Below are 144,179 nucleotides of genomic sequence, written 5' to 3' on the forward strand. Positions count from 1 at the left end.
CGTGTCCGTGTCCGCGTCGCGCGCTGTGTCCTTGTCCTTGTGCAGCGCCCAAACGGTCGCAGCAGCAGCAGGAGCAGCAGCAATCCAGCCCGAACAGCTGTTGGCTGTTGCCAGTTCAAGTCCTCGTGCTCGTCCTCGTCCTCGTCGTCGTCCTCGCCCACGTCCTCGTCCACGTCCTCGTCCACGTCCTCGTAGCGGTTGCCACTTCTCACCTTGCTCTTGAACGCGTTGCTTGGACCCTCAATGTCAGTGTCAGTGCCACAGGCAGAGCCCAGTGTCATCCTATTGAATTTTCACAAATATTCACTTTTCACATATTGAACCCACATACAGCCACGCCCCCTGCACAAAGCTTCAGCTGCGCCCAGCTGTTGCTGCTAACTAAAAAAAAATAATAAACATAGATATATAAATCATAATAATATGCTGGGCTGGGAAACAGCTGCAGTAAAATTTCTGCAAAAAATAATCTAATATATCTGGCCAATAGCAATGTGTTTTAATAAGCTTTACCTGTTAAATAAATGCGTGAATTATTCGCCAGGTGCGCAGTGCAAATGTTCAATATAAGTGCTAAATTAAACAAGGATACGCCAAGCGCTCAACAAAAGGAGAAATACAATACAAAAATAAATTCCAACATACAACAAAATAATAATTTTTAATAAAAAGTGACATAATCATCTCACTCTAAGTTCGCCGCTCTCGCTCGCTCTCACTAAAGTGTTTGACCTTCGGCTAGAAAGCAAAGAAAGCTCAGATAAAACTCTTTCAGAGTTCATAAAACATATAAGCATATAAATATATTTTTATAAAGGTGTTTATAAGCCCATAACGATACTACAATAAAATATAAACATAAAGAAGTTCGACAACAGAAATATGAATAAATTTAATGCTCAGGTGAAAAATTACTAAAAAAAAAATATATATATATATATATATAAATTTATTAAAATAAATAATACTAATTAACAACTAACGCGTTGTGTTTCATGTGCAAAACATCTACATATATATAAATTATAAATATATTATTAATATACACCTGTACAACATATATACATAAATATAAATATTATATTTTTGGAGAAAGATCAAGCAAAAAGTGAATGAATTTAATTAAGAAATGTTATTAAGCGCTGACTAATTGTCATAATTATATAACACAATAATCGCATAAACATACATATTATATAAATAACTAATTTTAACAGTTTATATATATATATATATGAATATATATAGAAAACTCAACTCAAGTATTCATCAACAACAAATATCAGGACATAAATCTTTATGTTTCAATAAATGCATTAAAATATATACTTATAAATAAATATATTTAATTTTGCATTATTATTCAACAATCAACTCATCAATCAATCAAACAAACAATCAATCAGGTTTATAAATTATTTATAAAAAAGTAAGTGTCTATGCTTAATTGGAAATCTAATGATCAAATTATTTTAAATTAATTACTTAAGAATTTGTTGAGGAAGTTAACAGCATAAAATATGAAGGAAATTAAATTGAGAATGAGCATGAATGAGGAAATATATATACCATAAATACATATAGGTATCTAGTTATGTGTATGCTCATTCACGGAATGAGTAGAGTATATTGGTTTTCCACACTATTTCGCCAATATTGCAGATAGAGTCTAGATATTTGGATTTTTATAGATATATACTTGCTATGAAGTGCTTAGATTTTCCAGATTATTCTTGGTATATGACAAATACTATTATAAAATTATTCGTACTATTAATTTCTAGAAAAAAATTCTTGAGTTCTAGAGTAGACACTCTTGTCTAAAAATGTATATACATAGTTTATATATCCGAAACTTTAACTATAGACAAGTTTGGGAGCTTAAGTTTACATTTGCTAAATAATAATTTTTTAAGTATTATTTGAATGAATTTTAAGCAGTGAGCGAGTATTATGCAGTCGGTAATAACCGACGTTATTTTAAAATGTAATTTAAATTATATTTGATTATGCTTTAAAATTAAAAAGTTAAAAAAAATTATATAGGTAAAATATGAAAGTTAAATGAAATTTATGTATAAACAAATAAATATACAAAATATGAAAACCAAATAAATATAAAAATATAAATACAATAATGAAATTAATAAAAAAAAATAATAATAATAATTTAAAAAAATTAATTAATCAATAAATTAAAGAAATTTAAATATTTTTTTATTTTTTTATTTATTTAAATTTTAAATATATTTTATATAAGTTTTAATTGTTTTGATTATTTAAATTTAATATTAGTATTAACAAATATATTAAAATCCTTATATGCAGAGATTTTATATCAATTATATTTATTTCTCATATTTATTTTCTTCTTCTTCTTCTTCTGCCTTTTCATTCCAGCTACTTAGAATACCTACAACATACTCACATATATAGAAAGTAAATACAGCTGCTGTGGAGACTTCGCGTAAACCAGAACAAGTATTATTAGTTATAAACATTGAGCATCCATAACATACTCAATCACAACAAGGCCTCATGATATTTCAATAAAACAACCATATACATTATAAATATATATAAATAAATATATATATTTATATATATATATCTCGATCTGGGCAGGTTTAAGGACAACGCTAGAGAAGTAAGCAACAATATTCTAGGAACTACGAAAACAACTTTGCAACTTGAAGGCTGAAAAAAACATTTTGATAATCCCCAAAAAATAAAAACAAAAAACACACAAAAAATATATATATATGCAACAAGTGTAAAGAAGAAGAGACTGATTTTTACAAGAAGAACAAGTTAAGGAAGCTGAAGAGCAGCGAGTTTACTAACTAGAGGCAGATTTAGAGGCAACAACGCAAAGTGATTCAGGATCAAATCCAATAAGCAGACAGAAATATATATACAAATATATATTCACATATATATATATATATAGAACTTAGATTGGCCAACATGCTGAAGAAACTGAAGTGCATGGAGGCCGCAGCAGCAGCAGCTGCTGCCGCTGCCGCCGCTGCCAGCAGCAATGCCAAGCACATCAAGACGGAGCCCATCGATTTCGAGCTGCTGCAGCTGGAGGAGCAGGAGCGACGCCAAACGGAGCCGAGCAGCAGCAGTAGCAGTAGTCAAAGCAGTAACAGCAATAGCAATAGCAACAACAACAGCAACAACAGCAGCAGCAGCAATAACAATAACAACAACAGCAGCAACAATGTTGCGCCGCAACGCTATACGCACGTGCAGGTGCAGACAGTGCCGCCGCGCCAGCCCACCGGCCTGACCACGCCCGGCGGCACACAGAAGGTGATACTGACGCCGCGCGTCGAGTACGTGCAGCAGCAGCGCGCCACCAGCAGCAACGGCAACAGCAGCAGCAACAAGCAAATCTATGCAGAGACAGCAACGGCAACAGCTGCCCCGCAGATCATAATAACGCGCACGCTGCCTGCCACGCAGTCGCACGGGCATTTGCCGAGGCGCCACTCCGCCAGCCCCTCCGCCGCGCACTATCAACAGCCGCAGCAGCAGCAGCAGCAGCAGCAACGTTTACCTGCCTCACCTCCTCCGCTGCATCATCAGCTAGAGGAGCAACAGCAGCAGCAACAGTTGCAGCACCCACAGCAACATCAACAGCAGCAACAACAGCAGCAACAGTTGCAGTTGCATCAGCGCTCCTCTGCCGTGCGCGTCATACGCGACGGTCGCCTCTATGATGAATCTCTGTCGCCCGGCAGCGCTTGCAACGTTGTGGCACGCCGCCTTTCCGTGTCGCCGCCGCCGTTGCATCACCATTCGCGTTCCGCGCCCGTCTCGCCCGTCATCAATCGGCGCGCGGCCTATGCAGAGCAGCCGACGCATGTGCAATACCAACAGCAGCAGCGCCAGCAGACGCCGCCAGTCACGCCTCCGCCACCGCCGCCGCTGCCGCCCCCTGCGCCGCAACAGCTCTTCGTTAACGCTGCGCCGCCCACAGCGGCTGCTCGCAAATTTGTGGTCAGCACAAGCACACGGCATGTCAATGTTATTGCTGCCAACCACTATCAGCAACAGCAGCAACAACAGCAGCAACAACAGCAGCAGCAACAGCAGCACCAGCAGCAGCAGCAGCACCAACATCATGTCATTGCCAATGTCAGCTCCAGCAGCGCCTCGCCCGCTTCCGCCTCCTCCTCCTCCTCCTCCACCTGCCCAGCAACGTCCTCGTCCGCGCACATATTTCGCACGCCTATCGTCTCCAGCAGCAGCAACAGCAACAGCAACAATCACTGTCAACAACAGTTGCCAACGCACCAGCTTCACAGCAACAACAATAACAACAACAACAGCAACAACAACAACAGCTCGGCTATGCGACCACCTCCGCCACCGCCGCCGCCCAAGCTAAAGCATGCCTCGAGCCTGGGCAGCAGCGGCAACAGCCACAACAACAACCACAATCACAACAACAACCACAACAATAACAGCAACAACAACAACAGCAATGGCGAAGAGCCGTCCAGCTCGATTCCTGATCTAGGTAAGTGAAGCAATTTGCCAATACAAAATATATACCCTTACGAAACTATCATATATATAGCTATATATAATGTATATTATATATTATGTATCTAATGTAACTGTAACCCGTTGACCCTGGACACAGCTTGTCACACAATCTAGACATTTACATGCACGCAATTTAGTCAATAGTGCGACAATGAAAACTTTGCTACAAAGTTTGCCAAACATTTTGCAGCTATTGAAATTGTATAAATATTTTATAAAAATTCAAAAAATTTTTTTAAATGTTTATACAAATATTTATAAACTTTTTACAAATTTTTAAAAATATTTAAAGACCAAATTTTCCAAATGAAGGCTAGGCGACTTTTTCTGTGAGCATAAATTATAAATAATAGGAAATATATATATATATATCATTAATGAAATTATTATTATTTTATCATAATATTAATAATATATTAAAATATGATTATTTAATTTTTTATAGAAATGTTTATAAACCATTTTTTTTTTTCATTATTTAAAAATTTTGACAAATATTTCTCAAGAAAATTCTCAAAATGAAATCTAGAAAACTTCTTTGACCATAAATTGAAAATAATTGGAAATATATAAATATAGTATAAATATTCTGTAATATAATATAAAATACATAAATATTTTATCATGTATATTTATATAATAAACTATAATAGAATATGATCTTTTCAAATATTTATATATCTTTTAATTTATATCCTTTCAATTATTTATAAAAAATTTTATTTATTCTACTCTATTTATTTTATTTTTTAGTATATTTAGATCTTATTTAATACCAATTCATATACCATATATGAATTACTTATTACTTAAGTCTTTTCTAAAACTATTTTCTATTGACTATTTACTTTTTCTTGTCAACAAGTTCATCTGAAAATATTTATCAGCTAAGCGCCCAAAATGTCTAAGAAAATAAAAAAAAAAAAAAAAAAAAAAAAAAAAAAAATTTATACAGTTAATTGTCTGTTTCTGTCTGGGTGCTTAAAAATTCATATCAGAATGATGCAGACAATTGTATAGATCTATCTATTCACACATCTAAAAATAGTTCCAGCTTTATACTAGTTACTTATATTTCAAGTATAAACTCAAATCTCAAATCAAATTGAAATAATAATCTTTACTTGACGTTAAGCAAACATACCTAATAAAGTCACAGTCACGTTTCAGAATATCATGTAGCACGGTGTAAAGTCATGTGTAAACCTATAATTGTGTATTATGTTCGATGGCCGAGTGAATCGACAGTTTATGAAGCTGTTTAACAGTTAACTTAGTCAAGTCAAGTAGCTTTCACAGACATATGAACATATATAGATATACGTATATGTGTATGGATATTGATAGATATATGAGCTAACAGGCTTACATTTACAGTTATAAAAGGTCAGCACACATATAACAAAATCCAATATTCATATGCCATATAGTAGTTAGTATACATATATAGATCTATAGAGAACTTGGCGGAAATGTGTTTATATAATCATTGATTGATGCCTTAGCAATTGAAACAGATTCTCTTGAGTTCCGGAACAAACAATAATATTTATTTACTTATGCATTGCACAGTTCGTTCAGAGTGTTAAAAAACAGGCGTTAAATTAATGCTTTGTATGTATTACATCACGCTTTATATTATTTATATATATATGTATATTCATATACATTATGTACTCGGATATAAGTATATATATTTATTTCACATTTTTTATTAGATATTTCTTTTTAATTTTATTTATTTTAATTAAATTTTTTTTTTTCTGAACTACGCCTCGCATTTGATTTGCAATTTAATTATCAATTTAAAATTGAAATTGTTTGCGGGCCACGCCTAACTCACCCATACGCCCGCCCTCTGTTCCAACTCGCTTTTCGTTCCAGTTTTGACATGTGTTTCTGTGTGTGTGTGTGTGAGTGTGTATTTGTATGCGTGTGTGCTTTTTTTGTCAAGGCTGCGAAATTTGTCTCTGCTGTGTTTGTTAATTTTGTATATATACGATAATTCTTTTGCGTGTCTGTTTTTTTTTTCTTCTTATTTTTGTTTTGTTCTTTTTTTCGTTTTTATATATACTTTGTATTTTTATTTGTTGTTGTTTTGACGGCGGCTTTTACCTTGAACTTCAACTGGAATAAACTTGGCGCGCTCAGCTCTCTGAATTCAGAATTCCTACAGCACCTATGAATAGCTCAAGAGTGGTTGACTGGGTAATACCCTAAATATTGAAATGAATGGAATGGGAATAGGAATATCCCACATGCACTCTATTCCCCTCTTTCTCTCTCTCTTTCTTGTTACAAGATATATATGAAAGCAAAAATATATACGTGAATAAATAAAATTTTAATTCTTTTTTTTTATATCGTTGTTTTATAAAATTCTTCTTTATTCTCTCTATTTCTCTCTTTATTTATCCAAGCTAAACAGAATTAAGTCATTCAAATTCAAAAATAAATTTAATGCCAGTGTTCAAAAAATAAAATTGATTTAAAAACTATATTTTTAGTTAATTATAATAATGACTTTTCTAAAACTTTATAATATATACTTCAAGAAAATATAATCAATTTGCTATAAGTATAAAATATATTAATACATTTATATAATAAAAAAGTTTAACTTAGCACACTATGCAAAATATTACGTATACGTACATACATATATAGAGATATGCTTATACTCTCTATAATTAAAAATATATATAGGTAAAACAACAAAAAATGTATATGGATTCTGTTTTCTTTTTTATTTAAATTATTTCTTAAAATATGATTAAAATAGTTATTAAATTATTAAAAAATTATGAATAATATTTATTTTGAATTATTATGAAGAGAAATTTATAATTTCATATATTCAACATATTCCGATTAATATTCCAAGTTTATCCAATATGATTTTAAATAAAAATATGCAATTTATTTAATTTTATTTAAAATATATTTAAAAATATTATTACAAATAAAATTTTACTTTTTTTAGATATATTAAAAATATAAAATTTATTTAATATACATATAGAAAAAATATGTATAATTATATAAAAAATGAATATAAATATATTGAAACTAAAATCAAATTTCCAATTAAATTATAACATTTTATTAGCATTAATTTTACATAAATAAATACAATTTGAATTAAGTTGTCCAAAGAATTTAATTGGAATTTAAGCAAATAAATTGCATTTCCCATTCATTTCGCTGTGATTAATTTGTATGGTGAGGGTTTTTTGTTTGTTGTATTCCCTTTCTTTTCTTCTTTTTGTGCTTTTGACGATCCGGCAGTTACCCTGGAAACCTGTTTCACGGCAAAGGTGCCGGAGACCCAGTTAAAAGTGACAGTTGTGGAGGACGGCTCGAACGGGTGCCAAGTCAGCGGCAATCTAATGCTATACATGCATAAATTTATATATGTACATATACACATATATATACACATATATATATGGGCACATATGGTTGGCCAGTCGAGCAACTGATTTTGTATTTATTTATTTAATTTTATTTCATTTCTCACTTTCTTATTTATTTATTTATTTTTTTATATTCTGTCGCCTGGCTAATAAATAAACAAGTCTGGCATTTGTTGCCGCTTATTAAAAGTTAAGTAAATAAAAGTCAAGGCCAACTGGGGTGCTGTTGGCTGCTGTTTGAGTCAAGATAGAGATTTATGTGGCCTTTAAATGGGTCGATGGCTGTGAAAGTGTTGGTCAAGAAGACCAGGTTGTCTTTATGTATGTATGTATGTGTGTGTGTGTGTGTGCGTGTGTGTTACCTGCTGCCTGCCATAGCTGAAATCCCTCAATTCCATGGAAGCGCAACACAATTTCAATGTCAATGTCACGCACACGCTGCGTCTCGCTCGGAGATAGATCTCAAGCGTTGTTCGCCTATCAGCTGTCCCACTCTCGCTCTCACACTAGCCCGCGCGTGTGTATGTGTGTGAGTGTGTTAATTCGATTGAAAGTCTCTCTCTGCCTCCCTCCCGCTCTCACTCACTCGCTTTCTTTCGCTCTGTGTGTGTGTGTGTGTGTGTGTGTGTGCGTGCCAATCAGAAGCATTTTGTTTTCACTATTGTTATGCGAACGAACGCCTCTGTCCACGCAGACGCATTCGAGGAAAAGCTTTAATGCACTCAATCAAAACAATGAAATATGAATGAATTAATAATATTGATATGTCAACACCTTATACTGCACAGTTGTTTATGCTGAAAACGTATGCGTAATAGCTGATGTTCTAATAAATATTAGTCAATTTCATATGATATATGAAATTATTACATACATATGATATTATTAGATAATATATTTACGTTTGATTAAGATAAAGAACATGAAAGGTTTAATGTATAATTCTATATAGCGTATATATTTAAATGTAATATTGCTTGGGCTCTATTATGTGAAGCTCTAAAAATTTGAGAAAAAAATAATTTCGATGGGGGATTTAATCGATATCTTTAAGCCGATAGTAGTTAACGATTATTCGAAATTAACTCGATCGACAGGGACCTACTCAAAATTAAGTTTCTAGCTTTTATAGGCTCTGAGATTGACGACATCAACTAAGCTCTACGCCCTATTCAATATTAAATATAGGCTCTGGCTAGGCTCTCTGATTTTCCTTATTTCTCATTTTCAATCTATTGAAGCTATAACAAAAATGTTTAAATTTAAATATTAGCAGGCATATACATACATATAATTTTCCGCTTATATTCGTATCACCTTATCTACTCCACTCAATGTAAATCACAATAAATCCTATGCAACTAATTAATCAAAAATATTATTTAAATTTGATAATTAGGAAATATCTTATATAATAATCTATAATTATATTCTTATATTATATGCATAATCTTTTTAAATAACAATTATTCAAGAATATTATATGTCATGCAGCATATATAATATAGTTAATATAAATATATACCTGATAAGCACACCTACATATACCTTGTACCTTGTTGAACCGCAAATGATTGGAATTTGATTAGGCATTTGCAAATAATTAAATGAGACCGCATCTTTATACAGGTGTTCGTTAATTGTTTGCTCATGCTCTGCACAGTGGCAAAATATTAAAAAATAGAATTTAATTGCAAATCTGTTGCTTAGAGAAAGAGGAGAGAGACAGAGTGGAAGACAGAGAGAGAGAGAAAGAGAGTGGGAGAGAGATTCAGCTTATTGCGTTCTAATCAACTTTCATTCGAGCCGTTGGCAACAATTTAACTTAATTTTCCGGCTTAGACGACCTTGTTAACATACAAAGCAATATATAAGCGATTGTATAACAGTATAGTATAACACTTATAAATCGAGGCGTAATTTGCATTTACCAAATAGTAATTGATTATGACCTATAATATTATGAAACTTAACTGGTAATCACAAGACCTTGGCGTTATGCAATTACTTACATATGTATATATATATATATATATATATATAATCATACAAATATACATACATAAATATATACAATTTGTCATTCGAATAAAACATTTAACGTTTAAACGTTGCTTGGAATCGTATGACAATTGAAATTTAATTTGCACAAAAAACAATCTAATTTCACTTTTGTCTTAAGTAAGATACTTAACTTACAAATAATAAAAATAAAAAAAATAAACAATTATAACACATACCTCAAGTTATTGTTAAGAAACAGTTAGCTAAACGCTAAAAAGGTGTGCAAGGTGTATCTAGCGGATAAACAGACCAGATTAAAAATCAACAATAACAACAACAACAAAAATATAAAGAAAACCTGTTTAGAATTATATAATGTGCACTGTATAAATATGCGAATTACAAGTGGGAGCGCAATACAAAACAACAACAACAATAACAATAATAATAACAAATACAACAGTAATAAAAGAACAGCAACAGCAACAGCAATAGCAACAAAAAGCACAAGGTCACTTCGACGTCGTCTGACGCGTCAAAGCGGCATTAGAAGCGGAAGAGAAATAGCAACAAATAATAATACGAGTAATAATAAAAGCAAAAGGCGGGCAACAACACAAAAATGTGACACACTGAAAGCAAATGGAAAGAGGATAGCGGAGAGCGGAGAGCGGCGAACAGAGCTCAGCGACAGACAACAGACAGAGCAGGCAGCAAGCAGCAGTAGCAGCGGCAGAGAGCTGAGCGCTGAGAGCGAGTGGGACATAAGATAGATTTATCTGTGCTGTTTGCTACCGTTTGGCAGCGGTGCGAGCGAGAGCGGGCGATGCCCACACACACATTAGACAACAAGTGCAAGGCGTAACGTAACGTAACGTAACGTAAAAATCTAGCACACTTCCTGCAAGGTTGTGTGTGTGGTGCGGGGCGCGGCGGGACGGGGTGGTCGCAGCTGAGAAACTGTGACAATTAGCGAAAATCGAATTTGATGACAATTACAGTTACATGATACAGTTACAATGTGACGTGTTGAACTTGAGAGTCAGTTTAACTGGCCTCCCTCTCTCGTTCTCTCTCTCTCTCTCTGTGCGTTAGCTGCGACACATTTTGTAAGTTTGCAATTACCGAGGCTGAGTAACGGGACCTAGCGACTAGGCCACTCGAGCGTTGATTACGTGGCGAGGTCTTTTGTAATCCCAGGCGCTGTCTACACAATATGTATTTATAAATTTTATGATTTGAATAACGGCAATTATATTACAACTAGAAACTAGAAGTAAACCCACATGAAGTTTTTATTTTATTATTTTTTTTTAAATACATATAAACAAATTTATGTATGTATATTCTTTATACTTTTGGTTTGGTTTGGTTCGACAGCTACGTTTGAAGGTCGACTCTGAGTCATTGGGTAAAAGTCTAAAATTTCTCAACCTCATCTGAGTCATCTGAGTTTTGAGCGATAGCCCCCAAATGGTCACGCAGTGCTCTATGTAAGACACATTTGTTATAAATCTGAGCAGAGAGAGTGAGACAGACGCAAAGATTTTTGCCGATAGCCAAGAAGGCCAAAGTATGACAGTATGACAGTATTGAGGAAATATCATTTAAGTACTTGAGTATACGTATTTAATTACGTACAGCAGATGATCTTGAGTGTGCACTTCATCTATTATTTATAATATAATAGTGCATATAATAGTATATTTAGATAACCACAATATTGGCTCTGCCTTGAGGTGTCTAATTCTAACTGTTATATATTAAATATATCTAAGCATTGTCTACGACACGCCACCCAAGTCGTTTTTGTATAACACATTTAGGTCATGAACCGGAAATGTCTTAATTACGCAGAGAATAAGTGAGGCTCGAAAGTCAAATTGCATGCTGAGTGAGAGTGAGAGCGTAAGCAAAGGGCAGAGGCAGGACAGCGGCAGAGGCAGAGACAAAGGCAGCGGTAGAGGCTCGACAGAGGCAGAGGCAGCAGTAGAGCAAAGGCAAGGCAAAATCAGAGGCAGAGGCAAAGCCAGTGGCAAAAGCAGAGGCAGGAGCAGCGACAGCGACTGCGGCAGAGAGCGTATAAATAAGGCTGGAATCAAGTCAAATAATTAAACCGGCCAGCAGAGCAGAACAAGCGAGCAGAAAGGGCGAATAATTTTTTCTTTTTTGTGTAAATTGTATATGAAGTGTAAGACCAGCAAAAAAAAAAAAAAAAGAAGAGTAAAAGAAAACGAAATCAACGCGCTGAGAATGGCCAGACAAAGGTCTGAAATCGAAAGAAATAAAAAAAAAATTGATAAAAACAAAAACAAATGAAGTAAAATCTGTGCAGACGATGACGAAGACGTCGACGGCGACGTTGAACTGCGCAGCGAAGACCTTGAACTTTGGAAAAACAGCATGCAGAGCAGCCAAAGCAAGTTGACGAAGCAGAAGAAGAAGTGAAAGAGAGGGAGCACAGACGAAGCTGTAGATAACATGCACAAGCAGTGAGCATAAAATCAAATTGAAGAAGCGCTGAATCAAGCCGCGACGGCACATGCACAATGTAGGGCAAGCAGGCAGGCAAAAGGGCAGAGCACCGAAGAAGAGGCAAAAGAGGAAGAAGAGTATGAAGTGCAAAAGAGCGGGCATGTCTATGTCTGCTTATTAGCTGGATCAGCGCAAAACAGAACTGGTTAAACGAGCGTGCGTGCGTGAGTGAGCAAGACAGACAGAGTGGGAGAGAGAGGGCGAGAGTCTGTGAAAAGGGCAAGCGAGTGCAGTGGCCAGAGCGAGAGGCAACGACAGCGCGCTGGGCTGCAAGTGCCATTGACCCACAAGCAAAAGTCGTTGGCTTCTGCTGCTGCTGCTGCTGCAGAGGGATCCGACTGGAACGGCAGCACGAAATGGAAGGACTAGGGCGTTGGGCTGGGCCATTTTACAAATGCAAACAATAAAGCAACGCAGAGACCTTGATATTGTCAACGACTTGGCGGCTGAAGTTTATAAATACAAATCAGCGCGCAGTCAGGCTCAGGCCCGCCGACAAGAACAGGTAGAGAGAGAGAGAGAGAGAGAGAGAGAGAGGGAGAGAGACTAGGGCGCTATTTATATCACGCTATTTTTGTGCAGCTCCACGAGGATTTTTCGCGCCTAAAAAACCGACTCGACGCAGCTTACGTTTGCGTCCTTGACTTAGGTCAATAACTTGGGCGTAGCTAACATTTGAGATCTGTTTGAAACCAACTGGAATATATAAATGTATATACATGCCCATATATACATATATATCGGGGCAGCACATTAACCTACTGTATCCCTACGCTTAAGCCCCAACTAGCGGTGCCCGTATTTATGTGCAGCCATTGGAAAAATGTCAAGTGCCATGGCCCTGACCTGACCTCCAATTCACACTAGCCAAATGCAACAATAACAACGATTGGGTGTTCGTTGTCCAACCGTCGCCCCTCCTCGGATTTTCATTGCCAACACATTCACGTTCAATGTCAGGTTCATGCACGTCAACTGAAATGCAAATGTTGTTCGAATGCGATGGGTGGGACGGGGGCCGTGAGCAGGAAACGCCACTGAGCGGCGGGGGCCAAATATGTACTTTAGTTTAAGGTCAGAGGTACTATAAACCCATAAACTAGGAAGTAATGGCAATGAGGGTAATCCCCAGAGAGAGAGAGAGAGAGAGTGAGAGAGAGAGAGAGAGAGAGAGAGAGAGAGAGCGGAGAGAGAGAGAGAGAGAGGGAGAGAGAGAGTGAGCGAGAGTCCAGTTCAGCTCTAGCTAACTCTTTATAGACTATGTTTCCTGTTTTCATTTTAAATTTATATATATATGTTTTCATTTACTTGTGATGCAGACAAATAGTGGAAAGGAACAGTTGCTTTTACTTAGTTTAGTAAACTTCGATGTAATACACTCTAACTTCCGTTAACCTGCTTAGCTCTCACTTTGATATAACTGAGATGCTCCATTTATCAATTAAAAAGTATTCAACATGTATATTATGAGTTGAAAACTTTTCCGAGGGATCCTACTGGGCAACAGGAGCAGGAAATTTTACAGTTTGCGTTAGACTTAATCAAATTACGTAGCAATTGAGCAACTTTATCGTAAGCAAGAGCCGCAAAGGGAGCTGGAGAGAGAGAGAGAGAGGGAGATAGAGTGGGAGATAGAGAGTGCAATGGAGCATTGAGGGAACATAACTGTGATGATGCGATATGAGCCAGAGACCTTCTGCACTTGACAAGTTCCTGTTCAGGGCCAATGGTTGGGAATGCGGATGCGGCAACAGTCGTTGAGGTGACATTGGATAACAAGGACAAGAACAATGTGAATTCCGAGTAAATTGTGCAATCAGGAATATTCAAGTCCAAGTGCGAGGACAATGACTGAAAGGAGTTGAGAGCGTCGCTTGCGTCAACAATGTGCAGCTAAAATGGCAAAGCGGGCGTATACGTAATATTGAAAGAGATACATATAGAAATACATACATATATATATATATATATATATATATATATATATATATATATGCATATACTTATATAATGCACAGACGTTGGGCGTCAATAGCGCAGCAGGAAAATCGATTTTGGTTTTGGCTTTTCTCTAGTTTTGTTTGTTATTAGTTCGACTAACCCAATTCAAAGCGCTGCTCGCTACATTTCACTTTCTCTGCCACAAATTGAGAGCTATTTTTAACAAAATAGAAACAAAACAAAAAGAACATATATGTAAGTGTGTATGTATGTATATATTGCCCCGGCAGCAGGGTCATCAGCGCTGCTGTGCCTGAATGATGAAATTTCTTTGACAATTATAATTGGTTTGGCTTGGGTTGGCTTGGGTTGGCTTTGCTTAGCCGGCCAGTTTGGCTCACTTCCGCGCAATGGGCACACTTGGCTGGCTGCCCACTGTGCTGCCGGCTGACGTCGTTGCAGCAGCGCCCCCTCCTCAGCGCCCCACAATGTCTGCCCCCAGAAATTTACGTTCGCATTGGCCGCATTGACCTCACCCACATTACTTTTGCACAGTTGGGCGACATTGAAAATGTATTTTTATACACATACACACATACGTATGTAGAGGTATGTATGTATGTATGTATGCTGGTGCCCACGGACAGGAGGCACGATGATCGCTCGACTCGATTCGCATATTTATTGCTTGACCACGAGACCGCCTCGACTGCTTCCGTATTATAAGTTTGTATACAGAGAGATTGATGAGCAGGTGCCCCGAGGTGTAGGTGAGTGCAAAGGGTGGCTTTTAATAGAGCAACAGATGATTATCTCTGAATATAAATAGAAATATGACAAGTCAAGGTTATTTTATATATGCTGTATAGATTAGGTTAATCTTTATATAGGGCATCTTTGGGTCGTTCATTTTCTACTACAAATATTTTCAATTATTTCCGTTTGACTTTTATTATTGTTACTGAAAATCGAAATGCAATAATATTCGGTTGTTCTTTGTGGAAAGCTTTTTGGCTTATGCCAAAATTTTTGTTTAATCTATTTTTAAATGATTGGAAAAGAGATTTAATACAGTCAAAATTGGAGATCACATATTGAGGTATACCAATACAAATAGAGTATTTAAAAGAGCATCAATTAAATAAAATTATTGAAAAATAATTTATACAAAATTTTAAAAAATATTAAATTTATTCTATTTATTTAAAAATAAAAATATATATAAATATACTGAAAAATAAAAATAAAAATTAATATATAAAAATGTTCTTATAATGAAATAATACATACATTGATATAAAACTAGAATATAAATATAAAAAATAAAATTTACAAAATTATGTATATAAATATTATTTTATATTTATATTTATATTAGAATTTTATAGCAATAAATGTCATGAATATCATTTTAAATAGATATGACAAAGAACTTAAATAAACTATTTTATTTATTTTTTTTTTTTTTATTTTGTATATTTATATTTATTATTTATTTTTTATTTTTATACAGAATAAAATATATAGGAAAATTAAATTTATTTGATATTAATATAAATTATATAATAATTATCAAAAAATAAAATACTTATACTTATGTATATATAAAATACTACATTAAAAAAAAAAAAAAATTAATATTAAAAAAAAAAGAAGTTAAATATATTAAATATAGAAAGAAAAGAAAAAAAAAAGAAATCTAATAAAATTTCATAAATTGTTTAAAATATGTTATGTATATGAAAATCGTTATGAAATTGTTTATTGGACTTTATTCAATTGCAAAGATTACAAATTTATTGCTTTAATTTAACAATTTATTCATATTTAATACAATTAAGCTATAGGCTTATAAGCTATTTCCGCTCAGACCGTAATTCCCCAAGTAATATTAATCGATCTTATTTATAGATTCTATTTTAAGTTTTTAGCCACAAGATAAACATATAAATTTAAAATAGTTTTAATTATATTGTGTTTATCAACATTTAGTGGTCTTTAGTCGCACTAGCTGATTTTCATGGGCACAGCTGTATATACTATATATATATTTCTACTATATTTCTCTATATACTATAAGATTAAAATTGCCAATGTCAAGGCTTTCTAAACAATCTTGCAATGAAATTATAATACTTTTCGACCAGGGTATAATAAAAGCAGTTTATGGAAGGCTTTAGGCATGGGTCTTGTGCAAGCCAAATGGAAATAGCACCTACACACACAAACACACCTATGTATATATACATATATATATATATATGTACATATATATTAGTCTGTTCTCAGCACAAAAATGTGTGTCACTCACTGCTTGGCAAACAACTACATGTAGAGCAAACGACCGATAGAAAGAGATGCAAGTAGAGAGGCTTTCTCTCACACTCTCATTACCTCTCTCGCCCTCTCTCTATGTCTCTCTCGCTCGCTCTCACTCTTTCATTCACTCACTTGCGCGTTCGAGCAAGCGAAAAGTAAAATGAAAATAAATTGTGATGGTCAAGGTCGTTGGCGTGCGCTTTGCGTAATAAAAAAAAAAAAAAATACAACACTACGACAAAAGCAACCACAACAACAACTGTAAAATGTACAAACAAAATAGATAAATAGTCTTAAGGAGAAGACGAAGGCAAAGGCAGAGGCACAGGGCATAGTCATAGAAAGGGAATAGAATAGACTAAACTACTTGAAGATACTTTTTCGTCTCAGCTGGATGTTCAGACTCCTACTTAGTATTTAGCTCCCCCTCTCTCTCTCTCTAATTCTCTCTCTCTATATATATACAGATGTAAATAAGAAATTAAACGGCAGTTAAGAAAATTTACTGCAAGATTCAAAGCTTTGCATGGAGGCAACTTCTTTTATATGCCAGGCTATTGCCTTTGGGATAGATTTTTGTATTAACTGGAATATTAAAATCTTGTTTCTTGTTTCTTTTGAGTTCATGATAGTTCATAAATAGATTATTTGATTTTTATTCGTAAATATTTATATTTCTTTATTTACTTTTTTATTCGTAAATAAAATGTAAAAAAAAGTATAAATATTCAGCTCAATAAAATTAAAAAAAATTAAAATAAATTAGCTATGTTAAAAAGCTGACTTCAGTAGAAACACTTAACTTTGAGATATTATTTATTTGCGGAGTATATTGCATATTGAAAAGTTTTCTTAATGGATTCAAATGAAAACTGGAAATACGTTAGTAAAGTTAGGTAAAATTAAGGTTAAGAAAAATATATTATTTATTTTCATTATTATTACTATTATTATTATTTATTTTCATTATTATTATTTATTTTCATTATTATTACTATTATTATTATTTATTTTCATTATTATTATTATTATTATTATTTATTAATTTTTTAATTTTTTTTTATTATTATTATTTATACATTTATATTTATACTTACTTACATTTATTTCACTTTTGTTTAATATTACAATTGATTAACTTTTCCACATAAACAAAAATAGGTAAACAAATACTGATAAATTTATAAAGCTTAAGTCAATTTTAGGCTTGGAATCTTTTGTATCCTTCAACTTTGAGATACTTTTAATTTTATCAAATTATGATTACTTTTTCATTATTTCAGTTAGATCATGTAGGCGCCAAGCCTAAAATTTAATGGAATACATAAGAAAATATATTTTGCCTCAATTTATAATCTTCTCATATCTAACAGCTCTCATATCTAACTGTTACTACTTTGAGATACTTTTTGATTTACCGTGAGATACTTTTAATTACCTTACAATGCAACAAGATTCAATATTAATTTCTTTCCACTGCATTTACGCCGTGCTCCAGCTGCAGTTAACTAACCACATTTTCAATCAAATTAAAGTAGAAACCTATCCAGCTCTAATTAAGTTGCAATTAGTTGGCCTAAGAGGCAGCACATGTGCTTGCAACATGCAGCCAGAGACAGATGCAATTGCTCGTTTTTCGCAGCAGCCCCAAAGCTCTGTATTAACGGCATCTTTCGTCCAAGCCAACGCCAAGTAAACTGAAAACTTGTGCTAAATGTCACTCAAACCTAATTACGTTGCAATTAGGTTCAATTGGTGGCAACTGTTTCTGCGTGGCAGCAATTAGTTAGCAGCTTGCAGCGTGCCACACGAGAGCGCGAAGGGCGACCTTACTGCACAGGAAACGCGTGCAACGGATTCACGAAGGTTACCAACGATCAAGGGCAGCTCAATGCCACAGTCGAGAGTCGGATCCTTGTGCGGCGCCACCATTCAGTATGTTGCATATTATTGTGGCTGGGTGGGTTGGGTGGTTGCTCCGACTGTCAAGGCCTTTCAGCAAAGCTTTTGTTTTTTGCGTTTTCGCAACAGCTGTTTGGCTGCTCTCAGCTGACGTTTGGCTGCAACTGTTGCGCTGTTGCAACAACTTGTGGCGTGTCTAATACTAGTTCACTCACTCTCTCTGTCTCTCTCTCTCTGATTCTCTCTTTAAGCTGCATAGAGTTGCCTACAGCTCAGAATGCAGCAAAGCTCATCAGTTGCAGTTGCATTGCAAAGCTTTGGCCTGTTCTCTGACAACTTAAGCTTTGCCTTAATAGTTTGTAATGCAACCCATTTAGGTGCGCTGGCCAAAGCTTTGGCACCTCCACAAAGCTTTTCGGCTGCAGCTTTATTCTAGCGAATTTCAAATGCATTTTTTACTTAAAAGGTTGCAATTATCGCAGTTGGCTGCAGTTGAGGCTGAGCTTTTTAAAAGCTTTAAAATGTGACGTGAGCTGGGAAATTTTGTATGGATTTCAATAACAGTATTTTAAAATGTAAGATAGATTGAAAGGTAAAATGCCTTTCATTATTTAATCATTTATTTTTATTTTAGTGAACTATTTTTAGAATTATAATTGAAAACTATTTATTGTTATTATTTTCCCTTCTCTTATTTTTTTCTATTTATTAATTATTTTTATATTAATTAATTAATTTTTTTTATTATTATTTTTTATATATATTTTTAAAATTAATTTATTATTATTAATAATTTTTTTTTTTTTTTTTTTACCAATTTTTTCACTTAATTTAAACTATTTATTATTTTTTCCCCTTTATTTTTGGCATTGCTTTTATTGTTCACGCTTTTACATAAACGTTATTCGTGTTTTATGAGTTCAACCCAACATTAATTTAATTCTGCGGCTAGCTGGAATACGAAATATGAGCAAAGTTTCTCACTAATGTTGCTTTAGTATTATTATAATTTTTATTTATTTTTTTTTTTTTTTGTATTTTATGTTGTCATTTTTCACTTGTATTACCGTTAGTAAATGTTGACCAAGAGATAGAAAGTCTAAGCAGCTTAGACAAAGCCGAAATTAAATTGCCCAGGGGTTGGGAACTTAGGGGTTGTCAATGGAGTGGGCATCCATAATACCCATACGCCCACGCAGTCAGCACACAGAAATATGTATATAACTGTATGTATGTATGTATGTATGTATGTATATATATATATACATTTCGCTCTCACACGTATTAGCACTTTGTCAAGTCTTTTTCTGTCGACTTTAACTCTCTTCTTTCAGTTTGCTTGCCCCAGCATACCCTGTAATTGTACAGCTACAAGAAGGGGTAGTCTAAGTGTCAAATTAAGCCGCTTTTGTTTTTCCATTTGTTTTGTTTTGCTCTCTGCATCTAAGGTAGCTTAGCCTTATAGGGTATCTCTGACGCCATCATCAGCGTTTTCTAACCTTGTGGCGTGTGTCGAATTTCGCTCGTTGGCATTTCGTTATTGGCTTATATATATTTTGATTGCTTGGCCTTGACTTTCAGTAACCTCTCGGTTAATTCTAGTGTTATTAATGAAAAGCGCTCAGAATTCGCGGAATTCGTGCTCTCAGCGCTCTCAGCACTCGCCCGGCGAGCTACGACGCGTCTCTTTGCCTTTTATCAAGTAATTGAATTTGTCAGTTATATTGATAAAAACAGAGAGAAAAGAATAGAAAATAAATGGAAAGGAAAAAGAAAAGGAAAAGTAGAAGGCAAAGGCAAAAGCAAAAGCATTCTTAGCATACTTCAGCTATTTATGGCCTCCTTCAGCAATCAGCGCCAACTTTTAAGATACTTAATTATGATAAATGAATGTAACTGAACCGTGCGGAAGCCCACCTCAAAAGTACATAAACAAACACACACACACACACACACACACACACGAAAGCGTTTGTCACTTTGCATATTTCGCTGGAAATTTGCCACGCGTAAAAGTTTGGCAAAAATCTGCCACCAAGCTGTTACAATTCTCTGCGACGCAGAACTCAAATTCATGGTCAATGTGTCAAACACCCCCCAAGCACAGCCCCAGCACAGCCCCAATCACACAGCCCCAACCACCCAAGCAGCCTCCTGCCCAGGCTCAAGCTCAATGCACGCACTGTTGTGCTAGGCCTAAACGACAGCCTGCCTTACTCTCTCTCACTCTCTCACACTCTCCCTCACTCCTGCTCTTTGCATTTTCCTGCCTGTTTTTCCGAGCTAAAAATAACGTTACATACAGACATACATACCAGGTCTCCCGTTTCTGCCTACCCAAATTTGTCTTGCGTTGACTCTGTCGCCCTTAATATTCTCACTTGTTTGCCCTCTCTCTGTCGCTCTCGCTCTTGCTCACACTTCCCCTTCCTTTGTTGCGCGTCCCCTTTCGGTCCATCGATTTGTTGCTTGGCATTTTGTTTTCGCCTATTGCTATTGTTGTCGTTGTTTATTCTTTTTCTCTTTTTGTATATTTTTATTACAGCCAAAGCCCATTTTTATACCCTGAACCCATTTTCAATGGGAAATCAGGGTATAATGGTTTTGTTGAAATGTATGTAACAGGCAGAAGGAGGCGTGGCAGACCCCACAAAGTATATATATTCTTGATCAGGGTGACGAGCTGAGTTGATTTGGCCCTGTCCGTCTGTCTGTCCGTCTGTCCGTCTGTCCGTCTGTCCGTCTGTCCGTATGTATGAACGCGTCGATTTCAGAAGATATAAGAGCTAGAGACTTCAAATTTTTTTTAAAATGTCCGTAATTACAGCGCGCATATCAAGTTTATCATTAAAAATCGATAACTCATCTCGATCTTTTTTTATCGATAAAAAACCTTATCGAAACCCAGTTATAAAATTATATCTTCTACACCTTTATTGCTAGAGTCTCCAAATTTTTAATGTATGCTTATATGCAATTTATACAATTTCGGTTTTTGTTAAAATTTACCCCCCACCTCTAAATTCACCCCCTCACCATCACATTTGTAAAAAGCGTATTTCAAATACTAGAGACTTGTGCTTTGGCAATTACATGCATATTCATGTTATAATCATAATCTCAAAGTTTCATGAAGATCGTACGTCCATAAAAAAAGTTATTAAACAATTAAGTTCTCATAGTAAGCGCACACTGCAGCCCATGCGTGTTTATGCGTGGTTGCTTGTGTGTGTATGTGTTTGTGTATGTGTGTGTGTATGTGTGTGTGTGTATGAGTTTGTGTATGTATGAGTGTGTGTGTGTATGTGTGTCTGTATGCGTGTGTGTGTATGTATGCCTGTGTGTGCGTACGTGCGTGTGTGTGTGTGTGTGTGTTTCTTGTGTAAGCTGAAAGTCGCGAAAAAGTATTGAAATATCTATTGCTCCAAGGGTTCAGGGGATCTCGTAGTCGAGCAGTCTCGACTAGAGCTTTCTTACTTGTTTATTATGGTTTTGAACTTGGCCTAGAGAAGCAATTAATAAAGAGACATTAAGCTGCAACGCAACACCTTTTTTTGTAGCCAACTATTCACACTTGTTGGCTTTTGAGTTGAGAAATTAACTTGAGTATATATTCATATATATAAATATGTAATAGAAACGGATATATACAATATATATAAATAAGTATAGAAGTGTTCGTAACAAAAAAAAAAAAAAAAAAAAAAAAAAAAAAAACACCTCTGAAGCAGAATATTTTGAAAACAATTTTAAACCACAATTTTTGAAAACAATTTTAAACGTATATTAATTAATATTAAGATTAACATATTTTTTTTTTTATTAAATTTGATATTTTTTTTTGCACATTTTTAAAAATCTTTCTTCCCATCTCTATCTCTGTTTTTTTTTTGTTTAGCTTATTATTTTATTTATAATTATTATTAATATATATTATTATTATTATTTTATAAATAAGTTTAGCATATATAACATATATTTAACATATAAAAAAATCATAATTAATTTTATTTAAATTAAGCTTAAGTAAATCTTTTAGAAATAGGTATTATGGTAAATGTTATCTGCAGTTTATGTATAGCTAACAGATTATTCCTTTTATGCCTAAATATATACATAAATGTATATATGTATACGTACATACATATACGCATACACGTGCAGACATTATTGGTATTTATAAATATTTTGTTTATGCCTCTCGCATCGTCAATAAAGCGTATTAGCAAACAAAACACATACAACCAAAAACACATTCAATTCATAGCGAAATTCATAATAAATACAGCAATAAATAAGTGGGAGCATGAGACAGAGTGAGAGTGTGAAAGAGAATGAGTGAGAGAGAGAAGGAGCGAGAGAGGTCAGGCAGGCATACGGTACGTATGGGTTATGGAAGACTTGCTTCAAAGCTTTTCCGCATTATTTTGTTATTTCCTCTACCCAACACACACACACATATATACTCTATCCAACACACACATACACACGCACATAATAAAGAGCCAACTGTCGCACAATGTGCACGCGCCTCAATAGCAGCAGCAACAATAAAGAAAAACTGCTGATTAAATATACACCTAATGCCACGGCTGTTTCTCTATATACAACACTTACATACATATGTATATATATATGTACACGCATATATATGAATGGGCCTAACAGCAGCCGAAAACTCTGCCGAGCCGAACGGAAACGAAGGCGCGCACTCGGGCGGCGGCAAATAAATAGGTGAACGACCGTCGATAATGTGCGACCTTCAAAATAATCTGGGCCAAGTGGAATATCATCATCATTGTTGTTGCTGTTGTTGTTGTCGCTCTCTCCCTCTCTCATTGTGCGTGTGCGTGAGTGTGTGTGTGCGTAGCACTTTTTTGTTATGTTTGCCTGCCTGCCTGCCTGCTGCTCTCTGTTCATCCTATGAGGCGCTCGCTCTGGCACCAAACTCTCCTCATACTGTGCCTCTCGCTCGCTCGCTCGCAAGCGCCTAGAGCGAAGCTTTGCGTTTCCTTTTGGCTGTGCGACTGGCATGCATTTGATATAGCTTAATTTTGTTTTTATTAGGCGAAGATTGTTATAGCAGATAGTGTATATCCGATATAAATTATTGATTTACAAGAGTTGAGCTGAGTTTTATTACTATTTGTTTATTTAGCGCATTTAATTAAAATTAAAAAAAAAAATATATATATATAATTTTCGACTCTCACATTTTATAATTTGTTACAATCAATTTAATAATTAAAATAATATAATAACATATATTTTCTATAAAATACCGTTTAAGAATATACTAAAATAAGCTAGGTTTAATTATTTAATTATTTGTTTATTTATCAAATATATTTTTGAATAACAAAAATTATATTAATTATACATAAACATTGATATATTTCAATTTTGTTGTTTATATCAACTCGAAAATTGTATTGTAGATATAAATTTATATATAGTATTGATTTACATTAATTTAATATATTCTTCTTTTTAAAATTAAAATTATATATGTATAGCTGTTACAAAAATGTATGCTATATTAATTATACAAATTATATAAACTTTATAAATTCTAAGTATTAAAAAAAAAACATAAAAGTATTAAAAGCCTAATCAAATTAAAAAAACTGGAATTACGCATTATTTGTATATCTAGATCTATCATTTCTATAGTTCGCAATCACAGCTAAAGCTTAAAGCTTTCTCTTTCTATTTCTCACTCTCTCTCCCTGCACAGCTTTTGGGCTGCCTTTAGGTAGCTTTTTCGAATGTCATTTAGATTGGCCTTAGACAGAGTCATTGCACTTCATTCAGGACAATGACAGTGGCAGCTCTCGATTGCACAGGCAGTTAGGCACGCCCACACACACACCCTCATCCACATCCACACCCACACAATCTCAACAATATAACTATATTATGGAGAGCAAACGCCAAAGTACTTGACTGGAATTTGAATTTTATTGCCGTATTTAATTAAAGATCCGCACTTTATTTATTTTTTTTATGTGCTCCCAATGCTGTCAGCCATTAATAGACGCCTTCTGTGTCATTTGCATGGCTGACAGCGCAGCTGTGGCCATTGTAGCAGCTAGTATAGGCCGCAAGCCTGACAAACTCTTGTGGCTGGTGTCCTTGCCCGATTTTCCGAGTTCAACAGACAGCAGAAGGTCACAAACGTGGCGCTTGGCTTGACGACGTCAAAGGCAAAGCATATTGTGACCTGTACAAATAAATAGATACGAGATGTGAAATTAGGTAGCTATGAGAGCAGATTGATGGAGATATGAAATAAATAATATAAAAAAAGATTACAATTTTAATAAATGCCAATCAGTTAAATTTAATATTCCACTTATTTTTAATTTGGGTTTATTTATAAATGTTCTACTACTTTTTTTTACTACTATTTCTGTGAACTGCCCAGTTCTAATGCATCTATGTGAATTCGTTAAATATAAATAACCAAAATAATAGGATTTTGTTCTCTCTTTTCTTTACGTTCATCTCTAAAGAAAAAGTAAATATGTAAGGATCCTATTCAAGAGTTTCAAAAACTTAAATCTCTACTACTATTTTTATGAGCACAGCTTTATGCATCTATATAAAAAGTATATAAATATTACACTAAAAAGTTCTTTTAAAATATTATTTTCATAGATTTTTATTTTAATTTTAGATTCAAAGTCTATATATATGAGAAAGATAAAATATCTTTTTAGATAATAAATTATATATATATTTTTTAATATATGCATAATAATGTTTCAGAACTTTACAAATATCTGATTCTTCGTTTATAATATAGTTTAACTCATAATAAAGTCAGAACTACTAAGATTAGAACCTAGAGTTAAGTTCTGTTCAGCTAAGTTCTGTTCTGGCCAGGTCAGCCCAAAGTCTCTCTCACCCACTAGACTCATTCGTCAGCCAACGTTCCATTCCAAAAGTGACCTTTCAATCACACAGGGTATTCAGCACATTCTCTTGACTATTTGCGTCCAATGCTCGAAATGTGCTCTAGAGTGCTGGGAGCGTGGAGTGGAGCAGAGTTTTGGGTTTGACGGCAATGCAGCTGCCGTTTTAACACGCTTAATGGACCAGCAAAGCGAACAACAATCGAACAACCTAAACAACGACGACCCACTCCAACCCACAAGCACAAGCACCAGCACCAGCACAATCACAATCATAAGCCAACGACAGTGAACAAAGCGCCAGCCCATGGTATGAATGCAACTCGACTGACCCTGAACTCGGACAACGACACAGAAACTGAGAAAAAAAAAAAAAAGCAAACTTGCCACCGTTGCAGGCACTGGCAATTTGTATAAAATGCAGAGCGAGGCAGCAAGTGGGGCAGGCAGTGGGTGGGTGGCACTTGGGTCTGGGTATGTCTGTGTAAGAGTTGCAGGAGCATATAAAAGGTTCAAATACGTTCGCTGACATTTTCGCTGCAGCTCTCAATGTCGCGCTGTTAGTCGCGTTAGTTGAAAACTGAGCATTGGGCCGGTTGAATATGTAGCTCAAGGATTATGTTGTGACCACACACATACACATATTCAAAATCTGGCATGGATACAAACACAGAGATTGGCTTCAATAACTTTCTCACGTCCGAGTCTAAGTTGGCTCTGCTATGTGTAGTTCGTTGTTCGTCACGCGGCCTTGAATGTTTCTTCTGTCATTGACATTTTTACAGTTCATTTAACTTTCGGCAGGATAATATGTTGCCTGTCGCATCGAAAGAAATTCTTTGAATATAGGATATGCATGAATTACGGACATATACAAAAAAAAAATAAAACCTAATATTTGGATTCAATTCATTAACTCTTATAATTACAATTTAATTCTTAAAACTGATATCCATAAATTTGTCTTTTGAACTCACGCGCCTAGATGCAGCTAAAGCTCATTAGCACTCTGAAGCAAAGCTTTTACAGCACATTTCCATTTGAGTATAACATTGCGAGTAAACAGAATTATTTAGCTTAACAGTGCTGAAACATCAGCAGATATGCCCAATTGAGTATAACAGCTCCAGCGATCAGACCTACCTTAGCCAGCTGTTCTGCTATGCAGCAGCCGTTACTACTGCAGATAACAGCAGTAAAATTCAATTACAAGTGGCAATCAGTTTATTCTATTTAAAATAAAGCTATATAAATTGTATATATATTCTAAAATCATTCCTATTTATATTTTACACTAAATTATATATATATATATATATATATATATATATATATATATATATATATATATATATATATATATATATATATGTAATTTTTATTTTGCTTTATCAAAGCAAAGTATCAAAACAGTCTCACTGTTAATAACATAACAGCAACTGTAAAAGCTTTTGGGTGCCGCCAGCTGTGTGTTGGGCTGTTAGTGTTGGGTAAAACATTCATTGACAGTGTGTTTGTGTTGTTGTTCCGGTGCTTGGCGCTCAAAAACCTTTTCGGCAATATTTTTGCGAAAAATCTTATGAATGTTGTATGCAATAACAATAGCTTAAATCAATCCAAGTGTCATAAATAAATAATTAACAAATTTGTGAGAGAGAATTAAAGTCCTAAATGCATAATTTATTTTCCAGTTAGAAGTGCTTAAAATAATCATGTGTAAACTAATTGTTGCATTTACTAGATGAAAATGCATAAAGACTTGTCCAAAAATAAAACCCGTAAAAAATTGTCATTTCCAAGCGAATGTGCCAGTGCAATTGTTGCTAATTTGTGATATTTCTAACGAAAATTAAATCATATTTTAATAGATCAAATCATTTGCCAATCTAACGGGTATCTAGAGACTAAACATAGTTAGCTAGCTTATACAATTTTACAAATAATCTAAAAACAAAGAACTGAAAAGGTGCCATAAGAAATTGCTAAACAAGAAAAATCAAGTGATAATAGGACTTTGCTTAATAGTTATAATTAATTAAAAAATAAATTAAAATTAAAAGCACACAAAAATATAATTAAAAGTACTCGCCGCTCAAAGAATATCAAATTCAGCTCAAATCAATAAACTTTTGCCTAAAATTAAAAAAAAATGACTGTGGGAAGTCGCGAAGATCTGTTCGCTCAGGCCAAACATATCGATGATACGGAACGTTTAATTGGTCGAGTCTTAGCTGGTGAGTGAGCTGGCTAGAATTAACAAATTAGATCAACTAATTATGCAAATGTATATATATTCTATATATACATATATATCATATGATTTGCTCAATTTGCTTGCTCAAAAATGAGAAATACTTTCGCTTTCTATGGCGTATTTTGTGCGCTGCCTCAGCGGTCATTGAACTCATTAACCTAAATTTTCATCGTGCAAATCAACAGAATTGAAACGCGTCATATAGCGATAGCAGGCAACAATGTTTTCGCTCTTTAAATACCCTTTAAATATGCGCGATAGGGTTGCTCAGCTTAACTTAGACTCTGTCTCTATCACTCTTTCTCCTTGTCTTTCTTTCTCTCCATCTCTCGCTTTCTCTCTCAGAATTTAAGCTAAATCCCTTTTCTCTAACTCGCCTTCCCTTTCCTTCCCTCCATCTTCCGTGTGCCACGCTGACGTATACTTAATATTAATTAAGCAAACGTTAATCATACGCCGCATATGCCAATTATAATATACATATACATATATTTATATAAGCTAAGCAAATATCAGAAAAGAACGGCAAATGAGCAGGAGAATGCGTAACAAACGAGTGAGGGTGAACACTGAGAGATGAGAGAACTGTGAGAGGTGAGGGACGTGCGACAAGTCGGCAAATCTAAACGACGAAACAGCCGAGGCACACACACACACGCCGAAGCTAATGCACGAAAGTAAAAGCAACAAGAGCAACAACGACAACAACAACAACAACAACGACGAGAACTACAACGATACGAGCTTTGTTATTGTAAAATCTAGGCCATGGACTTGTGCGGTCGTTGAACTTGGCAAACGCCGTTGACTGCCGTCTCTCTATAGAAATATAGATAGAAATAGAAATGGGCTCTGTGCGACAAGGGGGGCGCTGATGAAAGGGTGGATGCATGGAACAGGGGCATGCGTAAAGCCGGTCGACGCAATAATTTCGCTTTCAATTTGATGGTCAACAATTCAATTCAAGCTGCGAGCTGCCCAATTAACAAGCTGTCTTCTTCGTTGGCCACCAGAACAAAAATATTGCTCATACGCCCCCTCACTCTGTGTCTGAGGCAACAGCAGCAGCAGTTCAGGCCACGCTCTGTGCTCGAATCAGCATATTTCATGCATTTGTGGCACAGACACAAAAACACGTGGCACAAATGCGCTCAGCATCAAGTATTTAGGGCATTTGTTGTCATTCTTGTGGCATTCATATAGATTTTATTTACGACTTTTTTTCTTCAATTTTTCCAAGTCGTTTTTCATGACATTTTTATTCGTTTTTCTGTCATTTCGATTTGTGGTCGTTCTGTGCCTGTTTTTTTTTTTTTTTTTAGTGCTGTGACAAACTACTTCACGACTTTGTGTGCGAATTTCTATACATATATTAGATAATGGCTAGGGCATGCAAACATACAGAGCGTGGCGTTTGATAAACTTTAATTGCACTACGACTGGAAGTGGAAGAAGAAGCGGAGCGAAATGTTTTTAAATACCTAAAAATTATTTGAAAGGTGTTTCGAGCTATATGAGCTGAAAAGCGCAACTATTTGACCTAAATTATAGCTTTATTTATTTTCAAATTAGAAATTATTATTTTTTATTTATTTATTTTTTTTTTTATTTTTGTTAATTCTTACATTGTATTAAATTTTTTTTTATATTTTAAATATTACTAAATATATTTTAAATATCATGCAAATGTAGAAATTCATAATATTTTCTATTACTTCAATTTTGATTATTTACAAAAAATAAAATAAATAAATAAAAATAAAAAATATTATTCAATACTATATCTCATTTATATATTTTTTATTTTATTATTATTATTTATTTTTTTAAATTAGATATTAGGTTTTTATTTAGCATAAACATTTACATTAAATAGTTTGGATAATAAATGTTGAATATTTGGCATATTATATATTAAATAATATGAACAATAAATGTTATTAAATATTTTGCATATTGATATATTTTTATTGAATATTTAACTTTTTTTTTAAATTTAATAATTATATAATTCTAAATTTTGTTTAATTAAAATAGGAGTTCATTTCAAAAAATTATTTTAAAAATATATAACTCATTTCTATACTAACCAAACAAAAGTTATACCATGGCAGATTTAGTTTTTGACAATTTTTTAGAAGTTATTTATTCTTGACAATATTTTAGAAGAAATTATTTACTTCGAACCTAGATAAGATAACCGAGCAAAATAGTTGCAAAAGCTTAGATCATTTTATGTCCACTTGAGAATGTGGCCAAATGGTTTCTTTATAATCAGCTAATATGACCGATTCAGAGTCAAGTCACCTCATGTTTTCCCAATGCTTTTCCTTTACTCGGAAATATTTTGCACATTTGTTTTCACTTCCAACGCAAGAAAACCGTTGAGCTCTCTCTGCTCCCGTTTCCACTCCCAGTCCTGCTCTCTCTCTCTCTCTCTCTGACACTCTCGCTCTCTCTTACTCCCTCTTATCGTACGCTACTGCGACTATCTAAAGCTCTCTCGTTTTGGGGTTCTATGCGCCGTGGCTTTGGCCTTGGAATTCGCTTGTGCCTTTGCCTCGTTCATTGACCCGAAGGCTGGTTCTGTTTTTTCGCTAGCGAATTGCGCTGATATCTGTGTCTAAGTATGCGTACGCCTCTCTCTGTGTGTGTGTGCGTGTGATTGTGTTTATTTCTATTATCACCATAGTCGATGTACGTCGCGATATGAAATCCCCCATGCTATAACAGGCAGGCTGGCAGGCAAACAGTTTGGCTGTCCGTCCGCCCGTCTCATGACCTAATAAAATTTGCCTGCTGTGCGACTGTCTAAGGAGGAAGGGGGAGGGTTCGCGCTATCAATTGTGGCAGCCGCAATAGATTTCCATACATACGTGTACCTAGAACATTTATGTGCGTATGTATATGTGTGTGTGTTTGTGCGTGTGTCTATGCACAAACAACTAATTGCTTTTATTTGTCGTTAATAAATCGACAGCAAATAAATGCAGACATATTACACATTCGCAGCGTGCGCCATAAAGTGGGCAATCGAAGCGCATATTAAGCATTCGCAAGGTTGGACTGAGAAAGTGGGAAGGGGAAGAAAATAAGCTAAATATGAGGGTTAGGTAAACGAAGCTAAAGTTTGGAGTCGAATTAGGTCTTTAAATAATCATTAAATATGAGTGAAAGGGTTGCTTAGCTAAGCAGCTGTGGGTTAAATCTTTTAAATGAGAAATTCATATTTTTATTGGTCGTTTAAAAGTGAAATTAATATTAATTAGAAAACAGATCATAAACTATAATTTTGAAAAAGTAAAATGTGTATGAATAAACAGATAATTTATTTAAAATAAGAAACCCATATAAGCCAAACAAAATATTAATAATTATAAATCATCAATTAATTAAATATTCCTTTATATAAAGACAGAATGGAATATTGATGATTCATATAATCCTATTTGGGCTAAGCATATTTATCTGGCTTTATATAAACTATTTTTTAATTAATTAAAAAAAAAAAAAACATTTTTGTAGTCTTAACATATATTAATATATATAATACAAACATACTATAATTTTTTTACAATCAATATATTTAAAAAATTCATTAAAATATTTCCTATAATCATCTAATCATAATCATCTTCCTATTGTCATCTAAAACCATCATCATTTATAAATATATTGCTTGCCAAATATTTTTCCCATACATAGAGAAAATTATTATTATTTTCTTCTAATATTTACAATAAAAATCTCAAATAATAATATAAATAAATTTTTAATAAATATCAACTTACTCTAACTCTTCATTCACTTCTATTTCCTTTCAGGTGAGTTATTCAAATCTGTTTGCTACCCACGCATCTACACACACACACACACACGTTAACGTCCAGCACTTTGCTAGCCATTCGAACGTAAGTAAAAACAATTTAAATTGAAAAGCATTTTGCGCTCAGAGATGAGAGTCGAATGTCATTAGAGGTTTTTCACCTGTGCACGGCTGGCAGCCTTGTCGAGCAGCAAAAACTAAGTCAAATAACTCATAAGAATAAATGTCGACTGATTAATGCACTCGTCTATTTGTGTGTATTGTGTCCATGTTGCAGCGTTGCAGCGGCCTACACGATTTGCATTTCGCAATCGCAGAGACACATAGAGAGGCACAACTAAAGGGAGAAAGAGAGAGAGGGAGCATAGAGCATTCGCTTTTGTTCATTCGTTCATTCGTTACAATAAATAAATTCAACATAATTTTTTGCGACAAAAACTAAACCGAGAGTTGAATGCTCGCGCAGCATTGTAAAGCAATAGCCTCGATCTAAATTTACACACAGATACGCAGCCACACACACACACACACACTCGTGGCAGCTGCGTCTGTGTGTTTGTGTCTGTGTTGAACTTGCACTTAATTTGTATTCTCGACAGTCACACACACACACACACACTCACACACCTTAGTTGCAGCCATTGAGAGCCAGCACTCAGCATTTGAGTTGAGCTTTTTGAAAGCTTTTTTCTCGTTTTTGCCTTGCACGTTTTTTATGCTCGCCAACAGCGAACGGAAATGCTAGCGAGCTGTGGTTATAGCAGCTGCTTTTGAGCTAAAAGACTGTCTGAATGATTAATAGCTAAGAAAGGCAACATAGATCATGCGTTTACATAGCATGCTCTGCTTCAATTTGCTGTGAGCTTTAGATGGTCTTATAGAATTACTCGATCGAGTAGAAAAGTTTGTAAGCTCTCATATATCAAGAGCGAGAATTATTATAGAAAATTCTTCAATAACTACTTAATTTATTATTATTATTATTTTTTTTTTCTCATAAAAAATAATAATAATAAATCAATATTTTAACAGATTGTTTAATAATTCAAGACTAGTTATTTAAAATAAAAAATATACAAAATATAAATGAAAAAAAATAGAACGAAATCATAAATTCATAATCTATTAATATGTCTATAAAAAAAAATATATATATATATATAAATGTCTAAAAAATATAAATAAAATAAATTTATAGTAAAACATGTTTCATTCTCAAAAAGAAATTATTTATAATATTATATATTTATTTTTAATTTGATATATTTATTTTTAATATTATATATTTATAATATTAATATAATGTTAGTGTCAATATTTTTTAAAATTTTTAATATTATTTTATCTTTATTAGTTTCCTAAATCTTTATTAATTATATTAATGATGTAAGCCCTAAGAAACACTATTAAGAATTGCTTAATTGGTTATGATTTTTGTGTTTAATTATTTATACATTATTTATATAGCTCAATCTAAAAAAAAATATGGATTATAAGATTTAAGTTAGCTCATATTTGCGGTAGCTCAAAACAAACACTCAAAATAATGCAGCAATTCATAGTTAAGCTTTAAACAACTCTTGATTATGCTCACGAGTTGATTCAAGCAATTACATTTTGCCAATGCATATATTTGTATATGCATATACGTATATATGTATAGGTATAATCGCTGTTCAGGCCAATATCGCATAAGTGAATCAAAAGTTTTTAGAGGTTACTGCGAAGCGGGTCAATTCAGTTCATTCGCCCGCCTGCGCTGAGCGCCATATTGTAAACTGCACGTGACCTCGTTGCATGCAACACACAGGCCTGTTTCTAGTTGCTGTTGCTGTTGCTGTGGCTGTCGCCGCTGTCAAATGTATTTGCCTTCTCTCTGTATATATATATATATATATGTGTGTGGTTGTGTGAGTGCACTTTATGCACATTTTGTAGCCAGAGAGCAAATTGAAGTCGACAAACGTTCATGAACTCAATTCGGCTTTTCCTTCAAACGTGTGCAATGACGTCAAAGTGCAACTGTAAATTTTTGCTCTCGCAAAGCTTGCCAACTATTATGGTTTAGCATAAGGCAATCAAAAAGCTTCAAACACAATTGTCCATAGTTCTTCATTTTCAATAAAAAATAGAGTGAAAATGCATATGAAGGCAAATTAACTAAAATTTATATTTATTTAAAAAAACTTACTTTTAAATTTAATATAATAATTAGTTTTTTATTTTTGTACTTATTATTATTATTTTTGTCTTTTATTTAAATTTTATTATTTAAAAAATAAATTTCAAATTCAAATCATTTCAAATGTAAAAATTCATTGCATATTTTTAAGAGGCCTTAAAATGTTGTGTGCAAAGAGCGCCAAGTTAATATTAGCTAAAGCGCCATCTATGGTGAGCAGAGGCAAATATTCTGCTGCTGCTTACAGATTTTCAGCTATGTTTCGTACTTCAATTGAAAGCAACAAGGATTAGAATTGTAGAGTGTTACGAGTATAAATTACTCACAAAATTTGGCAACTGATTAATTATGCTAGTAAAATTTTATATCGATATTTATATCAACACAAATACGCATATTTGTGAAAATATGTGATCCATTCGGCTATGCGCTTGGCAGCTAACAGCGCCATCTTACGGCAGCAAGTCACAAATTGTATGCCAGTTGCAGAATTTGTTATAGGCTGCTCATTTTGGCCGCTTGGAGCGCCACAGTGCATGTATGCTATGTTAAGCAAAAAAAAATATATTTATTGTAACAATTTTTTAAATGTGAATTGAATTAAAAAATTTATATTAACATTTACTTATGGTATGAAGTAGACAAATTTAAATATATTTTATTATAGTTTTCCAACAGTTTAATCACATATTAAAAAAAAATTATACAAAATACATATAAATATATTATATTTCTTACATTTTTTTATATATAATATAATATATGTATATATATATATAATATAATATATACATAATTTATATATACCCACTATATAAAATAATAAAAAATATTTTAAATGCATTAAAAAGTAAATAGTTTTAAAAATATTTACATATAAATAAAATATATTAATTAAAATTTATAAATTAAAATATTTGCGACTTCCTATAGACATTTTTGAGTACCTGAGGCCTAGCTCACACTAATTCTGTTGAAAACCTTTATTTTTGTCTATTCAAATATGCTACACGAGCTGAGTCAACAATAAGGCTAATGCGCAGTACCCACAGAATCCGGCCCTTTCGCCCCGCCCACATCGTGCATGCCTCCCTCAACATGCTCAACTGCTGGCATCTGCAAGTCAAAATGTTGCCCTAAGTTTCTGATCGAAATAATTAAAGCGAACAAGTTTATGCGCATTACAAATTTAGTTAGCCCTTCTTCTTCAATCCACTCTCTCCAGTTCGCCCTGCATTCGCTCTCTCAGAGGCTTCCTCCCTCCGTCTCTCACTCTCTCTCTCCCTTGTTGTCTCTTCATGCGTTCTGTTCTTTGACTTTGGTAGCTTTTCTCCTCTGACTGCTTTCAAGGTTGTTCGGACATTGACATTTTCATTATTTTTTTGGGCAAAAAAAAAAGTCGAAAAAAAAAAACAGTATGCTTTTTGTTGGGTTCTTTTTTTTTTTTTTTTGTGCGTATGTGTGCGTTTCTCCATCTTTACTCTTTGATTTTGTATGGTTTTGTGTATTGTTTTGTTTTCTTTTTTTTCTCTCTCTCTTTTGCTGTTTCTGTTTCCTTTATAATGCCCGCATAAAATTTAACTAAAAGATGTTAAGCGACAGGGCGCTGAAGAGATGTTTTATTGCCTCGGCTCGGCTCGATTCGAATCGAATCGAATGGACTCGCCTCGGCTGACCTTTCATTTCTCTTTCTTTGGCCGCACAACACCCAAAAATGGTGGCAAACGTGCCGCGTGCCACGTAATCAACGAAACCCCTCCAACACCCCCACCCCCTAACTCCTCATCAACCTCAACCACCCACCCACCACAGCAATCAAACTAGGCGCAAAAGTAGAAATCAAAATTTGGCTCACGTATCCGCGCCCTTGGCTTTGAAAGAGCTTCAGCTTAAGCTTTGGCTTTGTTTTACTGTATTCTTCCCTGCCGAAGTTCAAGTTCATTTAAAAGTATTTTAAATTCCAACTCTGCTGTGCATATCATTTGAAATGGGGCCTGTTTGCCGCCTTGAGGCGCTTGTAATCGAGGCATGCGTATGCCCAGCACGGCAAATACATACATATACACACACACATATACATATACATATATACAGATATGCCTAGTTATGAGACGTTGTTGAGCCTAGCTGCGAGAGCCAAGTAGCCAAGTATATTCCGCTTGGCAACTGAGCCGTGACTTGGCCAAAAGTTACTTGAACTCTAGTCTAATAACTGCGAGCAATTGCTTTCTGACTTGCCAAATATTACTGAATAGCGCAAAAAAACCTAGGCCGAAAGAGAGTGACAGAGATGGACCTACGACTATGAAATACCCTGTGAAAATATCTCAATACTAAATATCTAGAATAGAGTCTCCAGAGAATTTAAGGATTCATATTTCATAAGAAAGGCAAGTTCAGATAACCCTGTAAAACTAAAAAAAAAAATGGTAGAGAGCTTTGAAAAAAGGAATTTAAATATATAAAAATGTATATATACAAATGTATATTATAATATTAAAAGGAATTTTAATATATAAAAAATATATATACAAATGTATATTAAAACAAGTAAGAAAGCTCTAGTCGAGACTGCTCGACTACGAGATCCCCTGAACCCTTGGAGCAATAGATATTTCAATACTTTTTCGCGACTTTCAGCTTACACAAGAAACACGCACACACACACACACACACACGCATAAAGACACACATACACACACACACACATACAGACACAAACGCATACACACACACACATACACATACAAGCAACCACGCATAAACACGCATGGGCTGCAGTGTGCGCTTACTATGAGAACTTAATTGTTTAATAACTTTTTTTATGGACGTACGATCTTCATGAAACTTTTAGATTATGATTATAACATGAATATGCATGTAATTGCCAAAGCACAAGTCTCTAGTATCTGAAATACGCTTTTTACAAAAGTGAGGGTGAGGGGGTGAATTTAGAGGTGGGGGGTAAATTTTAACAAAAACCGAAATTGTATAAATTGTATATAAGCATACATTAAAAATTTGGAGACTCTAGCAATAAAGGTGTAGAAGATATAATTTTATAACTGGGTTTCGATAAGGTTTTTTATCGATAAAAAAAGATCGGGATGAGTTATCGATTTTTAATGATAAACTTGATATGCGCGCTGTAATTACGGACATTTTAAAAAAAATTTGAAGTCTCTAGCTCTTATATCTTCTGAAATCGACGCGTTCATACATACGGACAGACGGACAGACAGACGGACAGGGCCAAATCAACTCAGCTCGTCACCCTGATCAAGAATATATATACTTTGTGGGGTCTGCCACGCCTCCTTCTCCCTGTTACATACATTTCAACAAAACCATTATACCCTGATTTCCCATTGAAAATGGGTTCAGGGTATAATTAGAAGTGAGAGAACTAAGAAAATCTAGCTGAAGAAAGAGAGAGAGAAAGGGTGTGTGTTTGAGATAAAAGAGTTTGTTTTTAATTTTAAGTAGACCTCGATATTTATTGTTTCTTATCAACTTATACCCTTATATGGATCATCACATGACGTCAAATACGCTGCAAGAAAGACTTAATGCTATTAAATTTATAATATTTTAAAATATTATATATAATCTACTATTCTACTATACTCTTGCTCATTTAAACTCCTCCTTCAAACTCCCCAACATATTACTTCATCACAGGGCATTTAAGCACATCAACAAAATTAAGCCCGCGCTCCAAAGTTCTCAGTAACGTTTTTAATAGGCTTTTTTCTAAGCATTAGAACTTTAAATCTGCAATTTCAACTGAAGTCAAGTCAAGCCGTCAATATGACATCACCTGGCATTAGCATTAGAATTAGCTCGGCCTACAACAATTTAATTGTTAATAACATTAATCATGTGCCCCTTTGAAAGCCAACAATTGCCTTCATTGCCATTAGCATAATAGCAACTATTAAACAATCAGTACTTAACGAACCCATGAGCCTCTATTTATAATCAAGAGTTATAAATTATCTATATATCTACACGTATATGTATATTCATATATCCTGGAATAATATTGTAAAATACATCAATTTATTCTATATCTATCTATGAATGCTACAATATATTATAGTCTGAGTCTACACACTTATATATCTATGTATATATACAGAAATAAATGTATATATGTATTTTAAAAATCTGCCTATACAACACTATAAAATATTTCTTTGAAAGGATTCTTTATTCCTTCTTCTAACTAGATAAATCATATAAATAAATTATTATTGATACTAATAGATTATAAAATTTCGAGATCTTCATATTACTATATTTACTATATTTCCTTAAACCTTAAAATCAATATAATATTTTAAGCTTCAGTCAATCTCAGTATAAGGCACAATCAACCTGTTCATTTCATATAGCTCAAGAAAGAACCTGAATTCGAAATAAAAAAGAATATAGCTTCTATCTTTTAGCCCATTCCATTGTCGAAACCCTTTCTCATTATCTCACGCCCTTTTCAGCTTATTTATTTCCCCTCCACGAAACGAATCACATGTTAAATAAGAAAAGAGACCCAAATCTTGGTGCCCATTAACCCATTTTTATTGACCAAAATGAGCAGAGACGCGAAGAGCTGGTCAAAAGCAGGCCATGGCCACAAGAGCAACAGCACATGATGTTACATAAGCGTCTAGTCGAGGCAGAAAGAAAGCCAGCACAAAAGAAAGCAATGCACAAAAGAAAGTAGCCAAGTGAGTGAGAGAGACAGTGAGAAAGGCAGAGAGTGAGAGACGGCGAGTGCGATGCGAGGCAGTCAAACAGAACTGACTTTTGATTTCAGAATCAACAAGAGAGCAGAAGAAATTAAATAAACTGAAAAAGCAGTTCTTATTGTAAAGTGGAAAATATTTATGGGAAACATAAACGAAATTAAAATACGTGAAAATTCAGTGGCAAATATGAATGGGTAATATTTAAGAAAAATAAATATACAGAATTTCCCATTTCAACATGTTTCCGATTAATATATTTATATGAGATTGCTCATTTAAATATATTTTAGATTTTATAGATTAATATATCTACATTTAAATATGTTTTAGGCTTTATAGATGTTATAGATTTACATATAAAGAATTTTCCATTGCGTCACGTTGCCGACTTTATAGATTAATATATCTATATGAAAATTCCCATTTAAATTATAATATAATATGTATAAATAATCTGTTGTGGCTTTATAGATTAATCTATCTATAAATATATTTCCCTCTTGACATAATATATTTATAAATATATTTCCATTTTGACATGTTTCAGATTTTATAGATTAATTTTTGGTTTCCTATTAGAGTTTTTTGTATAGTGCGTAATCTATGAATCTTTGATAGTATGTACTTTGGCACAATCTAATGAAATATATAAATTCTGAGCAACGCAGTTAATTAATATGGCCGACCTTCGTTGCGTGCTTTGAACCATGTTTTTTTTTTTATTTTTTTATTTTGGCCATTGTTTTGATGGCTCACCAAAAACAGAAAAAATACAGATTGTATGCTGAACAAGTTCTACAACAGTTTCGCTTAGAATGGCTAACAAAGATTTTGGTTTTTATTATTATTAGTTTTATTTTTGATTAATGAAAGTCAAATAATGAACCGGTTTTCCCTAAAGCATAAGATCATCAAATATAAACAGGAAAACCAGGCAGCAGACAGCAACTCAACTCACAAATGCCACAAAGGAAAACTCCCCCAATAAGACGCACACATGCACACACACATATACACACATTTGGTTTATAATTTCACACCCGCAACAGCAAACAAATCCAACAAATTCTTACCTAAACTCATTTAAATGTATTTCTGTTCAAGTTTATTTTGTTTTGTTATTTTCTTGTTATTATTGTCTCTGTTATTTTTTTTTTTTTTTTTTTTTGTTACTTTTGCGTTTTGGTTTGGCTCCCCGACCGAGCGACCGAGAGACCAAGCGACTCATAGACTCATAAAAGCAGCTCAGCTCATTTTGAATTCGTTCTAGTTTCATTAAAATGTAGCCGCAGCGAGAGCGAGTGAGAGAGCTAGAGAGCGGGAGAGCCAGAGCGAGAGCGAAAGGCGAGAGCCAGAACATGGGAGAGTGTGAGCGAAGGAGAGCGCGAGCTGTTCTTGTAGCTTGCTGATGTGCCTCAAGCTGTGTGCGTGTGCGTGTGTGTGTATGCCTGTGTATCGCTGTGTGTGTGTGTGCGTGTATTGCCCGGCTGTTTTGGTTCGCTGCGTGTGCGTCGACGCCGTCGTCTGTCGTCGTTTCCATTGTGCGTGTGCGTAGCAAGTTTACTGACCTTGAACTTCGAAATAATTGTTGTTGTTGTCGTTGCTTTTGTTGTCGCTGTTGTTGTTGTGTGTACCCGAAAATGCGAGCAGCGCACATAAATTTTGAAATAGAAGAAACAGCCAAACAGACGAAATTGTGTATATAGAATAAACATACATGGTTTATTTTTATACCCTGTACAAAGTAAAGTTATGCAAATGTATGTAGGTGCCAGAGGAAGACAGATCAGCATTTAAAACATTTTATATTGTTTTAAATTTGGAGTAACAATATTTTCTACGGGGTATCTGTTAATCGATAACTTGCACGAAATATACTTATCCCTTAATATATATTAAAAAATAAAATATATTTATTAATATGTGTATATGAATGCTTGTCTTTAATATATAATAATGTTTTTCTAAATTTGTATTATAATAAAATATCATAGCTACCTGTAGCTATATTATATATATTAAATATAATATATATAATATATATACATATATTTAATTTTTTATATATATACAAGTATATTACGTGAGTTTCATAATATTATATTATATTAATATTTTAAATATTCAAGTACATTACACGAACTCCTTTACTACATTTGCTCTCAAGTACAGGGTATTCATTCGTCAGTATATCATCATAATTTTTGCCATTACCAAATCCCAATTGTAGGCACATATCTATCTGAATTTGTTTTGGATTCAGTGTGGTTCGGCTCAACCGCAAACAACGCTCATTATGAGTTCATCTAAGTGAAGAGTTGAAGTATCTCTGATAGATATACTTATAGAGCCTATGTAGCTCCCGCTGCGCCGTCTGTCGACTGCTGCCTGTTAGCGAAGTTCAACGTAGTTTGCTATGCGAAACGGCAACCTTCGAGTAGATAAAGATATTTGACTATTATAGAGTGTCATACTTGGGTTAAAACTTGTTTGACGTTCAGTTCACGTGCGCCTCAATGATAAGATAAACCGAAGCGTAGTTGAGTCGAATTTACCTGGGGCTACCTGGCTATGAACTCTGCGAAGGGCTTTTTGCGCGTTTGACAAACATGAAGCGAGGTCGCCAGCGATAATTTATTGAGATTATTATTATATACCTATATACTATACATTTATTATATATGTGTGTATATATGGCTATGTGATCGATCTATGTAAGCCAATAAAAAAGTAATAATGTGAAACACACCTTTGCCTTACCTGACTTCCTCTAAGTGTGTCCCTTGGCTCACTCCATAGAACAGGTACCATAAAAAAAGAACAGGGCTATAAACGCAACTTGACGACTGACAGTTCATTCATCAAGCGACCCTTTCTCCAGGCCAACCGACACACATGAGAATCTAACCATAACCTAACACACAATCCAATTGGAATCCAAATAGAACGGTATACGCTCTAGCCCCCGAAGGCACACAAAACGGTGTACCTGTTTAGCAAGAAGAAGAAGTAGAAGAAGAAGACTAAATAATGTATCTTCCATAAAATGTTGAGCGAGCAGTCCAAATGGGTTTTCTCTTACATAATGAGCATTAGCTTATATCATAATGAGCTAAGCCAGCATAGTTAGATATGTATATATGAATTTATGATATCAGCAACTGAATGTTTACATAGTGCCTAATGCTACCTATTTGTAAGACGCATTAGATGTAATAAAATTAAATTTAAGCATTGCTAATTTATTTCTGTTTATTTCTTTAGCATAACAATTTTTCCATTTACAAACACTTCCGTATGGCTGGGTTGAGTAATCATCCCATGCATACCAAGGTATATGTTATGTTCTCAACCATAAATATTATGGAAAACTTACAGGGTTACGTTAATGAAAATTTACTGCTTAATGTTTCGTTACACGTTCTGAATCAGTTCGTAGTTTCCAGTTCTCAGTTCACTGAGTTACAATTTTATTGCTTTGTATTGATTCTATATGACATAGAGGAAATATATGGGATAGTAAAAAATGTTCCATTGACTTCCTTATCTTAATTAATTTATTGAGTTAAACTTGGATGAGCTTAATAGTTCATTGATTTATTTGAGATGATCTGATATGTTATATTAACTCAAATATTTATAGATTTTAGCAAAACTAAATTAATTACTTGAGTTTAGCTCGAGAACCATAAGAGCTCTTCCACAATCTGAAAAAAACAAAGCTTAAATTGTGTCTTGAATAAATTAAGCTATCATATCATATCATAACATCATATCATATCATACCATATATGTATTTTACAGGCTATTATGAACTTGATCAGTTATTCGGCAGTTCATTAACAATGTACATATATCATTTACACAATCATGAGCGGTTCGTATTATTCAATTAGAGCATTGTTCAATCGTTCCCTGAAAGCTAGCTGAGTAGCTCAATAGAACATATTGTACGTGAACAGCTCAATAGTTCTATAAATCAAATCGAACAATTGAACTAACCATGACCGACTGAACTGTATAGCTCGCTGAATCATTAAACAAGTTCAAGAGTTCATTGAAGGGAACCAGCCAAAAGAACTAGTTGTGGAAGCATATGTTTGAAAAGAATGTATATTTATCATATTTAGTGGAGTCTGAAACTAAACTAACCCAACTTCATCTACATTTCGCTTCCCACATTTTCGGGAACATTAAATGAGATTATTTTCTATAATATATATTATTTATTATAATAGTATTTTAATATATTTCAAGTTTGACACTTGAAATAAACTATTACGGTGCCTCAGTTTTTTTGGCTCTGTTTTTTTTTTTTTTTTTTTTTTTTTTTTGCCAAAGTGCGAAAGAGCTCGTGCTGACAGACAGTCGGACAGACAGACTCAGGGCAGCAAAACGACAAAGTGTCATTCACATTGCGCCATGAAAAACAACCGTTCAAAAAGTGCCAAAAAGAAAATGGCGATCGACGTCGAATGTGAAACAACAAAATGAGAAAAATGAAAGAAAACAAAACAAAATGAAAAGAAAAGAAAAAGTCTTGCCAAAAAAAAAAAAAAAACGCAAACAGAAAACCCAACCAAAAGGGAATCCATGATGAAATAGCAAAATACAAATAAAAAGAACAGAGTAAATGGAATCAACAACATGAGCAGAATAATGAGGAGGACAGCTAGGTTGGGTCAAGTGGCAGGGGGAAGGGGAAGGGGGTATAGCTCCATTCGCAGAGTCGACGCCACGAATCTAGGTTATTACGCCGAAAATAATTAAATATACAATGCCCGGAGGTGGGACAATGCAAAAGCTGGCAAATATACTTAGCCATAAGTGTGGCCGCCTCTTGTGGCCACGCCTCTTTGTCATTCTCTCTGCTCTCTTCTATGGCCAAAATGTGGCAAAGACTTGCGCATACGACTCACGCGTGTCTCAAGTTCATTGCCAAATACACACACACACACATGTTAATAAGACATTAACAGCACAGAGCTGAGTTTGTTAAGTCAGTGCACGACAAGGAAATACCCTAGGATTTGCTAATTGTTTATTGCCTAGAGTTTGGCTGTAAGAATTTCCTAAATAGTTTTTCTTTTTATAGGCCTATAAACAAAATTATAGTAGTAGATATCCTATATGTATATATAATACTATAGGGTATCTACTACTTGCTTCTCTGAATCAATTTTTATCTTCATTGATGGCATATCCTTCATTCACTCCCTCGCTTTTATTTTCTCAAATTTCTGTTTAGCTCTAAGCTCTTAGCTATAGGGTATCTCTTAGTTCACCTTCCTTGCGTATGTTGTATAGCCATTGTCTGGTTGTTGGTTTTCGCTTTTTTGGCACTTTATTTGTTCTTGTTCTTGGCTTTGCTTGGTTTGGTTCGGCTTGACTTCTTTTGCTTCATGGTATGTAATTTGGCTCTGGTTGCTTTTGGCCAAGAAGAACTTTTTTTAACTGGAATGTTCTGAACCTGTTTTGACGCAAATATTGTGGTCTGCATTTGACTGACTGACCGAGAGTTAAGCAGATTGTTGATTATGCAAAAAAAAAAAGAAGAAATTATGTAAAAAACGTAAAAGACTTTTGCTTTAATGTAGTATATATACATAAATATAATTACTTTTAAATGATCTTGAAAAATTAAAAAACAAGCAAGTAAAGTACATTTTACATTTTCTATGACACAAAGTTTCATAAGATATAACATAACAAAAGAAAATAAAATAAATAAATAAAAAAAGTATCTATATTTTATATTAATAAATTGTATTATAGTATAATATAATATAATAAAATATCATATGATAAATAAACAAAAAATTAAATTGTTATCAATAAATTGTAAAAATCATAAATAAATTATTTATGAATTCAAATATAATCAAAATAAAAAAATATATATATATATATAAAAATGTTGTATATACATACATATACAAATAATTTAAAAAATATATTAATATGAAAATAATTATAAAAATAAAATTATGTTCAGAATGTAAATCGAATAAAAATTTTTATGCAAAATATATGTTGCATAAAAATGTAAATGTATAAAAATAAAATATTTAAAAAAACTCATATTTTGGATATACAAAAAAATAAAAATAAATAAAATAGAAAATAAAAATAAATAAAATAAAAAATAAAAATAAATAAAATAAAAAATAAAAATAAATAAAATAAAAAATGAAAATAAATATAATAAAAAATAAAAATAAATAAAGGAAAAATAATAACTTAGTTAAGAGGAAGCAGAATTATTTAAGATCAATATCAAAGGCCAAGAGAAGCCACAGTCCCAGCAGATAAATTCACATGCAATCCACATTGCTCTACCTCTCCCCCTCTGCCTATCACGCTCTCTTACGCTCTCTCTCTCTCTCTCTTGCACTGCTCAACTGTATTTGCAGCCTCGTCGCGATCATTGCACTTTACATCGCACTCGGCGTCTCTGCTGCATGTTGCAAATTGTTTGCAAAATGAAAAAAAAGTGGAGAAAAAAAGAAAGAAAAACAAAGTGAAAAACAAGTTTCCGATTGTGCAGCATGTACCGAGGCGAACTCGAGTCGTGTCGAGCCGAAGTCGCAACGAGCTGTGGATCGTGCAGCGTCTGTTGCAAGTTGCATGGCTGCGCTCTGGTCGGTCAATGGTTCTCTGGTTCATTGCCATCGCGCTGGGGGTAACTAACCCAGCAACGAGCGACTCAGCCAGCCAGCCAGCCAGCCTCTGAGTCAAGATCGGAGGAAATACCAAAACCGACTTTTGCAGCGTCATTCGTTGCTGGTTTGGCTCGTTTTTAACTGAAGCAAGGACGTCAGCAATGGTGTGCATGTGTGTGTATGTGTGTGCCATTCACTAGCGAATTATGTGTCTATGTGTGTGTGTGTGTGTGTGTGTGTGTGTGCAAAAGCCCACAAATAGATATAGATAAATGCTTCATAGTTGGCTATGTACGTTTGGTTCATTGACTTACAAATGGCTGAAATGTGTTGTGGGCTTATCGCATGGGCGATTGATGAGCAATAAATGGAGCACTAGGAACATCGAACTATAAAGCGATCAAGGCTCAGATATATTAATGAGATAGATACGTATATATTTGTAAAATTGTTTATATATTTACATAGATATACAGATAAATGTAGAAAGTAAATCTGGCATATTCCTCAAATATATATTGGAAAACAAAAATTAGTGATAAACCCAATATTTTGTTAAGAATGTGAATACCTATACATAAATATATTTATATATCAAGTTATGTACATACATATATAAACCACACAAGCATCATTACACTCCTTTAATCGACCAATTTGATCAGTGCTAATCAGTTTTTTGTTCTTATTAAAAACTGATGACGCTTTAAGCACTTAAATCCCTTTTTATATCTCTTAATGCAGGCAGCGCACATGACTCAATGAGCATATTCGTAAAACATTTCGAAATAAATTCGACAGTCGCCGAATTTCATCAGCAACCACAACAACAAGAACAACGACGACAACAACTGTCAGGGAATCAGAGCAGATTTCAATTTTCGACTGCAATTCGAGGGCATTTCAATACACGAAGTGTTCTGGTTCGCATCGCGTCACGATTGTATAATCGTGTCATTATACAAAAGCATATATGTATGTATGTGTGTATGCATCTGCAGCAGTATGCGACTAAAGTAGCTCATTTAATGCATTCGTCAGCGTTTCACACACTCGAGAGGAAAAAGAAAAAAAAAAAACAGCAAAAACAAAACAAGAACAGCAAAAAGAAGCAAAAACAAATGCAAAAACAATTACAACAAACAATCACTGACAAATGCAATTTCACAAACACAAACAAGAAGAGTCAGAGGCAATTGACCGCTTGGCAAATACAAATCCTGATGACATTCACCCCGTTACGAGCATCGAGCAAACAAAAAGCAACGACAACGATGACCAACAACAACAACAACAGTAGTAATAATAATAACAGCAGCAGCTTGAGAAACATGTGCAAAAGCGCAAAAGAGAGCTTTGCTGTTGAAAAAAAAAAAAAAACAATAACAAAAACAAAAACAAATAAGACAGCACACAGTGCAATGAGCACAAAACAAAAATGCAATTAACAGTGGCGTAACAGAAAGGGGCGGCTTCACATGCCTACAACGTGAGTCCTGCTCAGTTAGGCCACTGCGCTGAGCTTAAGCAACGGCTTGTCTTGCTCTCTTTCTTGCACTCTCTCTCTCCCACTGGGCTCAGCTCGACTCATGCTTGCTGTTTTCAACACTTTTTCTGTTATTGTTGCGATTGCTGAGTTGACTTCAAGTCATCGTCGTCGTTTCTGTTGTTGTTGTTAATAAACTTGAAACTGCGCTGCTTAAACGCTTTCCGCAATGTTTTGCCACCAAAAATAAAGAGGCAGAGCAAAGAAAAAAAAGAAAACAAAATTAACTAAAGATTCTGTTGAACTTGTTGCGTCGCTCGTCTGTTCTTGTTGTTGTTGCTGAAAGGAAGCGATATTTTTGGCAGTTATCAATTCAAACTTGAGCTCTTTGTGTTTGCACAGAGTACATACACACACACACACACATGTACATATGCACATACGTATATATGTATTTTAGGCATACTAATTTGGTATGTGTGCCGTCGTCTGGCCTGATTGCTGTTTCCTCCTCTTCTTCTTTCTTCTGGGGATACGCAACTTTTGGGCCACACGCGCCTTTAATTGGCCCAAACATGCTGATAACATCGACAATGGCAATTGCATCTGCTCTGCAAGATGTTTGCAAACTAAATTGATGGCAATTTTATAATATTGTATATATCTAACATAAATCATACAATGTATGTATGTATATACGTATATAGTTTGTATATATTAAGTCTCTGCACATATTTTCGCTCTGGCAAGCTTTTAAGCTACTTAAGCTAAATACCGTTAATTGACACTGGCTAAAAATTTTGCAGTCTAAATTGTTTTGTTTACGCCAGAGCTCATCAGCCAACAAGCCAAGCTAACAACAACAAAAAAATGAAAACAAAATAAAATAAAAGAAGCAAACAAAACATAACTTTCTTATAACAAAACAAGAACAACAACAACAATAGCAGCAACACTACGCATTACATAAGACTCAAAGCCGAAACGCAGGTCAGGCCAAGCCGTCCCCCGCCCCCTTCCAGCTCCATTGCCTCTGCTCGTGCAGCTTTCTTCCGCTCGAAAGGTAGTGAAAGAAGAACAAGCAACAGAACTCAGCTCACGGCGGGGAAAAAAAAGTAGAAAGTCATTAAATAAGCAAACGTCGCAAAAAGAAAACAAGCAAGGAACCAAAAAAAAAACTAAAACCAAAACCGAAAGAGAAAAAAAATCAAAAGTTGTAAACAAATATGAGCGTAAAAGAAAATGAAAATCCAGCCGCTACTATTACATCAGTAGATGGTACGTCCAGCAGACTATGTTCCCCTGCCTCTCTCTTTCTCTCGCTCTCTCTGTCTCTCTCCATCTCTCTCGCTCTTTCGCTCCGTTTGACTGATCGCTCGTACCGTACATTCGTGTAGAATGTTTTCGACCGCGTTGAACTTGTCCCAAATAAACAAAATTCCACCGGCCAAAGTCAGTTAGGTAATCTTCTTGTTTCTCTTGTTGTTATTGTTATTGTTATTATTATTGTTGTTGCTTCTTTCTTTGTTATTACTCTCTAGCCGCCATTTTCCTTGTTATTCTTAGTTATTATTGCGATGAAATGAAATTCGTATACCCTTTGCCGATAATATATTGGGTATTTATTTAGATATTTATAATCAGCCTGCCTAGGTTGGAGTTTTGGTCTAGTTCTTCAGTTTAATACGACTTGATATAGATTGAAAAAACACTTAGATATATTGAAAAAATATTTCAGCAAAGTATGCTAAGTTTGAGGTATGTTGATAAATTTCTCCTAACCTCACTAAGATATCTAGAAGTAGGATAGACCTAATAACTCTTAAAGCCTTTAACATATTTTATCTAAGCATTTTGCATTGATTTATGATCATATCCTTAGGGAAATCGAGACTGTGACTGAGATTACAGAGATAAATATTGTTTCGAAAATAAAGAAAATATGATTTTCTAGGGACTTTTGCATTCGCCAAAGTACTATAAAACTTAATTATAATATTCATGAAACATACATATGTATATATTTCTTTCTACATATATATTTCTTATATATTTTAAACTGTAATCGTTATTCGGTTTGCATGGCTTAACTTCTCTTTATTTTTGTTCAGCTACAAACTTTCAAAAGGTGTTTGGGTTTATTTTTTACTTATTTTTTTTTCACTTATTTTTTCGCGGAAATTTTGTGTCTAAGTTGTGCTTCTTGGATCTGATTGAGTCATACGCTGGGACAATTTCGAGCAGTCAAGTTCATGATCTGAATACTTATATGTCAATTATTGCTTCAACTGCAATTTGTTATTGTTTTGACCAGATGAGAGTCGTATGTATGTAGTATCTCTGGGTATAATATCTAGCAATGAGTCAGGCAAATAGAAACAGCAAGAGCTGGGTGTATATAAATGTAAGGAGCTCTGGTTTATTTTAGAGCAGCACATATGTGAGTCCTTTTTCTAATAACTTCATAAATTTCGATTTTTGTGCTTAACTCTTTTTCTCTTACAATCCCATAAAAGTTCCTTTAATAAACCTACATAAAGCGACGTCTGTGTCATATTTAGGAAGCTGCATCTATAAAGGAATCGTTAATAATATTTCTCAATATCCATTCACTTTCTATATTGAAATGAATTTCTATTCCTCTCTATCATATGTCATATCTATATGTTTATATCAATCGAATCTGATTAGCCATTTTATATATAGAAAACTTGTTTTTCATATACCCATCATATTGTTGGCAAATATCCATAAATTCTAATGCATTTTCAATTTCCCATCGAGTAACTTTATTTTCTCACATCGCAGCCCCCTTCCCTTAACCCCTTAGCCGACTTTCACTGCCACCCACGGCATTTACATTGACCTCCAAAAAAAAAAAAAGCCAAAAAATAAGCCGAAAAAAATCATACAACATGGCCAACTATCCAATCAGATTCGAATTGGCTTGACTTGACTTGGCTTTCCAGTCGTTGCACTCGCTCTATAAAGTTAATAAACTATAAATTACACTGCACAAATGCCGAAAAAAAACTTTCACAATCAACGGCAGCGACAACAACCAAAACAACAACAACAACAGCGATGATTGTGCGACTCGCTGTTGTTGGCAGTTGCTGCGCCAATTTTCTCCCGAGCTGACTTTGTGTGCAACACGTGGAAATTCCCAATTCCCGAGCCCGATGAAGAAAATCAACGATTTGGCAACGATTCGCGAACAATTTCACTTTGCCTGGGTTAAAGTCCTGCCGTCTGGGTGTCAGTCAACTTTCATAGTTGTTGCAGCAGCAGTTGTTGTTGTTGTTGCTACACTGCTATTGCAATTGTTGTTGTTGTTAGTCTCACTAGCATAGTTGCCCAGCGAACAACACTCGAATGCTCCACTGAATGCAACGGCGCTCGCAAAGTGCAGCGACCTGCACACACACACACACAAAACAGACCCACACACACACACACACACACACACACACAGAGAGAGAGAGACATATTGCATACTGAATCATGAACAGCCTCTTGCCCTCCCCTCCCAGCATTTGATGTGGCAGTCAGCTGTTGCTGCCACAACTCTCTGCATACCAGTTTCTGCTATTTTGCATGCCTTGCCCCTCTGGCGCTGCCTGCCACATGTGGTAGAAAGTGGCGTTGCATCGATCCATCCGTCGGCCGGCCGACCGACCCACCGACTGTCTCTGCCTCTGCCTCCGTTCGTTTGCCTCAGCTGAGGTAGTAATGACCTCTTTGCTCGAGGTGCTTGACTTATGCATGGGCGATCGCCTGACTCTTGTCGCATTTCGATTGAAAGTGCATGCCACATGCCTCGCCTCGCCTGTCTCTCGCTGTCTCTCAGCTGCGCTTGGCTAACCTGGCGAATATTCTAAAGGATGCCCTAATGACCCTTAATTGCTTAAATAGCCTCAATGCCAATGAGCGATAGAAGTGGTCAGAGTTTAGCTAAGATTTTGCAGAGCTGCGTTACGACTCTTTAGCTAGCAATTTATGGATTCAGCTTGGGGTACAATGATCTACTATTGCTGATCATGATGATGGTGATAATGACAGAAACTGGTTACTCCAAGACAATTTCATTTGACACTCGTCTTCTAGATTTTTCTAAAATTTTACTAGGCTTTCTTTAGGGTTTTTACTGAGATGTTCTAGAGCAGGATATTATATACCCTGCTGGAATTTTCTTAAAGATACTATAGGTATGGATCTGGCAGGCACAGCTTAACTTAAGGCAGATTTTTGTTGAGCTTCTTAGAGATTGTCCTGCAAAGTGATGAGAGGATGAGGTGAGAATGGGACTATAATGTAAAAATGATATATGTATGTATATTGTATAGAAGATATACTCCTCGAACTTTCCTTGAGGATTCATGATCAAAGGATTATGCTATAAAGAGCTTGAGCCTTCTTAAGAACTCCAGAACCTTATCAAATGCCAATGTAATTTAAATCCTTTGAGAGTTTTTAGTAAGTCGAGAGTCCGACTTGAGTCAGGTTTTAATTCCATGATAGGCTATAAGAACTGGTACTGGAATTTTTCTTAAGAATTGCTAGTAAACTTATAAAACAAATACATACAAACCTAAAGGTAGATGCCTATAAATTTTCCTTAAAATCGAGTTTCCTTATAAAGTGAGTTTGAGTTTAACTATAAGCCCTAAATAGTTACAAGTTCGGGAGCTTTCTTTGAAAATAAATGATATAATAATAGTTCTATAATTCTTGGTTAACATTAAAATATAAATAGAATAGATAAGTAACGATAATTCATATTGAAGTCAAGTAATACTAATAGTCTTATATATTATTAGCTCTTTAGCTAGCAAAGATCATATGAGAGCTTAACAACGATTTGTTATCTATATAGCCTGAAGACTCCTTTACTTAATTACGCAAGCTCTTCCTGTTTACAAATATATATATATAAATACATATATTTATATATACATATATGCAGATATTTAATGATCTCACGTCATCTGCTCACACACAACAGCCGCCCTCAAAATTCGAATTGGCCTAGAGGCGGCGATCAACGAGTTTAGTCTCAACACCTGTAGATCTAAAGCTCAACCCCCTGTCAGGCACACATCCCCCCTCTGTCCCCCTCGTCATCACATATACTTACCCTACTCCCCTCTTTGGACGGAGCTCTCCTTCAGCCGGTTGGCTTTGGCCGCGTACGCGTACATTAAACCCGGGCCTCACTTCCTACTGAGGAGGAGGGCACTACGTGGCGCTACGTTTTAGCTCGCATTCATAAATTATGGCAAACATTAAACAACAACAACAACAACAACAACAACAAGAGCAACAGCAACAAAATTATGCTAAACGCGTACAAAGTTTGCTGTTGCTGCGGCTGTTGTCTTTCAAACAGGTTTCAAATTCCTGGCCAGTTGGTCGCGACTTAGCTCACCTGAGCTGCGCTTAAAGCGAGGGCCATAGAACAAAGCCACAGACACAGCTAAAGCCGCTGCCACAGTCAGCGAACCAATAAAAAACATTTCGGGTCTCTGTCGTCTTTGAGTCCCGGACTCCCGACGCTCGACGCCCGAGATCGAGCCCAAGTTTTTGGCTTACTAATTATTATGCTAAGCTTGATATGAGCAGCGAGAAAGGGTTCATGCGAATACACGAGCATGCTGAATGCAGGGGTAGGGGCAAGCAAGCAAGGGAGAAGAGTCTCCAATTGGAGCTGCGACTGTTGGAGGCTTTTGTTCTGTCGACTCAGTCTCACTCGCTCACTCACTCACTCGCTCGCTCGCTCGCTCGCTCGCTCGCTCGCTTGGTCGCGCGTTCGCTCGCTTAATGGCGGTTAATGGAGGTCATTCACTTTCGCACGAATTGTAATTTTTGTGCTTTAAGTCAACTCAAGTTGGCAACTCAGCGCGTTTGGCCCAACTCTTAATCTTATTATGTTGCACGAAGAAAATAAAACTAAAACATATTTACAGCTGTGCTCATAAAAATAGTAGTGCGAAAAATCTGGGAAATAAATTCAATATTTTAAATACAATTTGAAACGAATATTATGATTAATATATGCATATTTTTATTAATTTAAGTATTCACTTGTTAGAAACTTTGGGAAAAGCGAATGAAAAACTCTTAAAACTTAATCGTTCATATAAAAGACTTATAAATAATATATGTAAAACTATTTAACATTAGTCTACAGATTTTCCTGGGATGTTATTTTTATGACCGCAACTGTATATACATTTATGTGTATATCTGTGGACGGCATTTTGTTGCTCCCTCGTTTATGACTTTCGCACTCTTATTATGCTCGAGATATCAATCCAGCCCCAGCTGCACGCAATGTGCTCAGAGTTGGGCGAAAGTAAGCAGAACAGCAGCAGAGCATCACTGCATCTCAGATTTAGCATAAGCATCGGAATCTTAACATCCCGATACCAAAGTGCAATAACTGAATTTAATGCTAGCCAAAATTGCAATAAAAACAAAAAGAAATTAATACAATTACTAATTTAAAGTAAGTTAAAATATAAATTAACTTTTAAAAAATTGAAAAGAAATATAAAATAAAAATTAAAAAAAAAACCAAACGAAAATGCAAATTTAAGTTTAATTTAAGTAAATAAAAAAGAAATAAGTAGTAAAATCAAAATAAAAAATAAATAAATAAATAAAAATAAAATCAAAATTTAAAAAATAAATAAAAATGAAAGAAAATAAAAAAATAAATTAAAAAAAATAAAAATAAGAAACCGATTAAAAAATAAAAATAAAAATAAAATAAAAAATAAAAAGTAAATTTAAAATCAAAATAAAAAATAAACAAATACAAATTTCAAACAAGTTAAATACATAATAAGATACAAAATTATGAATTATAAAAAAAAAAAGTTAAAAAAAACTTCAGACTGCTTAACATAAAAAATTAATAAATAAAATATAAAATAAATATAAGTAAAAAATAAAAATTGAAAGCAAGTTAATAAAGAAATTTAAAAAAAATAGTTGTTTAAAAAATGAAATAAAAATATAATTAAATATAATTTAAATAAAATGTAAATAAATTAAAAGCCAAAATATAAAATAAAACATATATTCAAATTTTAAAGAATGTTTGTTGTCAATTAATTAGCTAAGCTTCCGCTTTGTTTAGATTTCTTTTCGCACATCGCATCATAAATCAAAGCAGCCATTAGCGGGCAGTAAAATCAGCATCAGCCAGCGGAGCATCAGCAGCCGCAGCAGCATCATTCGGCTTGGCCAATCAACTACCGTTTGAATCTATTAAAAACATAGACTAAACTATAATTTAGACACATGTCTGGCCCAGAGCGTGGCTTGGTTTGGTTTGGCCTGGCCTGGCGAAGTGCAGCCTAAGCAAGTGCAAATTAACAATTAACTTGGCCCAGCTGCTCCTCGGAGTGGATGTCTTTCAGCAGCGGGCTGTCCCAGGCACGGCCTCTGACTTGCCACTGCGCTTGCGGCATGGCGTAATCATAGCAAAGCACGTGCGGCAATTTCCAATTTCTACTACTGCTGCGCTGCTGTTGCTATTGCTGCTGGCCAAGTGCATTCAACTTGGCCAACTGTGCACATGCGTGGCCGTTCGACCAACTGACAAGTCAATAAACTCATTGCTCGCTCCTTCTCTGTCTCTCTCTCCCTCTTTCTCTATCTCCCTCTCTCCTGGCTTATCAGGCAAACTAAGCACGATCTACGATCATTGGCACCAAATGCCTGCCAACTGGCAGAACCAACGCCGACTGCAACAGCAAACTGCAAATAACCCTCAATAACAGTTACAAAACTGTATGCAGTCGTTAAGAGAAGCAGCAGCAGCAGTAGCAGTGCAGCAGCAGCGCCAGCGTTAGCGTCAATGTACGCAACTAGGCCTAGGCCCAACTAACACATAGAGCTGCAAAAGAATGTGCAAGAAAAATTGCACAACCACAGAGACACACACACACATACACACACAGAGAGACAGAGTGAGAGGAGTGCGTTGCAAAGGTGGGTTGGTGGGGAGATGCGACGAATTGAAGTGGAATAAAGTTGTGGCCGTTGTCGTCGGCGCATTGAGTGCATTGCACTGCGAAAGGGTTAAAGACCCTCACTGATCAGCGGCGCACTGTGAAAATGTGTGCGAAGAAATGTGAGTGGAAAAATCCAAAGTCTCTGCAGCCGTTGCGCATACAAAAACAAATCTGTGGCAGCGGAAAAGCAAAAGTGCAGCAGCCCCCCATTAGAAACGAAGACAGGCCGAACCTACATCAACAAATGCACACTTACACGCTCACACTCACACACACACACACACACGAGCACACGAGCATGCACAAGCGAAGAGACGTCCATAGAGCGTCAAGCGAGAGCGAGAGCGAGAGCGGGAGAGTGCATAGAGCTTTCGTTGAGTTACTGTTGCTGTTGTTGTTGCTGTTGTTGTTGCTGTTGCTACGATTGCAGTGGCTTTGAACTTCACACAGTTTACAGCACTGTGCGCTCACTCGCTTGCTCGTTCGCTTGCTGGCTCGCTCAGTCACTGTCGCAGTCGCAGTTGCTTACACTCAACGTATGCTTTCTCTCTCGCTCATCCGTCGATAATTGTGGATGATTGCTTTGCTTTCGTTGTTGTTGTTGTTGGTTTTATATTTTTTTTTCAATGTCGAGTTCGCTTTTCAAAACGGGGCATGTGCAAGAGATGCTATTGGGATAGATCATTGAACGTTCAATGAGACGCGCTATATATAAGTGTATGTGAGTGTGTGTGTGCAAGTGTGTGCTTGTGCATGTGCGTGGGTCTCTGTGCCACACTCAAGTGGAGGCGTCTGCTGCACTTTTGATTAATTTTCACTGCGGCCCGGGGCCAAAGCAAGCATTTTCCACTGATAAGCAGCTATTGTACATACATGTTAAATTGTGTTGCGCTTCCTGCCCTTGCATGTCCACTGATAATAACAATAGAACGAGCCACAACAACAACAACAGCAGCTGAGGATTACGCCTGCATCTTTCTTCTTTCTCTTTTGATAAACGATCAACGCGTCTTCCTCTTATAATTATAGATATTTAAGCAGTTTTTCATTTAGACAACAGAAAAACGAGTTCAAGTACTACAGAACATCTACTGCGAGATGCAAGGAAAGCAGGGAGAAAGAAAGCCAAAGAAAGAGAGTGTGAGAGAAAGAGAAAGATTAGCAGCAAATAGAACACGCTAGAAATTCAAGCGACTTTCGCTGTAGAAGTCTTCTGTGGCAGCCAGAAAATTTCTTGGCTGCTTCAAGGAAAAGTCGAGAATGTTTAGTGAAGATAGTCGAGCTGAAAGAATATTTTTTTTTGAATTTCCTTTAAACATTATAAAATGCTATCTTAATAAAGAACCAGTTCCATGCACTTTCAGGGTCAAAGCTCCGAAAAAAAAATACTCTTTGAACCTTTGTTTGCTTTGGCATTTAGCAAACCAATACAAAAAGTACGAAATTAACAAAAATATATAAAAAAGAACCCCAACATATGCGCAAATTTCACCGACCTTGGCTAATAAAGCTTTTCAACGTACGCATTTCCTAAGCACCCAAATTGAATAAGACGGATAAGAACATAACATAGCTGTATCTCTTTCTCGCTCGATTTCCCCTTTCTCTTTCACTCCCAGACATTGTGTAATACAACAGTTTCGATTTGCACGCGCTCCTTTTTTATTATTATTATTAGATAGTGTTGATGGGGAACCTTGAAAACTCTTATCGAATTTTCACCTTTTGCGCGAAAACTACAAAAACCAACAATTGATAAGGCAATTAAGCGAACGTAACACGATTAAACGACCAAAAGATGCACTCACCCCAAAGAAAACTATCTTTAAATGTTAAGTAATATTATTATGTAATATTATTATATTTACAGATGTTTAGATTGTTTAATTTCTTTTAATATGTGCATATATTAATCTCCATATACATATTGGTCTTTTTGTCTTGTTCAGAATTGCTTGATCAAAAACTAGTTGTTTTGAATAGTTCATTAAAACCAATTCTATTAAATAAATGGTGAACTAATAATGAACCAGAATTGTAGTGCGAAGTAAATCTTTCATTTAAAAAACGAATTGTATTGAATAGTTCATTCAAATTAAATCTATAAAATGGTGAACTAGTTCATAGATTCAGTTGATGAACCATTAATGCACTGCGGAGAGAGATTTTCTCAATTACAAAATTAGTTCTATTGAAACGTTCTTTAAAATGAAATAACTCCAGTGAATGGTTCATTAAATGAATTAGTGAAGTTATTGGCTGATTCAGTAAATGAGCCAGTTTTAAGATTTAGTTTGAGGTGCTGATAGTTTACAAGCAGCTCTCTTGAAGTGAACTACTGAACTAATCCAGAAATATACTTAATATTCGGATTCAATCATGAACGATGTTCTGTTGAACCAGTTCGTCCATGAACTGATCTTGTATAAAATAATATATAAATTATTTACAGTTTCTAAATGAACCAATAGAATTTATTTATGAAATGGAACTAAATTTGACACCTCTAATATTAGCAGGTCTACTTTAGCCGGCTGCAGACAGCTCATGAGCACGACTATAGTCTCCGACGATTTTCGGCTATATTTATCGGAGTGACGCGTTCACTTTTTGTTTTATTTTTGCTTGTGGGGAAAATAGATAAGCGAGCCATCAGGAATTTGTGCTGCTGACCTTCATTTTTCGCTGCTGTTAGCTGATAACAGCGATAACCGATAAGAATATAAATATATATATATATATATATATATAGTGTGTCTGAGTGTGCGTGCGAGTGAATGTTTATTATAATTTAAGTTTTTTTTTATGTAGTTACGCCAATTGTCATTACGACATTATTTACAATATGCGGGCATGTATAAAAATAAGCCTATTAACACTCGGTTTATATGTAATGTATTACATCTTTATAGATAACATTGTGTGAACAACGTTATCTATGTAGAAACTATAATTGCTTAGAGAAAACTATAACTATAAACTATATAGCAGCTGCTCCTTCGATCAATTGCTGCTATTCCCAATTGCTCATATCTTTAGCCTTGAAAATCCATTTGATTTTTCCAAAAACTCTAGCTCTAACGCTCTTCCTCTCTCGCTCTCGCCTGCATGACATCATGAGTTCTCTGGACAACCAAAAAAATTATGCGTAATCACCAACCCTGCAAAAATAAAAATATAAAAAAAAACACTCACACTTAGCATCAAAATCTGGCAACATAAAAAAAGCCACGCAAAAAATAAATTGCTCGAGTACATTCGAAAATGCAGGAAGCTGAGTGAATTCTAGATGCCCTCTAGGAAAATAAATTTAATTAGTGGAGAAATATAAATATATTCATAACAGCATCAAAATATGGAATATAAAAATATAAATGTAAGAAATTAAAAGGCAGAAGAAAACTTAAATGAAATATTTTATTATATTATATTTAGTGACCAACTGAATTTATTGTATATAATTTATTATACATTTAAACAAATGATAAAGAGCAATAATAATTGAATTTATTTAAATAAAAGTATATTGTTTCGCAACTGATAATTATATGAATTATAAATCAAATTTGAATTGCTGTATTATAATATGTATAGTAAATATAAATTAAATAAATAAATAATATGCTGTATGTATTAAAAATAAATATTTGCATAATTTAACAATTTTCCAAGCAGTTTTTAAATTTTGTTTTGAATTTTTAAGTAAGCAATTGATGTTATTCTTATTCCACCTCTTTCTCCCTCTTCTCCCGCTTTTCTCCCCGCTTTTCTTATATAGACTTTCACATATATCAAGCCCACAATCTAAGCTTTTTTGTTAGGGTATTCACGAAACGAAGCGAGAACTAAAAAAAAAATAATAATAAGAAATACACACACATTTTTTTATGCGTATACCGCAAAATTGTGTTGGCCTTCAAATTGACCGAGTTCATGAACACCAACAAACGTGGCACAGACACACAGACAGACAGACGATCAGACAGAGTGAGTGAGAAAGAGAGAGAGAGAGAGAGACGGACCAAAACGTAGGGGCAGACAGAGGAACCACGCACCTCCCCATTGTGCGTTAATTATATAGTGAGAGCGAACAATACAGATATTTATATAGATATACAAATACATATATCATCATATATATATGTATGTGTGTGTGTGCGGTTCTATATGAAGATAAAACAAATAAGCCAACATAGAGCAGATGGCTGATATATTCTAGAGGCTAAAGCCTCTGCCCTCTGCCCGCCCCACGTTCACATAATTCGAATCGTTTTGGCAAGTTCAAAAGTTGCGCAATCGCAGCAGCAGAAACAACAACGATAACAACAACAACAACAACTACAGAACTGGTTTTTCAATTCTAAAACTCAAAACGAAATTACTTGCCCAAATTGTTAACAAGTTATCAAGGAAGTTTATTTTGTCTCTTAATCACACAGTTTTTGCACAAAATACAAAAAATATAAAATAAAATAAATAATAATAAAAAAAAAAAAACAACAACAACAACTACCAAGGAAAAAGTCATCAAGAGTCGTTCAACTTTATGAAGAGCGCGGCCAACGCGTGTCAGAGAGCAGCAAGAGACTCTGATGTGACAGTGAAACAGAAAGAGAGAGAGAGAGAGAGAGAGTGAGAAGTGAGGAAGAACGGAAGGCCGCTCTGATTAAGCCTCAAAAAGCATGATATATAAAGTAAACGCTGACTGACTGACTGGCCTAACCGATTCAAAACTTGGGGGCGACACAATTCGCAAACTCATGATCGTTCTATGAACTTTATACACAATGCCAACATATATACATATGTGATACATATATATGTATACTTATGTATACCTTGAAGATCATGAAATGAAGTTCATACCATGATGATTCTATGGCATATGTAGCAAAATAAATGGTTCACTAAATTGTTTCATTGACTTGCAGAACTTGAAAATAAATACTAGTAAATTTTAAAGATAAATTTCATGCAGAATATATATCTTATATATACGATATATTCATAATATTTACATATTTTATTCATACCTTTCCTTTCAATATGTGTACTTTATCCATTACATTTTTCAGTTTTACACTATATAATTTATATATGAACAATTTATTTTACTATTAAAAACTTTACATTTATTAACTTTACATCAACTTCCAATGTACCTCTATCATCTATTCCATTTTTTTTTTTTTTTTAATATTAAGAATTTTGAATGAATATTCTTAGTAAATCAATTAATGCGATTGCTTAAATGAAAGTCTCATTTAGTTTTCATTTATTTATTTTTTTACCATTCAACAAAAACGAATCTTTTCTTTAATAATCCCATTTCACTTTTTATCATGAACAGAACCAGGAATTATAAAACTGTTAAAAGATTAACTATAAAGTTTCCTGTGCGAACAAGTTCAGTAAAATTTTGTTTACGATACTCTATAAAAAATGTTTCAGTTCTTAAAAGATGCACTCTAAAGTTTCTAGCTCGAACTAGTTCTATTAGAGTTGTTATATTATTCCATTATAGTATAGTATATATATAGTATTTTAGTCATATATCTGTTATACTGACATATAATATATATGTATATAAAATCTATATTTAATATATATATTTATATATATATTTAATATAAAGCTAAAAAGCTTAACCTTAACAGCTCAGAGAAAAGTTAAATTTATAAGCGCAAATTGTTTAAGTCTACAACGAATGTCTATTATTAAGTGCTTGACTTATATTGATTGCATTCACTCCCTTACTCTCTCACTCTGTCTCTCTCTCTCTCTCCTTCTCTCTCTCACTCTTTGTGACGCTGGCCCTGTTTCAATTATCGGTCAACTACTTGCTCAGCGTCCATTGTCCATTGTTGGCAGTCCTTTCGCTAGGCGCTCAAGATCAAGTTGATGCTGCAACAGACTGATAACCAAATGTATTGTTGTTGCATTAAGGCAAAGTCGAAAACAAAGTCGAAGTCGAAGCCGAAGTCGAAGTCGAAGTCGCAGTCGAAGTGGAAGCCTATGCGGCATATCCATTCGAAGCCAATGACATTTGGTTGGGGTGCATTCGCCTCGGCGATCGTCGTCCGATCATGGCGAATGCATTGTTCATGACGCAGCCAAAAAGTTGTTGGTTGTTGTTGTTGCTGCTGTTTGTGATCATGACGTTGCGAATCGTTGGCATCAACTCCGCTCAAATTGGCGCTTGTAAAAAATACAACAAAAAAACATCATCAAGAGAAAAAGTGATTTAAATAATGCATGTTGAGACCAGAGCGATCATGAAACGGCTGTGAACTCTTGAGAGCCATCGACATCGACTCAGCTCAGCTACCCAATTTTCTGTTGAACTTGACCTCCACTTGAACTGCTGCATGCAGCCAGGGCTGCCAGATCGATCAGAATGCATGCAGCACTCTGTTGTCTATCTCACTCCCGCTCTCTCTGTCTTTCTCCCTCTTTAACTCTGAGTTGATCTCCACTTTCGTTTTGTCTGCTCATTTATTTTTAAACGAACTTGTTATTATTATTGAAATTGCATTAATAAGGAAGTTAAATGTTTATTTTCGTACAGTCTGGAATTGAAAGAAATTTTTTTTTTTTTTAGTTTATTTTTCTTTTTTGTTCAACTCTGTTTGTTGACATTACGCTGTGGCATACTTATGTATGTGTGTGAATCAGGGATTATCAAATGACAACATTGACAAAGAGTATCTTGTCTATATAGATTATTACAACTATATATCTGATTTATAAACAGATCAGATTTTCTATGCATATAAACAATTGGCTTAGTCAATTAATCTCTATGGTTGACACACCCACAATTCTCTGGAATTTTCGTGTTGTTTTGAAAAACATTTCTCCAATAAATAACACTGAAATATGCTGAAAATATCTGGGGGAAAATAACTTGCAGCAAGTTATTTTTGTCGGAAAACCAAAACGTAGAGCACCCACGCAAACGTTGAGGAGACGAGAGAGAGAGAGAGAGAGAGAGAGAGAACGAAAGAGTCAGATTGCGAGCCTTAACCTTGGCTAGAGACGTAGCCAGAAGAAGAAGAAGAAGAAGAAGCAGTAGCAGCCTAGCTGACCACACGTGGCATTCGATTCTGTCAGTTGCCCGTTGACAACAGGAAATGAATTTCACATTGACCTAGGCAGGAGGCGGCTCAACGGGTTGTCGTATATATACATATGTATGTGTATATGTAAATATTTATTTACATTTCATTTAATTAAAAATCATTTATGAATTTGCTCAACTCGAAATGTCAACGGCATCGTGTCAATGACTTGGGCGCCTGCATTGTATTGTGATATAATTTTAATTATACACGCAACAAGTGGTAATTAAATAAATTGCATTCGAAAAAGATTCAAAAAAAAAATTCGAATAAAAGAGAAAAAAAAAAATTCCGAAAGAAAACAGCATTTCACTGAGCGCATGAACTTGGTTAAGTTTTATTGAACTTGTTGAACGAACGCATGGAGCGCCATGAACTAGCTTATATGTTCATGCATGATAATAATAGTGATGATAATGATGATGATGATGTTGATCATGATATTGATGTTAATGATTATAATGCCTGGCAATGGGATTCATCATTGCTAAAAGAGTACATTAACCGCTGAGCGGCGTTTACCTTGGGCCGGCTATCGGTTTTATTGGCGACATGTGTTTCACTCGACACGGCAACGAGAGAGCGAGAGTGAGAGAGAGAGAGAGAAGGAGCGCGAAACAGCAACCGCCTGTTGCCAGGGTAGTTAAAAGGGCTACCAGGCTGACAAATTGGGCGCTGCTGGGGTGGCTAACTAGAGAGTGAGTGTTTCTGTATGTGTGTGTATGTGTGTGAGTGTCTAAGCAACACCCTCAAGTGCGCTACGTAAGCGAACAGCAGTTAGATCTCGCTCTCACTCTTGCTCTCTCTCCCAGTGCACACGCACACTCACACACACACACACACTCAGCGCGCTCGCTCTTGTTGATGTTTTGTTTTCTTATGCTCGCCCCGCCGACACATGTTTCATTATATATATTTCAAGAGCACGTGAGCGAGCGTACGAATGGCGCTCTCACTGGCCATACGCTCTCTCACTCTCTCTCTCTCTGTGTCGACGACGTCAACGGCGACTGGCCGAAAAATTAAACAAGATCCAATGCGAGTGTTGATTTTCCTTTCATTCAACGTTGAAACATCGCAGCGAACGGATCGTCGTTAGCTCCGTCGTCGTCGTCGTCGCTGTCGCTGTCGTTCGCTATAAATCGCTATAAATTCGCTGTCGTTAACGTTTTTTTACGTGTACCTCGCGTTGCGCACATCCGTTAAGTTGGCAAAAAAAAAAAAAAAAAAAATTATAAAGTTAAAAAAAAAAAAAAATTAATAAAAATACATATGTATCAAAAATATATTTAAAAAATTTGGAAAAATATTTTTGAAAAATATTTGAATATCCCTCTGCAAGTGACAAATCCAAGTGTTTCTCCTGTGAAGAAATTGATGCATGCAAATGCAATATCCAATTGTGGCAATCGCCCGCAATAATACAATAACAAGTGCACAAACAACAATGCCTGTTTAGGCCAAATTGAGATAATCTATTTGATTTGTATACCAAGTGCAGTGTCGTCCACCGATCCCGTTCTCACGTCCTCACGCAAAATGCTCATGTCCGCGGACAGTTCCGATTGTCAGCCGAGCAGCAGCGCCATGGAAGCGTCTGAATCAAAGACAACCTCGGTGATCTGCCTGGGCCAGCCCAGCAGCACCACCGCCAGCAATTCCCAGCTGCTCATGGCTGGCCGATCCCATTTGGAGAATGCGCTCAAGCTGCCGCCAAACACAAGCGTCTCCACCTACTATCAACACAGCAAACTAATTGTGGGCCAACAGGCGCCTCAATCGCAATCGCAAACCCAATCCCAGTCACAGTCACAGTCTCAGTCCCAGTCGCCGTCGCAGCAGCAGCAGCCGCCGCAGCAGCCAAGCGGCAGCGCCGTCATTTTCAAGACGGAATACCATCATCAGCACCAGGTCGCACCTGTCACAGAAATGGATACTGTGCCGCCCACAGGTGTGGCACTGGCCAGCAAAATGCCGCACAGCAATGTCATCTATGTGAACAAGTCCAGCTCCAGTGTGGTGGTTAGCACCACCGAGGCGCCACAGCTATTGGCCCACCAGCCGCCGCAGTCGCCCTTCGAGCAGTCGCCCCATCATGCCCATCATCATATGGCCGCCATGTATCACCATCAGGCGACAGAGGGCGCCAACGTGCATGGCTATCCAAATGCTGGCCATCATCATGGTCAACAGCAACAGCCACATCTTCATCATCATCATCATCAGCTAACGGTCGCTGTGCCCGCCGCTCAGCCCAATAATGGCCAAATCGTGGTCATGCCCGCCGATTCGCGTCCACAGACGCCGGAATATATCAAATCCTACCCAGTTATGGATACAACTGTCGCCAGTTCGGTCAAGGGTGAACCAGAGCTGAATATTGGTGAGTTCCTTGAAAAGGGAAAACTGTGTTAGAATGTAAATGTAAGGATAATATGAGAGAGAGAGAGGGAGAGAGAGAGAGGGAGAGAGAGAGGGAGGGGAAAACCCAACTAGCCTGGAAAAACTGGAGAAATCCAGTTGGGAGTGCAGAATTTATAATATAAAAAAAAAAAAATAATAATAATATCATCTCATTAATTAATAATAGTAAAAAATATGTAATTTATATTTTTTATATTAAGAGAGAGAAAAACTCAGCTAAACTGGAAAAACTGGAGAAATCCAGAACTTATAATATAATGAAAGAACTATAAATTTATACATAAAATATATAAATATTATAAATATAAAATACATAAATATTATAAATATAAATATACAAATATTATTTCAGTATTTAATATAATATAATAATAAAAAAAATATAATTTATATTTAATTTAATTTAATTTATATTTTCTATATTCAATTTATAAGATATAAGAATAAAACTTTATAAATTGCTTTCGCTTATCATCAAATTGAAATGCTCATATCGAGTGCTCACTGTATTGTATGTCTATGCTACTCGCAGCATTGACCGCATGTTTCCGCTTTAAGAACCTTGGACTTTAAATTAATATTGCAATAGGCCTAAGTCTGAGCTAAGTCTAAAACAAAAACCAAAAAAAAATAGCAAAAAAAAAAAAAAAAAACTGCTCGCAGTTAGCAACAGAGCAGCTGATTGAAACGGAAGCTTATATATATATAGATATATATAATTGGCTTTTGGGGTGTTAAGGCTAAGGTTTTAATGAGTGTATTGACTTTTTGACGTCATGTTAATTGGTTAGCCAAAGTAACGCTTCCGAATCGTTCAGTCAGTCGTTCACTCAGTCAACAAGGTCGTTCCGCATACAATGCGAGAAATGCGAAGCGTCAAGTCCAGCTCGAAGTTCGAGCGAGTTCAATTAACTCGTATGCGTGTACGTGTGTATTGAGTTATAAAAATAACTGTATCTCAATGTCAGGAAGAGAGTTAATGCACTGCCAGCCAGTCAGCCAGTCAGCCCGCCTGGGTTATCTAAAGCAACAACTTATAAATCACTGCGCTGCAGTCGCGCAGACTCAACTCGAGTTCAAAGCGATGAGTCAAGGCAAAACCCCCCATTAATGACGTTATAAGTATGGGCAGCAGACGAGCTATACGCACAGACAGTGTTTATTATGCTGAAGCTGTAATAAATCCAACTTCAGATTCCAGATGTAGTATAGCTGAGTTTGAAACGCTTCACATTGATTCTGATTTAGTTTTATGGTCAAATGTGGATTGAAATGTCAATGAAATGTTCATCATAAATTAACAAAAAAATTAACTAATTTAATTAGTCATAAATTTCAAAATTATCAAACTAAAAAATTAAATAAAAAGTATTATTATATTCAATTCAATTTGTTTATTTATTGAGCATTTTAAACATATTATTTTGTGTACTTATTTAAACTAATTTTTTTTTTCTTTAAATTTTGTCAATTAGTTATCGTTTTTTATTTATTTATTTTTTTTTTTAATATTTATTATTTTTAATAGAATTTTGTTTTTACTTTAGTGAGATTATTATTACACTACATACTTTTATTTATATTTTAATGATAATATTCATCACATTTATATTCCTCTTACATTTAATTTTTTTTTTTTTTTTTTTTTTTTTAATCAATCATTTTCAATTATTTTTTTTAGTTTATTTTACTGTAATTTATTTTTTAATAATTTAATTTTATTAATTTTCTATATGCGGTCTGGATTTGTAAGAGATTTTGTTTTTAGTTTGTTTTTGTTCACCTCTGTTTATATTACGCATACATAATTTTTTATTTTTTATTATTAAAAATATTATTAAATATTGCTATTGGGAACATTATTAATCGTATTAGCACTATAATACGCAGTGGCTAAATCCCTAAAAAATATCTTTATGTTAAAACCTAAATAAGAAATTTATTATTTTATTTATTCATTCTTTTATTATTTATTTAAAAAAAAAAAAAAAATAAAAAAAAAAAAAAATAAAAAATTAGAAATTCAAACTCTGTTGGCCAAGCTACACTCAGTTGAATTGGCATCAATCTCATAAAATACAAATAAAATAATAATATCCTACTATATTGTCATATAATAAATTTCATAGAATAAAAATTATAAAAATATATTGTCATCTATTCAGTACATTAAAGACTTAGGCTAGGTACGAAGTACTCTAAGAAGTCTCTCGATAATAAATTATTATTAGTCATGCAGGCCTCTAATAATTATATCCAATTTTCCCCTACACTTTAAAAATATGTCTATATCAGCTCTCATATATATATCTACTCCCATATATCTCCCATTCCCACATCTCGCCTACAATTTTCACTAGCTTCAGTTCGTTCCGTTAACTTTTCTTTACATTTCTTAACAGTTGTTGTTGTTGTTGCTGCTGCTGTTGAAAAATGCAGCTCAATAACTTAAGCTCGAATCCAATCTAATCTGAATGGCCCGTCGTATATTTATTTGCACGCCCTGTCCCGAGGAAAGTGAAATTTTCGTCTATGGCCAGAGCCAAAGCCAAATAATGTTTATATGTCGTCGTATTATGCGTTTGCATTTTTGTTTTCTATTTATTTGTTTCTATTATTTAAAAAACAAGCAGGCAAAAAAAAAAACAACAAAAAATGCGTTTATTTATTTGCGTCTGTTGGCGTTGCATTTCTCCAAACAAAAACAAAAAAATGGGCGACTAGGCGAATGCATTTGATATGCCAAGCCAAGTTCATTGCTACCCCGATATACCCATACACATATATATATATATAGTTATATGTGTGCATGTGTGCAGTTGGCATTTGTAAATGCATCCGTTAGCCAAGTTTTTAATTTCAATTGCGAAAACGAAAGTGAAAAGCAAAGCGAAGCTAAGCAAAGCAAAGCAAAGCGAGCCGAAACGAAGCGCAGCGAATGCAACTGCAGAAATTCACTTTTAGTTTTCACTGCGCAAGCGCAGTCAATTTATGGCCAAAACGCAGCAGCTCTTGAGCGCACTTGAGGCGCCTACCCAGCACCCCCCCCCCCTCTCTCTCTCTCTCTCTCTCTCTCTCTTTGCCCCTCTCTCTCTTTCGCTCTTGCCTTCCCCTGTTGCGGTTGCACTTAATTTAAATTCGCTGTCAAATTGTCTTTGACATTTTCGACGACTCCAAACTACTCCGGCAACGACACCGACTCGTCCGTCCGGTTGCCGCGCTGCGCTGATCGTATCCCTAGCCACAGTGAGGTCTGGCTTTGTTGAAATGTCGGTGAAAGTCAATGCAAGCTCAAGCGGCGCCTCGCCTCGCCGCGCTACAATTGTGCAGAAAGAAAAGTTATTTGCTTTGCAGTTTTTCGTTTCTTTCTGCTTTTTTATTGTTGTTGTTGTTGTATTTTTCTTTTTGGTTTTTTCGTTGCTTTTCGTTGTTTTTCTGTTTTTTTATTTTTATTCGCTTTTCGTAGGCGGCGTTTGAACTTTTGCTTGGAAAGTTTTTCTGCGTCGTGTTTATTTTTATTGGCACAATTATTTGTGCATTTTAGAAATTTATTGAAACGGTCAAAGACCCAATGGAGCCCCGGACAATTCTCTATGCAGAGAAAGAGAGAGAGAGAGAGCGAGTGAGTGTGTGGGAGAGAGGGGAAGAGGCAGCTAGTAAAAGTGAAAACTATTTAATTGAAAGTAAAACCCTTTTTAATTTTTTTGCAATTATTTTCAAATGTGTGTGTGTGTGTGTGTTGCAACTTTATGTGAATTTATTGTGGGCTTTACTTTTACCTGTAGATTTAAGACGAAGTAAATTAGGCAAAGCAATGTTGGAAGTTGGCTATATAGGCGGCTATTGAGATCATTATGATCATCATAACACAGACATAGTTCATTAAACTGCGTATGCTCATTAGCATAAGAAGGCATTCAAATGTCTGAGCCAGCTTATTATATATGGACAGCTTTAGAGCTCAGCTTCTAGACTAATATATCATTTAAAAGTCATCATGGTCTATGTTTAATAATGATCACTTTTATATTACTATTGGATATAAATTATGATCACTTCCATGTCTCTGTATATGTTAGTTTTCTATGACAACAACAATGATCGTTTCCATGTATGTCTATATGATAATGATCCTACGATGATCAGTTCTATTATATGAATCTATATTTCTATTCACTTATTTTATTATTTTTATTTATTTATTTTAAATGCTTAAACATTTTAAAGTTCTTCAGACTCTTGGTTTTTAATCAATGATCAGTATTGATCTATGATTGGCAGTAGAACGATCTATTATAGATTCATTTTCTGGTATCCTAGAGTATTTTAATTTAGCTCAGTCTTAAATAAGAATTTGATTACTTAAGTTAATTTGACTTGTCTTTAAAAGTCGCAAGAGTTATCTCTTACTCCCTCTCCCTCACCCTCACTCTGGGGATCAGCTGATCAGCATTTTCCATTCACTTTTATTGCAATCACACAAATAATATTCATACACATATATTTCATGATCTCTCAAGTCGCAATCTCATTTGAATTGATAATTCGTATAGCAGCTGAGGGCCAGTCAATTTTGATATGTGCATTACTTAAAACAGAAATCTTATTTATGACAGCAGCTGAGAGACTGTTCACCCTTTGCGCGGAGTCAACGCAGCGAGAACCCCCAGAATATTTGAATTCCTAAAGTGATTCACAACTCTACCTTTCTCTCTCTCTCTTTCTCACTCATTAACTGCTGCTGCTGCATTTTAATAACTCTTACTAAATATGTTCCCACGCCCCAGCACAGCCAAGCTCGATCGTCAACCTTGCCAGCTGCTCCAGAAAGTGCAAGGCACCTAAAAAGAAATCAGAGAGAAGAAAAGTCAAGACAAGTCAAGTCAAGTCAATGCACGCATTTTGTATGAATCGCGCGGTCGTTCGCCGATCATTAATTTGAATTAAATTAATGCAGTGCGAATGGCATTATTGCATAATCGCAGGCGGCGCTGCAACAAATCGTTGGCACGTTTACGTTTGGATCACATGTTTCCCAAAAAAAAAATAATAATAATAATAATAATTCAATGAACCAGCCCGAGCCAGACGCATTGGTGGGCGGCCGTGCACGCCCATTTTACAAGGCGCCGCATTCAAAATATGCGCGACCTCAGCTGCGTTTTTTGAACCCAACAACTGGCTAAATATTTTGTCGAAAATTGAATTTTATTGCACGATACGTTGAACTTGCGTCTGTTTCGTATAAAAAAAAATAAAAAAAAACTAAATAAATAAAATAAACCTGTACGAACATTTCCGCATTGGCGCTGCGAGCAGAGAGTGAGCGAACGAACGCACGAATGAGGGAGCGAGCGAGCAAGTGAGAATTAAACCGAGCGCGAGAACAGCTTGCACACGACTCTCGCGCGCTCACTCGCTCTCTAGGCTGCACGCGCTAAACTTTTATTTATTGATTTAGATTGGTGCGAGCGGGAGAGCACGAGAGATACGAAGCGACGACGAACGAAAAATTTCAATGTCAAATTTTAATTTAGTTGCGTTTTTTGACTCAGAACATTACCAATATGGCAGGCGCACCTCTCGCTCTCGCTCGCTCTCTTCTGTCTACACACATGTGTGTGTGTGTGTGTGTGTGTGAGTGTTCGTGTCGTGTGTGTGTTCTTTTCTATTATAGCACTATGTGTGAGTGTGTGTTTGTGTGTATTTCATATCAAGCGAGCCGAAAATTTTGGTTGAGCTGTCGGAATTAATTTGTTTGTATGCCTCAATACATATACAACTATTATGCAAAAGTGTGCGTGTGTGTGTGTGTGAGTGTTGGGGGCTGCCATTTGTTTGTTTGTTGTTCTTTCTAGCTGATAGTGCTGCTCGCTCCGCACACCATCCCCGCCCCCTTGCTCCACAGGCTGTGTTCGTGTGAAGTGAATGAAACTTTCAAGGTCGCCTCTTTGTGTGTTTGTGTGCGTGTGCAGTGTGCGTATTAGATAATAGTCATGAATTCTTCTGCCATATCGGCTATAGATTCTCATATCTATTATACAGCCAAAAAATGTCCTTGGACAAAAGATTTGCGTATCTATCCAACAATCTATCTATGTATGTCGTATCTTTCACTTGAGAATGTGCGGTGAACTGGTTAATCAGCTTCTATTTCTTGTTAAGCTTAATTGTTATTAGTAATTAAAAACAAAACATATCTAATTTAAACAATTTTTCTATATGTATAAAAAACTGGACTAGTCGTTTCTTAAATCAGGAAGCATTTTTGCGTTATAGCCATATCTAAATTTACCCTATATATTTATGAGTATGTGTGTGTGTACATCCGCCAAATTTGTTCTTATCAGCTTAGATTTAAAAACAACAGAGGTTTTGTTTTCTACAAATTTCTAATTTTTAATTGCGAATTTAAGCTAATTTTAAAACATAGTATAATTGAAATGGCTTATATTTAAATGGGAATATACCTTCTACTGTATGTATAATTAAATGTACATATGTAAATAATCTATGGTTTCAGTTTATTATAGAGTACCTTATAGTCAGCTTATATTTATTTATTTATTTTTTTTGTATGTATATACATATAATTTCCATGTGGCACATATTTAAAAATATATATAACGGAATGTGGGCGCAGTAATAATAACACCTACGCCTTGCCTCTCCCCTACAATTTGTCTGTCTGTCTGACTGCCCCTACATACCCAAGAGATACACTAAAGGGATTCTGTACGACTGACGTCATGAGAGAATGTTATATTGGCTTAAATACTCACACCCATACACACATACATACATATGATTTGTTTTGGAAACTTGCTTTGTAATCCATTCACGAGCGTGTTCCTATAAACAAAGCAACAAGGTCAGCGATGTCGCACTCCCCACCCCACGCGACACTCGCTTATATCATCTAAAACAATTCAATTTGTTAATCGACGACACGTGTAAAGTGTAATATTAAAAAAATAGAAAGAGAAAGAGATAGAGACAGAAGAGAAAGACTAAGCAGAGCTATTCGTGCGAACTGGCGCTTATCAATAGATAGGCAAAAAAAAAAAAAAAATTAAAGGGCAGGCAATGCGTCACATAACATGTGTATGTGTGTGTAAATATGCAGGTATATTCTATATAAACATTGATAAGAAATCTGCATGCATTTATCTATATAATACCACAGCATTATGGGTTTGATCAATGCAATTCGAGTTTTAGTTTGAATTAAAGAGAACTAAAGATTTCACACGCACACAGGCAATGAGAGAGAAAGAGAGAGAGAGGCAGAGACAGTGGGTAGATGCATAGGCAGCGACAGACGCAACGGCAACGACAGTGGCAAAGCAAGATTTGTTGTTGCTGCAGCAAAAGTGCAACGATCTGCAGTGCAAAATGTCAGTGAACTTGTCGAGACAACAACAATAACAACAACAACAGCAACATCAACAACTACCAAATGCAGACATCGAAGCGTGTCTGGCACACAGAGACGACAACAACAAATACAGCAGCAACAGCGCCTCTTTCATGATCATGACCACATAGTAGATAATGACGTTTGCGCTTGCTAATGATGAGCAGCATATGTATGTATGTACGTCTGTGTATGGGCAGCATATTTGAGCATGCATGCAAGCCGATGGCAGTTTGCAATTGTTTTTGTGCACGAGTGTAGACAATGCGTGTAGCGCCAGCTCGCTCTAGCACGCAAGCTCTATGCCAGCGGGCAATGGCAAATGAGCGAGCAGAGCAAGCAAAGAAGCAGAGGAACAGCGCAGCAGAAGAGCAAAGAGCGTAGCAAAGCAAGGCAGAGCGTAAGACTTTCTTGTGTATGAAAACCAGTTTTTGTTTTGTGTGTGTGTGTGTGTTGTGTGTGTGTGCGCTGCTGAAGAAAGTCTTTCGCCTGTGTGGTTGTCGCTCTGGCTCTCTTGTTTTGTTATCTTGGCGCAAGATTCTTGTTCTGCTTTGTTTACTTTCTTCGTTCGCCTGCTTTCTTTGGCCGCTTGCGGTGAAAGTTACGTAACACTTGCTGCCTGCAATTGTCTTCACGTGTTATACACTCCCCTCGCTCTCTCGCTCTGTCTCTGTCTTTCGCTCGTTGTCTTTCGCTCGCTTGTGCTGCTTGGCCAGAACAAGCTCAAGTTCAACCAGTTGCCCATTCTGTTTTGCTGCTTTCTTCGTTGACATTGGCATTGGCCAGGCGAGTGAGCGAGCGAGCGAGCGAGTGGCTCTTCGTGTGCAAAGAAAGTATTACGTCTGTATTTACTTTCTTCGGCATTGGCCTCGACTGCTGCGGAGAGTAAAAGTTTAACTGAGACGTGCTCAATTATCAAGATTTACAGAGATTATCTTAAGAGTTAAATTCGAAATGAATGCTACTAATTTTGTTTTGTTTTTTTAATTAATTAAATATGCGCTCAAAAGTTATATTATGCATAAATTTTAGATTATGTTGCACTTGAAATATTTTTATACATTTTAAATGAATTTTATATCTATTTACTGCATTTTCATGGATTTTCATATTAATCGATTTTCTCCTTTGTTCTCCCTTTGCAGAATTCGATGGCACCACTGTGCTGTGTCGCGTCTGCGGAGATAAGGCCAGCGGCTTTCACTATGGCGTGCATTCCTGCGAGGGCTGCAAGGTAAGTTTGACTCCCACTACATATACATACATACATATGTAAGCATTTGAGGGGGTGTCTGCTGTGGCAGCAACCACCGGGACACCGTCTGCGCTGACATTGAACTCAGTTGACCTCTCGCTGGCAAGGGTAAAGGGCCCGTGCCGTCGGAGGGTTGTTGCTGTGCAACAGGAACAGGAACAACTTCATCCATAGATTGGCAATTGCGTGGCAGACATGAAAACCTGCGTTGCTCCTGTTTGTCCTTGCATAAATTGCGTCGCAATAAAATAAATCACAAGTATCCTGAACCCTGCAAACACCACCAACGAGCAGCAACAAGAAGTGGCAGCAGCAGCCGCCGCCGTAGCCAAGCACCACCGTGTTTAGCCCTTTTGTCTGTGACATTGAAAATTGCCGCAAGTTCATTCGCCCGCCGCTGCCCAAGCCCAATGCTGATCGTGCTCCCCTCTCCCTCTCTGTCTCCCTCTGTCACTCTGCCGCTCTGTCTTTCCCTCCCTCCCACTGCAGTGGACCCGAGCTTAATCAGCCGCTCGCTCTTGCAGTTGCTCTCCCTCGCTCTTCCTCTCTCCCCTCTCTCTCTCTCTCTCTCTCGCTCACTCCACAACCTTGGCAAAGTAGTTTGCCCTATTCCCTTATATTCGCCGCGCTGCCGCCAAAGTCGGGAATAATGTCTCAATGACGTCCTTGAATTAGGTTAACAGCCAGTTTCCAGTTCCAGTTTGCTCTCTCGCTCTCTCACTCGCTCTCGCTCTTGCTCTCTCGTCTGCGATCCTTTGTCGTCGTTGTTGTTGTTGTTGTAGTTATTTTTATTTGTTTAGCATTGGTTTCTTTCTTGCGGGCTGCCGAGACGTCTGAGCGTCTGAAATTTCAAACTTTCCAAGACTTTGGCCCGCTGCTTTTTGCGAATATTCTTTTACGCTTTTTTTGCGCTCGCCTTTTCTTTTTTTTGCGTATATATTTTGTTTTTATATAATTTTGGCAAGTTCATTGACTTTGCTCTTGACCAATCGTCGTCCAGTCTTGAGCTTTGGGTTTCTTGGAACGTTTTTTTTTTCTTTTTGCTGTGGATTGGTGAGTTTTTTATATCATACATATATGCATACATACATATATGTATAATATACATACATGTATGTATATATTTTTGCGCCTATATAACTCGCTCTCTTTATGTATAATGATATTAAGTAGCTCGCGTCGCTTTTATCAATGTTCCAGTCACACACATGCGCTAATTTAAATACATACATACACACACACACACATGCATACATGCGTATGTATGTTTTGCTCGTCTGGCAGGTAGGCCTATTAACAAGCTGCTCGTACGTGCTTTTTTGAAGTTCAAGGTTATGCTAAAGGCACAGGGTCCCAGCAGCAGCTACGCTGGCTCTAGCTGGCTCGAAAACCTGTCCTGCCCTTCTTTGCACACGCACGAACGCAGTATGTCTCCTTCTCTCTCTCTCTCGCTCTCTCGCACTCGCTTTAAATAGTCTCTAGAAGTAGGAAGCAAGTTTTAGAGGTTTTTTGCCATTTTCGTATTGCTCATACGACGCGTTAAATGCTGTCATCATTATTGCTGCTGTTGTTGTTGTTATTGTTTTTGTTGTTGTTGCTGATGTTCGTCATGTAGCTGATACTTCCGCCCAGGCCAGATCTGACTCGCTTGGCTTTGCTTGAGCACCTGGCCAGAACCAGCCTTCAATGTGTCTATTGACCTCTATTTTATTTAGTATAAATATACATACATACATACATATGTATGTAAATACATGGATCATATTCGAGCTGGAATTTCGTACTATTCATATGAACTAAAAGCCCACTGTCTGCCTTTTTGGGATAATCTTGGCTATAGTTTAGCAAACACTGTTATATTTCGATATCGAATTCGAATTTCGTACTGTTATTATATGCAATTAAAAGCCCACACTCTGCCAGTTAAGGTAAATTTTCTCGCTTACTTATTCGAATTCGCATTTCATAATATTCTTATAAGCTCTACTTAACACTTATTGGAGTTGTATATAATTTACATACATACATATGTACGTATGTATCTCTTTATTGTCTTCAACCTTCAACTTCTCAATTCCAGCTATCCGTCTACCTAGCTCAGCATGCCTAGCCTATTCTCCTATAAGCCTGTTTTTTTCGTCCCTCCCTACGCATGCCCTTCCGCATCTAGGTATCGCTTGGCTATTTACCATATTCTCTGTTCACTTGGCAACACCATTCTTCAACACTTTTCCACTGTGCCTAATGACCCAATTTGTGTGGTGTCGTCCAGTCCATGTTATGGGAATGGCTCATTTGCGCCGTCTTCGATAATTCCTCCAAATTTAAGCATAAAAACAAAACGTAGAAAAAATAAGCAAACGGAGGCACAAAAATAAATTAAAACCGACATACAGACACACATACACACACGTGTGTGTACATAAATAGGTAAACATGTTTGTGTGTATTTGTTGACGTTGGCGCTTTTGAGTGTGATTTCTGTTATGGCTTGCGTCCCTCTGTCCTGCTCTCTCTACCTCCCTCCCACCCTCTCACTCTTGTTGGTCAGCGTGAATGGTTTGCTTTCTTTGCTCCACTCGGCTACTCTTCGGCTGTTATACAACATGTTTTTGTTCTTTCATATTATTTAGCATATTTATTTATTGTACATTTGTTGTTATTCTTTTCCTTTCCACACACACACACACACTCACGTATACATGCATACATTTGTTGTTGCGTTTTTTGCTGTGCTTCTTTTTAGCTGCGTTGCTGTTGATGTATTTTATGCTTCGTGTAGTTCTCGTGTGTGCAGTTGTTGTGAGTGTGCGAGCGAGCGAGCGAGTAAGTAAGTAAGTGTGTGTATGCTTGTGCGTGTGCGAGCAGAGCTGACTATGAGTGTGTGTGTGGTTGTGTAAATGTGAATGAACTCGTTCAATGTCAGCTACGACGGCGAAGCAGCGTACGCAGCATGGGCCACAAGAAGCGGCAGTAGCAGCAGCAGCAGCAGCAGCAGAGGCAGAGTCAACAACAACAGCAGCAAAGAGCATAAGCCGTGAGAGGCCTCAATGTGCTGCGCTCACACTCTCGCCTGCAAATGCAGCGGCAATTGTGCTCACTCTCTGAAATAGTTTAGTTGCTTGTATTTTCGACGTGGAGTTTTCGTAAATTATTTTTGATCTACTTATGCATGTATGTATGAATGTATATATACATAGACGTGTTAAATGATTAACATTTCGTTGAGTTCCTATTCTTATCTGCCTGTTATACTCTAGGCTTTCAATACTGCTATTCTGACTGACTCATCTCTCTCTCTCTGGTAAAAGTTCCATTTAAAAATTGTTCATTACATTCCTAACCTGCATCAATAATGACGTTGCATCAATAGAGCAAGACCAAGAGAGCAAGAGCGAGAGAGAGAGAGAGAAACACAATGATAATACACTTGATAATCATTTCGAGCATAGAGAGGAAAAATTAGTGTCTGTGCAGTATGTGGAGGGTTGGCCGAAAATAAATAGAAAATACGTAAAATAAATATAGAAAGAACACACACAGAGAATCCGAATCGACAAAAACAAATAGAAATATAAACTCCAATTTCTGAGCTGAAATAATAAAAATATAGATAAGTTATTAGATATCAGTTAATCAACTTAGCTCTTATTTAATTGCAGTCATCTTGACATTTCCTTCTCAGCTGCCGTTTCACTTGCCTACAATCAGACTCTTCTATTCGAATTGGAAAATATGCTGAAAAAAATCAAAAACGGGAATAGGGCGAAGAGAGCGCACACGCTGAATGCAGCAAATGAGCGGCGCAGAGAGAGAGAGAGAGAGAGTGCACATTTGTACGTGTGTTAGTGTTGTGCTAGGACCCAAATAGAGCGGCAGACACAAATACACACACATACACACACAAGCACAGTTTGATATTTATATACATGCATATGCAATCAGAGGTTAATGCTCTGACATGCACTTGAACGACTGACTGCAGTTCCTGCTCAGCGTGCGAGTGTGTGTGGGGGTGTTGAACAACCTCTGTTATATGTACACAAATATATGTACGTATGCTTATGTTTGTGTAGAATGTTCTAGAAATGCTGCAGTATTTGGGCTTTTGATATTGTTATTTATTTCTATCAGCTGCGTTTTTCCCAGCTGATTATTTTATTTATTTATTTGTATTTAATATTAAATATTTTATTACATTTTTATCAATCATTTTTATGTTATTTGGTTTATTTGTGTTTTTAATATTTATGCAATACTGTTTCATTAGTTCATAACGTTTTCCACGTGCTCGCGCTCTCACACACACGCCTTTTGCATTTTGCCTACAAATAGTTCAATGCACTTTGCAATTTAGGTCAACAACCTTTGTCTATTTGGGTTAAGCTTAAGAAATGCAAATGAAAATAATCAATAATAAAATAAGTAATATAATCTCAAAAATGTATTTATTTTTTATAATTTAAAAGAAAAAAATTACTAAATTAATAACATATAAACGTAGAAATTATTAAAATTTAACTCGCATGCGAGTGCACTTCTGTTAAGTGTGGAGCAGCGCTGTTAATGTATGTTACGCCACCTAGCGACCGCTAGCTGCAAACGGCACAAAAGTATGCTACAAAAAAGTTAACAGCGGCTTGTTATAGCAAACAGCTTTTAAGCGTGAGCGAAGCAGAGCAGACCTAATAAAACAATTCTGTGTTACGTTATTTTGAAAATGTTAACAAAATGTTTTTAATATTTAAAAATTAAAAATAAAGTTGAAATGGGCTTCAATTTTTAATTAAAATTATTTTTTTATTAAAAATAAATTATAGCACAAAAGCTTCCGTTCCAGCGTTTCAACATTTGAGAAAAGTTGGAAGATTAAAATTTTTTTGTTACTATTTAAAATATTATTTACTTGTATTTATGTTAGGGATTTCTGGCTTACTGTTAACTTTTTAAATAAGGCAAAAAAAAAAGAGTAAAATAAAATTTGAAAATGTTTAATACTTATAATGATTTTACTTGATTTTATGTTAAGCTTTTCCATACAACATTTTTGTTGTTTGAATTGTTGTTACGCCAAGGCCAACGCTCACACACAAACACAATCACACACACACACACACAGAGCTGTAGATGAACTCTTATATTAAATTATATATATCTTTATTCAATAAGCAATTATTGTTGCTATGAAAAAACAATAACAAAATATAATTTGCCATGAAAAAAAAAATAGCATTAAATTAATATATGGGCAAACGCCCACCAGCAGCAGCAGCAAAGCTTATCTAACAATTTGATGTGTGTGTGTGTGGCAAAGAGAACGTGCAGCTGCAACAGAGCTACAACAACTACAACAACAACAGCATTGAGTACTACGAGCTACGTAACTGGGGCGAGGGCATAGTGCAATGAACTGACTGCCTGGCTTGGCCTAGCTGGCTGGCTGCAGCGGCAGTTGCAGTTGCAAGTTTATATGCTGCATGCCACACACAAACACACGTGCAGCAAAACTACGAGTGATAGTAAAACGTACACTACATACATATATTCCTATATGTATGGGTAAATATGAAACAACCCAGAGAGAGAGAGAGAGAGAGAGGTACAGAGAGTTGGGTTTGCTTTGGGGTCTGGGGTTTGTTTTGTTGGGGGTGGCAGCAGTCGAAGCCAGAGCCACTTTTGCTGACCCATTTAAGTGTCATTCGCCGCTGCCTGCTGCTGCTGCTGCACGTGGCTTTGCTTTCATTCGAGGTTACTTACCCCTTTTCAGCTGGCAATTGTGGGGCTTGGGGTTGTTTGCCTTGTGGCTTAGCCTGTTCGCTTTTTGGAGCTGTGGGTGTTTGTTTTTGCTGGCTATAAATTCAAGTATTTTCGGCTGCCGCTTGTTGACTTTATTGCTAATTAAATGCGCTGTTTGCTCTTTGCTGCTACAGGGCTATAAAAATAAAAACAACATAGAATATAATAAAAAAAAAAGAAGCTAAAAACCCAACAAGTTAGCCCGTTTCCAATTAGAATCTAATCAGCAAGGCTTGGCAGAATGTTGCGGGCACAGTTCATTGCCGCTTAACATGTGTCTAATGCCAAATGGCATATAAATTTGTTAGCTGCCGTTAGCAACATGTTGCACATGGCCTGCACTAATTATACATGTTGCCAGGCGGCAAATATTTTACAGAGCTCTGATTTTGCATGCATTTTGGCAAAAGTTCATTTCATTAACAATGCACAGCATGCTGCTAGCTTAACATTAACAGTTTTAATCGTTGCTGTTATGGAATAAAGCTCGAAATGTTGCCAAGCGCTTGACAGTTTTTATTTATTTTTTTTCTGCTTGTCATTACGTTGTTTTCTCACATTGCTTTCTCTTTCTCTGCTGCAACTTATTGCATTGCACATTTGGCGCGCAACATTCTAGAAAATACTCAACAAGAATAACAGCAACATTTTGCAACAATAACAACAAAAGCAGCTGAGAAACGTCAACGAACTCGCGCCAGCTTCGCTGCAAAATAGTTGAACGCAGTTGACGTCGCCGTTGACGTCGCTGTTGAGCAATGAAAGTACCGCAACAAAACTGCAAAAAAGCCATAGATACACATACACGCCTGCATGTATACATGTATACATGTATGCTGGAATAGAGGCAGCCAAAGTGCATTGACTTTGCTTTGCTTTCTTCGCTGCGGCAGCGACGGCGACTGCGACGGCGACTGCGGCTGGGACTACTGCTAATGTTGCAGTTGTCGTTGTTGTTGTTGTTGTTGTTGTATGTTGCTTGTTGCGGCTTGAGTTGAATGCACTCTGCATGCAAATGGCTCTTCGCATTGTACCAAATGTTGCACAGAAGCAACTAGTTGCACTCACACACACACACACACACACACACGCACATCTATAGATTGTTGTTGCATTTGTTGTGGTTGCTGCAGCTCGTAATTGCCTGATGTCATAAGTCAAAATGTTGTGTGGCATTTGTTGACAGTTTTATGCGTTTTGCCAGCTGTGAAAAGCAACAACAACAACAACAACACAAAGCAACTGCAGCAACAGCAACAACAACAATCAACAATCAACTTGGCCAGCCTCATAATTAAAAGCTAGAAAACGTTTAATGCATTATTTATGATCATGCCTCGCGTAGGCTGTGGGCGTGGCATTGGCCATTAAAAAGCGTGCGAATGCCAAAAACTCTTCAAGCTGCCCACAAAGCTGTAAACTTATTTATTTATAGATATGTAAAGGCTTTTCAAGTTTAAAAAAAGAAATAAACTAAATTGCAAAAAATACCAAAAGTGGCATAAAAACATAACTAAATACTTTGCACAAGTAAATTATTAAAAAATTAAAATAGCTGACATACTTTAAAAATTGCTTAGAAAATAGTTAAAATATGAAAATAAATAAATTTATGATTTTCCAAAAAAATTTAAATACGTAATAAAAATAAAATACAATCACTAATTTTTTTTTAATTTTACTTAAAAAATAAAATATTATTTTAAACAATAAATTTTCTTAAAAAATTTAGAATACATGCAATATTACCAAAAATCATGCTCATTAAATAAAAATAAATAATATTAAATAAAAAATACAAAATAATAATAATAATATGATGAAATAGTATAAAAAAAAATGGATTATTTGACAATATTTTATTAAATTATTTTTTAAAACCAAAAATACAATTTTTTATTAATATATATATATATTATTTTAAATGGGCAATATATTAATAAATGATTTATAAAAATATGTTATAATATGTTAAATAATAATAAAAATATTAAATTAGAAAATGGATAAATTGAAAATTTTTTATAAAAGATAACACACATAAATTTGTTTAATATATAATATTAATAATCTGCATACACTATCAATATATAATATTTAATATTTAATATATTCTTACATTTATTTAAAAACACATTTTCATATAAACTGTGAAAGTTACATAATTATTGATAGCATTTTCCAAGCATTTTCTTCATACGTAATTCCCGCTGTGATTTCATCCTTTGCCCAAGCGCTGGGGTTCAACGCACTTGGTAGCAGGCTGCTCTTTGCTTAACGAAAAACAATTGCCACTGCTAAAAGCCACGCCCCCTACCCTACTGTGCGCCGAGCCGCGCTCCCTCGCTAACTAATTGATTTATGGGGCTTTGGCTGCACATTTGACGCGCGATAGGCAACACGAAATGTGCCCAAGAGGCACAGCTAACAGCCAGCAAACAACAACAACGAGCAACAAACAACCAAACAACTAACAACCAACAACAACAACAACAATGAGCAATAAAAACTATAGCTAACAAAGCACGCGAGTCGAATGGGAATGGGAATGGGAAATGTTTCGCTTCGCCTTGCTTTGGATTTTCTTAGGCAGCCCAACGAATAAGAAAAACAAGTAAGAACGTTGCAGTCGAGTTTTATCGACTGCTGAATACTCATTCGTGACCCTAACAATGTCAGATTTGCCACGCCCCCAATGATAAATCCCTAATGGTTGTCAACAGTAATTGAACTGTGGAAAATACTGATTTTCAAGATCTGCCACGCCCCCAAGGGCGTAAATATATGCACCACATCATGATGATTTTTGTGTGGCAATCCTATTACATATTCAAAATTTCGACTCTCTAGCTTGCTGAAATAACGTAGAACGTATATCCCGTTTTGCCACGCCTTTAATGGGCGTTTCGGGAAAATCTTAACACTTTATAAATCAAGAGTATCCCGATTACATGTTTCAAATTTCAACTCTCAAGACCTACAAAGCCAATATACTCATTTCAATTTCTCGTGAATGAGCGTGGAAAAGGAAAAATCTTAGGAAAATTTATTGTTGCTGCTCGCAAGTGGCCAACGGGCGTTTAACTGATTTTGTTTTTGAGATTTTGCTGGTGCTGCTGCTGCTGTTTTTGTTGTTGTTTCGCTTTGCTGCTCTGGCACTAACCTAAGACAATGAATGCGCGCCTGAGGCAGGGCAATCACCAAGGTGGGCATAGGTGATCGAGGTGGGTTGGCCAGGTGTTTGGGGCTCTAAATAGGCCCGCTGCTGCTGCCGCTGCTGTTGTTGACTAACGGCAATGTTCACATGAGGCGGGGGCAAATCGGTAGCCGCAACAGAAGTGGCTGACTTGTGTAGCCTTTGCTTTTGGCCAGGTTAACTGCAAGCTGGCCAAGGAGCAGAGCACAAGTCAGTGCAGTTAACTGGGCCTAAACGACTCGCTGTGCTGCGGCTTAGCTTGGAGCGGCTCTAATTGAACTATTATATAATTAATATAATAATATTTTATTTACAGATGCATAATAATAAATATTCTCTAAAAATATATATAATGAATATGATTTTAATATTATATTTATATAAAAAAAAATATACATTAAAAAAAATAATAATAATAAATAGTTTAAAAGATATTTTTTATTTTAATTTTTTAATTTCACTTATACTATTTTCTTAATTTTTTGTTATTGAAAAATAAGACAAATAGTAATATTGATTTAACATCAATTTTATTTTTATTTTAAAATGCATTTTCTTTATCTATTTTTTTTTTTTTTTATATTTATATATATAATTTTTTATATTTTAAATTTTGTTTTTATATTTCAAAATTTATTTTTTATTTTTTTTTTTTGCTTTTTTATATTTTTTATATATATCATATATATTTATTAATTTTTAATATTATTTATTTTTTATATTTAATATGAATTATATATTTATAAATTTTTAATTTCATTTATGTATATGTTTATTTTGTGAACCTAGTTTATTTTTTATTTTATTTTTTTGCCAGCCATCAACTCTTTGTTTCACCCTCGCTTTAAAATTTGTGCGTAAATTGCGTGACTCCACTCCAAAACTTTATATCTGTTGCCACTCCCTCTCGCTCGCGCTCTCTCTCTCTCTCTCTCTCTCTCTCGCTTGCTGCCTGGCTTTTGGCTGCCACAAATCTTGACGTTTTGTTGAATGCCGCATGTTGCATGATAATTATGCAAGCGGCAAAAGTCAAATGCAGCGCTTAGCGGCGCAGCCTAGCTAACTGCTGCTGGGCGCTAGCTCCCACTACCACTGCCACGCCCCCCCACCTGCACACCTCTCACCCGGCGCTGTGGCTGTCTCTCTTGGCTACAGTCCATTTATGGCTGGGGCATGGCAAACGGCACTAACTCATTTCCGTCACAAATTCTATGAATGCGTTCACACACAAACACACACACACATACATACTGATACACACACATGCACTTACACCCGCTGCCAAAAGTTTCGGGCCTGCAAATTTTTGTATGCCTATTTTTATGGTAATTAATGTGGGCCAGCAGCACTTCATATGCTTGCCTGTGTGTGCGTGTGTGTGTGTGTGTGCTTACGCTGCGTATGAGTAATATGTGTTAGCCATGCCCAATGCCCATTTGCCCATTGGCCCGTTGGCCCATTAGGCCGTAGTAGTTGTACATGCTACTTCGCTTTGCTCGCTCGTGACATAAAGGCTGCAAAATGTTGCATAAATTAGAGGCATGCCCCGAAAGGGCGACGTGGCCACCGTTTGCAGTGTTGCCGTTGCGAATGCAATTACCGTTAACAGTGCGTATGAGCAATTCGGTCAATAAACTGAAATGCATTTGCCAAAAGCGAATTCCAATAGGGCAAAAACAAGAATAGTTTAAAACTTGAAAATTTGTTGATTTTAGAGGGAAATTTGTTAATGTTTTTCATTTAATTATTTAATTCAAGAGCCTAAAATAAATATACAAATATTTATTTGTTTTTTTTTTTGTAATTTTAAATATTTAAACAAAATATTTTGATTTTCTCCTCAATTTTTAATAATAAAATGTTTAATATTGAACTCCTTAAAAATATTTAAAAATACATATTACCTAAAAAAGAACTAAAGCTAATAGTTAATACAAATTATGTAATGATACAATAATATTAATTAACAAACTAAAAATTATATATTATTATAATTAATATTTAAATTATTAATATTCATCATGATAAAAAATAAAATTAATATTATTATATAAATAAATAAATAATATGTATTCAAAAAATAAGTAATAATAGTTAAATAAATAATATTTATTGAATATATATATAAAATATTTAGTCATACTTCAAAAAATTGTATTAAAATAATTTTAATACTTATAAATATTACAAAAATAATTACAAAAAAATATTACTTAAAATATTAATGTAAAGTTAAAAACATATAAAAAAAAATATAAGCATATATGCTAAAAAAATAAATATATTTAATAAAAAAAAAATAATATACATAAATATTTAGAAAAAAAAATAAAATATATATATATATATATATATATATATTTTTTTTTTTTTTTTTTTATTTTATTTATTTATTTTTTTTTTTTTGCTAAATATTTATTGACCATGACTGACATACATATCTATCTTATATTCATATTTAAATCAGTCTTCAAATGCATTTTAAATTGCAGTCTTAGCCAGTCTCCACGTCTTCTCAGTCTTCATCTCAGGTGGCGCCCAATGGCGACCTCTTGATTGGCGCTTTTGCCCCCATTGTGTTCGCTTTGGCGCTTTGGCATTTGTTTGTTTGTTATGGCTTTGCTTTGGCCATTCAGCTGTCGCAGACCCTTTTGGGTTTGCCTTAATGACGTCGCTGTTGCAGTTGTTGTTGCTGTTGCTGTTGTTGTTGTTGTCATAAGCTCAATCGAAGGCAACATGGGCAAACACGGCCTGACAGCTACATTTTTGGCAGCCAAAATGTCAAAGCAGTAGCTGTTGATCTCTCTCTCTCTCTCTCTCTCTCTCTCGCTCTCTCTGCTTGTCTCTTTTGAATGTGTGTGAAAATTAAGCCGCATATAATTTATGTTGACTCTGAAAGAACAAAATCGAATGTAACTCAATTTTGCAAATAGATTTTGACTAGCTGCTAGTTTAGCATGTTGCATGTTGTTGTTGTTGTTGCAGTTGTTGCTGCAGTTGTTGTTGCTGCCTGTTAAACTCGTTCGGCAGCCTTCAGAAAACTGCACGTACGTACGTTGCTAACCAGTACAATCACCTTGTTGTGGCATATAGTTCTCTAGACTCCGCTCTCTTGGACTAGACCAAAAAACGTGACTCGATGGCGGCCCAAGTCAAGTAGATGGAATTGCATTTAATGGGCGCAACAACAACAGCAGCAACAGCAACAACAGCAACAACAACAAATACCAATTCTCTGCTCAGGCATTAAAGTTGTTCAAGTTGTTGTAGTTGTTGTTGTTGTTGTTGTTGCGACCGCAGCCTTTACAATTCAAATTTACAATTCGCAATTGATTTTTTTTTTTCTATTTTTCTATTTGTTTTCTATTTTTCTTCTTTTTTTTGTTATGTGGGCGCCTTTGTTGTAAATCTCTGTTACGTTGCTATTTGAATTTTAGCTGGCACCAATCCATAGACAAATCATTGGTTATTTTCCCAATGCGTAGCTAGCAACAGCAGCAGCAACAACAACAACAACAGCAACAGCAGCAACAACTAGGTGACAGATGCAACATGTCATTCAACTCCAATTCGATTGAAGGTACAATTCAGCTAAGCTTAACACAATACAAAAAGAATTCGGAATGAATAGAAATAGTAAATGTTTCTTACAAAGAACTAATATAAATACAAACTAGTGTTGTAAAGTGCTGCAATAAAGAAGGTTTTCTTAATTAAAAGGACGCTATCTATCGCTGAAAAAAAAATTTTTTTTTTAATTTAAAAAATATATAAAATGAAACTTAATTTAATTTAAAAAAAAAATTAAAATCAGGGAAAACATTTGACATAATAATAATATTCTAGGCATTAGCAACACTAAAAAAGTCGAATAAGAATTTTGCATGCTGAGAACTAGTTCCATTTTCGTATTTAGCAACGCAGACAAACACCAAAAATAAAAGTAAAAATAAAAATATGTACAAATAAAAAATAAAACAAAATGAAATGCTTAACCCATTTGCAACACCAAAAATAGGCGCGTAATTTGTCGCTCTTTTTCTGAAAAGAAAAGGAAAAATGGAAAAAGAGGAAAACTCGATTTCCACTGTCTGTATTAAACTAAATTTTCATATGTTCGCATTTTTTGTGTTTTTTGTTGTTGTTAGTTTTGTTCTGTGTCTCTTCACCAAAAAGTGTTCTAATAATACGACAGGCGACGCTTTTCAAATGCCTTAAATTTTCGTGTTTCCGTCAGAACTGTCAAGCGCCAGAAAATGGGGAGAAAAAAGCAAAAAAACAGAGAAAAAAACGTATCGAAAAAACACAAGAATGGGAAAGAAAATGGCAAGCAAAAAAAAAAAAAAAATTGAAACTAAAACTCAAACTAAAAATTCGATCGGACAGCTCGCTGTCCGGCCATTCGGTTGAGAGGCGCGAGCTATTTTTAATTGCTTTTAATTAACAGAACCTACAAAATGCAACGTGACAAGCATAATTTCGCCCATTTTCCTTGCACATTTTCCTTTCTATTTTGTAATTAATGCAATTATTTCGACACTGTTCGAAGAGAGCTGCCAAACCGCAGCAAAGACTCAAGATTATGAAAGGAGAGAGAATGAGAGAGAGAGTAGCTAAGTGGGTGTCTGTGTGTGTGTGTGTGAGGGAGAGCGAACGTTAATTTGTGGAGTCATGCGAAGATTTGTAGCTTATTGTTTGGTCATTGGCTTAGTGAAAAAGCAGAGGAAGGGGGAAGGAACATCGAAGCGAAACGAAACGAAACGATGCGAACGCGCAGCGCAAAGTAAAAGGCAGCCACAAATCGTGCCAAAAGATAGGTCGCCAAATAGACAGCAGGACAGCAGTGCCTGAGTGAAGTGGAGAGAGAGAGAGAGAGAGTAGGAGAGAGAGCGAGAGGGTCAGATTAATGCAAAATATGCCGCTACGCCACAAGTGCAATGAACTTAGCGACTGGGCGAACGACCAAGTCAAGCAAGTTCTAGTTGAGGCAGTCGCGCAGTCCAGCAAGAGCGAGCGAGAGAGAGGGCAAGAGAGAGCAAGAGAACGAACTAAGAACGAAGAATTGAGCACTAAGCAAAGACTGAAACGACGCATATGCATGTACATGTGTGTGTGCGTGTGTGTGTGTTTGCATGCAAATCAAAGCGTTGCGTATGCGCCGCAGCGCTGATTAGACTCTAGATTTACAGCTAATCTATATTTCAGAATTGTAATAACTTGATGGCTGCGCGGCCTCTATGCATAGCATATACAAAAATATTGTAGGTAGTCTTGAGCTGCAGCGATAGCCCAGCAAGCGTTTTGCCCCTCTCTCCTTCTCCTCTTCGCAACCATTAGCCGACTGCATCGGGCTGCCTTCGTTAAATGACGATTGCCAGTCGCGTTAGGTTTTTCGTGCGACAGCTCGGGCTGTTCGCGCTCGTTCGGTCGTCGTTGGGTTATTGAACTCAACGAGCTGGCTTCGAATTGGGTTAGCGTAGGTTAGGTTAGCTTTGGGTTAGGTTAGGTTAGTTACTTGCGGCTCGACTAGACCTGACTTCTGTTGCTGCTGCTGACGCCTGCTGCGTTTGCCGTCTCCCTCTCCCTCTCCCTCCCCCTCTCTCTCTCTTTGTGTGTGTTCTCGTTTGTGAAATGCGATAAGCTCTCAAAACAAACGACGATGACGACGGCGACTGCAGCGACTCTGCGCTGCCCAACATGTGGAAGAGGAAGAGTGCTGTGTTTTGATTCGCTTTAATTGCTTGGGCCTGGCCCCAAAAACGGTTCGGGTATGGGAATCAAAATGGCTGCAACAAGAAAATGGATTGTTGCACAGGCGGAAGCACCAACATCAACAACAACAACAACAACAGCAACAACAACGGCAGCAGGTGCAAGTCAAGTGTCGCAACTGAAGTTATTTGAAGTGATTTGAAGGCTCCCAGTTATGATTTGATGGGCCTCGTTAGGCTCGCTGATGTCTCTATCTGATAGCTGAGTTGAGTGTGACAAGCTTCGAATTCGATTTGTAGGGTTTGATTGGCTCGCCGAGTGCAGTCACCTATATCTGTGGCACTGTTATATATCAGCTACAAGAATCTGTCGACTAAGCTATGTGGGTTAAATGCGCCTTTTAGAAGTCTGTTAAACGGAGAAATGGGAAGAACTCAAGAACTTTATGGTATTTGATGTTTGTTTGAGTCTAAATATTGTGAGGGGATTTTATTGAGGTTTGTCTGGGCTATGGGTAAAAGCACACTTTATAAGGTTTGCTTTATAGTGCTGGATTTTATTTTTTACCTATTTCAATTAAGAAATCATATATGTATAAATATATTTTTATAGTTCATTAATTAAATGTGGAATCATTTTTAATAACCTATATTAAATTTTTTTTGCATATTAAATTAAATTAAATTGTTATTCATTTTATTTCGAATTATATTAAATTATTATTTAATTTTTTTAACTTGAAATTTATATGTTATTTATTTTATTTTAAATTTAATTTAATTTTTATTTATTTTATTTTAAATTAAATTCAATTTTTATTTACTTTATTTTAAATTAAATTTTATTTTGTTATTTTAATTTATTTTATTTTAGTTACATATTTTGAAGTTTGATAATATTTTAACTCACGTTTATTTTTCTAGACAATTTCTTTAATTTAAATAAATATATTTTTAGGAGCTTCTATATTTTTATAGATTTTTTTTTCGACATTTTACTTAACATTTTTAATTTCATAAAATTCTTATAAAATATATTTTTGACTTCTTTATGATCTGCACTCAATTTTCTTATGGCTAGGCATTTTTATGATACTCCACTGATTCATGCTCGTAGTAGAATTGTTCACATTACTATTTAAAGCACAAGATTGCATTTGCAAGTCTTCAGATATCAGCCATATGGTGCTATATGGCGTATGCATTATATTTATAATCATACATAATTATAAATAGACTGTTTACGAGCAAATCTGTTGCACTAAAATAAGTCTTGCTCTAATCTAAGTGTGCAAGAGAACTACTTTAGTTAATCTAAGTAGCCTCAACTGCTCTTAAGTTCCTTTCCCTAACTATTTAGTCTTAACTACTTTTGATACACACATTTGACTTGAACTAATTAGTTGTTCTTTATTCATTTCGTTACAGGTATGTGTGGCTTTTATAACTATTTATATACATAGTTATATATATGTCTATGTATATGTGTAGAGACTCATTCAATTCTGAGTAAGTTATTGCATTAGAATGCGTTACGCTGCCGTGGGCCGTGGGCCCAGCCCGAAACCCTTGCCCCAGCAGCAGCGCTGCCCAATTACCAAGCAAACAAATAGCCAGGCAAGCGAGTGTGAAAGAGAGGGCGAGCGGCGGGTGGGTGGGTGGTTGAATGTACCGAGACGATTAGTGCGAAGCGACGGCAGCGTTGCCAAGTGCCTCACACGCACACACACATACGCACAGGCATACGCATACGCATACTTACATGACATGACACTCGAGTGTGGCATAGTTGTTGCAGTCACTGTTCTTGTTGCTGTTGTTGTTGTTGTTGTTGTTGTTGTTGTTGTTGCTATGCGCCAACGTAGCTGGCGCTGCTGCTGCTGCTGCTGCTGCTGCAATTGCGTAGCTGCGCTCGAGGTTATTGAACGGCAGCGACCTCACTTTGCATGAGGCACAGCAACAACAACTGCAACAACAACAGCAACAACAACAACTGCAACAACAACATTTGCTATGCAATTTTCTCGCTGCTCTTGTCGAGCAAAATGTGATTTTCAAATTAATAAAATAAATTATTATTAGACATCGACGTCGGCTACGATTGCGGCTGCTGCTGCTGCTGCCGCTGCTGCGGCGCTGTCAACATTTTGATAAAGACTCGCAAGTTTATAAACATTTGCAGATTGTGCAACACTGCCGCTCGATGCGTGTGTGCATTAAGGTGGGCGGGGGTGTGGGGCTGTGGGGCAACTACCTCAAAAGATATAAAATTAAAATAAATAACAGAAATAAATAAACTTATATAAAAAGACATTAAACACACTTAACACACTTTTGCTGCCACAAGGCGAACATGCAACAAGAGCTCAAGCTGAATCTACTGAAAAGGCAGCCAAAATTTTAGAGAGGAACGTTGCGAGGAGAGGTGGCAGAGGCAAAGAGACATAACTAGTTGATGCAATAAACTGGACAGAAGTAGAGGTATCCAAAATATAGAAGATAAGCTAATCTAATTTCAGATGAGATCGAAACTGTGAAGAGCAGAGACTTAAGATTGTGAAAACATTTATCAACATAATATTATATGAATATTATGGGCTCAATATTCTATATTTTAAGTAAGTCTTAACATTGTTTAGAATATTGTAGAAGTTGGTAAATAAGTTTGAGAGAGTAGGAGAGACAGTCTCGCTTGCTATATCTATCTCTATCAGCTGTTTAGATATTTCTAGACATTTGTAAACAGGAATTCAGGAATTGAACGATAGAGGGAGAGTCAATCCTCTTTATCTCTCTCTCTCTCTCTATCTCTTTCAGTTGTTTAGAAATTTGTAGAGCTTCGTAAAGAAAAAATTTACGAAAAAAAAAATTTCTAATCAATTCAAAGTAAACCCTAAAGCTTGCGCCTTTTTCTAGAATTTCGCTTGTTCTCCAGCCTCGCTAAGCTATTCTTTGTCTTAGTCATTATTGCCACGCCCCCTAACGCTTGACAGCCTCTACAAGTTATTGTATTCGTTGAATTGGCATTTTTCTCATGGTCCGCTTGATGACTCAATATTGAAAATAATTTGCCGCCAGTTTTGTCATAAATAAAGTAAAAAGCGAGCGTCATAATGCAACAAAAATGCGAGTGCAACTGCAACTGCAACTGCCACTGCTGCAGCAACTGTTGCATAATTGAACAAACTGCAAACGCAGCTGCAGCCCCATTTAGTGCAAATGGCTGTCGCCGTCGTCGCCGTCGCCGTCGTCGCCGTCCGTGGGTCGCCCACTTACCCAAGGAGTGAGATCTCATGCGTTTCGAGCCGACTCGACAAATCAAATTTAACAAAAATAAAAACAACAATAATATACATATGTACAAAATTAAATAAATTGAAAGAGTTTGTCGTTGCGATTTGCTGGCACCAGAAATACCCTAGCTTACAATGAATAAAAGGCTGATTGAAGAAATTCCTAATTGAATTTTTATACTCAACAACTACAAAGCTAAAACAGCTAATTTATAAAATAATAATAAAAAAAATAAATTAATTAAAAAAAATACATTTAAAAAATTAATAAATAAATATAAAATAATAAATAATAATAATAGAAATAAAATAATGATTAATTAATTATAAATTATAAAGCGGATAAATTATAAGAAAATAAAAAAAATAAAATAAAAAATATATTTATTAAAAAAAAGTAATATTCTTTAATTATTATTATTATTATTTTCTTTTTTTTTTTAATTTCAATTCCTGATTCTTGAAAATTACAAATTTATATTTTTATATTCTTTTTTATTTTTATTTATTTTTTATTTTATTTTATTTTTCCTTATTTTATTTTGTTGTATATATTTTTTAATATTGAAAAGGTTTTTTTTTAATCTTTTATAATTATTTTTATTTAATATTGTTTTACAATTTTTGTTTATGTTTAAGAACCTTTTTAATTAAAAAACATTTATTTTTGTATATTATTACTCTTTATAATTTTTATAAGCAATAAATAAATTTAGGTGTTTTTTTCTATTTTTGGAATATACAAATATTATCTTAACTTAGCCTTAGCTAAAAATGCATAGGTATAGAACAAAGATACAGTTAAATATATATAGCTGCTCCATATATCTGTCCATATATGCCGTTAGTTATCAAATCCATTTACCAACACTGAGTTAACCCGTAACTATTTACAGGGTATCTATAATAAACGCCCATATATAGAGACATTGCCCGCTGGCACGTGAGCCGCCTTTGTAGACGACGACTCAAAGGCGAACAAGGGGGGGCGTCATGGTCGGCGAGGGGCGTGGCTAAAATGATTTGCTGTGTGAGTCATTAAAGGCAGCGACGACGAAACGCCAACAATTTATATGACAGTTCTTATTCTCTCTCCGTCTCTTTATTTGTTAGTTTTTGTTTTATTTGACTCTTATGTCAGCCGGGGCGTCATTAAGAGTTCCAACTGACCAAAAATGGAAAAGCCAACAACAACAAACGATTCGAATTGCATTAATGGTGGGTGAGCAGAGCCATCGAAATCGGGGTTCGAATCCGGGCCGTAAAAGTTCACTGCACTCTCTGCCTTCATCACCTGCTCTCTCGCTCGCTCGCTCTATGACTCTCTCTCTCTCTCTCTCTCTCTCTGTCTCTCTCTCTGTGTGTTGGCTTGTCAAATGGCAACGACCTGCGCAGAACTGCAGTTAGATTTTGTTGGTAGTTGGCTGGATTTGCACGCAAAAGACCTTGCCTCTGTCTTCTGCATGTTGTTGTTGTTGTTGTTGTAGTATAAGCCAACATTTGCAGCATTTTTCGTCTCTGGTGGAAACAAGTTTCTCTCTGTTTGCCCCAACTGTTTTTAATAGCATTTGCGTCAAGCCGTGACGCCAATGGCCCAACATGGATTAGATTCTGTTTCAACTAAACACACACACACACACACAACCAGGCACACACACATATGTGTGTGTATTCTGTTTATTTGGACAACCGTGCCCAAATAACAATCAGCACATAATGGCTCATAATTGTGCTCCAACAACAAATAACAAATAACAAACAGGCGCCAGTTGTCAGGTTTTTGTTTAACGTTCCTCGGTAGGGGTATTCCCACTAGCTAAACTGATTTGCTTGGATAAAGTAACTTAGGACTGGCTCAAATGTGAGCTAGAGCAGCTGAAAAAGCTAAAGAGCTGGACAAAATTGCCAGAATACTAGCATCAATCTAGGATTTAGCTAGACGAGTGGCTAAAAAACAGCTAGAGAAAAGCTAACCGCAAAGCTAAAGCTAAAGCTAGGAATAGCTAGCTAAAGAGCTAGACAAGTGGCTTGAAAATAGTCAGATTATTAGATTATTAATCTAGTATTTAGCTAGAGAAAAGTTAACTCTAAAGCTAAAGTTAAAGCTGGGAAAGGCTAGCTAAAGAGCTTGACATTTAGCTTAAAAATAGCCAGAATACTAGCATTAATCTAGTACTTGGCAATAAAAGAAATTATTAAATCTAACTAAACAGCTAGACGAGTGTATAAAAACAGCTAGATAAAAGCTTTACTTTAAGCTTTGGAATATAGCTATGGAATAAATTCTTAGAATGAAATAAATACCCAGACGAGTAGCCACAATAGATCCGCTAGAGAGCAGCTTCACTTTAAGCTTACGAATATATTCTAACATCTAGCAAAAGAGCTAGAAAAGTAGCTTAAAACCAGCTAGCGTCTCTTTTAGCTATAGCAACAAAAACAGCTAGCATCTCTTTTAGCTATAGCATAACTTCTAGGTAATCAAGGTAAAGAACTAGAAGAGCGACTTGTAAACAGCTTTAGCTTTTGTTTATAGCTATAGAATATATCACATCCAGCTCACGAGCTATTCATATAGCCTACAACTAACTAGAAGCTGAATTTACTGAATTTCCATCAACTTGTAGCTATTGTTAGAGTATCTGTAGTACCATTTGTAACTTACATTACGTTCGCTTGGCGGTTTTAGCTGGTTCTTGTTTTTTTGGGCCCACTGAGGTCGGCAGAGCACAGACACAACTATTGAAATAAGATAATCGCAAAATAATTGCGTGGAGTTCGATGAACTTGCACGGGCAGCTAAAGCGAAAACAAAAAAAAAAAAAAAAATAATAATAATAATAATAAATAAATAAATAGATAGATAGATAAAATATAAACAAAAAGAAAAAGTACAAAAAAACTAGCACAAATTACGCACAGGCGATGGAGAGCAAGTAGATAAAAATATGAATATATATAGTGAATATATATGTATATACCGATATATCAGAGCAGACACGTACTATACTTATATATAGATAGAAATAAGTGGAGCACACATGGCGCATGAAATGTGATTGAAATGTAGTTAGCCAGGCAGAAGGCAATCGCTTGGCCCGGCCTGGGGGTCAGGCTCTTAATTATGAGTCGCCATATAATTGAGCAGGCGGCGCTGTGCAAAACCACAACTGAAATTATCTAGCCAAAGCTCCAACGCCCCATGGCCGCCTCCTGCCTGATTGCAAATTGCATTTCGCTTCGTTTATCCTTCAACTTTGTCGAGCTGCGGTCATTGCTCCAGCTGCGCAGAGCACAGCGTCACATGACCAGGCAGCCGCAGCAGCAGCAGCAGCAGCCAGTCAGCAATTTTTAAGGTTAATGCTGCTGCTGCTGCTGCTGCAGCGCCACCTAGCGGCTGTCCAAACACTTTCGTTCCCCACACACACACGCACACGCACACAAGCACAATTGAGCGTAACCCCTAAAACGTTTGCTGGCGTTCCATGCCCAATGTTTAGCATAGACCTCTCGCTCTCTCCTACCTTGCCGCCTCCTGCTCGCCTCTCGTTTCTCGCCTCTTTCACCGTTCGCTCATCCGGCCGCAGCAAAAGTTCAACGCACGCTATTTGGGTCAAAGCAATGTCTGTGCAACCCACCCCTGTGCAAACGCAACCCCCCACGCACACACCTACACACACACACACCCATACACAGCTCGTTGGAAGCAACAGCAGCAAAAGTGAAATGCTTGGCTGAGGCAGTGGGCGGTGGGCGGTGGGCGGAGGGTGGCACTTTCTGCTTCATTGTTTGACAGGGCACACAGGTGTCTTCCATTTGCCAGCGACGCGAGCGCGCGCGCCAATTTTCAGCTGCCCGACTAAAAAGAAAATTCCGAACGATCCAACCCCTGTCGCCCCACCACCGCCAGCAACTGGCTGACAATTTTGCTGCTCGGCATGCTTTGAGTTCATTGGACTGGTTAAAGGACAATTTCATTTGATTGGAGCACTCAAGGCTCGAGCAGGCACTCAAAATGTAAAGTTGTTGGAGCTCATCAGAGCTGAGCTTACTTAACATAGATTTGTCTTTGAAAATAGGCATAGGTATATAAATATATGTATATCTAAAAAATTATATTTAAATAAAAAAATCTAAAAAAAAAAATATTTATAAAATATGTAAATAAAATAAATAAATATATATATGCACATATAATTATATCTGCTTAGTTACATTTATCCACTCCCTCACAACAGCTATGCACACACACTCACACACACATTTGGCCAATTAAATGCATTGCATTTCCTTCCTGAGGTCATTTCCTCTGCCCACTACAAATCGCACAGCCTAACTGGAGCTTTCTAACTGTGAATGCTCAGCACTCGCCTCGCCCGTTTGCCCGCTTGCCCGCCTGTCCGCTTGCCCGTTCACCCGTTGCTCGCTTGCTCGAATGTTCTATGCCTAGGCGCGCACACAGCTCGTTTCGTTTCACCCCGTTCCACTGCTTATGCAAAAACAAAAATCAAATGTTCTTTGGAGCAAGCACTGTTTGCTGCGCGCCAAGTCAGCAGCAGCGGCAGAGTGAAAGAGAGAGAACGAGAGAGAGTAAGTGAGTGTGACTGTGCGACTCTCTCTCTTTGGTTCTGTTGCTCTCTGCTTTTGTTGCTGTTGCTTTTGCTGTCTCTGACTGTGATTCAGCCTGTGCTGCTTCTTTAAGGTTATTGCGGTGCAATGTCCTCAATCGTTGGTCTCCTTGGCTCTTGCTGTTGTTGTTGTTGTTGTTGCTTGGACTGTGGTGTATTTTGGGCGCTCAGATGCTGCCCTGGCAGGATAATTTGTCTCTTTTCTACATTTGTTTCTTCTTATTCGTTTTTGGTTGCCCTTCGCAGCGCTTGGCTGGTGAGAAATGTGAAAGGTATTTCCGCTCGGCCCAAACAGAGTTCAATATGTTTTATTGTTTTTCTCTTTTTTATGCTTCAGCATTATGTTTAAAATTTGTCATTTTCGTTTCGTGGAATCTCGCTGATAAGTCCACTAATTATTGGGCTAATATCACGTATGCTAAAGTTCATCGGACAGATCAAAGCTTTCGGCTTTGGGTAAAGTAAATAAGTTATAAATTATTGCCCTCAATTACTAATATATTGATTAACTATTGAGCACGGGTAGGTGATTAATGTCAAATCGGTTGATTTCACATTGCCTTTTCATAATGGCATTTCCTGTGCCAACCCTCAAGCCCCAAGCTGCAACCCCAACCCCAACCCTTAGTCCAACCACAACAACTACTCGAATGCAGGCGACCATGAGGCAACGAGTTGAACGAACTCAGCGTCAGCGCAGCGCAGCGCAGCGCAGCGACTGCAAAAGTGACGTCAATAGGCGCGAGGCCAAAGGGAAACACTTTGTGGGTGGGTGGGGCAGTCATGTGGCTACCCCTTCCGCTCTCGTTTCTGCCTGGCTGGCTGGCTGGCTGCCTAGCTGCTTGCGTTGCGTACGTGCGGTTGACCTCGTGTTCCTTTTTACTACGACTACGAGTGATGAAGCGTTGGGGAGGAGGGGGAGGCCGAGAGCGAGTGCCTCTCACTGCTAACGGAAAATATCCTTGCGAGGTATGCGCGCACAGGGCATTGAACTTTGACCCAAAAATGTGCCAGCAGCAGGCGCTGCTCGACTCGACTCGTAATTTGAACATCATTTATTTATTGTACATAGTACAATATTTTCGTCAACTAATTGCTGGCCTAATGACTCGGCCGGGTCCCAGCAATGGGCCATGAAATATGAGCCAAAGGTAAGCAATGGTTTTACCAATTACCAATTCCAAATTCTAACCAAGCCGCAGAACATGACGAACGTCGTCGACTGAACAGTAAAGCGCCATAAAGTTCCGGATAGGATGGGCAGCTGGGGCGGTTAGGCACGTGCTAATTGCTTACGCATGGGACGAGCCCAAAAGAGAATTCGAAAAAAGACAGTTATGATTGAGTGAGGCTTAGGAGAGCGTACAATCAAAGCTCAGCGAGGGTGTGCTAGGCTGAACGAAAGACAGAGGCAGAAAGAAGAGATTAGAAATTTATGTAAAATGAATATGGAATGAATAGGGAATGAACAGCAACGGATCCTGAAGCTTAAGAGAGAGAGAGGGATAGAAGAAATGAATATGAAATAAATTTCAAATGAAATGAATATGGAATTAATGTGAAATGAACAGCAGCATATCCTGTTGGCACATGAAGATCGTTTAGAAATTCCAATGCTCTTGAGTTAACTAAATTCTCTGTGTTTCTTCTATTGATGTCAAGATCCGATCTTACAGTAGCCCGTAAAGTGAGTTTCAAGTAGCAGCCCATATTGGATGCGGGTCAAGTGGTCAGTTGTGGTCCACTGATCGTGCACAGCCAGCAATGGCAACAGGTAGTCTATAGATATAGGGAACTATTCATTCATGACTTTTCGATGTATATTTAAAAAGAGCTGCGATTGATCGTAAAGCAAAAAAACAGACAAACAAAACAATTAAACAAATACTGAATTATAATGCTTGCCATATTGCCTATGGTTCGGACAATGACGATGTCGAATCATCATCATGCTAAAGGGGGAAAACGCTTCACTGCTTAAGCGCTCATTGCCTAACATACACTAACATACACACACACACATACAGTGGCAGCTAGGCGAATGTGTGTGTAACGTGAAATGCTCTCACTTTCCTTTGAAACTTGTTATTCGCATTGCAGCTGCCAGCAGAGTTCATTCACATTTGGCAGCCAGACCAAGAGAGCAAAAGCGAGAGAGCGCCGCATTGCAAGCTCGTCGTTCAGGTGATAGACCAACACACAAACTCACACACATAAACAGTGAGAGCGGGAACGAGAGAGCGGCTGAAACGGGCACAGCTGTTCCCGAAAGTTCTTCGGTTCTTCGCTGCGTGCAAAACGTAAGCCCGACTCTGCTCTGCCCGCAGTTCATTTGCGGGGGCCGTGAGGCATTGAAATGAGTGCAAATTGTCGCTGCTGAGTGCAATGAACTCGCGCTCACAGCTCGAGCGAGGCTTGAGCTATGTTTTGGCTTTTCTTTTTGCTTAATTGCTTTGAATTTATTGTTGTTAATTATATAATGCTGTGACTACGGACTGCCGCTTGAGCATGTATCGCCAAATGCTAGCTGATGCAATTTTCCGGGCCTATCCCAAACCGCTCGAATATGCTGCATTGCCAAAGATTTCCTTGAACGCATTTTAGCCATAGAGTCGCCGTATTGCAATGGCTGTTGCCCCAGCCCCGGCCCAGCCCCTGCTGGCCCGCCCCTGCTAGCCCGCCCCTTTGAGGCCAAGCCCACAAACATGCCGTCGTCCGCCTGAGGTTTCTGTGTCGTTGACCGACCGCCAGCTCAAATGAACTCCAAACTAAAAAGTTAAAGCAATGGCTTGCAAACTGCAGCAGCAGTAGCTGCAGCGACGACCATCGACAACAGCAATTGAGAGCAGAAATGCACGAACGAAGAGTCAATTTGTTCGTCTGCTCGCTCGGTCGGTCGCTCGCTCACTCGGTCGGTTGCTCGTTAGCTCGTGTGGCCATTCGGCTATTCGGTCGTTCGCTCATTCGTTCAGCGCTGAGCAGCTCCACATTTGGAGGTATATGACCGAAAAGTGGGTCACGACAATGGCGGGGTTCGTTGAACTGAACTGCCAGTCAGCCAACCTCTGCTGACGTCGTCGTATTATGTTGACGTCGTCGTCGACGTCGCGGCGTTCGGGGCTTTTTGGTTACGTAGCCTTCCAGCATGTGTCGTTGCTATTGTGTGTGTTGTCTCTTACGTTTTCTGTGGCCTTAAAAAAAGAAATGAAATAAATAACAAAAAAACACATAAGAAAGAAAGAAAGAGCGCGCCGCCAAAATATTATTTAATATTATTAATAACGAGGCGTTAAATTTAGTAGTTCATGAAACGAATAGAGTGCATTTCGGGACAGCGCTGGAGTGTTAAGTAATCAAGTATTCTCTCTTGCCCATAATTGGGGCAACACTTTTCAGTGTGTATGTCACTAAAGCCATATGATTAATAGCTACGAGTTGGGCAATTATAATCCCCCCTACACTGACACACACACACACACTTCACAGTTTCTGGAAACTTCCCTAGAACTATTTTTTTTTTATAAATCTACCTACCCGAAAATAGTTTGAGAGCCGTTCCAGATCTGCGATCCTCTTATGCCTGTCATATTGGTTGATAGCGCTGTTTCCGCCCCCATATCAATATGCCCCGCCCACTCAATATCAATTAATCTTATTTGTCACTCATGTTTCAAAATAAGCACACACACACGCACACAACAACAAATGTTCTAAGCTCATATGGATGTGTGCATTTGTGTGTTTGTGTGTTGGCATTGTTGTTGCTGCTGTTATCAAACAAAGCTGATCAGTCAGGTGGCAGTAGCAGAAGCTACCTACAAAATCTGCGTCGCGTAGGTGTTCCAAGAATTGTTTACAATACAAAAAACAAGCAACAAAAAGCGCCCCCACCAGCAGCAGCAACAGCAGCAGCGCCAGCGCCAGTGGCGTCTATTGTTAGCAGCTCGCGTCGACGTCGACGTTGGAGTGAATGTCCTCAGTTAGTGCACAAAAACAAAAACAATATGTGGCGCGAGGTTGGCAGCAGCAGCAGCAGCAGCAGTAGCAGTAGCAGCGGCAGCGCAGCTAGTAAGCGAGAGAGCAAACGAGCCGAGAGCATGCACTAACGATTCGTCGCTTGCCGAAGTTGGAGCCGAAGCATAGCGAACAGGCATGAGTTGTTGGCGCTGCTGGCGCTGCTTTCATTCGCAAATTGCTCGTCGTTAGCAGCGGTTGTGCAGAGCATGAAAAGCGCGCGAAAGAGAATAAACTAAATAGAAAGATGAAGATAAACTGAAAACTAAAACGGCAAAATAAGAGCAACTAGAACAACGTTACAAATAGTTTTAATAATCATATATCAATCATATAGTATCATTATTATTTTTATTGGTGCCAGTGCTGTGAAACCGAATACAAAGAGATCAAGCCAGAGAGAGCGAGAGAAAGAGAAAGAGAGAGAGATCATCAAGACTTCCGAAAAGCGCTATCAAAAGTTTTTGGCGCTCAAATCGTTGGTGTAGTGAATGAAAATTGAGTTTCAAATTGAAATCAAAGCAAAACGCGAAAGCAAACGCAATGTTCCTTATTAGCAAATTGTAGAGCAAAATCAACAGCAGTCTAGATCGAAGGAGAAGCTAGAGAGCTAGAGAGAGAGAGAGAGAAGTTCAAGTGTCATTGTGGTACCAAAAAGTTTAAATTTTAATAAAAAATGGTTTGTGCAATGGAACAACAGCAGCAGCAGCAACAGCATCAGCAGCAGCAACTGCAGCAGCAGCTGCAACAGTTGCCACAACAGCAGCAGCAACACGGCACAACAATTGTGCTGCTGACAGCCGGCAACAGCAATGTGCACATTGTCAGTGCACCGCAGCAACATCAACCGCAGCAGCAGCAACAGCAGCAACAAATCAAAAGCCAGCTGAAGCAGCAGCACTCGGCGCTGGTCAAGCTGCTGGAATCAGGGCCGCTGAGCAAGCAACAACAACAACAACAGCAGCAGCAGCAGCCGCAGCCCAGACAAATTGTTTACCTGCAACAACAGCAACAACAACTGCAACAGCAACGCAAAAGACTGAAAAATGAAGAGCAAATACAAAAACAACAACAACAGCAACAAACACCTGCAACACTAGTAAAGACAACCACCAACCAGACAACAGCAACAGCAACCACAACAAATAGTATTAGTCAGCAGCAGCAGCAAATTGTATTGCTGCTGCAACAGCCTGCTGCAACAGCAACAGTAAAAGCAACAGCAACTGTTACAGCAGCAACACCAAAGCCATGCGCCGATCTTAGCGCCAAAAATGACAGCGAATCGGGCATCGATGAGGACTGTGCGAACAGCGACGATGAATTGCCGCCCAAGGCCAATGTTGCCAATAGCCCAACGGCAACAGTTGCTGCCGTCGACTATGAGCAATATCAATGCCCGTGGAAGAAAATACGCTATGCGCGTGAACTGAAGCAGCGTGAATTGGAGCAAACCACACTAGCTGCAGCAACAACAGTAGCAACTGCAACAGCAACAGCAGCAACAGCAACATCAGCAACAAAACCCACCAGCAACAAGCTCAATCAACTGCATTGTGATAGTCCTTTCTCCGCGCAAACACACAAAGAAATTGCCAATTTGTTGATGCAACAAACTCATCAGCAGCAGCAGCAGCAGCAACAACAACAGCAGCAGCAACAGCAGCAACAACAACAGCAGCAATTGATGCAGCAGCAACAGCGACGCGACAGCTCCGACAGCAATTGCTCGCTGCTGAGCAACTCGAGCACGCAGTCACTGACAAATGGCATTGGCAATTGTTGCACATGCAACAGCAGCAGCGACGAGGAGCTGCAGCAGCAACACAAGCAGCTGATCGAGGATATGGACGCCCAGGACTCGGGCTGTGATGATGAGCTGTGCGAACAGCATCATCAGCGCCTGGAGGCGTCGCAGCTCAACTATCTGTGTCAAAAGTTTGACGAGAAGCTGGACACAGCTTTAAGTAACAGCAGCAGCAACAACAACAACAACAACAGCAACAGCAACACAGCTGCCGCCAAAGCGACGACAGCAATTGAGGATGCCAATGCTGATGTAGGTGGCAAATGAGTCTAATTAGATATAGATATTAGTTGGAATAGAGAATGATATGGAATTTCGAATAATATATTAACTTTCATTGACCTGATTTCTATTTTTATTTATATGAGCAGCTAGTATGACCAATTTGATTATATGTATATATAATATATATAGCTATAAATAATATACAAATCTATACCATATACCATTTAAAATTTATATAATTCTTTTTTGAAAGTCACTTGAAATTTACATTTTTATTAGATTTTTTCTTGTTTAAAATTTCATATCATAAAATTATACATTTTTAATTAATTTCATTTGATAAATCTTCTTTCATATTTACAATTTGAAAATTAAATTATTATAATTTATTCAAAATTATAAATCATTAATAATTTGTTGTTTTCAATTTATTTAATTCCAGGGCTTCTTCCGTCGCTCGATACAGCAAAAGATCCAATATCGCCCATGCACCAAGAATCAGCAGTGCAGCATTTTGCGTATCAATCGCAATCGCTGTCAATATTGTCGCCTGAAAAAATGCATTGCCGTTGGCATGAGCCGTGATGGTGAGTACACAAGCTTTTACACTCCTCTAGTCCTAAATCACTTACTCACACACACACAGTCACACGCACGCACACGTACTCAATACTCACTGCAGAGAGTCAAGCTCAAATACAATAAAAATAGAAAAACAAAAACAAAATACAGCAGCAGCAACAACAATCATTAGAGGCTAAAAACCGAACACACAACGAAACTTAACGAACGACAGCCGACGACTATCACTGAGTTCATTGACCAGCCATGAACGAAATTTCAGCTGGTTGGTTGGCTGGGTGTGTGTGTATGAGTGTATGTGTGTGTGTAAGCATGAATGTATGTGTATTGCAACATTTGTATAGAGCGCGCGATTTCACGGCAAAGTAAAAGTTGTTAGCTGCCTGCCCTGAAAAAAGCAACAAAACACACTCACACACACACACACTCGCATACAAAGGCAAACTACATTTATGTAAATTTTGTTTAAACAAATTTCCAACACCCGCATGATAAATGGGAGCAGCGGCAACAGCAACTGTGCGCCATTTCGAAATTATGTTAAAAGTTGAATGAACGCACTTAACCTAAATTCATAAAGGCAAGCGAGGCCATGCCTACGCATGTCTCTCTCTCTCCCTCTTTCTCTCGCCCGCTCGCTCCCTCACTCATTCTCTCCATCAGGCAATTTGAATCTTTCTCTTGCACTCTTTCACAATTCCTCATGTTGTTACGCTTGCAAGCATTTGCTTTTTATTAAATTTTGTAATAATTTGTTTAAATTAAGAGCAAGCCCGGAAAAGTTGTACAGGAAATGCTGCGACGTTCATATCGATTATGAAAGCATATAAAAATATAAAAAAAAAAAAAAAACAACAGAAAACAAAATAATATACAAAACGAGCGAAGCAAAAACAACAACTTACTCGAGCGCGCAACGTTCATTGACTTTTGGGCTCTTCTTCCTCTTCTTTCTATCATGGCGGCCATGTTGCTGTCGAAAACGAAAGTGGTTCATGCTGCTGCATGCGCGCCTGTTGGATAGACAGAGAAAGAGATAGCGAGAGAGCTGTTAAGTCGTCGCTGTGGCTGTTTTGTAGGCAGCACGCAGTCGCAGCCTGTGCTTAATAATAATGTTGTAGTAGCTGTTGTTGTTGTAATGCTACTTGAACATGTGTATGCTGTAATTGATGGATTACAGTTTGTTTTCTTTTCTTTTCGTTTCTTTCTTCTTTTTTTTTGTGATGGGACGCGTGCTGGGTAAATGAAATAAACGAAAGTTACATAACGTTAGATAAACGAGTAAATTAGCTATAAAATATGCATATTAACAAATTAATCACTGTCTCGCCTAGGCATTGACTAAAATACTATTTAGAAATTGGCAAATCCTTGAACTAGTTCTATGCAGCACTAATGTCAAAAATCGCAATAAAAAACGAAAAAAACTACTAAAACTAAAATACGACCGCCATCAAAATAAACAGCAGCGAACTCAAACTCGGCAACAGCAAACGAACAAAAACAAAAATTCGAATTGTTTATAATAAAAATGACCGTGTGCTATTTACGCGCAGTCGCCGCTGGCGTTGGCGTTGCCGTCGACAGCGCTGCCCTCGCTTGCCTTATCTTTCAAGGAAAATTAAATTTGTACACTGACACACACACACACACACACACAAACATGGGGGCTGTTGTCGAAATATTTACAGTTACTTTTGTTAAAACGCGAACTGACCTAGAAATTGATCATATTATGTTGATTATGTATATTTCTGGAATCTCCATTATGCCGGCGAGTGCATAATATGCAAGACTTTCACTTGGTCGTTTGACCATTTCGAAACACTTTCTTTTGCGGCTTTCATAATTTCTTTTTCGTGTGTAGTAATATTATTAGGCGCCATTTTGTTTATGTTTGCCTATTGCAAAGATACGAAAATAAACGCAAGACGCGCCGTCAAAATGAAAACGAAACCGAAATTTAGCGCACACATACACACGCAGACACACATACCCAAACACAGCCACAGACAGACACTCTCCCGTGGATAGAGCGCCCCTCAAAAAAATACCCACAGAAAAAAAGCAACAAACAAACACGAACCAGGCGACAGCCTCAGCCCGCGAGCGCCCTCTCTTACTCTCGCTCTCTCTCGCTCCCCCACAAAAACATTCAGCCTCGACAGCAGCGCTCAGTTCATTGACCGACGAAACTGGGTCACCCAAAGCAGCGACGGAGCAGCAGCAGCAGCAGCAACAGTGAAGGTGCCTGAGTGTGTGTGTGCGTACGTGTTTGTGTGCAAGTACGATTGATAGTAAACATGCTTTTTTCACTCATTTTGCATTTGCTTTATTTTTTTGTGAATTGTTGAAATTTGTAGTTGTCGCGGAACAGGCATAGACATGTATTTGCAGCTTTTTGCATTTTATTTATTTATTTTTTTTTTAACACTTTATTTTATTAGTTTTCATGTGAAGTACACACACACACATGAGGCATGTGGCGTTTAATTAAAATGAACTCAAATCAGCGCGAGGCTAATCGAATTGAAAGGCTCAAGATTCAGCATAAGAGCGAGCGCAGTTACGATACAGTTATGATTATGCTGAATGCTCTCTTGAACTAGAATGAGTTAGAGTGGAATATGCATACATGCATACATACATATGTACACACATATGCATATGACCAAAGGCATGTGTATGTGTGTGTGTTCAATGGCTGTCAATTAGCTTTGTAGTTGCGCACACATGAACAGAAAAATAAGAAAAATAAACTAATCAGACAATTGTCAATTATCGAAGGCACAACTTTATTTATTTTAGATCTTTGTTGTTGTGTTTTATAGTTACATATGAGCGAATGCATGTGTGTATGTGTGTGTGTGTGTGTGAGCGCATGTACAAGCAGTGACGTTTTTGTTGTTGTCGCAATCATTATTTTTTGAGGCTACACACATGGACACACACACACATACACACAGACACAGCTTGCATGTAGATTTCGCCTTGCCGTCATCGTTGCTGCTGCGGCGAGTGTTTTGAACTTTATTCAGGTCAATTACAAATACATTAAAATGCCAGTGCTACACACACACTCACACACAGACGAGGTGTTGACTAAAATAATATTGGAGGCTACCACACGAAATGAACAATATGACAATAAAAATGTCTTGCCCCAGGGGGGCGAATTGCAAATGGATTGGATTGAAGTTTCTATAGTTTCATATCATTGAGCTGGCTGTGAGGTAGCTGCAATGAATTGTTTCGTAGCATTGAGCTGACAATGTGGGCGTTAAACGCTGGGCGTGGGTCAAAGCTTCAAGTACAACTAGCTCATGATGATAATGAGGTCGTTGATAATGTCGTTTGGCGACTGCAACCAATACAAATACAAATACAAATACAAATAAATACATGTGGGCGAGCCTCGTGAGCTCAATGCAATGCTAAATGCATTGTAACGTGAATTAGCTGTGGGGGTTTCTAAGGTGTGTGTGTGAGCTCTGGCTGGCTGACTGGAAGGTTAGCCAAACGTTGCGCTATTGAAAAATTAATGCATAACAGATCGAGCACTTGGCTTATTATACAATTGACTTTACTTTTTTGTTTCTTGTCATCAGTGAAATCATTTTTTTTACGCGTGACACGCATCATCAACAGCAAAAGAAACAAAACTGAGCTGCGACAAGTTTGCTATCTCCATCTCTCTCTCTCTCTCCCTCTCTCTCCTTCTCTCCTTCACTCACTCTGCCAGTGTTACATAAAGCAGTGCGCGCTTCACCTGCCTTACAAATTTCGTATTTCTTGTTTGGCTTAACGGTGAAATTGCAAAGGAAAGAGCACAAAACAAAGCCGTCAAAAGCAGCGACAGCCCGAACGAAACGTAACAAACTTGTTTTACACCAGCCAGCGCTGGCGTCGACGGCGACAGCGACGTTGGCGTCGCCTACTACGCAAGTTGAACCTTCAAAAGGTTCATTTACCTCGCGCACAAACGAACGAACAAACACGAACAGCAGCCACAAACACGAACAAGACGAGCGCCATCACACACACACATAGACACACACACACACACACACTCACGGCTAGCGACGGGCAGCAGAAAAATGTACTTTCGCTTTTTCAATGCCTCGACGTCGACGTCAAACTAGTTTCAAGCTTCAAGTGGAGCCGAGCCGAGCCACAGCCAACATTGCTGCAATGGCTGTGACGCCGGCGTCGCTGCCGTTTTGGGGCACAGTTAAACGACCGACACATGGCGCGAGTTCAACGACTCTTGTAAAATTTCTCGAAGGTTTCGCATTGCAACATCAGCGTCGCAACTTGTTCGACTGCAGCAGCAGCGCAGCAACAGCAACAGCAGCACTGCATTTGCATAGGCTCAGCTGGCTCTCGCTCTCTTGGTCGCTTGCTCTCGCGCTCTCAATTTTACGCTCTCTCGTGTGTTTGTTGTGTGTGTGTGTGTGCGCGCTGAATGCTGTTCATTGCACTCGGCCTCATTTTGAGTGCGCGCTGCGCTTTTTTTTCATGCTGCAATTTTTGTTTTTGCAGCTACGGAGCGAATGAGTGAGTGCGTCTGTGTGAGTGAGCGCGCGAGTGCGAGCGAGCGAGCAGGCATTTGTCGCCTTTGTTGGCGCGAGTGCAGCGACTTTTATTTGGGTCAGGCACGGTCATTCGCCTCAGTCGCAGCGCAGCGCAGCGCAGCACAGCACAGCTGAGGCGTTCGCATTGCAACTGCAATTGCAATTGCAATTTGCAATTGGCAGTTGCCTTGGCGCGCATTTTATTTGAAAATCATTATGAATGCGAAAACAAAACTGAAATTCCCTTGATGCGTGCGCAAATAAAGGATTTACTACTACCCCCACCCTTTCAATATTGATGCCAAGCACACATTGCGTAGCCGACGCGTAGTACGAAAAAATCACTTCTTTTGTTTGACTTTTTTGAATGTATGTAAATATGGCGATATGTGTGTATATACATGTGTGTGTGTGTGTGTGTGTGTGTGTGTGTGTGTGTGTGTGTTGAGCGCATGACATTTATTTATGTGCCTGACCTTTTTTTTTATTTTATAATTATTATTTGTAATATGGCACAGGGTCTCCCCCATCGAACGCGATTTGTTATTGAGCGTTGCCTTCGCTGTCTGCTTTAGTGACCTCCTCGCAGCATCTTTGCAGTTGCCTGACCCACAAAATTAACTAAAAACATGTATTTATGTATATAGGTATATATATGTATGTACATATATGTAAATCTTTCACCGATCTTTGCTTTCTTTGTCGCTGGAAGCTTCAGGAAAGCCAACAAATTTATTTTGTCTTCATTTGTTGTTGTTGCTCGTTTTTTTGTGTTTTGTTTTTATTACATTGCCATCTCTTTCGCTCTTTCACTCTTTTACTTTTGGGCTCATTTTGTAAACAACTTACGCAACAACAACAACAACTGTGTCGCTTATTTGATTTTTACGTAAAGCCGTGAATCACCCAAACTAGTCCGAATGTAGGCCTCCTGCTCCATGCCTCCATGCCGCATGCCACACATGCTTCTCGACTCTTCGCCTCTGGTGCATTGAACTTTGCGTTTTGCCTCATAAAAGCGAATCAAAAGCAAACATAAACAACATTTCTTTTGTTGATGCTTCTCCTCAACTCTTCAACTTTGGCTCGGCAATTAGCGCCTCGGCGTAAAACGGGAAGTGCCTGCCGATCACAATGGTAATAACAATGGTAATCACAATGATAATAACAATGCTAACAATTGCTATTCAATTTTTCATTAGAGAAAGCACCCGCATAGCGAGGGGGCAGCGGAGTGGGGGTGGGGGACAGCTTGGGGGCTGTCGCGCTTGAAATTGAGGTTGAAGCCAACTCTCGAGTCTTTTGGAGCAAGTGAAAGTGAATTTTAGGTTGCGTTCGCTGCAGAGTTGTTAATTGGCTTTTAATTGTCGAATATATACATATGTATGTGACTATATATGATCATAAATATATATATATATATGGTGTGAACAATTATGGAACTGTAAACTGCTTTTGTTGATTATGAAAAGCTTAAAACTGTGCGATTTTGATAAAATGGACTTATGTATACACAATTTTTTTTTTTTTTTTTTTTTTTTAATTAAAATTACAAAAATACAAAATAAAAAAAAGTAAGAAAAAAATATAATAAAAATATATTTCATAAAATATTTCAATTTTAAATTCAAATAATGTAATTTGCTTTAAAATTAAATTCATTAAAATTGGATTTAAATTAAATTACAATAAATTTTTATAACAAACCTATTACAAATTTTAAGTTCTTTAAAAATGGTATTTCAATATATACAAATTGCATTTGAATATTAAATAATAATATATTTAAATATGAAGCGCATCTAAGCAATATGAATTTATTTAATATTTATTTCCCTATTCTCATAAACCTATATACCCAGTTATAGGTTTCTTATTGCCCATATCAATATATATATTATATGTTGTTTATATTTATTCGATTCCCAACATATTGCTGGCATATTCCAGTTTGCTTTCTTGTCTCTTCTGTCGCTTGTGTCTCTTACACAATTTCGGTTGTTGTTCAGCTGTCCCCCCGTCGGATTTGATAGGCCTAAACGAACAAGTTGCTCAATTTCGCTTTTGGCTGCTACAAAACACGTCGAAATTTCTACCCCGAAAAAAGTAACTTTCACTTTTACTTTCGTGGCTGAAATGAGGCAATGACGTTCAGGCAACATCAACAGCAACAACAACAACATGCGACGCTTCGATTCGCTCATATTATTAAATTTTTTTATATATATACATTTTGTTTCTTTTCTTTTGTTGTTGCCTGTTTGTGTGGCTTTCGGTTGTCGTCATTGTTTGTTTGTTTTTTTGGCCTCATTTTGTGGCTTCAGTTCAATGACCGTCGCGTCGCTCTTTGTTTTTGTTGTTTAACTTATGACTCCTTCTTCCTCTTATTGTTCTCATTGTTGTTGTTGCTCAAGTGGTTTATAACGTGCGAAATGCTTTGACACATTGGAAGCTGTTCGCTTCCGTCGCATTAGTTTGCATTCAATTTGAATAATCACTGACGACTCTGAGTCACTTCTCGCATGTGACCTCAATAAAACAAAGATTTGATTTTGTTTCAAATTTAAATTAGTTCAGCGAACGAACAACTTGCGCGGCTACGTGACTCAATGTTTTGTTGCTGTTGTGCATCTCGCTCGCTCCCACAGACACGCAACCCTCAAAAGCAGAGCTGAGGGCTTCCAGACGGGGCCAGTCATAAATATAAAAAAAAAGTGTTTAATGACATAAAATAATGCATTTTTAACGGCTCGTCAAGCGAATGAGGAGAGTATAAAAAAATGCATCACAAAACTGTATCAACTAGGCGTATGCGTGATCTCGCTTGCATGGCGCCAAACTAGTATGTTTTGCGCAAAAAGCTCGCTGCAAAGCTTTGCGCTCTCTTAACTAGCTGGCAAACTCAACATGGTGTGTTGAAAAGCTCTCGTCGTGCATTTAAGAGCATGCGCCATAAGAGAGACACCCAGAAAAGAGAGGGAGAGAGCGCGAGCAAAAGTTTTGCTCTTAACTATGCTTGGGTTTGTTATTTGTTTTTTTTTTTTTTTTTTTTTGTTGTTTTTTTGGCGCCACGAGCATTGAACTTTCGTTGTCATTAGATATTAAGATAAAGCGCTGCTCGCCAGAGCTTGATTGTGGAAGAGGCAGAGCTTATCAACGCACGAAGCTTATCAGTGCTTGAACTTGCAACCAACTGCGACTTAAATTAATTAAAATGCTAAACTTGGGAAATGAAACGATGACAAATGAAAATAAGTAGATTTAATATTATTTAATTATTGTTGAATACTGGTGTCATGTTTTTTTTTTTATTATTGAGTATTAAATATAAATTAGCTGGGGTTTACTCTAAATTTCTTGAATGCCATGTAAATTTGCTTCTATGACTAATTCGCTTATCACCAATTGACGCTTGCAGTAGTTGTTTAGCTGTTGTTGTTGCTGTCTCTGTTGTTTCTTTTCTGGTTTGTTGGCCCCTGCCAATTGCTCACTCAGTGAGCTTTGCTCGCTCTTGCGTATGTTCGCTCTCTGAGTTGTGCTCGCGTTCGCTCTCGCTTTTGCTCTCTTTGCTGGTGCTGTGCTGGCCGTTGGCTCTGCTGTCGCGACGGTGGCGGCTTTTTTGTCAGTTGCCTTTGCCGTTTCTGTTGTTGCTCGACTCAGTCTCGGTCTCAGTCTCGCAGCTACCTTTGGGTATATTCGTAACGTGCTTTGCTTTTTACAGTTAGTCGCGTTCGAGACCTTGTCGAGTTTTGTCATGTTAGCGAAATATTTCAATAAGACTACACTCAATCAACATTTCAAGTGTGTTTGTGTTTGACAATTGCAACAAAATCAATTCAAATATATATTTACATAAATATATATTCGACTAAATATAAATATAAATATATTTAATTCCTCTGTTAATGTGAAGAAAAGTCGACCTGTCTCAAATCTCAGAACCCGAAACGCATATTTGGATTACGCGGTAAAACATAAAAACCAAAATCTAAATCAAAATAAAAATACAACTAAAATAAAAACAAAAAGTTACACCCAAAAATTGCTGCAGAGCTCAGCAAAAGATAAATTCCAAAAATTATTATAACAAAAAGTTGAAAAAAGCAAAGAAAGTTCCTGCAAAAATACAAAAAAGAAAAAAATTTAATTTAAATATATGTTTAAAAAAGAATTAGTGCAAATATTTAAAGAAAATTTTACAAAACCAAGAAAACAGAAATATTTTTGCAATTACCTGTGGAGTACCTGAAATATAAAAGAAACGAAAAGAAAAGTAAAGTTCAACAACAAATTTGTTGTCCCAAAAAACAAAAACAAAAAAAGGGAAAATACCTAACCAAAAATTGTGCGTGCCAAAAGAAAGCAAAAGGAAATTTTAATGAATATTCCAAGTAGAAATTAAATGCGCCCCAGTGTGCAGCCAAACAGAGAATCTCATATCTCTTAGTGAGAATAACCAAAACACATCAAAAAGCAAAAACCCAAACATAACTCTCACACACACAAACTCACACACACTCGCACAAAAATGGGCGAAGAACTTCCTATATTGAAAGGCATACTCAAAGGCAACGTGAACTATCACAATGCGCGTAAGTTGAGCAAACTCTAATATGACAGAGATTCACACGAACTCACATACAGACACACACACACATACTCATATTGCTCACACTCGAATAAAATCAACTTGAAATCATTTCGCCGCAACATGACACAAATTCGCTTTCAATTTCCAATCAAAGCTTTTACTTCGAAATGCAGATTTGAGCAGCAACGGAATGCATGTCCAAACCAGAGAAAGAAAAAAAAAAATCATTTGACTTTGATTTGCTTTTTCGTTTTGTTTACATTTTGTTTGTTTTGTGTTTCTTATGCTGCTGCTGCTGCTGTCAAACAACAACTAACTCTTGAAGCGCCATTGAAGTGTTGACCTCGTTTTTAAACGCACACAATAATGATTGTTGTTGTTGCTTTGGGTTTGTGCGGCCGCGGAAGAGCTTTAAACTTGAAATGAAACTTTAGCGACGCAGCGACGCAGCGACGCAGTCGTCTCTGCCCACTTGTGCGACTTTTGCTATTTTCTAAAAAGCAACAACGAAAGCTGCTGCCGCTGTTGTTGTTGCTATTGCCTCTCTTCATGTTTGACCAACTTTACAACGTCGAAAGTTGGCGCAGGCTTTGCTGCTGCGCTGTCGCCGTCGTGTTTCTTGCTATTGGCGCAGGCGTGCGCGCTGCTCGCTGTTCGCTCGCTCTAATTTCTACGCGCAGCCGCAGCTGCGTTCATTTTCCATTTCGTTTGACCTGAATTTCGCTGCCTGCCAACTGGGTCATTCAGTCAGTCAAGCGATTTCTCGGCTGCTGGAAAAAGTAGTGAAAAATCTGCCAAGCACCCAGTTTGGATTTAGTTTGTTGTTGCTTTTGATGTTTCTGTTGCTGTTGCTGTTGTTTCACTTTTGTTACTGATTTTGTTTAGTGTGCCAGTTATTTGTGGCAATTGAGTGAAATTGTAGAAATTGCATTGACATTGAAAAGTTGGCCAGGCATTTATTTTACCAGAAATGAATAGCAAATGGCTAAAAATAACAGGCCTAAGTGTGTTTGCTAATCAGCACAAAGCATTCAATTAGTTTGATTAATGATTAGCTTTAAGGCGAATTGCTGACTTTCCAGTAAAAGCGAGGATGACAGACTGCGGGAGAGTGAGAGAGCAAAAAAATGGAGCAGCAGATGCAAGCTTAATTTGTACAAGTTCTGGAGAGCGCAGGAGAGAGTGGGATAGAGGGACTGTGGTAGTTCTACAGTAGAGGTTATAAAATTAGGCACGCATTGGCTAGGTCAATGAAGGTGAGCGTAGGAGAGAGTGAGATGAAGGGTGTGCAGCACTTTTACAGTAAAGGCAATGCTGGAGAGTGAGCAGTAGTTTTACAGTGCAGATATAAAAATTGAGCTTGCTATGAACTACTTTCCTCTTTTAAATCCAATGCATATTTTTGTATAGTTCACATATGCGACTCTTTACTGTAGCTGCATTTAAGGCCCCCCTCTTTGGCAACACACTTCACTCAATTAGCGCCTACAAACTTGTGACAACGTCTTTTTGGCCCAGTCTTTGGCCTAAGGCCTGATCCGTTGATCTGTGAAACGTGACCAGAAACGTGTCTGCCGTCTCGCTCTGGCCTGGTGAAATGTGAAAGTTCACCCACATACAAATTCGTTAGTGCAAATTAAAATCCACAAACAAACAAAAATACAGAAAACATTTATAAAAAAAAATAAAAACAACAAAAAAGAGAAAGTGTAGCAAGCGTGAAGAACGAGTACAACAGCAACAGAGCAAAAAAAAAAAAGAAGAGTTGAACGACAGCTGAGAGCAGGCAATGACCCAGTTCGAAGGGCTGTCCATAAATTACAGTTGTGCCTGTACAGTGAGCTCACGCACACACGGACAAGAACTTCCTGCGTGACAAACGGCGGCAACAGCTGCGCCTTGCACCTGCTCACTGAAGTGTGAGGCGGACAGACAACAAAAAATTGCACTTGCATACATACATATACACATACATACATATATACATACATATATAAATATATACATATATGCTCATCTGAATATATTGTTAATTTTGCAACTCTTTTTCTGTCTACTTTGCAGCTGTTCGCTTTGGTCGCGTGCCGAAGCGCGAAAAGGCGCGTATTTTGGCCGCCATGCAGCAGAGCACACAGAATCGCGGTCAACAGCGCGCGCTGGCCACCGAGCTGGATGATCAGCCACGCCTACTCGCCGCCGTGCTGCGCGCCCACCTGGAGACGTGCGAATTCACCAAGGAGAAGGTCTCGGCGATGCGACAGCGCGCCAGAGACTGCCCCTCCTACTCCATGCCCACCCTGCTGGTAAGTGAAAGCAGAAAAGCTACAACAAAAATCAAAGAAATCCTAAATCTAAGATGTAGTCCAATTGGCATCCAATTGCCATCAAATTGGCATTCAGTTGGGCTTTTGAGCGCTTTTTTTTTGACGTAGGCGAATGTCAAAGCACATTTCCGGGCACATTTTTATATTGGCATGCACAGATCAGCAACAACAACCAGAACTACAATAACAACAACAACAATAATAATGCTATAAACAATAACAACAAACTAGTAGCTCGAGCGTTACTCATACGCCAAGGTGAACCAGTTTGCATGATTCTAAACCAGGAAATCAAAAGCATCGCACGTAGCCGCGTCTGTCGCACTATAAGACCTCCGGCTGGGCCAAAGAGAGGAAGAGATACAGATAGAGAGAGAGAGAGAGAACGATTGAGAGAGCAAGAGCATAGATCGGGGCATTGAAGCGTCGCCGAGCGCTTTGGGGTCAAGTTCTTAAAAACCAATTTTTCGTTGTCTTTCTTGACTTTGGCCAAAAGCCGTCAATGTCAAAGTGACTGACAAACGACTGACAAACAGAATGATAAATGGGTTGTAAATGCTGTCAACGTCTCGACTTGAATGTTGTAGGTAAAATAAAATATTTACAAGTGACGTCACTGCACATAGATGGAAGATATGAGCAGACAGCAATAGCATAAAAATAGCTCAAGTTTCAATAAGGATAATAAATATACAGCGAAGCATACAAAACTAACATTTCCAATATGCCACTCTGAGCAGTCTTATTGGACTTATCAGAACAGAACGATAAGGAAACCAACAACAAAATGAAACCCACATTAAGCCAGGCGGGAAACGTGTTCCGACAATATAAAAAAAAATACATTTCCAAAGCTCAAGGTCAGCCGTAGCGTCATTATTAATGGAACAGAATAGCACAAACACAGACACACACATGCACATACATAAATAAACAGGCGTTGGCACAAAGTGAGAACGAACAAGAGGGTGAACGTAAAAGGGGCGAAAGTATTTAGACACATGTGGCGGCTGTTTAAATAAAGGCGAATTAAGCATTCAAAAATAATCAAAGGAGAGCTGAGCGTCGTCTGCTGCTTTCTATTTCTTTCTTCTCTCCTTTCTTTTTTCGTCCGATTATCAGGCAGTTGCGTTAATGAGTTAGCGATAAGAGAGCGTGCGAGCGATAGTAAACAAAGTATTTCCATTGTCAAAGTCAAGTGCAAGGCTCTGGCAGCAGCAACAACAACAGCAACAGTAAAAGCATTGTAAGAGCTTTTTACAAATGCAAAGGGAACACAGATATGATCAGTTGTGAGAGAGAGAGAGAGTACGAGAGAGCACGAGAGAGTGACGCTGCCAAAAGAATAATTTGCACATGTCTGCAGCGTAGAATAAACACACAAACACACACACACACACACACACACATACATACACACAGTTAGAATGCTCGCATGCGAGTCGCGAGACGACCTTGTGGCGAGTTATTTTTTAACCTTGGATGAATGAAATTGTTGTGCATGTGTGTGTGTAGCGTTTTCTTCTTCTTCTTTTAGCGCATGTATGTTGGTATGTAGCTGATACGGGGTATTATATATAGAACTACTTGCGTATGTTTGTATATGAGTAAGCAATAATACTTACATAATAACATATAAAAATTATACAAATATGCATAGAACTAGGCATTAGTCAGGGAAGGGGAGAAGGGAGAAGGGGGCACTCGTGCACACTCGTAAATGTAAATGTAAATGTCATCAGTATGAGGAAGCGAATGCAAAAGCTAGACCAGAAACAAAAGCAGCAGCAACTGCAACAGCAACAGCAACAACACTAACGGCACTTTTACGACAAGCGCCGTCAAAGAGAGAACGCAAAACGAATGCCAGCAACAATTACAGCAAGCAGCATTATTAGCAATTTGTAATGTGCGAGCGAGAGTGAGTGAGTGAGCGGCGCGAGTGGGAGTGAGATGGCAAGCGAGACGACGCAGTTCATTTAAATACAGTCAGGTGGTTTATTATTATTATTATTATTTTGAAATGCTTATAAGGAAGCGCCAGACGCGAAATTCTATTGAGACAAGGCGGAAGCAAGTGCAAGGTGTAAGGGCCTACACAATATATATACATATATACATATGCATATATCAGATATATTGCAATTTGTATGCTGTTGATTAGACTTGAGATTCTATCAACAGCAAGAATTCGAGGAATTATTTTAGCAGCCAAAAAATTAAATTGAAGGTCTTGTGATACGCATGACGGGCAGTCTAACAAAAAGGGGGGCAATTCATAAGGAAAGCAGATATATACACACACACACACACACACACACACGCAAATAGGCAAGGCTATTATACATTTTGCAAAACTATTTCCGCTTTTGCGCAAATAAAACGCAAATATACAGAAAAATATATATTTTTATAAAATGATACGACAACGAATTCCCATGCCGAAGGCGACGTCAAAGTTGACGGCGACGTCAGCGCCAGCGTCAGCGTGCCGGCAAAAAGGTGCAGAAAATAGAAAATAAATTTCGTATCGTTTTTGTTATGCCGGTTAGCCGGCATACTGTTGTTGCTTTTGCTTGCACTTGACGAAGGCCAGGGGAAGACAGTGAGGTAGTGTGAGAAAGGGAGAGAGCAAGACGAGAGGTCGTCTGTCTGTGCGTGCGTATGTTTGTGTGTGTTTGTGTGGGAGAAGAGGAAAAGAAGACGCAAACTATGGATGGGCCGGCATTTTGAGAGGCGGCAAAAATTTTCAAGGTTAATCAGAAGACTTCGACGTGTATATTTAGTAGTAGTAGTATATACATACATGTATATAAGCATGCACAATGAAATGAAACATAATTTATAAATTAAGAATCAAGAGCAACAAAAGGCTATTAGCAAGGGGTTGGATGGGCTTTGTGCTTGGCACGTTCGCGTTTGTCTGGCGCGTGCATGTAATTCAAAACCCGGAAAGCCAAATGGCAAAACAACATGAACCAGGGTTTGCAATAGACAAAACAACGGCATTAGTGATATATATAAGCCCTCCCCTCACATACACACACACAAATGACAATCTAAACCCCCAACCGGCACACGCGCAGGGTAAAAAAAACAACGATAACAACTAACCGGAACCTTGAACTCTGGTTCGTCGACCTTGGTGCTAATGTCAGCGACAGGCGACGAAAGCACAAAGCAACAGAGAAAAAAAACTACGAATAGAACTGTCATAGTAAACAAGCGAGAGAGAGAGACAGATAGTGGGAGAGCGCAAAAAAAACTGCCCCTAGAAACTAAAAACTAAGCAGCAGCAGCAGAAGCAGCGCGCGCTGACGTCGACTGAGCTTTTGTAATGGAAAAGCTTCCAGCGTGTACGTATGAGGAAATGTGCCGTTTGACGACAGTTGACTCAGTATTATTAGCTGGAAGGGGTCGGGTGAGTGAGTTGTGTGTATGTGTGTGTGTGTGTGTATGTGTGTGAGTGTGAGTTGGAGGCGTGCGGAAGTACTAATAGTTATGATTATTGATTACAGCGGGTGGAAGGGAGATGGCAGATAGCAGATGGGCGGAGGTGAGCTCTGGTGGCAAGGCGGTTCGGTGACCTTCGCGTGAATAGCGCTAATATAGAATGCCGATGACGTTGTTGTGGGAAATGCAACAGTTTGCCACATGCTTGGGGCAATTAAATGGCAGCAGGTGTGGCAAGCTCTACAGTAAACACTAGCGAAACGCGAACGTAAATAGTTATTAACCAATTCCAATTTGAATAATAAATGTAGAATGCAAAATAAATTTCATTTGCAGGAAATTGATGCAAGATTTGCAATGTAAGCACAGCCAATCAGAATGATCAGAAATCATATAAGAAATTAAATACATTGCAATGGCATTGAGATGTGAATGCAATCTATCAATTTAGATTCAGCGAATCCAATTAGAATACCCAGAAATCAGTAAAGAAATATAAAATACATCATCTATTTTCAATATACTCTAACTGGAAATCATTTTCTTTATTTTCCTTGCAGGCTTGTCCACTGAATCCCGCGCCTGAACTGCAATCCGAGCAGGAGTTCTCACAGCGTTTCGCTCACGTCATACGCGGCGTCATCGACTTTGCGGGCATGATTCCCGGCTTCCAGCTGCTCACCCAGGACGACAAATTCACGCTGCTGAAGGCGGGTCTGTTCGATGCGCTGTTCGTGCGTCTCATTTGCATGTTCGACTCGTCGATCAACTCGATCATTTGCCTCAATGGCCAGGTGATGCGTCGCGATGCCATCCAGAATGGAGCGAACGCTCGCTTCCTGGTGGACTCCACATTCAACTTTGCGGAGCGCATGAACTCGATGAATTTGACAGACGCCGAGATCGGACTCTTCTGCGCCATCGTTCTGATCACACCGGATCGCCCGGGTCTGCGCAATCTGGAGCTCATCGAGAAGATGTACAGCCGCCTGAAGGGCTGTCTGCAGTGCATCGTCAGCCAGAATCGGCCCGATCAGCCCGACTTTCTGGCCAAGCTGCTCGACACCATGCCCGATCTGCGCACCCTCAGCACCCTGCACACCGAGAAGCTGGTCGTCTTTCGCACCGAGCACAAGGAGCTGCTGCGTCAGCAGATGTGGAGCATGGAAGAGGGAGACGGAGCGAGCAAGAGCCCGGCCGGCAGCTGGGATGCCATGGACGTGGAGGCGGCCAAGAGCCCGTTGGGTTCGGTTTCCAGCACGGAATCAGCGGATCTGGATTATGGCACGCCCAGCAGCACGCAACTCCAGCAGCCGCAGCAGCAGAGTACACCAACCCAATCCTCCTCCTCAGCATCCAGCGCCTCCTCCTCCTCCTCGTTGGCCAGCTCAGCACCTCTGCTGGCCGCGACACTCTCCGGCGGCTGTCCGCTGCGCAATCGCGCCAACTCCGGCTCCAGCGGCGACTCGGGCGCTGCGGACATGGACATCGTTGGACATCATGCGCATCTCACGCAGAACGGCCTGACAATCACGCCCATTGTGCGCCACCCGCAACAGGCCCAGCAGCCACAGCAACAGCAGCAGCAACAGGTGAATCATCAGCAGCAGGTGAATCATCACCAGCAACAGCATCCGCAGCTGCACCATCACCTGACCTCGGGCGCCACGCGCTACCGCAAGCTGGACTCGCCCACCGACTCGGGCATCGAGTCGGGCAACGAGAAGAACGAATGCAAGGCCGTCAGCTCCGGCGGCAGCAGCTCCTGCTCGAGTCCGCGCTCCAGCGTCGACGACGCGCTCGACTGCAGCGATGCGGCGCAGGCAGTCGCAGCCGCAGCCAGCGTCGGCGTCGGCGTTGTCTCCGTTTCGCCGGTGCGCTCGCCGCAGCCCTCGAGCAGCGCCAACCTGAAGCGCCAGATTGTCGAGGATATGCCAGTGCTGAAGCGGGTGCTCCAGGCGCCGCCGCTCTACGACACCAACTCCCTGATGGACGAGGCCTACAAGCCGCACAAGAAGTTCCGCGCTCTGCGCCATCGCGAGTTCGAGTCAGCCGAGGCGGATGCCAGCAGCTCCACCAGCATGCCGGCCCACAGTCCGCGCCAGAGTCCCACGCCCACGCCCACACCGACGCCCTCGCCCCACAACGGCGCCGCCGCCCACATCAGCGTGGTGCAGACGCCGCCGCCCCCAGCAGCAGCTGCAGCAGCAGCGAGCAGTCAGCTGCACATGCATCTGACACGCAGCACGCCCAGCCAACAGCAGCAGCAGCAGCAGCAGCTGGGCTCATCGATGGCCAGCACGCACTCGGTTTTGGCCAAGTCTCTAATGGCCGAGCCGCGCATGACGCCGGAGCAGATGAAGCGCTCGGACATCATTCAGAACTATTTGATGCGCGAGCCGGCGACGGCGACGGCCAGCAGCACCACGGGCGGACGCAGTCCGAGCAGCCATTGCCCCTCGCCCTCCACCAGCTCCCCGCCCCCAGTTTCACAACAGCAGCAGCAACAGTTGCAGCTGCAGCATCAGCAACAGCTGCGCTGGTCCACCACCAGCTGCCAGCAGCGTCAGCAGAGCGTCTCGCCGCACAGCAATGGCAGCAGCTCCAGCTCCTCGTCCAGCTCCTCATCCAGCTCCACCTCCAGCGCCAGCAGCAGCAGCAGCACCGGCAGCAGCAACAGTTGTCAGTATTTCCAGTCGCCGCACTCCACCAGCAGCAGCGGCAACGGCAATGCCACCACCACCTCAGCGGCAGCCACCTCCAGCTGCATTGTGAGTGCACCGCCGCGTGCCTCGCCGCTGATTGAGCTGCAGGTGGACATCGCTGATCCTGCCCAGCCGTTGAATCTGTCCAAGAAGTCGCCGACGCCGCCGCCGAGCAAGCTGCATGCGCTCGTTGCTGCCGCCAATGCGGTGCAGCGTTATCCAACACTGTCCGCCGATGTCACCGTGACGGCGGCCAGCAGTGCGGTCGTTACTGTGGCCACGCCCAGCAGCACGCCGCCCACCAGCAGCAGCAACGGCAGCAGCAGCAGCGGCAGCGGCGGCTTGGCAACCGTGCACAAAGTCATGTTGGAGGCGTAAGCAGAGAGAGACTGAAGCGCGGGGCGTGGTCGACATTTCCTTAAGGCAGCAGAAGCAGCGACAGCCACAGCCACGCCTCCTCACCAAAAAAGGGGCGCAAGCGTAAGAAACCCAAATAGAAAGCCAGCTAAAAAGAAAATTATATTAATATAAAAAGCAAAGAAGAAAAACAAAAAGAAAAAATTACAAATTTAATTAAATTATTTTAACTTTAAACAAAATTCACAAAGCATAATTGAAAAATAAAAATAAAAAAAATAAAAAAATACAAAAAAAAAAAAAACAATGAGCGAGTGTACAAAGATTCAAAATGCATGCAATTTAAATATTTAAACTAAAAGTTATTAATTATTAAACAAGAAAAATGAGCAGAAGAAAGCAAAAACAGAATTTGAATGCGCAGCTGCAGCTCGAGGTATTAAAACAATATATATATATATATATATATATATATATATTCATGTATATATATATATTTTTAGCAGTTAAAGCAACAACAACAACATATATGTGTATTTTCCTCGAGAGGTTTCCGCTTTTCCAATTTCATTTGTCACACATTTTGCTTTGATATGAAATTTTCTTTTTGTTTTTTTTTTTTATAAACTTCTTTCGATTGTTTTTTTAATTTTAAGCAAAAATAATACAAACTTGTACATACAATTAATATTTACATTTTAATTAAACTATTATTATTATTATTATTATTATTATTAGTATAACTATTATTACTACTATTATTATGTAGGCAAGCAAAACGTTCAACTACTTTTGCTTTTTGAGAATGTTTTTTGAAAAAACTGCAGATTGAAAATTTTTATATATTTTATTTTTGTTGCCCCAACAAAATTTTGAAATGAAAAAACAAACAAAAAAAAAAATTGTGAGAACTTTTTTTTTGCGATCTCCGTTAACGAAAGAGAGAGAAATTCAAAAGTAAATTTAAGTTGAAATTCAGTTTTTATGAATTACAAACAAGTATAAGATTATTGTTTTCTAATTTTAAAAGTACATCTTAAATACAAAAATATAAAAAACAAATACACATGAAAAGTGGAAATAAAAAAATGCTTAAAGAGTTTTAGCAGCAAAAACCCAACGTTTAAAGAATATTTGTTGTGTACATAGTTAAATGTTAAATTAAAATTACAATTAAAATTACAAAAAAAAAAACCTATTTAAAATATGCAAATATATGCTTAAACAATTCAATGTTTGATTGGCGTCAAAAAACAAATACAAAAAAAAAAAAAAACTTAGCAGCTGAATAAAAGGTAAAAACTCTGCAAAAAATACAAAAAAAAAAGATGATGATGATGATGAAGAAAATATGATATAAATATTATTTAAAAAACGTATAATATACACTTGCGGTAGCAAAAAACTATTACATTAATTATAATTATTATTATTATTAAAATTATGCAGTACTATTATGATTATTATAATTCTTATGATTAATTAATTACGATTTCTTGTGGTAAGCAACAACAACAACAAAAACAAAACAAAGAAGAAACAACACCGGCGCAGAAATTTTTATGTCAAATCAATAAAAGAAAATTATTTAAAAAAATATATAAAAAAAAAAATAAATCCTCAGTTCTTTTTATTTCGTTTTTCTGTTTTCAGTTACAAAATGAAGCGACAGCAAATTAATTTTTTATTTCAGTTCTTCTTTTGTATAATATATATATGTATATTAAAAAAAAGAAAAAAAAAATTGAAAAGAAAAGATTTTGTTTTCTAATTTTAATTGATGTGGATTGAGAAAAATGGAATACAATAAGCATAAAATTATGAAACTTAAAATACATACATATACATATACATATACATACACACATATATATATTTACTATATATATAATACAAATATATTCTTTTAAAATTTATGCATGAAGAGAGTGGAGGAAGAAGCTGAAGACGAAGAAGAAGAAGCAGCATTGTCAAATAATATTATGAGGAAGGTTGGAAGGAAACCAACAAACATTAAAATAAAATATCACACTTCAATAAAAATATATGAATATATAAGCATGCATACATACATACATATATGTACATAGCTATGTGTGAAACAATTTTTGGCTTGTTTGTGTGTATGTATGTATGTGTGTCTGTAAAAGTGTCCGTAAATTTTAGCCAAAAAAAAAAAAAAGAATAAAATGAAAATTGTATTAAAAAACTGAATATTTTATGTAATTAAAAACATACACACGCACACACTCACTTAGAATAGCTGTGTGTGTGTGTGTCTATCTTTAGGTATAAAGATAGGAGCAGAAGCAGAAGCAGAATGCAGCGACAAACTGAAACAATGAAATTGCGACAATTAAGCGTATAATTAACAACAGATTTAAATGTTTAACATAAAATTACATAAAGAATAAAGACAGCCAACATAATTGAGCTGTATTCCAACTGAACAGGCGTATAAAATAATCTAAATATATATATACAGATTGAGTATATACATATATGTACAGACAAATATACTTGCATAGTACATATATATATTTTCATCAGTCACAATAACAATTATGAATTGTGAATTGAGCCAATGACAAATTTTAAAAGACAGCAACAACAACAGAAAACACACAAATTATGGTATTTAAATAGAGCTCCAGCTGGAAACTCCACAGAAGACAAAAAAAAAAAAAAAAAAAAAAAAGAAAGAAAAAAAAATCCAAAAAAATTTGTATTTGTGAAATAAAATAATATTGCAGTTTGTTTTTAAATAAAAATTAAAAAACCAGAATGGAATATGTGAATAAAATATGAAAATAAGTATTTAAAATATATCAACAAAAATTACAAAAAAAATATCAAAATTTTTGTTTTATTTCAATTCACTGGAGAAGGCAAAGTGTATCAAGATTATTTCTTTTTCAGAATGTGTCATATTTGCTCTAACATTAATGGGACTTCTTCTTCTTCTTCTTCATCTTGGTTGGCGATAATTTTCAATGTCGCCGCCCGTATATGCTTTTCGGAATTTTGCCCGTGACCTTGAACGATAAGTGTCGCAAAATGAATTTGCCGAAATAATCAAAAAAGCGCGAGGCGCGCTCGTGCGAGAGAGATGGAGATGGTGATAGAGGGGCCTAAGCGGCGAGCGGGAGTGCCGCGTGTAGATAACATTCGGTTAGATAGCGCCCAAGTCCAGCCTCGTAAGGCAAGCGGCAGGGGGTATTTGAACGCAGACATATTGTATATGCCTACAAATATATATATATATAGATACATATTCTAATTTTAAATAATGAGCATGATCTCTGCGAAACGGGGGAAGAAGTGGGAGGAACAGGGACAGGGATAGGCAGATAGCTGAAAAAACATGCTCAAATTGGTTATCTTCAAAGTCAATGTCAAGGCTGAGGCAGACAGAGATCGATGGCAGCCTAGAGTGAGATGCATGCATTGATAAGGAGGCGTGCCAAATTAGCAAATTGTGCAATGTGGCGTATGAGTAATATAAGTGGCGCATAAGTAAAAAAAAATTTAAGAAAAAACAATAAAATATATAGTAAAATGCATAAAAAATAATTCGATAATAAACGATAAACGATATACGAAACAAGAAACGATCAATGATATGGATGCGTATTAGTAATATATTCGAAACCAACAGCAGATGATTGATGATCTTTTAAAGATAAATTAGAATTGCAGAAACATTATCAACTCAATAAGACAACTATCGTAGATACATGGATATTGCGATATATTTACAAGCAGCGCAATGTGTCGTATGAGTAATATATAAAGTTTATACCAGAATGTAGTTAGAAAAACCCATGAACAATAAAAAAATCATGAAAGTCAGTAGAAAATAGTCTAGAAATTGTTAAACGATATGTGCTCGATAGTTTTGTAAAGCAACAAATAAAGATACTAGGCAAAAAGGGCGTATAAGTAATATCTAGAATTCGTAATATCTAGCATTATAGACGATGAGAAATGGTGATAATTGATTGTCATCTATCGATAAACGAAGGAAAGAGCAAGTTTGCTGCCAAATACTATAATCCGATCGGGCGCTATCGACTGAAGCATACATTTCATTTCAAATTTCCTGCGCTATATATATTATATTAGCTCGTCGATTCTTATATTTCTTTTATTTTTGCGTATTTCACCTTGAAATCAAACGAGCCTCAAATAAATTAATACACACAACGCGCGCAAATTCCACGACACAAATAAAAATACAAATACAGTTACAGAGCCATGCGAAACGCTTGTGTGCACGTATGTATGTATGAATGTATGTATGTGTGTTTGTTTGTATGTATTTCGAAGCAAGAACAAATACCGGGAACAAAAGCAACAACAGCAACAAAATTTCAAGGTTAACTGATTAGACGAAATTAGCAAAGTTCTAGCAGATGATTGAACGAGCGAGCAGGAAGCATGGGAGTAGCACAGGCGAGCGAGCGAGTGAGCGAGAGAGAGAGAGAGGTGGAGCGACCGGACGATGAGAGCACGCGCTAAATAAAAGGCCCACGCAACGCGATTGCGTACGGTGCGTGTGCGTAGCTCGGCAAGCCGAGCATGCGACCCGAACCGCAGCCCATCAAAGCCGAAGTGAGGCGCCTGCCGAACGTACGCACACGCACGCCGAACTTTGCCGTGCCGCGCCCCTCTTCCCGTACACAAAACATCATCCATAAAGCTTTTGAACGCGTCAGCAGCAGCCGCATGGCAAATTCTGCGTTCTACGATTTGACATTGAAAATTGTATTGGGCTACCATAAAAGATTGTTTTAACTAAGCCATGATAGTTCTGTATTTGGGCTTCATTTATAGTTCATCCAAATTTAAATCAGTGGCGAAAACACATTTCATTTAGCAATAAAAAAATGAATCAAAGATAAATTTACAGCTCGGCCATAAGGCAGTAAACAAAATTGAGCACAAAGTACAATGAAAAGAGTAAATTGGACTATAAACAAAAACAGTTTTACGTTTTTGGAATAAGGTAAATATAATCAGACAAGCATTCACACTCACACACACACTCATATAGATATACAAACAAATACAAAACGAAATGCGCTTGACATTGAACTTGAACTGCAGTGCAGTCGATGACGATGACAGCGACAACGACAGCAACAGCGACGTCAACGTCAACGTCTGCGTCTGCCATAGCAGAGCTGATAGCAGAATCAACGAGAGCGACAGCAGCGGTTGTTATTGTTGTTGTAGCCGCTTTGCAGTCATCGTTGCTGTGGCAGCTGCTTTGATGAGCAGCTGTAAATGGTTGAAGCGCTCAAGTACAACAGCTTCTGTAACTGTAACAACAACAACAACAGCAGCAGCAATTCGCAATTAAAGGAGTTCAGCGTGGAGAGAGAGAGACAGAGGGCAGGCCAAAATATACAGCTAGATCTGCTGAGTGCTTGTACAGTGGTGTCCGTAATAATCATGCCGGTCAGCAACAGGCACACTCCCAATGGACACACATACATTCTGGGTATGCAAAATACATATGTATGTATATAGTCAAACGGATATTTTAGTTATAGCTGCTATTCATGGCGTATGAGTAATTATTTTTTCGTATAAATCTATTGGGAATTGTCTGACTCACTTTGGAATATATGTAGAAAACATGTGTATATATAGAGTGTGTATCTGACCTTGTCAAGGAAATTTATTTGTTTAATAACTTTTAATTATAATGAGTATTCCTTATAGTATATGGCAAATGGGAACAAGTATATGGATGATTTGGCATAGGAAAATCATATATTTAGTCTTATATTTATTCAGTGAAGTGTGCATATATCCTTAACCCTTTATTGGCCCCAAAGGAGAGGCTAATAAACGGCCAAGTCGTAAGTTTGATGAGCCGTAAACGCAGCCAAAGATGTGAGTCGATGGAAATGTAAGCCAAATAAGAAAGTGAAAAGCTGCTTGAGGTATGATGAATACGAAATACCCTAACTAAGTTGGATTGCGTATTATAATGCCATGGAAACTTAAAAATAATAAAGAGTATCATTTGTCTATATGAAATATACATTTATAAACATTAATTTGAATATTTATGCATTATTTATAATTTATTAAATACTATTAAAAATAAAGAAAAACATATTGATATGTGAAATATTTGTATATTATGTGTTTATATTTCTTAAAATGTTTTATTACTTTTTTGCTTATAAAATATTTCTTTATTATTTTAATTCTGATATTTATTTATTATTCAGTTTTACATATTTATAAATTATTTTAGTTTTGATATTCATTTATATGCATATCTTTTTTTTTATTTATGGTATTATTGTTGGAGTATTAAGATTCCATTGAATTAATGCATACAAATAAAAAAAATGCATAAAAGCATATTGATATTGATAAATATTTATTATTATTTTTTTTTTTTTAATTTGAAATGATTATTTATGATTTTAATAATTAGTTGTTTATTTTATTTCCTTTTAGTATTTGTTTTTATATATTATATTTGATGAAATACAAAAAAAAATTTATAAAAATGAATTCGAAAAATATTTATATATTTTTTAATTTAAAATTATTATATATAACTTTAATAATAAATTATTGAATAAATAAATAATAGGTATTTGGTTATTCTAATTTTTTATTGTTGTATATATATTTAATAAAAAAAATCATGTAAAAATATTTTTTATTGTAACTAATTTGTAGTCTAAAAATAAATGCCTTATATACAAAGCTAGTTCCCATAGAGTATTACAAACCCAATGAATGTCCGCTGAAACTTTTGCTAAGGGCGCAAATGAAATGCGTTGGGGGATGTTTGGCTGTCTGCTGGCATTGGCAGCTACCAAGGTCACAAGTGACAAGTGTTGCACGCGCCTGCGATTGACGAAATGTTGGCAGAGAGGGGCGAGGGGCGAGGGAGTGGGCTGTGCTATTTGCGTGGGCTGGGGGGTGGCTCGTGTGGGAGTGGGTGTGAGCGTGGTCGTGGGTTAGCCTGGATGCGTGTGCTCTGCGCTTGGCACTTGTCGTTTGTATTGCTCTCCTTGTTGTTGTTGTTGTTGTTGCTGTTGCTGTTTGCCTTTCGTTACCTTCTTCCTTTTTGCTTTTCACTTGATTACTGACACGCGCCAGCCCCACACACACACCCACACACTCACGCCTACTCCCACTGCTGGAGTCTGTTTGTTTGCTCTGAAGAGGCGCCAAAGTGATTTTTGGTTTTTAAGCAGATTTATTTAGAGAAATTTCTCGATTTGTTTGTTTTCTTTGTCAACAGCGCCGCGACGCGAGCAAGCGGCCAAATATGCAAAAATCTGGCTTAGAATGCCATCAATATAAATCTGAGATAAAACTCTGTTCTAAATAAATAAATAAATAGGCCAAGTCCTGCGAGTCCTCGACTCCATATGAGCTGAATATTTATTTGATGATGCTCTGTGATCGGTTTCTATCAGCTGCACTCACTTGATGTCGGGCCTAAGCAAACTTTTGTGCCAAATGCCAACAAGTAGCCCAAATTTCGCAGTTCAACAAATCTCCTTCAGAAAGGTCAAAAGCAAGTCGCAGCCGCAGCAGCAGCGGTAGCAGCAGCAACAGCATCCGAGAGCCTGATGAGGGTGACGTGAACGACGCGTGTGTTGTATTGAAATGTCCTTGACAATAACATTGGATGCCTTTAGCCTGCCCTGAGGGTTGCTGTCGGGGGGGCGGCGGCGGACGTCCCATTTGTGGCGCGTGGAAAGCCAACTCAAAAGAGTCTTGGACGTGGGCGTACTTGTGCCGGGCATACTCGATTATCAAGCTCCACGTGTGCCCCACCACACACACACACACACGCACACACACACACAGCTGGGCATGGCTGGCGCCGGAGGCTGTTGCAAATTGGTTTCCTCTCTGCTAATTGACAGGTGAACAAAAGCCGCAAGGATTCAGGCTGAAGTGAGCCCACTAATTTTACAATTCTTTCGTAAATATAGGTGCAACAGCTCGTAGCCGCCACGCCCCATGCCGCCCAGTCCCGGGCGGGGCAAACAGCCGCACCAAATATTCGCGCGCTAAGCCCACAAGCCAATAGCCCGCAGCCACATTCCTTGCTATTTACACAATTACAATAACGAAATGTTTACCCTATTCGAACTCTCCTAGAACCAACAGTCCCCAGTCTCCAGCCCTAAGCCCTAAGCCTACTCCCCACTCTCCAGCAGACAAAAGCCAAAGAGACGCGTAACGAAATTGCGTCGAAAATGTTTTTGGCGCACATTTCACGCAGGCATCAGGCAGGGGCAGGGGCAGGAAGCTTTTACCAAAATTATATTGTGTTTTATATCCCCCAGCCCCTGTCCCTAATAATTTTTGTAACTTGAACAAAGCTCCAAACCAACCCCAACATGCGTGCGCTGCGTCGCCTCTTTATTTTTTTGGGTTAGCATTCAAGGTCAAAGTTGAGAACTGGCCGTAAAACAAAAGTTGACAAAGAAAGCTAATATCAAGAATTCGGAATACGCTTCTGATATACCTATAAGAAAATGAGAGGAAATTAGGGGAGATTTGAGCAGTATATGATTAAAACAAATATATTTAAAAATTTAAAGGAATTAATTTTAAATTTATTTTAGACTTTCAATTAAAGATTAATTTATATTTCAAAGAAATTTAAATTTATTTTATTATTTTTCTCATTTGCTAATTAATATTATTATTATTATTTTTTAATATGTAGTTTCAATAAAATAAAAAATATTTAAAAATTTAAAGAAATTGAACTAAGATTTATTTTAAATTACTTACAGTTTTATTTCATTTTGAATTTTGTATATTTTGTTATATTTTCTTTTATTTTATTATTATTTTTTCTCTCTAATTTTTCTATAGTAATTGTTTACTTTTATCTTATTTCTTTCTCCCTTCACATGTCTGTCCAATTTTGTTCGGCTCTTCAAACATTTCAGTAAACCGCTATCCTTTATAGAGTATCCCTTGGCAAACACACACTCAATGCGCCGAATCTGCCTCGCCGGCTGGACATGGACAGCCTATGGAGCCCGTGGAGTATCATCCAAGTGTATGGAAAGCAACCCCAATCATAGCATCACTTTTTCGCTTCAAAATTATTATTTTTCGGCTGTCACTTGACCTAAATCAGAGCGCCACTCAGCAAACAAAATCGGTATATCAAAGGTCGACATTTTGTTTAATTGTCTAATTAAAATCAAGAAAAGTTGACATCGAGTGGCATTTAGAGTGCTGCAAATGACGAAGGATCTACTTAAAAATTTCCATAGCTGAGGAGTATAAGGACATCGCATATTAGTCCTATGTATGATAAGAAAGGTAAATTATTTATTAGCTGTTTCTGTTCCAGCTTTAAGCAACGCTTACTTTTGCTGGCAATGCTCTATGGTTTGATGTTTTGTATGTAAATAATCATCTAACATATATTAAAAATATATATAGATATACATATATTTATTGTATATTTTAATATAACACTGTAATACATTTTTTGACTAATAAAATTGATATATTTAGTTAATTCATAGACGTTTTTATAAAGCTAAAATTAAATACAGATTTTTAAGGGTTTCAAATCATATTCTCATAATTGATTTAAAAATAATCTTTGTATACTTTTATTTATAAATATTTAATTTGCTTCTTGTTTAAGCTTTTTATGTTTAATGTTAATAATGTTTTCTTATTTTTTCATATGTAGTTAAAAAGGCTTAAAAAGTACTTCCAGTAATATTACTGGAATGATTTGAATATAGTTATCCCATTAGAGTTCTGTCGTAAGAACATTCACTAGAGTTTCATTGGAGTACTTTTATTATTATTATTATTATTATTATTATTATTATTATTATTATTAATATTATTATTATTATTATTATTATTATTATTATTATTATTATTATTATTATTATTATTATTATTATTATTATCCCTAGAGTGCATTCATTAGACTATATCCCGAAGAGATCTTTCATGATTATTAGATCACTCTCATTAGGTTATTTCCTACAGTTGACTCTTCTTATCAATCAGTTGACTATCTTATCAAAAAAAATCCTTGAAGCCTACTCCTAGCATAATTTAATCATTTGCCGATAAATTATGCTTATTTTGTTGTATTAAATATTAAGTCTCTCGAATTCTTTTTTTTTTTTTTTTTGCCACAATGTGCGCCTGGCTGTACAGCAGAAAGATGAGACTGGCAGCGCGTTTATCATGAGGGGTCTGCTGTCGAGAGCCTTGACTGATGCCATAAGCCGTCTCATAAATGCGCCTTAAGCGCATCTCAAGGACTGTGGGCGTGGCTCCATGCACAGACGACAATTTGAATGTCTGGCCAAAATCATCTTGAGTTTCAATAAAGTCAGCAGATGTGGCAGCATCTGTGGCAGTAACTGAGGCAGCAACTGAGGTAATAGCTGACATTGTGTCTACCCATTGTCGACTGGGCAAATGGAGCAGAAAACTTTGCTCATAAACGCATTCTGAAGGCAATCGATTATGGCAAGTGGAAAGCTGTGTCTATATAGTTTCATAATGCAATTGTCGATCGGCATGCAAAGTGAATCAAATTACGCATGAAATGAAATTAAAATTTTTACAAACAGAACGGAGCCGCACAGAAGTGAACTGAATGGAAAACTTGCAACGTCTCGGCGGCGGAATTACGTTTCATAAATATTTATGTATGTTCTAGATATTTATGCGGAGCGAGGGCTCTGATTACGTCGAGAACAAATGCTGATGTCGATGTCGATGTCGATGTCGATATTGAAGGCGAATCAAAATGATTGTGTAGGCGTCAGATTGCTTACCCGTCATTCCCGCCCCCTCATCAGCAGCCACAGCAACAGCTACAGCTACAGCACCAAGCACATGTAGTGCTCGAATTTTAAATACTGTCAAGGTTGCATTTAGTATAAAAAGCCTCGAGAGAAACAAGTGCCAACGAGCTCACCGACTCTATATAGGTTACATAATATGGAATAGATTAGTGAGCTCCATATGTATGTCAGCATTTGCTATCTGTCTTGCGTATATATGACATCGATACCTATCGATATTTAAGGAATTGATAGGATATCTAGAAAAGTTTTATATTTTGTGTGCATAGTTCATTTTGCATATTTTATGGAATATAGTATATAAATATATAAATTCATTGAAAGCTTGTTTAGCATATCGATATTTAATGACTTTTAATTTTCTGTCTAAAAATCTAAGAATAAGGCTAAGTGCGTTGCTTATCAATTTTATGAAATATATACAGATATGCATATTTTGATCTTATATATAATTTTGATAAATATCGATTATTGAGCTATTAGTTGATAATCCAAAAAAGAAAAAAAAAAATCAAAAGGATTGACTATCCAAATATATTCTATAAAATCTGAACTAATACAAAATTAATTATAAAATGGAAATGAAATATTTTCAGTTTATTTAGCGTATCCATAACTCTCGATTATTAAGATATTGGCTAAAAATTGTAAAGGAACAAAATATAAAAGAATTAAAAATTAGTTCATATATGAAATTTGTATTAATAAATGAGTTATTTAATTATTAATCAAATCATCTGGTTCAATTAATGGCTTTAAATAATTTTGATAATTATCGATAACTATGAAATTGAAATTTTCTCAATATGATCAATGCAGTATTGATAAGGAAATTTGATGTTTGAGACGGATGACTTTCTTTATATTATAAATTCAATCAAGCCAATTATCCCATTCAATATTTAACAATTTCTCAGTCCCAAATCACTTTTAAGAAATCACTTTTAAGAAATCAATTGAGACATTTAAGTACATTGTAGGCTATACAATTACATTGTTGACGTTGTTCTATTTTTTTCGCGTTGTATCTGAAATTCATAGTTAATTCAAAGGACCTTGGCGCTAGCCGAGACATCGAGCCTTCTTTTATGGTATCCATGTGCGTGTCTAGGCACTGTCGCAATGGCAATGGCAATGGGAACCAACTGTTGCCATCGATAAATATCTAAGAAATGACGGCGACTGTCGACGGGGAGGCGTTCGCGTTTGTGTTTGTATTCGTATTTGTGTGTGTGTGTGTGTGTGTGTGTGTTGAGTCGGTGGGTGTTTCGGTAAAATTGCGGCGCCGCCTGTCTCCAGTCGCCGCCTGTCAAGGACATCGCTCGCATTACGCTCCCCAACGAAATGCGCATAAAATTGTCGGATGACGGAGGCCTCCTTTCTCGCAGTGGGAGCCCGTGAGTGGCTGTGAGTGTTTGAGCGCGTTTAGCATTGCAAACTATGGCAAACATTTTGCGGTGTTCAATGTCAAGCGATCGTTTCAGGAAGTGCTGCTCAATATGCCAAACTTTAGCCGGTCGGACGGTGCATAAAATGAATAATTTTTCAATTCGGCTATCGATGGATCAGCACTTGATGTCTGACTGGTGAAAAGAGGAGAGAGAGAGAGAGACAGAGAGAGTGAGATAGAGAGAGAGAGATAGAGAGACAGTGAGAGTCGATTCGTGGGCATGTTTAATTTGATACAGCTGGCGACAGGAAGCGGCCACGAGACTTCAGTTTAATGTATGCCCCACAAATGTCAGCCATGAAAATAGTGGCATATTATGAATATCTTTAACATCTGCCGCTGCTCGTCGAATGAATTGGGAATTAACCTTGGCGTTCGCGACTGGAAAAGTACATTAAAAGACTGCCTGGAGTGGACTGCCGGCGGATGGGCGACTAATGAGAAGCGCGAAGAAAGGCACAAAAAACTCATGAAAATTTACAATTATTATTATTTTATTTGTATTTATTATAATTGGATTCTATAAATCTTCCCTTTTGGATTATGGCAAGTCGATTTGTTTTCAGCTTCTCATTAAAGCCCAGCTGAGCGATAAATATTAATGGCCATAACTTATTATTATTGGCCAAGTTCTACGCATAATCCTAGTCACATTTTGTGAATGCTTCCATCCCCTTCTATCAGTCTGTTTGTTCCATTTTATGCTGTCTATTGTGGCCTCAATTTCAGCCAGAATTCTGCAATCAAATGTGAATGGAAAGCTCGTAAGCTCTATTTTATGGGCACATAAAGCAAAGCTTTACCAAATTTAGGCCAACGCGCAGGATGTCGACAGTTTATGCGATTCGCTAGAATCGTTACTTCATAGACTGCCTGGGCTGGCTTTCATGTACACATTCCTGTACTCTCTCCTCTCCTCCTCTTTCTTAATGCCTCCATCTTCCCCTCCTTCTACTTCTTCTTGTTTTTTAGGCATTTAACGGTGCCAAGGATGCGGCATGTTAAGGAACGCGTCACGTATACGCCGCATACGCCAGCAATTATGTATTATGAATGGTAGCTGCTCTTTTTTTCTTTTTTTTGGCGGGGGTTGCGCACATACTTCCATAAGCCCAACCAAAAAATAAGCTGAAGGTTATGTTATGATAATGCGCAACGGCAACAACAACAACAACAACGTTAGCAACCGTTGCCCGCTACGCAATTCAATCAGTTGCCTGCGAATGGCTTTTTGGGCCTATGCCATAGCAACTCCGTACGACTCCGACTGCGGGCCTATGCTTCGCCTGGTTCATGCCAGCAAATACGCAACTGCCTAATGGCAAGCAAATGAATACCTTTTGGCCTCGTCACTCAGCATATGCACACCATAAACTCTTTGATCCTATATATTCCTTTCTTCATTTCAATCTAGCAATGCTCGTGTCTCCTTTTGTCTGCCCTCCTGCACCCACACACACACACACACACACACACACACACACACACGGGCTCATATTCGTTTATTTGTTCACATTTCAAGGTTCTATTTACTCTGATTAACAAATAACAACACAAATTATATATATTGGTTCGGCGCTTTCCTACGGCCACGTGTTTAGCTAACTGCGTCATAGGCGGCGACTGAACAAATTTCGAATGACGAAGTGCTAAAGATTTTATACACTTGCGGGGATGTTTTTCTTTTTATTATTCTTACAGCTATATTGGTGGATATACATATATATAAAGTTGTGCTCATAATATAAAATTATGAAAATAATTAGGTACACACAAATGTATTTTTTATTTTGAAGCGAGTACTCAAAAAAAAAAAAATAAATAAATAAATAAAAAAAAATATATATAAATAGAAAAAAAATAAAAATAAAAATAAAATAAAAATAAAAAAATTAAAAAAAAAAAATTAAAGTAAAATGAATATATATAGAAAAAATTAAAAATAAAAAATGGAAAAAACAAACAGAGAAAGGTGTACTGTTAATATATATATATAAAAAATAATAAGGTACACACAAATGCATTTTTAATTTTATACGAACTCTAAAAAAAAAAACAAGTAAGAAGGCTCTAGTCGAGACTGCTCGACTAGGAGATACCCTGAACCCTCTAAGCTGATATTCTAATCATTCTGCACTTTTATGCACACATACATACACATGCATCCACGCACGCATAAGCCTGCGCTCTGCTAACTGCGCAGTAAGCAGCGACTGCGCTTGGGCTGCGCTGCAGTGTGGGCATATTATGAGAATTTATCTGATGAATAATTTCATTTGTAGACATACGATCTTAATGAAACTTTCAGAGCGTAATCATGTGGTTAAATTGTGTGCACATTCCAAAGCACAAGTCTCTAGTACTTGAAATGCGTTTTTTACAAATTGGGGGCGAAGGGGGCGTGGTATCCAAAATCTTTAAATTACAAAATCTTTGTATCCATTAACTTGATATACAACGTAAATTTGAAGGCTCCAGGTTTAAAAGTGTTGAAACTAGGCTGAAAAAACCAAGTCGATTTTTCGATTATTCTCGATAAAAAAGTTATCGGATGAGTTATCGAAAAAATAAAGCAAACTCGTACTGCCTATGGTATACACGAGTATGCATGCCAAATTTCAGCTCTCTAGCTCTTATATCTTCTGAGATCCTTTTGCTCATACGGACGGACGGACGGACGGACGGACGGACGGACGGACGGAGGGACGGACGGACGGACGGACGGACGGACAGACGGACAGGGCTATATCGACTCAGCTCGTCGTCCTGATCAAGAATATATATACTTTATGGGGTCTGCGATGATTCCTTCTGCCTGTTACATACTTTTCACAAAACCATTATACCCTGATTTCCCATTTTCAATGGGTTCAGGGTATAAAAAAAATAAATAAATAAATTAAAAAAAATAAAATAAAATAATATAATAAAATAAATAAATAAATAAAAAATAAATAAAGATGAAAATAATTAAAATAAATATATAAGTAAAATATTATTTACCTACTTTATTATTCTCAAATATTCCTCACACTTATATAAATTTCTTCTACCAGAAATACAGCAATCTTGTTCATATTCATCTGTAAACTTACTTCATTTCTCCTGACATAATTGACCCTAGTTTCCCAAAATCCCCTAACTATAGCACAAAGCACTCATTACAATAAAAAGACAAACAATTCAATGGATCCATATTCATAGGGTCCTACGCGCTGTCCGTCTGTCTGACTGGCGACTTTATTGATAAACTGATATCATGTAATTAGTATTTACCGTAGGCGTTCACATTGTTTACTGCTTAGCAGTAATTGTTGGCATAATTGCTATGATTAAGGAGCTTTCTGAAAAAATAGTAAATTCCTGGAATGCAAGTGAAACATATGCTTGGTTTGATATTCGTAATGAGAGTTGTTAAAGCGTATTGATATGCGGAATGCAAAACTGAAGGCAAATCGAATTTAAATGAGTTTAAGTTATTCATTTTAGCGTATAGTGAGTGAAAATTGCATAAAAGAGTACTAATTAGAAAGGAGATAATGTAAATACAATGATTATACTAAAATTAGAGTTAAAAGTCAGTTTTAGTGAGTCTAGCATAGATGCCTTTCTCATGAGCAATGGGTTGAAATAAGGAAAATAAAAAAGAAGAGATAACTGAGAATATTAAGTTTGATAAAAAAAAGTGAGAATTGCATAGAAGAGTACCTGACTCGCTCTAGAGTACTATAAGACTTTAGGGGAGCTGTTAATGGAATTTGATGCATAAGTTTCTGCTGAACACGACATAGAGTCTCTTATAAGAAGCTAAGCTCTATAGACAATGCATCTCTTATACATATACTCATCAAAATTGCACCAAATCAGACTCTATGAATCAGCTCCATTGAAATTTGCTTTGCAAACGCGCTCGTTTAGTCTAATGAACATTAAAAAAATTAAATGAACATTAATAGAAATGCTTTCACTTTTAGTTGGCAATAGTTATTACCAGCATTAAAGCACAAGCAACTGCAATAATAAATAATAACGGCAACAGCAGCAACAGCAACAAACACTAAGCGTAGCAATTTGTTGCAACAACAACTACAACAACAACAGCAGCAAACACTCATACAAAATATGATGAGGGAGCTATCGGGCGACCCAATTTCCAAAATCACTTTCTTTGCCTTTGATACACATAGATTGGGTGTATTTTCAAAATTTCTCTGCTTTGTGCTTTACAGTTCAGTCAACTCCGCTCAAAAAGCATTAATATTTGGTATTAGTTTTTTTTTTATTTCATTTTCATTTTTCTGTGAGTCTCTAATAATTAAAATGCTCAAAATCAAATAACTGAAATGAAGTTGAGCATCGAGCCGAGTGCAAGTTAATCATTTCCATATGGGAGACAACAAATATCAACAAGAAACACTTTCCACGCAACCAGAGAGAGAGAGAGAGAGAGGGGGCACACGTAGAAAGAGAGATAGAGAGAGACGCACAGAAACAGTTTTCGTTGACCCAGAAAGCGGTCTGAAAACCCGTTTCAATCGCTGACGGGTTAAAGAAATGCAACAAAACTACAAGAAAGTAAGACTGAAAAAACTTTAAATTTTAAATAAATGGAGTACACTTTCGCTTATGAAAACGAAAGTCAACGGACTTTTGCAACAACAACAACAAGAACAACAACAACAGTAGCGACAGCAGCAGCAGCGGCAAACAAAACAGTGCGACGCGTCGGTGAAATGGCGGAGAAATTTGTCAGTCTAATGTGTGGTGGGGGAAGGAGGAGGGGGGGTCAAAAGCAAAGTAGGCTGTGCAACGGGCCAAAGCGACATGAACACAGCCACAATGAACACAATATATTTTAGACTTTTAATTCGAAATGAAAATGCAAAATCAAAAGTTCAAAGTTGCGCGCGATTCCCCCCCGCTGTCAAAGACGCGCGCGTTTTCGACGCGACACTGACGCGTTTCTACGTATGAACGTCCGTGAGAAACGCGTCGATCGCGCGAGCACGCGACTTTTTGCAAGTGACCCAATTTCAATAAACATTGAAAATCAACTGAAATAAAATTAAAAATAAAATACAATATGAGCTGGCTGGGTGTCTGGCTGTCTGACTGGCTGAGTGGCTAGCCGGACGACTAGCAGCGGGGCAACAATAAATTATTTGGAGGTTCCAACATTCAATCTGCCATTTTTAGTTTGGGTTTATGTAAAAAACAATAACACAGCACAAATACAACAACAGCAACAACAACAGCCAGCAATAACAACAAAAAATAATATTAATACCAACTGAAATGAACTGAACGCCTTTTGTTTCGCGCGGCGTCGAACAACCTTTAGCCAAGGCAATGTTTAAATAAATACTACAATACGATTTTCTGTATTACTTTTCATGTCAAGCACACATCACACACACACACACATATACACACCCATTGCAATTTGCTAAAGGCGTTAAAAAAGGTCATAAAGATAGAAATTCTTGAAAAACACATAATTTTTGCTTTGCTTCTAAGCTGTGCAATATGCAAAAAGTTGCTAATCATAACGGAGCTTTTATGTAAATGTAAGTGCGTGTGATAGCGGAACTATAGATATGTAGATATTATGATAAGATAATACTATCCAACCTCGAGTCGAATTTTCATATGGGTGATTGATAAATCTAACTGAATTGCAAATATACAATTCATTAAAATGAGTTCAAAATAGTAGATTAAGATATAAGTAATAAATAAAAAGTTTATAGAAATATTGGAAATAAGTCTATTTAAGAATTTTAAATTGAGGGCATTGAATTTCAGTGCAGAAAATCAGCTCAGCATAGATATGCAGCTTACTTATTGGACTGCAGCCTTGATCGCAGTTCCCACCCATTCAATGGTCAATAGTTCCCGAGCTATACAAAGTTCAAGTGGATTACATTCGAAACTGAGTGAATTTTTTCAATGAGAGCGAGGTAGCTACATAGGCCAATCGGACAGGGTCGTTATAATGGTCAGTGGACAAAGAGAAGCGACCAGAAATTGCTTTGCTGGAAGAGCACATTGTGGAAGACGTAAATGTATGAAATTACTAATGCGATTAAACACTAAATTTAGAGACTAAGTAGCCCAATATCGATATCTACATTAATAACAATTTATATTAATCTTAATATTCGTTTCAAATAGTTTATGAACTATTCAGCTTATCATTAAGTTTCTTCAGCCCAACAGTACTACTGCTATAATTTATTTTTTACTGCTGGTGTATGTTTAATCTCGAGATATAACATATTCTCAGTTCAAAGTTAAGAGAGTTTAGTTAATATTTTTGTGGTTTGCATACAAAATAGGGTTGCCAAAAATTGCTCAAAAAATGGAGCGGATCGGTGATAATTTATTTATTTATTTATTTTATTTTTCAAAAATGTTGACTTTTTTACTTCTACTTAATATTTTATATTAATTTAGTCAATTTATTATATCTTAGTTAAATTTTATATTCTTTACGCAAACACTTTAAATTTAGAGTTTTATGTAAATTCAAATATTATTATCAAACTATGCACAATCTCTGCAGCTAATATCCAATCAAATGTAAATGCTTTTGTTTTAATAAAAACTTTGTTATTGTTTTTGAAAAATCATGCTTGCATATTAATTAAGTGCCTCACGTGAGTTGGGCAAACCAAAACGATGTCAATAACCCAGCGATGGCTGCGCTGTGTGTGTGTGTGTGTGTGTGTGTGTGTGTGCATTTGCTACACATTTGGTAAAAAATACATGCACACATATATATATCATGTATATATATTACAGTTTGTGTAAAAAGTGTATAAAAATTTCACTTGGCTGGCTGCGCCGGCGCAGCTGCCGACCGCAGCGAAAGTGAAACTCGAAGAGGTGTTTGAACTCAACAAGTGCCCCAGCCAGACGACGGCCGAGCGAGGCTGCAGCCAAGGTGCGGGGGCTGGGGTGCGTGCCGGGTGCAGCTTGTGCAGGGGCAGGTGCTGGCAGGAGGCGGCGCTGCGACGCTGCACAGCCACGACGACAGCTCGACGCTCGAGTAACTGGAGCGGAACCAAAGACAGCGTCAACAAATTGTTTAAATTTTACTTTCTTTTCCAGCGTGTTGGCAGTAGCTGCAGCTAGAGTTGGCCCAAATGTCAATGAACTAAAAATGAAAACGAATTGACGACGCGACGTCAAAAGGAAAGCGCCGGCGTTTAACCCAATTAAACGGCAAACAAGGCCCGAAGACGAGGCTCAGCTGGACTCGGTCAAATATTGAATTGGTATTTAGTTGCTCAGTTTTATTTCTTTATTTATTTCTTTACTTTTTTTTTTGGTATTTACTTTGGGCTAGTCGCTGATTTGGCGCCAATTTATGCGCTTGGCGTGCACGACGACGACTGAAAAGCCTCGCCACTGAAATATGCCAAAAAAGGTCAGAGACAATTAGCAAGTGGCGTTTTTTTTTTGCCGTGTGCATGCGTGTGAATGCGTGTGTGTGTGTGTGGATGCAAACACACCCGCACCTGCCCCTTGTGGCTGCTGACTTCATTCAGCCATGTGCTCTGTTCCAGTGCCATGAGCCAAGCTCAATGTTGTTGCGGCTGTTTAACAAGCGCGACAATAACAACAACAACAACCTTAGCTTAGTACGACAGTTAACACTACAACAACAACAACAACAGCAGCAACTATAAAACGGCAGCAGAGGAGGCCGACAACGACATATAAATAACCTCATAATTGCCGCTGAGGGTCTTTGCAATGAATTATGCGAATTAACCTCAAACATTGAAACGTTTTTCATGAACATGCAACAAAAATTTGTGTTTGTTTTTGTTGTTTTTTTCGCTGTTGACAAGTTTAATAAACTTTAAATTGAATTGAAAATGACATTAATAGGTGAGTGTCAAGCTAAGGATAGGTAGGAAATACGTTTTGCCAAATGCCAATTTGAAAACTAATTAAAACCACATTTTGGCTTCTCTCTTGAGACGCTCTGGGTTCAATGACCCGAGCCGAAGCGTTTCACAATTAAATGTGATTTAGCCCAAAGACAAGAGCCGATGGCACAGGCCAAGCCATCCCATTGCCGTTCCGTTCCAAATTGCAAGCTCGTGCCGCGCATGCGCAACCCATGCAGAGCGGGCGAGAGAGAGAGAGAGAGAGAGGAGGAGAGGGAGTAAGCAGCAAACGGTTAAGCACATTTGAAATGAAATTGAAAGCAAAAGCGAAAGTGTATTTCTTTCTTGTTCGTTTTATATTTATAATGTTGTTGTTGTTGTTGTTGCTTTTTTTGTCTTTTTTTCTGCCTTTGTATTGCCAACAATTCTTCAAATTTCTTTTGCCATTCAATTTCGTTTGACAACGTTTTCACTTTTAACTATAATAGCTTTAAGTTTGTTTGTTGCTTCTCATTCTCTGGTCTTTTTCTTGGCTTTGTTGTGCGCTCAGAAGTTCGGGCCAAGCATTTGGCGTATCTTTTGGCCACCATTACATATTTTATAGCCCATTAGATAATTACAAAAGACTTCATAAAGAGAGTGAAATTCGTGGCCTGAAATTGACCCAGTTTTCGAAGCCATAGTTAAGATCTTACTGTGAGAGAGTTCAAAAGAACAGTGAAATGCTGTTATAAAATGTAACCCAACACCTTTTATATATGAGTGATGAAAAGCTTTTATTTGTGCTAAAATTGATTGATAATGCCGAGAGCTGAGCAGCGTTGGAATAGTGCAATATACATATATATATAATAAATAAACTATAATTTCTATTTTGAATTAATTATGTTTTACATTAAATATTCGTTATACTTTGTTAATATCTACTTTTAAAAGAATGTTATATTTAATATTAATATTATATTATTTTAAATAATTTTATATGAATTATATTCCCTAGAGTGGACTCTTCTGATGCTCTCAATGAAAAGAACACTTTGAAAGTGAAAGCAGAGCCGATTACCTGCCCATTGAGAGGTGGAACAATACTAAGCAGAGCAGCGATTCAATTATAAACAAAAGGTTTGATCTCATTTTGCATTTGCAAATTTATATAATATAAAATTTTTAAGTATATATTTATAAATATTTCTAGAAAATTTTCAACGTTGTTTTTTTTTTAATATTATTATTTATTTGTTTTAAATTATTTTTGCATAATTATTAAAAATTAATGAAAAATTATAGGTACAATTTATTTTTGAATAAATAAAATACAAAATAAAGTTTTAGTTTAATAGTAATATGATGATACTCTATAACTTTATTATTTATTATTTATTTGTTGATTCGTTTTAAATATGTTTTCTATGATTATTATAAATTAAGAAAAAAATATGTTGGTAAAATGTATTTTTAAATGAATAAAATATAAAATAAAAATGTATTTTAAATTTTATTTTAATATTATAATAACCATTAACTTTGTTATTGTTTTTTTTGCTTATTTATTTGTTTCTAATACGTTTTATATAATTATTATAAATTAAGAAATTATATAGATAAAAAAAAAATAAAAAGTTACTTCAAATTTTATTTTAATATTATAATACTATTTAACTTTGTTAAGGAAATTCAACAGCTGGGGCTTATGCATAAAATTTTAGAACTTCGCGCTCATAAGAGGTTTAGCATATGTTCGCTGCTATAATAAATACATATGTTTATGTCTGTATGTTTAATAATTTTTGCCGGCCAGAGTATGCAAAGCATTGCACCTTGTGTCTCGACTTTCACTGCCAACCGCTGCTGACCCAGAAACTCCAATGACACATCAACCTGGCCCAGTGAAGCGTTTAAAAAAGTTTTATGCAAGCGCATAAAAATAAGGAAAAAGAAGAAAAATGCAACTGCTGTTGCAGTCGGAGCGAGTCGCAGCCAGAGATCGCAGCGCCAACAGGCCTATAAAATCTGCAGACGTTGCGGAAATGAAGACGTCGACATCCTGTTTGCCCATTGCCCCGCTCCCTGCTGCCCACAGCTGCTGTTGCCGTTGCAGCCGACGACTTTCTTAATGGGCTCGAGCTGGCCCTCAAGGCTCCACGTTGCAGGCGGCAGACGGCAGGCGGCAGACGGTAGCTCCCAGGGCCTGGGACTCAAGGCTCAAAGCTCGCTGGTTCAGTCGGTCAGGCGGCCACTAAATATATTTCAGATGACATCAATTTGCCGAGATGCTGCGGCTGTTAACTGCCTGTTAACTGTTTTAGTGCTGCATCTGTTTGGGGCCTTGAGCAGCAGCAGCAGCAGCAGCAGCAACAGTTGCCGCACAGGCGAGAGACGAGACCTCATCGATTCGAATAGACAATTTGCGGCGCTTTCGTTTTTGTACACACCCCAAAAATAGTTATATTCATATATATATATATATATATATATATATGTACATATATCTGTTGATCTACAACACTTTTCCCATTAAAAGCAATTTAATGTACGCTACGATAAATACGAATTTCAAAATTAAGACACAAACAAAGAGCACGAAGGTTCAACACTTTCTTTTCGGTAGTTGAAGTTCAACTCGAGCCTCGGGTAGGTGGGCATCAATTACCCTACTCAAATAACTATAGCACGAACCGAAAACTATTTGCAGTGTGAGCGAGAGAGAGAGCTACATGCTTGATAACTAATCAGAAAAAGAAAGTGAAAAATACAATAATAGCAACAACAACTCCAGTTGATAATCAAGCTGTCATATATTTCTCAAAGAAAAGAAAGTGATGCACAATTTGACAATGCATCGACATCGACATCGACATCGACTTCGGCTTCGGCTTCGGCTTAGGGTGTCATTGCTCTCGATTGAGTTCAGGCGCGTTTGTTGAACCCAAACGAAACTTGAAATTAATTTCACTCGAAGCGAACCCCTTGTGCGCTTGGAGGAGCCCTCAGCGATCGGCAAAAGTGAGAGTTAAGCGCGGAGAGCCAGAGATTTGAATGTTGTTTGTTGCCTATTGAGGTCAGCCGAGCTGCTGGAGCTGCGCTGTGTGTCGAAGTCGGAGTTGGAGTCGTTGGGCCCTAATGATTGTTATCGAGCACACATTACAAATACATACATAAATAAACCTATGTATGTGCGCTTTTCTCTGTATTCGCCTTTTCTAGTTGACTCTTTTCAGGGTATTTAGCTATTTTGGCCATGACGCATGCGCCCAGCTAACTTTCTTTGGGCGCCGCTTTCAAAGAGGTCGCTGAACGAAAGCAGATACTCAGCCTTAGCCAAAATGCAAGAAAAATAAAAAAAATTATTAAAAACCGAAGCAGTGATAGGGCATATCAAATATCATCTGATTTTAAGTGGACAACGAGCGACAACAGCTGGGGGCAAAATATGATTCTTTTGGGGCAGCCTCTGTTTGGCTGCAGAGTTCAAGGATGTGCTCTTCATCAAGTACAATGTACCGTTGGAGTTCAAATCAAGGTCATCAAGGGGTTTATGAACCTTCTGTGAGTGGACATGGCAATAAAAAAAGCAGACAAATATATAAAGTGAAAAGATCAGAGCGAATACAATATATGTATTTATTGAGTGAAAATTGAAAAAAGTTAAACACTAGTTAAATAATTATTTGATAATAATAAATAATACATTTTTTAAATAAATCATGTTGA

At 37.0% G+C, this 144,179-nt stretch overlaps 1 protein-coding gene and 1 long non-coding RNA gene across 6 annotated transcripts; one reads left to right on the top strand and one right to left on the bottom strand.

Moving 5' to 3' along the window:
* The first annotated feature begins 2,603 nt into the window (after positions 1-2,603).
* Positions 2,604-120,423, top strand: LOC6582911 (ecdysone-induced protein 75B, isoforms C/D). Of its 5 annotated transcripts, none has more exons than XM_032731948.2 (5): positions 2,604-4,531; positions 72,887-72,975; positions 102,109-102,253; positions 113,478-113,716; positions 117,751-120,423. In XM_032731948.2, the coding sequence occupies exons 1-5, from the start codon at positions 2,968-2,970 to the stop codon at positions 120,271-120,273; spliced, it is 4,560 nt and encodes a 1,519-aa protein (XP_032587839.1). In that variant the 5' UTR covers positions 2,604-2,967; the 3' UTR covers positions 120,274-120,423. The 5 variants fall into 5 exon arrangements, with proteins under 5 accessions (XP_032587839.1, XP_043866015.1, XP_015018132.2 ...); XM_044010080.1 differs by lacking the exon at positions 2,604-4,531 and adding an exon at positions 27,729-27,828; XM_015162646.3 differs by lacking the exon at positions 2,604-4,531 and adding an exon at positions 63,152-64,283.
* LOC122757573 lies at positions 73,914-75,152 on the bottom strand. The gene is made up of 2 exons (XR_006357654.1): positions 74,107-75,152; positions 73,914-74,039 (listed from the first exon to the last, which is right to left on the bottom strand). It is a non-coding gene; the product is annotated as an uncharacterized LOC122757573 (long non-coding RNA).
* Positions 120,424-144,179: the final 23,756 nt, after the last annotated feature.

This window comes from Drosophila mojavensis, unplaced genomic scaffold (genome assembly GCF_018153725.1).
Source record: "Drosophila mojavensis isolate 15081-1352.22 unplaced genomic scaffold, ASM1815372v1 contig_74, whole genome shotgun sequence".
Lineage (NCBI taxonomy): Eukaryota > Metazoa > Arthropoda > Insecta > Diptera > Drosophilidae > Drosophila > Drosophila mojavensis.

Bases quoted from the DNA above. Each gene is read 5' to 3' on its own strand.
- LOC6582911 (XM_032731948.2), top strand. From the start codon at position 2,968: ATGCTGAAGAAACTGAAGTGCATGGAGGCCGCAGCAGCAGCAGCTGCT. The intron at 4,532-72,886 runs GTAAGTGAAGCA...CTCCCTTTGCAG, and splicing joins CAGCTCGATTCCTGATCTAG to AATTCGATGGCACCACTGTG. The intron at 72,976-102,108 runs GTAAGTTTGACT...ATTTAATTCCAG, and splicing joins ATTCCTGCGAGGGCTGCAAG to GGCTTCTTCCGTCGCTCGAT.